Genomic DNA, 144,179 nt, shown 5'->3' with positions numbered 1-144,179 from the left:
GACGCTTTAACCTCTGAACCACCAGGGAAGCAAAGTAGTCTCTGCTTTTCAATATGCTTTCTAGGTTGGTCATAACTTTTCTTCCAAGGAGTAAGCGTCTTTTAATTTCATGGCTGCAGTCACCATCTGCAGTGATTTTGGAGCCCAGAAAAATAAAGTCTGATACTGTTTCCCTGTTTCCCCATCTATTTGCCATGAAGTGATGGGACCGGATGCCCTGATCTTCGTTTTCTGAATGTTGAGCTTTAAGCCAACTTTTTCACTCTCCACTTTCACTTTCATCAAGAGGCTTTTTAGTTCCTCTTCACTTTCTCCCATAAGGGTGGTGTCATCTGCATATATGAGGTTATTGATATTTCTCCCAGCAATCTTGATCCCAGCTTGTGCTTCTTCCAGCCCAGCGTTTCTCATGATGTATTTTGCATAGAATTTAAATAAGGAGGGTGACAATATACAGCCTTGACATACTCCTTTTCCTATTTGGAACCAGTCTGTTGTTCCACGTCCAGTTCTAACTGTTGCTTCCTGATCTGCATATAGGTTTCTCAAGAGGCAGGTCAGGTGGTCTGGTATCCCCATCTCTTTCAGAATTTTCCACAGTTTATTGTGATCCACACAGTCAAAGGCTTTGGCATAGCCAATAAAGCAGAAATAGATGTTTTTCTGGAACTCTCTTGCTTTTTCCATGATCCAGCGGATGTTGGCAATTTGATCTCTGGTTCCTCTGCCTTTTGTAAAACCAGCTTGAATATCTAGAAGTTCATGGTTCACGTATTGCTGAAGCCTGGCTTGGGGGATTTTGAGCATTACTTAATTAGAGTGTGAGATGAGTGCAATTGTTGACTTTGTTACCTCTGCTCTAAATTAATAGTGACTTCTTACATTATATCACATAAATATAAATAGAAAATTCTTAATTATATCCTTGACTTGTTTTTTGAGGACTTTTGCCCAATTGCTCTGTATTTGTCTATGAATATCTGGTTATGGAAGCAAAGCTTAATTTTAAGGTTGTTTGGTAATAAATTCTCATTCACTTACTGTAAAATCACTGTTTTCCCTCCAGGTCTTGGTAGTAACATCAGAATGTTTCTATTTGCCACTTCCAAGGAATTATTCTGAATGTTCGGGTAAGTGTGACAAATTTATGAGATAGAATATCTTTGGAAATCTGTGGTATGCCCTTCTGTGCTCATAGTGAACTTCCCCTTGGTTTGCTGATGAATAAACCATCACCACCACGAAATTCCTTGAAATGTGTCTTCTAGATAGATTTGAGCAGTCATTCTTTTATCTCTTCTCTTAAATTTGGGAACATTCATTTTGGAAATTACTTTTCCCCTTGGATTGTATGCCCTTCATTAATTAGTTGACACATTTTCCTTCATTCAAAATGGGATGAGCAAGGAGGGTGGGGAAGTGACACTCACTGAGTTTCTCTTGTGTACCAGTAATGGCCCTGAACCCTTTAAAAGCAGTCTTCCCAAATCCTTCCACTACTTCACACTGTTTCTGGGACCAAATACCCCTGGGTTTCCTTGCTTTTATTATTGTTCACAGAAAAGCTTTGTTTGTTTTTTAGGCCCTGCTTGTGGCCTGTGGGATCTTAGTTTCCTGACCAGGATTGTACCTGCACTTCTTGAAGTGGAAGCATGGATTCTTAACCATTGGACCACCAGGGAAGTCCCTTTGAAGACTCATGAGATTTTGTATTTTTTGAATTTTATGTGAGAGTTTATTTTTTAATATAATTTTATTTATTTTAATTGGAGGCTAATTACTTTATAATATTGTATTGGTTTTGCTATACATTGACATGAATCTGCCATGGGTGTACATGTGTTCCCCATCCTGAAGCCCCCTCCCACCTCCCTCCACATCCCATCCCTCTGGGTCATCCCAGTGCACCAGCCTCAAGCATCCTGTATCATGCATCGAACCTGGACTGGCGATTCATTTCACATATGATAATAAACATGTTTCAATGCCATTCTCCTAAACCATCTAACCCTCACCCTCTCCCACAGAGTCCAAAAAACTGTTCTATACATCTGTGTCTCTTTTGCTGTCTCGCATACAGGGTTATCATTACCATCTTTCTAAATTCCTTATATATGTGTTAGTATACTGTATTGGGGACACGACTGAGCGACTCCACTTTTACTCTTCACTTTTATGCATTGGAGAAGGAAATGGCAACCCACTCCAGTATTCTTGCCTTGAGAATCCCAGGGATGGGGGAGCCTGGTGGGCTGCTGTCTATGGGGACACGACTGAAGTGACTTAGCAGCAGCAGCAGCAGCATACTGTATTGGTGTTTTTCTTTTTGGCTTACTTCACTCTGTATAATAGGCTCCAGTTTCATCCACCTCATTAGAACTGATTCAAATGCATTCTTTTTAATGGGTGAGTAATATTCCATTGTGTATATGTACTACAGCTTTCTTATCCATTCGTCTGCTGATGGATATCTAGGTTGCTTCTATGTCCTGGATATTATGTGAGAGTTTAAATAAGCTTATATTTCTTTTCAATTCTTAAAGTTTTTAAGGCTTTCAGACTTCCATATATAATTATAAACTATGTTATGTTCCTTAGAATTCTTAAAAGTAACAGAATCCCAGTTTAAAGTAACTTAGGGGAAAAAGGGAAAATCTATTAGCTTAAAAACTGAAAAATCCAAGGATATTCTGGTTTCATGCTCAGCCCAAGGATGATAGGTTTCTGTCTACGTGATGCTGATTCAGCGGCCTTCAACAGCCCCAACTCACATTTTATCAGTTTAACAATCCTTGTAGAAAGAGAGAAAGCTTTTCCTCCTCACTCTGGCCAAAAACTCCTGGAAACTACTCCAATTGGCTCTGCTTATGTCACAGTTGGAACCAATCACCAAGACCAGTGAGTGTTTCACTGAGCATTCTACAAGGTACATAATACAGAACACAAAGAACATTTGCCCTCCATGCCTCTGGGCTCTGCCAAAGTCAGCATCGTCAGCGAGTCTCCAGAGAGAGGTTGAGATGCTCTGGGTGGGGCTAGGATACTATCCAGAGATGTGTCCTGGGTGATAACATAGTTTCAAGATGGAGAAAGCCATCCTATGCCCGATCGTTTCATTTCAAAGCTAAATGCACTCGACTGCTGAATGACCTTTTTAAAAACTGATGTATAGTTGAAGTCAAACATGTTAGTTTCAGGTGTACAATAGGGTTGATTTGATATTTTTGCAGATTATACTCCATTTTAAGTTATTATAAAATATTGGTTTTATCCCTATGCTGTACATTACATCCTTGTATCTTGTAGATTTTATACCTACAGAATATACCAAAAGAATATGTTAGCTTTCCCCTCTCTCTGCAGTAGCTTGTACCTCTTATCCCCTTCCTGTCTCTTGCTCCTTTCAGTTGGTAGCCACTAATTTGTTCTCTGTATGAGTCTGTTTCTGTTTTATAACATTCATTCATTTGTTATGTTTTTTTAGATTCCACGTACTAGAGAAAGCTTACTCCTTGGAAGAAAAGTTATGACCAACCTAGACAGCATATTCAAAAGCAGAGACATTACTTTGCCGACTAAGGTCCGTCTAGTTAAGGCTATGGTTTTCCCAGTGGTCATGTATGGATGTGAGAGCTGGACTGTGAAGAACGCAGAGCACCGAAGAATTGATGCTTTTGAACTGTGGTGTTGGAGAAGACTCTTGAGAGTCCCTTGGACTGCAAGGAGATCCAACCAGTCCATTCTGAAGGAGATCAGCCCTGGGTGTTCTTTGGAAAGAATGATGCTAAAGCTGAAAGTCCAGTACTTTGGCCACCTCATGTGAAGAGTTGACTCATTGGAAAAGACTTTGATGCTGGGCGGGATTGGGGGCAGGAGAAGAAGGGGATGACCGAGGATGAGATGGCTGGATGGCATCACTGACTCTATGGACGTGAGTCTGAGTGAAGTCCGGGAGTTGGTGATGGACAGGGAGGCCTGGCGTGCTGCGATTCATGGGGTTGCAAAGAGTTGGACACGACTGTGCAACTGAACTGAACTGAACTAGTGAAAGCATTTGTGAATGCCCATTGTATATTCAGAGAACATTTCCCTCTCTTTCTTCTGCAGATCATAATCTCAGGTCAGAAGAGGTTCATATAACTGAACAGTTATATGAAGGATGTAGAGGAGGAAAAGGATGATTCAAATGAAGAAGAAAACAAGGACAGCCTTGTAGATGATGAGGATGAGAAAGAAGCCCTTGGTTATGAGAAGGAAGCAGAGGAGGATGAAGAGGACAGCTCGGCTGCTGGTGTGGATGAAGAGAAGAGTGATACCTGTGACCAGGGTCCCTGAGGGAGGCCCAGGAGGATGAAGGACCTACTGAGATGGAAGATGATACCCCTCAGCAGCCCCATCCAGCTGGCACAGATGTGGTGGAAGACTCATTGAGGCAGCGCAGAAGTCAGCATACTGAGAGGGGGCCATCAGCCTGAGGACAGTGTTCCCAAGGATACAGACCAAAAGAATATGTTAGCTTTCCCCTCCATCTTCAGTTTAAACCAAATTCTTAGTTTCTTTTTGAATGAGGAAGCTTCTCTTAATAATAATGTAGTCTCATGGCATTAAGCCTCATGTATGTATGAGAATCTTTCAGGCATGGCAATGAGGATACAGACAAACAAACATGATGATAGGGTCTGTTTGGGACTGGGGATGAGCACACATTTGTTTACTCCAGGCCACAGAGTTTTAACCAGAGAAGGTGGTCCCCAGCATCATGAGCACTGTTCATGGGCACAGACAAGGCTGCAGGCCTCTAAAGTGAAAGCAGGGCGAACTGAGCACCCTCAGAATGTAGCAGACATCTTGCTTCCTCTTGTATTGAGTATTTATTTTTGTCAAACTGTAAGAAACATCAGGCACCATAGTACAGGGATACTTTTTAGAGATAGAAGGTCAGAGGGCCTTGGAGATTATTGTAGAAAAAAGCTTGGAAATGTTCCTAACTCTAAACCTCCTTTGTTGTGTTTTATTTCTTTCATATTTCCAGTTTTCCCACCGTGGCCCTGTGGGCTCCCCACACTCTTCACAATACTTCCTCAGTGAGAGGACTCAAACAGCAGTCAGCTTGACATCAGCTGCGTTTATTCTGCCTTAAGTGTTTAGATAATCAAGCAGCACAGCTTATGAAGCCGTGACTGCCAAACGTCTCAAACAAAATGTTGTATGTAACTTTGGAGATTCAAAAGGAAGTAGGGGTTTTACAGGAGAGATTTTGGTTGTTGTTTTTAGCCAAAAAGTAGTCTTCCCCCGCCCCCCCCCCCCCCAAAAAGCTCCTTTAGCAATACTCTTTTTGAAGCCAGAAGTCTCCTAAGTCTTGCTAGTACAAGGTAGTCTTATGAAGAAAACTTGAATACTGTGTTGCTTTGTTTCTGTCTCAAGGGATTCCCTGGCTCTTGAACCACTTTAATAATAACTGAAAAACCATTTCTGGTTTTCCTTCAGTGATGTGCTTTTGGTGAAAGAACTAATGAAAGTGTATATCTAGAAATGAAAGATTTGGTTTCATTTCCTTCTTCCTTAATCTTGTAAAGAATTTTATTCCAGTAAATCTCTCAATACTTAGTCTGCTAAAAGTACCCAGGAGGCCCAATGTCTTTCAAAAAAATCCATCCATCTATCTGATTTGTGTCTTAGAATAAATTCATAATATTAGATTCCAAGCTTATGAAAGATGTCTAAAGCTGATCCTACACCCCTTGAGTCCAGATGGAATAAGTAGTACAGGTTTATGGAATTCAAAAAGCTTCTGTATCTTTAAAAAGAAATGTGCAGTACACCTCTATCTGCTGTTTAGATAACCCTTGCCTTGTATTAACTTTGAACATGGACTCACTGGAGGAGGGGGAGGTTCTGAAACTCTACCCTGGTGTGGCTGAATGAGCCTGTTGCAAGCCTCACACGAAGGGAGTGTTTATTCTGACAGAATCCAGTTTTCAGAGTTGGTTATTTTTAATCTTTCCAACTTAGTGACCTGATAGTCTCATTCCCCAGTGTGGTGATATTAAGAGTTGCCAATAGTTTTCCTCTTTAGACAGCAACACGACCTCAAGTTTGAGGCCATCACAGAACTGACAGGCTGGGAAAACCTTGGCTTGTGCTTATTTCTAGCTCCTCCCGCCATCTGGGGCTCTGACACCTCCTCACCCAAAGCATCGGTTCCAGTGGTGCCTCCAGAGAGGCAGCTCCATCTCCCTGATATCAGGAAGCCTCTCTGGAGCAGACCCAAGCTGAGCCTGCCCTCCTGGCACTGGATTCTGTTTCTTTTCTAATCAGATGAAACAAAATTTTCAAAGATCATTGAATTCAAGTTCAACGGCATGGAATCAAAAAGGTTTTGTAGTTTGGCTTTTCTGTATAATACTTCCCCCAACCTCCCCATGTTGAAATAATTTTTTTTTAAGTGGAGTATTTTACTAAAGGGGATGGAATGAAAAAATAAAATCTACTTTGGCTTTTTATAAATGTAACGCCAATTCCCAGTTGGAGCCCAGATAATATTTTATTATATAATAAAAAAATATATATTTTCTTCTCAGCAATACTTAAAAAAAAATTAGAGGAAGAGGACAAAACAGTTTGGAGATGCGGATCCATTAAAAGTTCAAGTATCTGGCTTTGGGGACTGATTTTACTGTTTTTTTTTTTTTTTTTTAATATTCTGGTGAAAGATGTACACAGTCTAAGTTAATTTCTTTGTACTTGCAGCCTTTAGGTTTATTTTCAGTACTTACTGAATATAAAACTAAACGAAAAATATCAGCCCCAAATAACTTAAAATTAGATGAACATTTCAATAGGATTTGATAGATTTTTCCTATAGATAATATATTTAATCCAGAAGTCAAGTGCATAGAAATGATTTTGATTCAAAAAATAAAAAGAATTATCATGTCTCTCTATATTACAATATCAGTTATTTAGTTATAGAATATCAAAGTTAGGTAAATTAAATAAAACTATTCATTTGGGAAGGCGTGCAGTGCTTTCTATGTGAGAAGTGAGAGAGGAGTGCCTATTCACTAATTAGAGGGAAAGTTTGAAACCTTCAATTACTGTTTCCTTGATTTCTTCCTTTTATTATTCATCTCTTGGAAAATGACCCCAGCTTGCTTAGAGATCTCATCCTGAAACAACATATAGGCAGTCTATTTCTTTCTTGCCCTTTAAACTCTTAAGTATGAATGGGATGAGAGGCTGGTTCATTCAGCTCACAGAACCTGGCACTCATGTGTACACACCTGTAGCTTGACCTTGGCACAAGATCCCTGTTAGTCACAGTCCTCTCTGACTACAAGAAGAAATCCAAAATAACTACTGTGATAAAAAGCAAGCAAGCTTTGGCCAGGCTGACACTGGCATTGGAGAAAGCCAAATTTTGACTCTTTTATGGCCCAAATCCTTGTTGATAGCTGTGATGTTTCTCCATGATTTGGGTATGTATAATTTGGGTAGATGATAAAACTGTCTTTTAAGGAAAATACTTGGCACATGACATTTTATTACCAAGTCCTTTAAGAGTGGAGCATGTTTTACAGAATGGCAAACATTAGAGAGTCCAAAAGAGTAGAAATGATAAGACATACCTGAAATTTTAGCCTAAAACCTTAAATTGGCATGAAATAGGAAAAGGAAGGGGGTGACTTTTACTAATGTGCATCAGTAGTTTGATATGTCCTTCCTCTCAGTGCAAAAGTGTTATTTCTGCCAGTATTATAAATGTGTGGTCCACCCATCCTTTCAAATATAATATTTGGGGAAGTATTAATGTAAATCTCTGCCAATGGAAAAGCTCCTTCTTGTTTAGTATCTGTTTACGTCAGTCTATGTTATGATCCCTTTTAGAAGATTATAGCTTATTTTGTGGAGAAGGCAATGGCACCCCACTCCAGTACTCTTGCCTGGAAAATCCCATGGACAGAGGAGCTAAGTGGGCTGCAGTCCATGGGGTTGCTAAGAGTCGGACAGGACTGAGCGACTTCACTTTCACTTTTCACTTTCATGCATTGGAGAAGGAAATGGCAACCCACTTCAATGTTCTTGCCTGGAGAATCCCAGGGACAAGGGAGCCTGGTGGGCTGCCGTCTATGCTGTTACACAGAGTCGGACACGACTGAAGCGACTTAGCAGCAGCCGCAGCAGCTTATTTTGAAAACCAAAAGTGGAGTCAAGTCAGATGGACCTAGATGGGGCAACTTTTTGAGCATCTTTCCTGAACCAGGAAGTTTGTTTGAAAGGCCTTTGATAGTTTCAGATCGGGACACATGTCCTTCAGATGGTTTAGTCTCAGTGAACCTTCGTGTGAACTGTGACACTCTATATATGTGACTCATACAACTTTAACATGTGTCTGATGTATTTTAATCATATTTGTTACTACACAATGCAAATGCAGCTTTTATACTAAAAATGCTGTTTATTTGTATTGCAATACGTTATAAATTTATTTATAGTCTTATAATGATCTTAAATTTTTAGCCTAGTGATAGTTGTTTTTCTCTTCATCTGTGTATTTTCTGCTTACTTAAATACCATCACCAGCAACTGGAGTAGGAAATCAAGATGTGAGCCTCAAGCAATACATTGCTTGAATTACAAATCACTTTATCATAGAATTGTATGTGATCCTTGATGCTATTTGTTTTCATTTTATTGTAAATTTCCACTTGCATCAAAACCTAATGATGGTGATAACTAAGTAAAAACAAAACAGTGTACTGTTTTTCATATAAGAATTTCACAGAATTCATTTGCCTAGGCAGTGAAAAATATTACTTTATTAAAAAATAATTTTCGTGTGTCCATCCTCCATCCTGTCTGTTCATTGTCCTTCCTTCCTTCCTCTTCTTCCTCCTTCTCCTTGACTTGATGAATCCAAACCTTTGCTTTAGCTGCTCTGGGAAGTTCACAAAAACTCAAGAATGAGTGCAAAGATCCCAGGCTTTCTCCTCATCACAGTTGTGTTGTCTATGGAAACTCATTGCCCTCAGTTCCCCTCTGTCCTGAGCTCTGGAGGTGACCAGGGCTGGAGCAGATGGCAAGGGTTGCTTCTATCCCTCTAAGACACTGTGAGTTGACCTGGTCTCCTAGGGCACACAGAAGGCTCTGCTTGCACCTGACCCTTCCTGTCAGCATAGCAGTAGAAAAGCACAAAGGACAAACTCCCTCAGAGACCGAAATAATGGATATTATATTTTTCACTTTTGAAAGATGTTAGGGACATGTGTAGTAAGAACAAAATGATTAAACTTCCATACCACCAAGTCCTTAGAGAAACTGGCTCAGCATGTTAATGGAAGAACATCCATTATGTGGTATCTAGACAAACCTGAACTTGGTTAGGCATCCTTGATGGGAGCAAATAACACTGTGCCAATAACACCATGGTGCAAAGAGTAATCCCTTGCTTTGCTTCAATCTTGGAGGTTCTTTGGAACCTATTCCACAATAATAGGACATGTCTTCTTAGGACATGTGACCCTCTTGAGACTTAGAACAGGATTAGGCTAGTCTAGGCAGACTCCCAAATCTCAGGGGCTTTCAGAACAAGGAGAATTTTATTGTTTCACTGAGGTCAGGCATCCCAGACAGCAGAGAGCCTGCTTCATGCAGGTTTTCTTGTGCATGACCCAGGTTAAGGGAGGCTCTGGCTGTGTAATGTGTGGCTTCTGAGGCAACTGTGTTCACTCCATCCCAGTCACTGTGGAGGTGAGAGCACGAGGAGTGTTCCAGGAGTGTGTCAGAGCTGGGCTGAGTCCCTTCTGTTCACAAGTTCTGGGAGAGGTCACACCCAACCTATGAGGGCATTGGCTGTGTTGTCATGTGCTTAAGAAAAAGGAGGATTGACAGCCAGCATCTCTGCCACAGTGACTTCATCTTACACGTCTTTGTAACCCTTGTGCCTCATGAAAGGTAAACTCCTGGGAATGTTAGTGGTATGAGTGTCATGTCACATGAGAGGGAATAACACCTGCGGGCCCAGGGCTGTCTGTCTTCCTTCTGAACATTCCTATCATTGGTCTTCAAGATAGCAGAGTTTTCAGACTGTTAGTGGTGTGTGCTCATAGAGTTCATGTTTGGAGAGATGGACATTAGTGAGTGTGGTAAGAACAGAAGAGTTAATAGATGCTGTGTAGTTTATAAGGAACCTTGTCCAGGCAGAGGGTTTGGATGGTATGTGTGACAAAGAGGGAAAGATTAGGGGTTTCTAAGGCAGAAATGGACTCGGAACCCCTCTGATGAACACAAGCAATCTTTAAGCAGCAAATATTGAAAAACAGGATTAACATTTATCGCAATGGGAGGTTTTTTGATGAGCATTCAGAGTGGATTCTGGACTCCATTTTCCTTTTTTTAAGGGAATGAGAGAGGAACAGCTTCTTATTAATATTTGCATGAGTTTTCCCTCCAATTTCTATATTTTTTATATCTAATCAGTAATTTATATATCTCCCTAAATGGGTTTCTAGTTGATAGACATCCAATTTATCATGTTAACCTTAAACATTATACTTTGGAAAATTTTATACCATCAGAATTCTTTGTGTTCTATTGTCCCTGGTGGGGCATATAGTTCCTAAAATTCTAATTAATTACTTTGGTAGAGTTCATAGGATAAGGCCCAGACTCAGAGGGACAACCTGCCAAGTTTACAAAATTACAGAGCTGTCACTCTATGGAATTGTCCTTCAATCTCTAGTTCTTTCAATAAATTCTGAGTGTGTATCTTGATCTAATAAATAGCATTAGAAACCAGCAGATTATGGACTAACCATTGACTTTAAACTGTTTTGACTAATAAACATATTGTACAGAGTATTCTAAGACTTTTCACATCCTTGACTCCTGCATATGGGAAGCACCTGTGGATAAAGCCATAACTGTAGCATCAGGTCCTTTGACCCTCCTTCAGAACCTTTATTCCACTGACTCTGGAAAAGTGTTACCTCCTAACAGAGTCAAATTGTCCATTAAATGGCATAAAATAGGGTGTTTTTTTTTTTTCTTATATGCTTCTAAACTATTGACATTTCTTTTTAAAGTGCATATCTGTTTCATGCTATAAGAGAAAGCAACTTCCCTACCCACCTCCATCCTGAGAGTACAACACAATCTTATTGAACAGGTTAAAGCAGTGACTTGAAGAAACAGTTAAGCCCATGACTCTTCTTGAGTTTTCTCATAAAGGAAACTGCTTCATTCATAATATACAAACAACATAGTGATACAAGGGCAAACCCACAAGAGAAGTTTTAGCATATATTGTTCCAAAGGGTTAAATTTAAATTATTGTCTTTTAGCAGGCTAATGATGTAAATCTCCAAAGAAAAAGAAGAAAAAAATCTCCAAGGAAGAGGTGAGTTTAGCATTTCTAAAACGTATTTGATAAACAACATTGAGGGAGCAGAAAATTTGAAAAATCTCCCACCAAAAAACTAGAAATGTTGGCTAAACTGTAGCTGACATCTTTTTTAAAGGCAAGTTCAGTTCAGTTCAGTCACCCAGTTGTGTCTGACTCTTTGCGACCTCATGAATTGCAGCAAGCCAGGCCTCCCTGTCCATCACCAACTCCTGGAGTTCACTCAGACTCACGTCCATCAAGTCGGTGATGCTATCCATCCATCTCATCCTCTGTCGTCCCCTTCTTCTCCTGCCCCCAATCCCTCCAGACATCAGAGTCTTTTCCAATGAGTCAACTATTCGCATGAGGTGGCCAAAGTACTGGAGTTTCAGCTTTAGCATCATTCCTTCCAAAGAACATCCAGGGCTGATCTCCTTTAGAATGGACTGGTTGGATCTCCTTGCAGTCCAAGGGACTCTCAAGAGTCTTCTCCAACACCGCCATTCAAAAGCTTCAATTCTTCAGTGCTCAGCTTTCTTCACAGTCCAACTCACATCCATACATGACCACTGGAAAAACCATAGCCTTGACTAGACAGACCTTTGTTGGCAAAGTAATGCCTCTGCTTTTCAATATGCTATATAGCTTGGTCATAACTTTCCTTCCAAGGAGTAAGTGTCTTTTAATTTCATGGCTACAATCACCATCTGCTGTGATATTGGAGCCCCCAAAACTAAAGTCTGACACTGTTTTCCCATCTATTTGCCATGAAGTGATGGGACCAGATGCCATGATCTTCGTTTTCTGAATGTTGAGGTTTAAGCCAACTTTTTCACTCTGCTCTTTCACTTTCATCAAGAGGCTTTTTAGTTCCTCTTCACTTTCTGCCAAAAAGGTGGTGTCATCTGCATATCTGAGGTGATTGATATGTCTCTCAGCAATCTTGATCCCAGCTTGTGCTTCTTCCAGCCCAGCGTTTTTCATGATGTTCTCAGCATAGAATTTAAATAAGCAGGGTGACAATATACAGCCTTGATGTACTCTTTTTTCTATTTGGAACCAGACTGTTGTTCCATGCCCAGTTCTAACTGTTGCTTCCTGACCTGCATATAGGTTTCTCAAAAGGCATGTCAGGTGGTCTGATATTCCCAGCTCTTTCAGAATTTTCCACAGTTTATTGTGATCCACACAGTCAAAGGCTTTGGCATAGCCAATAAAGCAGAAATAGATGTTTTTCTGGAACTCTCTTGCTTTTTCCATGATCCAGCGGATGTTGGCAATTTGATCTCTGGTTCTTCTGCCTTTTCTAAAACCAGCTTGAACATCTGGAAGTTCATGGTTCATGTATTGCTGAAGCCTGGCAGGAAGAATTTTGAGCATTACTTTACTAGTGTGTGAGATGAATGCAATTGTGTAGTAGTTTGAGCATTCTTTGGCATTGCCTTTCTTTGGGATTGGAATGAAAACTGACCTTTCCCAGTCCTGTAGCCACTGCTGAGTTTTCCAAATTTGCTGGCATATTGAGTGCAGCACTTTCACAGCATCATCTTTCAGGATTTGAAACAGCTCAACTGGAATTCCATCATCTCCACTAGCTTTGTTCATAGTGATGCTTTCTAAGGCCCACTTGACTTCACATTCCAGGATGTCTGGCTCTAAGTGAGTGATCACACCATCATGATTATCTGGGTCATGAAGCTCTTTTTTTGTACAGTTCTGTGTATTCTTGGCACCACTTCTTAATATCTTCCACTTCTGTTAGGTGCATACCATTTCTGTCTTTTATTGAGCCCATCTTTGCATGAAATGTTCCCTAGATATCTCTAATTTTCTTGAAGAGATCTCTAGTCTTTCCCATTCTGTTGTTTTCCTCTATTTCTTTGCATTGATCACTGAGGAAGGCTTTCTTATCTCTTCTTGCTAATCTTTGGAACTCTGCATTCAGATGCTTATATCTTTCCTTTTCTCCTTTAGTTTTTGCTTCTCTTCTTTTCCAGCTATTTGTAAGGCCTCCCCGGACATCCATTTTAGAAGAAAAAATTCACGGGGCTCAAAAATCATGAAGGAAATAAACATGGCTTGGTACTGGGTCTGCCCTAGTAGGGGAGGTCGTTGAGGGGGTGATGTCAGTGTTGGAAGCTGTGGCCTGAGGTAACCAGAGGGTGTGTGGTTTTTTGACCACATAGCTGTAGGATACAAGGTCTTGACTATACCAAGATGGGAAGTTGGAACTAAAACTATAAAATTCCCAATTGTATACTCAGTGAAACAAAAAATCTACTCACTAGCACATGGGGAAAGTTTATCTGTCTTGGCCTGATCTCTGTGTTGAAAACAGTAGTCTTCCTTGGGAAATCATAACCACAGACCTGACTTTTACAAATCTAAGTTTGAACTCACATAAGCTTCATAGTCTCAAAAGGCCCAAAATCAAAAAATTCTCATAAAAATGTGAATGGGGCAGGAGGGTATACTAGTGAAAGGAAGCACAAAACTAAGTACTCTTGAAAACATTGTTGACTGACCTAAATTTCCATAAGGAAAGCCCACTTAAAGATTAATTCACAATTCAAAATTACAAAATATATAAGGAAACTGTTCATCAGACAGCAGGATTATATTTGCCCTAATCCTGAGATAATATTAGATAAAAACTGTAAACTTTTAAAACACAAAAGAAGAGGGCACTTTTCCTGCCTTAGAATAATGTATTTTAGGTTCATCCATGCTGCAATATCAGCAGTATTGCTGCAGTATTAGCAGTTCAATCCTTTTTATTGGTATGTAGCATTTCATTTTATGAATATACAACACATTATTTATTCTTCTGTTAACAGACATGTAGAGTATTTCCAGTTCTTGGCTGGCCCATGTTATATTCTGATTATGATATATTCCTGAATTACTCTACTACTATAGTAATCTTTGGTAGAAATATTGGAATGAATGCCAGAAATATATTCCCCAGGATTTTCCAAGATTTGTTCTTATGTCAGCAAAAAGTAATGTATAATGTATTTCACCCCTGCAGGAAGGAAGCAGATGCTTGAGAAAACAGATATTGGAGCAGGTATTCCTGGGGTGAATCCCAGGTCTACCATTTGCCATGATTTGAACTTGAGTAAGTTATCTAACTTCACTGTGCTTCATCTTTACAGTGGGTATATTAAGGGACATCCACATATATTAATGACATTATAGACAATTAATGAATTATAGACAATTAATGAATTATAGACAATTCTAACCCTCCTAATGAGGACAACTAGAAAAGCTGCTTTATATATATATATATATATATATAAATGTATATATACATATATACACATACACACATGCATGTATATATACATATGAAAGTGCTAATCACTTCACTGTATCCTACTTTTCGCGATCCTATGGACTGTAGCCTGTCAGGCTACTCTGTTCATGGAATTCTCCAGGTAAGAATAATGGAGTGGGTAGCCATTCTCTTCTTCAGTTCAGTTCAGTCGCTCAGTTGTATCCAACTCTTTGAGATCCTGTGGACTGCAGTACACCAGGCTTCCCTATCCATCACTGACTCCCAGAGCTTGCTCAAACTCATGTCCATCAAGTCGGTGATGCCATCCAACCATCTCATCCTCTGTCGTCCCCTTCTCCTCCTGCCTTCAATCTTTCCCAGCATCAGGGTCTTTTCCAATGAGTCAGTTCTTCACATCAGGTGGCCAAAGTATTGGAACTTCAGCTTCAGCATCAGTCCTTCCAATGAATATTCCCTTCTCATATGTATATAAATGTTAAGATAGTAAGATACATTTTTACATACATGCACACACATCTTACCTAAGAGGATCAGAGTTTATAAGATAATGAAGGATCTAGGGGAGACAGAAAAGTCAGGAATGTGATTTTGTGTTAGGGGCAGTTTTCTACTGAGGACATTTGCTCTTTCTAGAAGAGGAGATGGTGAGTGTGTTGAGAAGCTGAGTGATCTTTCTGAGAGCTTTGTCTCTCTGAGGAGTCAGAGACTAGCTAAGGACAGGATGGCCTGTGAAACCCCCTGGTTTGGGCTGGATCTCTGAAAAGACTCACAGTAGAAATGAAGATGAACTAGAAGTAGGCACAGCCTTGGTTTATCCAGTTCCTGAAAACAGAATGCTATGACCTAGAAGCAAATGCAAATTCTGGGAGGAAGAAATTGGTAATGACTGAGTTCTTAAGTTGAGTGGTGGACTCTCTTGCATTTTTCACTTTGCTGTGAGGTAGGATTCCATGATCTAAATAAATCCTGGGGCTCATAAAGCCCTGTCTCTGTGGATTATTGCATTCAAAGGATCAATATTCAGCAATCAAAAGTAAACTCTGATTTCCTTATATTCCTTTCCTTTTCTGCCTCTTTTAGTCCCAGAGTGATAAATTCCCTCCCCCAAGCCAGCACTATTCCCTCCTTTTAATCCCTAGTCTATCCCTGAATAATTCTCTCTAGTATCCCTAAAGAGTGAGCATTAATCAATCTCACTCCACCTCCATTTTCCTGTCACCTACCACCTCTTCATTCTTAACCTTTCTAGAGAAAGACCCTTTCTCTACAGATCCTAATAGAGTAACCCATCTCAGCTCCTAAGTTCCTTTCACTGTACAATTAGGCCAATTAGGCCAATTAGTCCAGGAAAGTTGTAAATGCCAAAATGACATTGCCAGAATTTTGCTTGATTGAGAGGGGACGTGGGAGAGAGGCTATGAAAGGACATGTGTCAAAAGAAACTGTGCTGATTACACTTTCCATCTGTTGCCCCCAACTTCCCTAGATAATTCCAGGAAGATCAAAATCCCTGTCAGGGATCTTTGTCAGGAGACACTATCAAACTCAGCAGCTTCTGCCAGCATTCATCATTGGAGGCAGTGAATGGAAAACCTTGCTAATGGAATTTCTAGAAACATATCAGGTTGAGTAACTAATCCCCTTGCCTTCCCAGAGAATCTCAAATCCTCTATTGCAGTCTCCATGCTTCAAATAAGGAAATATCATTCATCTGACAAACCTCCTTGAGGTAGAGGCCCCACTGCATGCCCCTCTTCTCCATGGCAGATGGGGACAGAGGCCACACCAGTCTTCCAGGTCCAACCACACAGGCGGAGGGTAAGCCCTGCATGGACTCACCCCTGCTGGCTTCTTTTCAGTCTCCGCCTGTCAAAAACTACTGCACTGGAAGCATATTAGTGCCCAACCTGTGAGAAGAGCTGTCTTTTGGGGTCCTGATTGGGATTTGAGCCGTATTTATGCTTCCTTTACAAGATTTCAGACAAAAACATCTATTTCTGCTTTATTGACAATGCCAAAGACTTTGACTGTGTGGATCACAATAAACTGTGGAAAATTCTGAAAGGGATGGGAATACCAGACCACCTGACCTGCCTCTTGAGAAACCTATATGCAGATCAGGAAGCAACAGTTAGAGCTGGACGTGAAAAAACAGACTGGTTCCAAATAGGAAAAGGAGAACATCAAGGCTGTATATTGTCACCCTGCTTACTTAACTTATATGCAGAGTACATTATGAGAAATGCTGGGCTGGAGGAAGCACAAGCTCGAATCAAGATTGCCAGGAGAAATATCAATCACCTCAGATATGCAGATGATACCACCCTTGTGGCAGAAAGTGAAGAAGAACTAAAAAGCCTCTTGATGAAAGTGAAAGAGGAGAGTGAAAAAGTTGGCTTAAATCTCAACATTCAGAAAACGAAGATCATGACATCTGGTTCCATCAGTTCAGTTCAGTTCAGTCGCTCAGTCGTGTCCGACTCTTTGCAACCCCATGAATCACAGCACGCCAGGCCTCCCCGTCACTCAGACTCACATCCATTGAGTCAGTGATGCCATCCAGCCATCTCATCCTCTGTCGTCCTCTTCTCCTCCTGCCCCCAATCCCTCCCAGCATCAGAGTCTTTTCCAATGAGTCAACTCTTTGCATGAGGTGGCCAAAGTACTGGAGTTTCAGCTTTAGCATCATTCCTTCCAAAGAAATCCCAGGGCTGATCTCCTTCAGAATGGACTGGTTGGATCTCCTTGCAGTCCAAGGAACTCTCAAGGGTCTTCCCCAACACCACAGTTCAAAAGCATCAATTCTTCGGTGCTCTGCCTTCTTCACAGTCCAACTCTCACATCCATACATGACCACAGGAAAAACCATAGCCTTGACTAGACGGACCTTAGTCGGCAAAGTGATGTCTCTGCTTTTGAATATACTATCTAGATTGGTCATAACTTTTCCTCCAAGGAGTAAGCGTCTTTTAATTTCATGGCTGCAATCACCATCTGCAGTGATTTTGGAGCCCAAAAAATAAAGTCTGACACTGTTTCCACTGTTTCCCCATCTATTTGCCATGAAGTGATGGGACCGGATGCCATGATCTTCGTTTTCTGAATGTTGAGCTTTAAGCCAACTTTTTCACTCTCCACTTTCACTTTCATCAAGAGGCTTTTTAGTTCCTCTTCACTTTCTGCCATAAGGGTGGTGTCATCTGCATATCTGAGGTGATTGATATTTCTCCCAGCAATCTTGATCCCAGCTTGTGCTTCTTCCAGCCCAGCGTTTCTCATGATGTACTCTGCATAGAAGTTAAATAAGCAGGGTGACAATATATAGCCTTGACGTACTCCTTTTCCTATTTGGAACCAGTCTGTTGTCCCATGTCCAGTTCTAACTGTTGCTTCCTGACCTGCATACAGATTTCTCAAGAGGCAGGTCAGGTGGTCTGGTATTCCCATCCCTTTCAGAATTTTCCACAGTTTATTGTGATCCACACAGTCAAAGGCTTTGGCATAGTCAATAAAGCAGAAATAGATGTTTTTCTGGAACTCTCTTGCTTCATGGCAAATAGATGGGGAAACAGTTGAAACAGTGGCTGACTTTATTTTGGGGGGTTCTAAAATCACTGGAGATGGTGATTGCAGCCATGAAATTAAAAGATGCTTACTCCTTCAGAGCAAAGTTATGACCAACCTAGACAGCATATTAAAAAGTAGAGACATTACTTTTTCAACAAAGGTTGACAACAAAATGGTTTTTCCAGTGGTCATGTATGGATATGAGAGTTGGACTATAAAGAAAGCTGAGCACCAAAGAACTGAAGCTTTTGGGCTGTGGTGTTGGAGACTCTTGAGAGACCCTTGGACTGCAAGGAGATCCAACCAGTCCATCCTAAATGAGATCAGTCTTGGGTGTTCATTGGAAGGATTGATGTTGAAGCTGAAACTCCAATACTTTGGCCACCTGATGTGGAGAGCTGACTCATTTGAAAAGACCCTGATGCTGGGAAAGACTGGGGCAGGAGCAGAAGGGGATGACAGAGGATGAGATGGCTGGATGGCATCACCGACTCAATGGATGTGAGTTTGGTGATGGACAGGGAGGCCTGGTGTGCTATGGTTCATGGAGTTGCAAAGAGTTGGACACGACTGAGCAGCTGAACTGAACTGAACTGAGAAGATTTCAATGAGAGGGAGTATCCCTTCTATAACTTTCAGTTCCCTAATTCTGCTCCAGGCCTATGGCATGAGCCCCACTAGGTGATCCTACAGGCTGTAAATATGCATTCTTTATCCTACTCAGCCTAAGTCTCCTTCACCAGTAGTGAGAATTCATGAGGTTCTTGCTTCAAGATTAAAATCAGCAGATTGTGGCTCCCTCACATAATTGCTCCAACCAGGAGGTTTGCCAAGTCTCATTCCATCACCCCTGGCAGATGGGCCACCTTCCTTGGGCATGCTTTCTGCCACTTGTGGGCACAGCCTCTCAAGACCATTCAAAACATTAATTGCAGCTTTTATAGCTTTGACTTCCTAAGTCAGCCCTGGTGTCAGATGTCACATGCTATAGCATCTCACTATTTCTGTGTCTGCATATTTGTATCATTTTAGTAGAATGATCAAATTACAACTCATTGTTTTTTATTTGACCCTTCCTTGGCATGGTATTTCCCACAGATTTCTCAAGTTTCTGGGAGCAATTATTTTGTTCTGGTTGTTCCAAAGTCTGAAGTTGAATTCTGCAGCAGCAGCCAGATCCCCCGGAATAAATCTGTTCACCACCAGTGAGTAGGGCAGCAGCTTTCATCTGCTTCAAGCGGGACTGACATAGGCCTTCTTCTCTATTGTGGAAGGAATATAATGTCCTAAAAAGTTAGATGATCTTTGATGCTGTCTTTAAACTAATGTTCACTTTGTAATTTCATAGAGAAGCTTTTCTTTTAAAGACAGTCTTGATTTAACTCATTATATTTGCTTCATAAATCTGATTTCTAAATTGGAACTGCTTTTCCTTCTTCCCCTTCCTTACAATTTCCATTTCAGCAAAGCCTCAACCACTTTGCTCTGGCTTTATAGAATTATTTCAAGAATCTACTCCTTAGCTCTCACTTTATTTCATTGTTCCAAGAGTCTGACCTCTGTATCAAAATGTACTGTTGATTCAGGTGATGTGTTGTTATTGTATTGTTACTCACTCAGTCATGTACAAGTTTTTGCCACCCCAAGGACTGTACCCTGGCAGACTCCTCTGTCCATGGGATTTCCAAGGCAAGAATATGGGGGTGAGTTACCTTTTCCTTCTCTAGGGGATCTTCCCGACCCAGGGATAGACTCCTGTGTCTCCTACATTGGCAGTTGGATTCTTTACCATCTGAGCCACCAGGGAAGCCGCAGCTCAACCTAGGAACCAGAAATATAAATGATTAACTTTATCTCTGGAAAAGTACTAGTTCAGTTTTGTCGCTTAGTTGTGTCAAACTTTTTGTGACCCTATAGAATGCAGCATGCCAGACTTCCTTGTCCATCACCAACTCCCATATTTTGCTCAAACTCGTGTCCATTGAGTCGGTGATGTCATCCAACAATCTCATCCTCTGTTATCCCCTTCTCCTTCTGTCTTCAATCTTTCCCAGCATCAGGGTCTTTTCCAACTAGTCAGTTCTTCACATTAGGTGGCCAACCTAGTGGAGCTTTAGCTTCAGCATCAGTCCTTCTAATGAATATTCAGGACTGATTTCCTTTAGGATGGATTGGTTGGATCTCCTTGCTGTCCAAAGGACTCTCAAGAGTTTTCTCCAGCACCACAGTTCAAAAGCATCAATTCCTCAGTGCTCAGCTTTCTTTATAGTCCAACTCCCACATTCACACATGACTACTGGAAAAACTATAGTTTTGACTAGATGGACCTTTGTGGGAAAAGTAATGTCTCCACTTTTTAATGTGCTGTCTAGGTTTGCCCATAGCTCTTCTTCCAAGGAGCAAGCATAATTTCATTTCATGGCTACAGTCACTATCTGCAGTGATTTTGGAGTCCAAGAAAATAAAGTCTGTCACTGTTTCCATTGTTTCCCCATCTATTTGCCATGAAGTGATGGGATGGGATGCCATGATCTTAGTTTTTTGAGTGTTGAGTTTCAAGCCAGCTTTTTACTCTCCTCTTTCACTTTCATCAAGAGGCTCTTTAGTTCCTCTTCACTTTCTGCCATAAGGGTGGTGTCATTTGCATATCTGAGGTTATTGATATTTCTTCTGGCAATCCTGATTTCAGCTTGTGCTTCATCCAGCCTGGTATTTCGCATGATGTTCTCTGCATATAAGTTAATAAGCAGGGTGACAATATACAACCTTGACGTACTCCTTTTGCAATTTGGGATCAGTCTTGTTCCATGTCCGGTTCTAACTCTTGCTTCTTGACCAGCATACAGATTTCTCAGGAGGGAGGTAAGGTGGTCTATTATTCCCATCTCGGTAAGAATTTTCCACAGTTTGTTGTGATCCACATAGTCAAAGGGTTTGGCATAGTCAATAAATCAGAAGTAAATATTTTTCTGGAGCTCTCTTGTTTTTTCAGTGATCCAGTGGATGTTGGCAATTTGATCTCTGGTTCCTCTGCCTCTTCTAAATCCAGCTTGAACATCTACAAGTTCACGGTTCACATACTGTTGGAGCCTGGCATGGAGAATTTTGAGCATTACTTTGCTAGCTTGTGAAATGAGTGCAATTGTGTAGTAGTTAGAACATTCTTTGGCATTGCCTTTCTTTGGGGTTGGAATGAAAACTGACCTTTTCCAGTCCTGTGGCCACTGCTGAGTTTTCCAAATTTGCTGGCATATTGAGTGCAGGACTTTAACAGCATCATCTTTTAGGATTGGAAATAGCTCAACTGGAATTCCATCACCTCCACTAGCTTTGTTCATAGTGATGCTTCCTAAGGTCCACTCGGCTTCACATTCCAGGACGTCTGGCTCTAGGTGAGTGATCACATGATTGTTATCTGGCGAACTGAGATCTTTTTTGTATAGGTATCTGGGTCATTGAGATCTATTCTGTATAGTTCTTCTGTGTATTCTTGCCATCTCTTTTTGATATCTTCTGCTTCTTTTAGGTCCATACCATTTCTGTCCTTATTGTGCCCATCTTTGCATGAAATATTCCCTTAGTATCTCTAATTTTCTTGAAGAGTTCTCTAGTCTTTCCCATTCTACTGTTTTTCTCTATTTCTTTCACTGATCACTTAGAAAGGCTTTCTTATGTCTCCTTTATATTCTTTGGAACTCTGAATTCAAATGGGTATATCTTTTCTTTTCTCCTTTGCTTTTAGCGTCTCTTCTTTTCTCAGCTATTTGTAAGGCCTCATTAGACAACCATTTTGCCTTCTTGGATTTCTTTTTCTTGGGCATGTTCTTAATCACCGCCTCCTGTACAATGTTCTGAATGTCCGTTTACAGTTCTTCAGGTACTCTGTCTATCAAATCTAATCCCTTGAATCTATTTGTCACTTCCACTATGTAATTGTAAGGAATTTGATTTAGGTCATAACTGAATGATCTAGTGGTTTTCCCTGCTTCTTTCAATTTAACTCTGAATTTGGCAATAAGGAGTTCATGATCTGAGCCCCAGTCAACTGCCAGTCTTGTTTTTGCTGACTGTATAAAGCTTCTCCATCTTTGGCTGCAAAGAATATAATCAGTCTGATTTTGGTACTGACCATCTGGTGATGTCCATGTGCTGAGAGAGTGTTTGCTATGACCAGTGCATTCTCTTGGCAAAACTCTGTTAGCCTTGGCCCTGATTCATTTTGTACTCCCAGGCCAATCTTGCCTATTATTCTGGGTATCTCTTGACTTCCTACTTTTGCTTTCTAGTCCCCTATGTTGAAAAAGACATCTTTTTTTTTTTGTTTTGTTTTTTTTTTGGTGTTTATTCTAGAAGGTCTAAAAGAAAATACTAAGTACTAAGGAGAGTTCAATTCATTCCACGGTAACATTTCTCCAAAGCTCCACCTCCTATCTTTTCTTCTTCTACCCTCTCATATGTAGGTGCATGGGCTACCCTTCAACCTCCACCTCATTTTCATGGTCTTTTCTTTTCCATACAAATATTACCCTAGACTCTTTCTGCATAAACTCTTGATTTACCCCTCTTTCTTTCTTGTCCCATTTCCCCCTGCTTTTGTAAACAAACCTCATCTTTTTCTTTTAAAAACTTTTTATCTTGAATTTTTTTTTGCCCCCTCTTTGACTGCTCTGAATATATGTAATAAAGTCTATGGGGTAGAAGAAGGACAAATGAAGAAATGAGAGACAGCTATGCTATTGCCTCCTCAGGGGAAACATCAAATACTCATAAATTAATATATCATCCCTGTCACATTACAAAGAAATAACAATAAATTCATCCAATAAAATTTGTTGCTTCTTTGGACCATATTTTTTGACTATCATCTCTCTCCCTATTTCTATTTTGTCTCTGTCAACACTTTGTGTCTTCAGCCTAAAATTAGAAACAAAACAATTATAGTTCTTTCACCAACATTACTTATAGGAAATTTCACAGCTGAGTGAAAGATGTTACAGTGAGTTCCCAAGTTAGTGACAGTAATTCCAGTCAGTGTTTCCTGTTTGCTTGGAAGTAAATGAGCCTTGTGGTTGTAGAAAAAGAAAATCTCACACCTGCTGCTCAGCTAGGAAGAATTTTCCTTTCCTTCCTTCCACAGCACCACTATAAGTTCCCAACAGAACATGTGCAATGGCTGATAATGCTTGTTTGCTTTTCCATATGGAATTTAATTTTATATGTAAAACTCTCTTCAGAGGGTTATATTTCTCTTAGCATTATACCTTTGGCAACTCAAGAACACAGTCTGTCCATTAAAAAAGCATTACTAATTAGCTCTTTTTGGAAAAATAGCTAATACCATCAGGAAATTAGAATTCATCATGAAAGTTTTCAAAAATATGGGCAGATTTTTCAGAAAAACCAGTCACCTAGTTTAGGTAAAACTCAGTAGACTCTTGATGTAACTCAATGAAACCAGAAAGATGGGAATTTCTGGTAAAAGTTTCTAAAACACACATTGTTGCATCATTGGAAAAAAGGAAAACGCTCAGACCGAAATACTGAGATATGTTTCAATTTACAGTAACAGTCATGAAATAACAATTTGTGAAGCCTTTTCAAATCTGATTCCTGAACCAACTCTTCTTGGAAACAAACTTAAGTAGAAGATTCACGGATATATTACATATGTGGGATAAGGATTTTAAAATCCTCAAAATTGTTCTCATAATTTACCTTTAGATTTGAAACCATTATCTTTTTAAGGATGAAAAATTAATACTTTGAGTTTTTCTGTTATAAAGTCCAATTATATTTTACTCTTACAATTTTCTGCAAGTTTAATACCTATCTTGAAAATATGTTTTGTGTAAATTCTGAGAGTACCTTGAGAGGTTTTAGTTAGGTGGCTATACATCCCATTGTTCTGTAGAACCAGCCTGTGAGGTGGTATAAGTATTATTTTCAGAATTAGAAACTTCAGTTTTTAGCTTGACACAGTTTCTAGCCTGACTCAGTTTCTAGCCTACTTGTATGATGCTGTGCCAATGATTTAACACTTCTAGGGGAGAATCCAGACTGTCTGCACAACTTATTGTCTATATTAACATTATAGTATTATTCTGTTGTTTCATCAATTTAACTTTACCTAGAAATACTTGCCCAGAACTTTTAAAACTTACATGTAACTTTATAATAGGTTATTTCCAGAAACATTCTAAAAGCTCCATCACACTTGTCACTGCTAAGTTGCTTCAGTTGTGTCCAACTCTGTGTGACCCCATAGACGGCAGCCCACCAGGCTCCGCCGTCCCTGGGATTCTCCAAGCAAGAACACTGGAGTGGGTTGCCATTTCCTTCTCCAATGCATGAAAGTGGAAAATGAAAGTGAAGTCACTGAGTCACGTCCAACTCTCAGCAACCCCATGGACTGCAGCCTACCAGGCTCCTTCATCCATGGGATTTTCCAGGCAAGAGTACTGGAGTGGGGTGCCATTGCCTTCTCCGACACTTGTCATTAGAGGGTATCAAATGTAGTTTATAAGTCTTTTTGGCTTACTGTGTTTACTGATCCTAAACTCTTGTTTCCTGATTCTTAGCTAGTCCTAACCAAGTCTTCCCTCTTTTGTGGGAAAAACAAAACAAACAAGCAAAAGAAAAAACTTTAAAGGAGATTTTCAAATTTCAACCAATACCACAATTTTGCGTCTCCCTTTCCAGATGTTTTTGTACTGGTGAGGCAGTCCTTGCCTCTCTGCCTGACCACAGTGGGTGATAACCTTGGCTTTGTCTTAACAATAGGCTGTTTTAGGGATGCTCTGGAGAGCCAGCATTGGACATGACATTGTTGTACTATATCATAGGTTCTCAACTATGGCTTTAAATATTATGGATAATATTATGAATAATAATCTAGAACACCACCCTAGATCAATTTTCAGAATCTTTGCATGAGGCAGGTTGCATGGGGATGCAACTTGTGCAGTGGTACAGGGACCCATACTTAGAAGGGACAAAAGCTTGGTTTAAATGCTACACTGTTGCTATTTAAAAATTCTTAATCATTTATCAGTAAGGGGCTCTGTACATCAGGTAGCTGACCCTGTCTTTGGGAGATATCCATGAGTATTTTAAACCTCTTTGAGTGATTTTAATATACAACCATGGGGAAGGAATACAAGTCTAGGACTTATCTTTGGACTAAAACTACAATGATAATTAAATAACTGGCATTTACTGAGTGATTATATCTAGTGCTTTGTATGTACTATCTTATTAATCTAACAGGTTAGATTCGAACTCAAGAAATCTTATTTTATAGCTTGTGTTCTCATTGATTATACTGCCTCTTTAAGTAATTTATTCATTAAGCAAATATCTGTTAAATCCATCTATGTTAGTTTCATATTACTGCTGTAACAAATTCCTAAAATTGTGTGAGCTTAAAACAATACAAACATATTCTCTTACAGTTTCGGAGATTACAAGCTCAAAATGGGTCCCATGGGGCTGACATCAAGATGCAGGACTGTTTCCATCTGGAGATTTAAGGAGAGAATCTCTTTGCTTGCTTCATCCAACTTCAAGAATTTGCCAGCATTAATTGGCTCCTGGCCAAAGATCATGGCATCTGGTCCCATCACTTCATGGCAAATAGATGGGGAAACAATGGAAACAATGACAGATTTTATTTTCTTGGGCTCCAAAATCACTGCAGATGGTGACTGGAACCATGAAATTAAAAGACGCTTGCTCCTTGGAAGAAAAGCTGTGACAAACTGAGACAGCGTATTAAAAAGCAGACATTGTTTTGCCCACAAAGGTCCGTCTCGTCAAAGCTATGGTCTTTCCAGTAGTCAGATATGGATGTGGGAGCTAGACCGTAAAGAAAGCTGAGCACTGAAGAACTGATGCTTTAGAACTGTTATATTGGAGAATACTCTTGTGAGTCCCTTGGATTGCAAGGAGATTCAACCAGTCAATCCCAACGGAAATCAGTCCTGAATATTCATTGGAATGACTGATACTGAAGTTGAAGCTCCACTACTTTGGCCACCTGATGAGAAGAATGGACTCGGAAAAGACCCTGTGCTGGGAAAGATTGAAGGCAGGAGGAGAAGGGGACAACAGAGGATGAGATAGCTGAATGGCATCACCAACTCAATGGACTCGAATTTGAGCAAGCTCTGGGAGTTGATGATGGAAAGGGCTTCCCTGACAGCTCAGTTGGTAAAGAATCCAGCTGCAATTCAGGGAACCCTGGTTTGATTCCTGGGTTGGGAAGATCTGCTGGAAAAGAGATAGGCTACCCACTTAAGTATCTTGGGGCTTCCCTTTTGGCTCAGCTGGTAAAGAATCTGCCTTCAATATGGGAGAACTAGGTTTGATCCCTAGGTTGGGAAGATCCCCTGGAGAAGAGAAAGGCTGCCCTTTCCAGTATTCTGGCCTGGAGAATTCCATGGACTGTATAGTCCAAGGGGTGGCAAAGAGTTGGACAAGACTGAGTGACTGAACTGAACATATAACTCTGATCTCTACTTTTGTCTTCACCACACCACCTTCTCCCCTCTTAACTTCTCAAAAAATCCTTTATGATTACATTTAGGACTTGCCCAGATAATCGAAAATTATCTCCTCTTTTTTAAGATCCTTAATTTAACCACATTTGTAAAGTCCTTTTGCTGTTTGAAGTAATATATTCACAGGTTCCAGAGAATAAAATGTGGACACCTTTATTCCACATTTTATTGGAGGAGAGAGGAAGTTATTGACCCTACTACAGCAACTCATAAGGAAAGGATCTCCAACCTCTGGGCTGTGGAGCAGTACCTCTTGTCAGATCAGCAGCAGCATTGGATTATAAGCAAAGTGCACAATAAATATAATATGCTTGAGTCATCCCCAAACCTTTGCCCTGTTTCTAGTCCATGGAAAAACTGTCTTCCATGAAACTGGTCCCTGGTGCCAAAAAGGTTGGGAACTGCTACTATTAGACACACTCAGCTCTGAACATTGGAGATTCAGCATGAAAAAGAGAGATGAACATGTTACTTCAAGGAGTTTACATTATACCAATACTTTTTTAAAAATGGTGAAAGATTTAATTTCAGATTTTCATGAGTGACACGAAGAAAATAAAGTAAGATAAGAGGCAGGGTTAGGGAAGGAGGATGCAGGAGGGCTGCCAAAGGAGCCCTCTCTGACAAAGTGCCATTTGAACTGTTTTTTGAATAAGGACCAAGCTATAGAAAAATCTAGAAGATAAGAGTTTCTTGGAGAATAAAGAACAATTATAAAGTCTCTGAAACCAGAATAAGTTCGATACCTTCAAGCAAAAATAAGGGGAGAATTGTTCTGGACAAAGCATAGAGTGTATGTGATGGGAAGGGCTTATTATGTAACATTTTGAAAGGCCACCTGGTAAGAAGTAAAGATGTTATTAAAAGTGTGATGACAAGTCATTGATTGGTTGAAAACAAAGGAGAGACATGATCTGACTTAAGTTTTAAAGTTCATCTTGTGATCACCAGTTCAAGTGAGTGAGGATTGTGACTTTGACCACAGAAATTGAAATACAGGTGTTGACTAGTGATGAGAATTGGGATATAACTTATAAGTCAACAGGAATTGCTACTGGGTTGGATGTGGAGGTCAAAGGAAAAGAGAATAATTAGTAATGTTTCCTAGATTTTGGTCTGAGCACCTGGGTGAATGATATATGAAACATGAAATTTCTAGATTAAGCTACTGGTAGGATGGACATGAGTTTGAGCAAGCTCTAGGGGTTGGTGATGAACAGGGAAGCCTGGTGTGCTGCAGACCATGGGGTCACAAAGAATAGGACATGGCTGAGTGACTGAATTGAACTGAGCTGTTAGAAGCAGAGGGTGGCAGAGGATGAAATGGTTAGATAGCATCACTGACTCAGTGGACATGAATTTGAACAAACTCTGGGAGATAGTGAAGGACAGGGAAGCCTGGCATGCTGCAGTCCATGGGGTCATAAAAAGTCAAATGCAGCAATTAAACAACAAAAATGGACTGATTAATTGTGTCCCCCTAAAACTCTTATGTTGAAGCCATAACCCTAAATGTATTTGGAGATAAAGCCTTTAAGGTAATAAGATTAGATGAAGTCATAAGGGTGGAGCACCAGTCTCATAGACGGTGCTGCAGATAGGTTGTCTGTATAAGATGAAGACATACCAGAATAAGTTCCATTTTCTCTTTCTTTCATGTGAGGACACAGTAAGGAGAGTGAAGGTTCAAATGGAAGTAATGGAAATAATACTGGTGTTTCTACAAGATGAAAAGGGAAGTTTATTGATTTTCTATGGACAGGACTGAATTTGCTTATCTGTAGTCAAGAATAATTTTACATTTCCTTCAGTTGTTTACAACTATATAGTTGAAAAATAGTTCAAGGACAGTGAGAGACTATGATCAGATAACCTGGAAGATTATCATCTAGGCATTGATAATTTTTCACTGAAGCACATATTTTTTCCACATATATTTCTATCAAGGTATATCTATTAGTGATCCATGGAACCCACTTTGGGAATTGACTTTAGAATCTGCTGCCTTTCTGTGAGTGTGCCCATCATGGGAAATGTAAAAAGGCAGATTACTAAATGGATTTTGTGTCTCTTTAGTTGAACTTGAGTTCCAGGTACTGCTCTTTTTGTATGTATCCAAACACTTTGAGAGCTTATATATACTTTGTCGGCAGGAATTATTTAATATTATCAGACACTGATTTTTGGAGTGGTAGGTAGTGACTCCAGACCTGAAAATTAAAAAACAAACAAACAAACAAAAACCATTCTATTTCTGCTAAGAAATACTGGCCACAATGCTCACATCACCATAATTTTAAGTGCATCATTTTATATTTCCTGTGCTTTTTGAATCCAGCTATCCTTTGAAAAATTGTTTCCTGAACATTGAAAAGGATGCCATCTCCTTTGGGGAAAATGTTGATGTCTATCAATATTGAAATCTCTTTAACAGACACTTTTCTGGTATTGAAAGTTGAGGGGGCAGACTAATTTGTATGACCCATATCCACATGATTTCTGAAAAACCCTATTAAGTTAAAAAACCTGAGGATTATCAAGCTGGCCAGGATCCCAATATTCTCTAACTGAAATAAAAAGATGAATGTGGGTACTAAGAGAAGACAAATGTAGAGAGGATGTGCTGAGGACTTGTGGAAAAACATCAGAGGGTAATTTATTATTATTTTCAGAAGTGACCTGAGAACTCAAAGGGGACAATTTTGAAGCCAATTGATGTGAAGGTTGAGATGGATTTCTTCAATTGTCATTCTGATGCAAATTCATCATGTTTATTTCAACAATTCCCTTTTTTTTTTTTTTTTGCTATTTTTATCTCTGTCAGATAAGCTGCTGCTGCTGCTGCCAAGTCACTTCAGTTGTGTCCGACTCTGTGTGACCCCATAGACGGTAGGGCACCAGGCTCCTCTGTCCCTGGGATTCTCCAGGCAAGAATACTGGAGTGGGTTGCCATTTCCTTCTCCAATGCATGAATGTGAAAAATGAAAATGAAGTCGCTCAGTCGTGTCCAACTCTTCGAGACCCCATGGACTGTAGCCTACCAGGCTCCTCTGTTCTTGGGATTTTCCAGGCAAGAGTACTAGAGTGGGTTGCCATTGCCTTCTCCACTGTCAGACGAGGCCTACAAACAATTAGCTTCTTAAACACACATGTATTCAACTTTTAGGAGTTAGTTCAAAGTGGGTAAAGCACGGCTTAGAAAAGAAAAGGACTACAAGGTTTCATTACAACATTATTTCATTCTAACTTAGTGAGAAGGCTGGCCATTAAAAATCTATTGTGATTTGTCTTCTCACTCAAGGGGCTGCCCATCACTGGGGCTTGACAGAGATGTAAACAACTGAACACCTGAAAAATCATCTGCTTTTATTTTCTGTAATGAGCTAACTGGTAGAATTCACTCAGGTGCTGCACAGTAACTGAAAACAGCCTTTGTTTTCCTGATTATAAAGAGGTTATTCGCAGGAGGTAACACAGGTGGTGCAGTGGTAAATAATCTTCCTGCCAATGCAGGAGACACAGGAGATGGTGGTTCAATCTCCGGGTCAGGAAAATCCCCTGGAGGAGGAAATGGCAACCCACTCCAGTATTCTTGCCTGGAGAATCCCATGGGCAGGAGCCTGGAAGGCTGTAGTCTATGTCGCAAAGAGTCAGACACAACTGAGTGACTGAGTACGTAGCACGCATAGAACCTGGAGGACATTCTGTTCTATTGGGGAGAGAGCTGGGATAGTAAAAGTCTCCTTCAATAGGCTGAAAGAGACTTTCTTTGGGTCTGACAATTGCCAGAAAAGTTCATTAAGAGACAAGAGCTCTCAGGTCAAAAATTGCATCAGTACTACTGTGCCTCAACAGTGAGGGGTAATGTCCACCTGGGTGCTGGGGTTCAGAATCAGAATGTGTTGTACAGAGAAGAAGGTTTCTTCTGTTGCGATTTCAGTAAGCAGAGTGACTGGTTCAGTGGTTTACATATTTTCTCTAGTCTAAGAAACTATGAAGTTCTCCGGTTTGGGGGCATCTAGGAGAAGGCAGTGGCACTCCACTCCAGTACTCTTGCCTGGAAACTCCCATGGACGGAGGAGCCTGGTAGGCTGCATTCAGTCCATGGGGTCGCTGAGAGTTGGACATGACTCAGCGACTTCACTTTCACTTTTCACTTTCATGCATTGGAGAAGGAAATGGCAACCCACGCCAGTGTTCTTGCCTGGAGAATCCCAGGGACGGCGGAGCCTGGTGGGCTGCCATCTATGGGGTCACACAGAGTCGGACACAACTGAAGCGACTTAGCAGCAGCAGCAGCAGCAGGTTTAAAATAGTAGTTTATAAGGAAACTGGAGAGGAATCAATCATTCTACTCCTGTGGCATCAGAAACTATAGTTAGGCACTATGAATATTCTCATATCAATAGTTTCTGTCCTGCCCTCATTGATAGTGTTTGAATAGATTGGAATATTTCAGTTGGTGAGACCCAAAACAGAATTTTCTTATGGGATTTTTTTCAATCAGCAGTATCAGAATTACAGAACATGCACAACATACACACCCCTATCTTCATCCCAAAAAATTTGTAGAGAAAAAAACAAAACGGCCAGAACAAATATTTTAGTGAATGCTTCTGGAATTGTACTCAGTGAGATGAATCTCAATGAATTCTAATAATCTCTATTCATTAGACTTTGTATTAAATTACATTTAATTATAAGTTAATTATAATTTCATATATCTGTATAAATACAAAATATTATATGTACATATGTAGCATATGTGTGAATATGTGTATATATAATATCTTATTACCTTATTAAATCCTTTCCTGGGCATTCCAATGAACTGAGTTCTGGGTCAATAAGGAGCTATGTTTGGATGTTAGTGAAACATATCCCAAATATTAAAAAAAACCTTAAATACTGATAGAATAAAGGGTTATGCTGAATTATATGAAAGCATTTGGGGGGGGGGGTAAGGTCATTTGGAGTTGGTAAGGTCGCTTTGCAAGCCTCAGAAGCCAGGCTCAGAATCCTGTCGCTTTCTGTCTTGCCATCTTTAGCCAGAATCATCAAGAAAAATAAGACAGATGAACCAATAGAATAAAATTAGAAACGAAAAAGGAAAAGTTGCAAACAACACAGAAATAAAAAATCATGAGATTGCTACAAAAAATTATACACTGATAAAATGGAAATCTGAAGAAATGGCTAAATTCCTAGAAATACAATTCTGAGGCCAATATCACCCTGATACCTAAGCCAAAGATATCACACAAAAAAGAAAATTACAGGTAAATATCATTAATAAATGTATATGTAAAAAACCTTAACAAAACATTAGCAAGCCAAATTCAACAATATATTAAAAGGATCATATACTGTGGATTTATCTTAGGGATGCGAGAATGATTCATTGTCTGAAAATCAAACCACATGATACACTACATTAACAAACTGAATAACAAAAATCATATGATCATCTCAATAGACGTGGAAAAACTTTGGACAAAATTTGACATCCAGTTATGACAAAGACTCTCAGCAAAATGGATATAGAGTGAACGTGTTGTTTAGTCATTGTGACTGACTCTTTTGAGATCCCGTGGATTGTAGCTTGCCAGGCTCCTCTGTCCATGGGATTTTCCAGGCAAGAATGCTGGAGTGGGTTGCCATTTCCTTCTCCAGGGGATCTTCCAGACCCAGGGATTAGATCCACATTTCCTGCAATAGCAGGTGGATTCTTTACCACTACACCACCAGGGAAGCCCATAGAAAGAACATATCTCAACATAATAAAACCCATATATGACAAGCCCACTGCTAACACCATGCTCAACTATGAGAGCTGGAAGTATTTCCTTTAAGATCAGGAACAAAACAAGGATGCCCACACTCACCACTTTTATTCAGCCTGATATTGGCAGTCCTAACCACAGCAATTAGACAAGAAAAAGAAATAAAAGAAATCCAAATTGGGAAGGAAGTAAAACTGTCACTGTTTGCAGATAACACAATACTATACATAGAAAATCCTAAAGATATCATCAAAAAGCTACTAAAACTCATCAGTGAATTTGGTAAAGTTGCACAACACAAAATTTTTATAGAGAAATCTGTTGCAATAAACTAGAAACAAACTATCAGTAAAAGAAATTAAGAAGACAATTTCATTTACAATCATAGCAAAATAAAGAATAAAATACCTAGGAATAAATGTAACTAAGATGGTAAAAGACCTGTACTCAGAAAACTATGACACTCTGATGAAAGAAAATGAAGATGACATGAACAGATGAAATTATATGCTGTTTTCATGGATTGGAAGAATTTATATTATTAAAAATGATTATACTAGCCAAAGTAATGTCCAGATTCAGTGCAATTCCTATCAAAATACCAATGGCATTTTTCTCAGAGCTAGAACAAATAATTCTAGCTTTGTGTATGGAAGTACAAAAGACTGCAAATAGCCAAAATGATTTTGAGAAATAAGAACATATCTGGGGGTATTATGCTTCCTGATTTCAAACCATACTTCAAAGTGAGAGACATTAAAACAGTATGATGGGCTTCCCTGGTAGCTCAGCTGGTAAAGAATCTGGCTTCAATCCAGGAGATCCTGGTTTGATTCCTGGGTTGGGAAGATCCCCTGGAGAAGGGATAGGCTACCCATTCCAGTATTCCTTGGCTTCCTTGGTGCCTCAGATGGTAAAGAATCCACCTGCAACATGGGAGACCTGGGTTCAATCCCTGGATTGGGAAGATCCCCTGGAGGAGGGCATGGCAATCCACTCTAGTATTCTTGCCTGGAGAATCCCCATGGACAGAGGCGCCTGCTGCAGTACAGTCCATGGGGTCTCAAAGAGTTAGACATGACTGAGAAACTAAGGACACACAAAGCTAGAGTCATCAAAACAGTATAGTACTGGCATCAGTTCAGTTCAGTTCAGTTCAGTCACTCAGTCGTGTCCGACTCTTTGCAATCCCATGAATCGCAGCATGCCAGGCCTCCCTGTTCATCACCATCTCCCAGAGTTCACTCAGACTCACGTCCATCGAGTCCGTGATGCCATCCAGCCATCTCATCCTTGGTTGTCCCCTTCTCCTCCTGCCCCCAATCCCTCCCAGCATCAGAGTTTTTTCCAATGAGTCAACTCTTCTCATGAGGTGGCCAACGTGCTGGAGTTTCAGCTTTAGCATCATTCCTTCCAAAGAAATCCCAGGGCTGATCTCCTTCAGAATGGACTGGTTGGATCTCCTTGCAGTCCAAGGGACTCTCAGGAGTCTTCTCCAACACCACAGTTCAAAAGCATCAATTATTTGGCGCTCAGCCTTCTTCACAGTCCAACTCTCACATCCATACATGACTACTGGAAAAACCATAGCCTTGACTAGATGAACCTTAGTTGGCAAAGTAATGTCTCTGCTTTTGAATATGCTGTCTAGGTTGGTCATAACTTTTCTTCCAAGGAGTAAGCGTCTTTTAATTTCATGGCTGCAGTCACCATCTGCAGTGATTCTGGAGCCCCAAAAAATAAAGTCTGACACTGTTTCCACTGTTTCCCCAGAGAAATAAATACAGAAAGAATGAAGGGATGGAGCCAAAGCAAAAACAATACCCAGTTGTGGATGTGACTGGTAATAGAAGCAAGATCTGATGCTGTAAAGAGCAATACTGCATAGGAACCTGGAATGTCAGGTCCATGAATCAAGGCAAATTGGAAGTGGTCAAACAGGAGATGGCAAGGGTGAATGTCGACATTCTAGGAATCAGCAAACTAAAATGGACTGGAATGGGTGAATTTAACTCAAATGACCATTATATCTACTACTGCGGGCAGGAGTTCCTCAGAAGAAATGTAGTAGCCATCATGGTCAACAAAAGAGTCTGAAATGCAGTACTTGGATGCAATCTCAAAATGATAGTACTGGCATAAATAGGACATATAGGTCGATGGAAGAGAACAGAGAGCTCAGAAATGAATCCACATTAATTTGGTCAACTAATCTACAACAGTGGCCACAGGAATGGAAAAGGTCAGTTTTCATTCCAATCCTAAAGAAAGGCAATGTCAAAGAATGCTCAAACTATCGGACAATAACACTCATCTCATACGCTAGTAAAGTAATGCTCAAAATTCTCCAAGACAGGCTTCAGCAATACATGAACCGTGAACTTCCAGATGTTCAAGCTGGTTTTAGAAAAGGCAGAGGAACCAGAGATCAAATTGCCAACATCTGCTGGATCATTGAAAAAGCAAGAGAGTTCCAGAAAAACATCTATTTCTGCTTTATTGACTATACCAAAGCCTTTGACTGTGTGGATCACAATAAACTGTGGAAAATTCTGAAAGGGATGGGAATACCAGACTATCTGACCTGCCTCTTGAGAAACCTATATGCAGGTCAGGAAGCAACAGTTAGAACTGGACGTGGAACAACAGACTGGTTCCAAATAGGAAAAGGAGTACGTCAAGGCTGTATATTGTCACCCTGCTTATTTAACTTATATGCACAGTACATCATGAGAAATGTTGGACTGGAAGAAGCATAAGCTAGAATCAAGATTGCTGAGAGAAATATCAATCACCTCAGATATGCAGATGACACCACCCTTATGGCAGAAAGTGAAGAGGAACTAAAAAGCCTCTTGATGAAAGTGAAAGTGGAGAGTGAAAAAGTTGGCTTAAAGCTCAACATTCAGAAAACTAAGATCATGGCATCTGGTCCCATCACTTCATGGCAAATAGATGGGGGAAACAGTGGCAACAGTGTCAGACTTTATTTTTTGGGGCTCCAAAATCACTGCAGATGGTGATTGCAGCCATGAAATTAAAAGACACTTATTCCTGGAAGAAAAGCTATGACCAACCTAGATAGCATATTCAAAAGCAGAGACATTACTTTGCCAACAAAGGTCCGTCTAGTCAAGGCGATGGTTTTCCAGTGGTCATGTATAGATGTGAGAGTTGGACTGTGAAGAAAGCTGAGCACCAAAGAATTGATGCTTTTGAATGGTGGTGTTGGAGAAGACTCTTGAGAGTCCCTTGGACTGCAAGGAGATCCAACCAGTCCATTCTGAAGGAGATCAGCCCTGGGATTTCTTTGGAAGGAATGATGCTAAAGCTGAAACTCCAATACTCTGGCCACCTCATGCGAAGAGTTGACTCATTGGAAAAGACTCTGATGCTGGGAGGGATTGGGGGCAGGAGGAGAAGAGGACGACAGAGGATGAGATGGCTGGATGGCATCACGGACTCGATGGATGTGAGTCTGAGTGAACTCTGGGAGTTGGTGATGGACAGGGAGGCCTGGCATGCTGCAATTCATGGGATCGCAAAAAGTCAGACACAAATGAGCGACTGAACTGAACTGAACTGAATCTACAACAGAAGAGGCAGGAATATACAAAGGAGAAAAGCAACTTCTTCAGTAACTGATGTGGGGAAATCCGAATATCTGTATGCAAAAGAATCAAACTGGACTCCTTTCTCATATTAAAAAAAATCCTCAAAATAGATTGAAGACTTCAATGTAAGGCTTGAAATCAAAATTTCTAGAAGAAAATATAGTCAGTATACTCCCTGACGTAAGTCTTAGCAATGTTTTCTTGGCTATGTCTCCTCAAGCAAGGAGAACAAAATAAAAATAAACAAATTCATGTTGATGTACGGCAAAACCGATACAATGTTGTAAAGTAATTAACCTCCTATTAAAATAAATAAATTTATATTAAAAAAAGAAAGTACATCAAACTAAAAAGCTTTTGTACAGCAAGGAAAAGTATCAAATAAATAAAAAGGTCACTCATTGAATGGGAGAAGGTATATGCAAATGATATATCTGATAAGGAGCTTGATTTTCAAAATACACAAGTAACTTTTACATTTAAACACACACACACAAATCTTCCCAAACAACTCTACTAAAAAAGGGGCAGAAGGTCTAAAAAACTTTTTTTCTCAAAGCTGATGTACAGATGGCTAACAGGCACATGGAAAGATACTCTACGTCACTAATCGTCAAGGAAATGCAAATCAAACCAAAGTAAGACATCTCTCCACGCGTCTCAGGATGGTTTTTGTCAAGAAGACAATAAATAACAATTGTTTGTGAGAATGCGGAGAAAAGGGAGCGCTCATGCCCTGCTGATGAGAATGTAAATTGGAAAACAGTGTGGAAGTTTCCTGTGCTTCCCAGGTGGCACTACTGGTAAAGGGCCTTCCTGCCAATGCAGGAGACTTCAGAGTTGCAGGTTTGATTCCTGGGTCAGGAAGATCCCCTGGAGGAGGCCACAGCAACCCACTCCTGTATTCTTGCCAGGAGAATCCCATGGACCGGGGAGCTTAGCGGGCTACAGTCCATAGGGTTGCAAAGAGTCGGACATGACTTAATCAACTTAGCCCAGTAAATGGAAGTTTCTCAAAAAATTAAAAATGAAACTACCATGACAGCCAGCAATGCCACTGCCGGGTACTTATCTGAAGAGAATGAAAATGCAAATTTGAAAAGATACATGCACATCTATGTTCACTGCAGTATTATTTACAACAGGCAAGATATGGGCTTAATCTACCAATGGATAGACTAATGGTAAAGAAGATGGAATATATGCACACAATTACTCAGCCATAAAAACAGTGAAATGTTGCCATTTGCAACAACATGGATGGATCTAAAAAGAACTATGCTTTAACTTGGGACATGTGAAAACTGAAATGCAAAACAAGGAACAAACATAAAACAAAGGGTCATAGATACCAGAACAAATATTGGTTACCAGAAGGGAGAGGGGTGAAACAGATGAGGGAAACAGGTGAAAGAAATCAAGAGGTACAAACTTCCATTTACAAAATAAATGAGCCATAGGGATGAAATGTAGAGTGGAGAATATAGTCAGTAATAATGTTTGGGTGATAAACAAAATAAGGGGCTTCATTTATTATTTCCATCTCTCCTCATTACACTTGGAACCAATATTTTAAGGAAGTGACCGCCACAAAAAAATCGTCTTTTATAAATAATTTTATTTTCCAATTTTGCCTTAGCCTAACATATTTATAATTTTTGATCAGCAGTCTTAAACATAATAATATATATAAAGATAATATATTATGCATAAGACTATATGATTACATTACATATCAATATGATATGTTAAGCAGATGTATTTACAGTGAAAATCAGAGACTATATTATTGTAGCTTACAAAGCCTGAAGTTGGATAAATGCATGATTTCCATTAAAACTTTTGAAAACCAAGAATCAATAAACTCACAATTAAAACAGGTGTTGGCCTGAAAACTCACATTGAATTATTCACTACAACTGTCCCTAAACAGATGAAAGAAATGCCATTCCTGCCAAACTATTCCATCATTTGTAATAAGATAGAAGTTAAACATTTTTTTTCCCTTCCTATGCTATCCTTTGTGAATGGCAACTACCTTTACTTGTCACAACGAATATTTCCAGCAATATTGAGTAGAGTTGAAGTAATAAAATATAAAAAAGCATTTTACAGTTCTTAAAAAAATGAGCCACTATTCTTTTTAAAAAATCTGACTATTACCACTATCCACAAAAATAGAGAGGAGAGATGGAGATTCATTCAATCTACTCCTTTCTCAAGTTCATTTCCTTTAAATAAATTTGCATGGTGTCCACACATATTTCTCACAAAACTGTTCTCTTATGTTATCAATTTCCAAAAGCCATCAGCACCAACAACTTTCTAGTTTTCAAATATGCTCACAGGAGGTTTTCATTTGACATGTACATAGATATGTGACTTTCAGCCTTTAGTTGTTGGGACTCATTTATAAGAAACGTGCTATTAATATTCATCTATAACATTTATAAGATAAATAGTCGAACACATGTAGGAAGACTATATGCATCTCTGTCTCACTTGCTAAGACAAGGATGTGCATCCAAGTGCAGCAATTTTCTTTTAGCATCATATTTTAGACTGAGCTATCATTCTTGTTTGGTGCAAATTATCTGCTTGAAGAAACTGTGTTGTTTTAAACATTCACAGATTTTCCTCCTAGTATAAGACTATAATTTAAATAAAAGTACATTGTTTAAGGGGTTTCCCTAGTGGCTCAGTTGGTAAAGAATCTGCCTGTTAAATTCAGGAGACCTGAGTTTGCTGCCTGGGTTGGGAAGATCCCCTGGAGAAGGAAATGGCAGTCCACTCCAGTACTCTTGCCTGGAGAAATCAGTGGGACAGGCTGCAGTTCATGGTATCGCAGAGTCAGACATGACTGCGCTACTAACTTTCACTTTCACACCGTTTAAGGGTATTTCAGTTCTGATTATTAATCTCTAAAATCAGAGAGCTGACATCTCATTATTAGCCACTGGCTCACTGTTTTCAAGTACAACTGTGTTTTAAGAATAGTGCATTCTGGAGCTTGCTGGCTTATCCTTCAGCACACTGCTTACAGAGAGCATAATTTCCAGCCTTTATTATCCATCTTCTTTCATCATTAGCCTTGGGATATCTTCATGTGTAGCAGTAGCAATATTGTGGAATAAAGCTAGTTTTTTGTTAATCAAAAGGACAGTTTTAGGTGGTAGTGTTTATATGCATAGTATGAATTCTGTCTTAAAGAATATTATTAAGTGAATGGAGAGATGGGCTAGTCAATAAATGATGGTGAGACAATTGGTTAGTTATTTTAAAATTAAATTAATTCCTACCTAAGGAATTATATATAAAAGGCAATGGCAACCCACTCCACTACTCTTGCCTGGCAAATCCCATGGATGGAGGAGCCTGGTAGGCTGCAGTCCATGGGGTCGCTAGGAGTCAGACATGACTGAGCGACTTCACTTTCATTTTTCACTTTCATGCATTGGAGAAGGAAATGGCAACCCACTCCAGTGTTCTTACCTGGAGAATCCCAGGGATGGGGGAGCCTGGTTGGCTGTGGTCTCTGGGGTCGCACAGAGTCAGACACGACTGAAGTGACTTAGCAGTAGCAGCATGTTAAAATAGTGCTCAAAATTCTCCAAGCCAGGCTTCAGTAATATGTGAACCGTGAACTTCCAGATGTTCAAGCTGGTTTTAGAAAAGGCAGAGGAACCAGAGATCAAATTGCCAACATCCGCTGGATCATGGAAAAAGCAAGAGAGTTCCAGAAAAACATCTATTTCTGCTTTGTTGACTATACCAAAGCCTTTGACTGTGTGGATCACAATAAACTGTGGAAAATTCTGAAAGGGATGGGAATACCAGACCACCTGACCTGCCTCTTGAGAAACCTGTATGCAGGTCAGGAAGCAACAGTTAGAATTGGATGTGGAACAACAGACTGGTTCCAAATAGGAAAAGGAGTACATCAAGGCTGTATATTGTCACCCTGCTTATTTAACTTATACATAGCGTAGATCATGAGAAACGCTGGGCTGGAGGAAGCACAAGCTAGAATCAAGACTGCCGGAAGAAATATCAATAACCTCAGATATGCAGATGACACCACCCTTATGGGAGAAAGTGAAGAGGAACTAAAAAGCCTCTTGATGAAAGTGAAAGAGGAGAGTGAAAAGTTGACTTGAAGCTCAACATTCAGAAAACTAAGATCATGGCATCTGGTCCCATCACTTCATGGCAAATAGATGGGGGAAACAGTGGAAACAGTGTCAGACTTTATTTTTGGGGGGCCTAAATCACTGCAGATGGTGATTGCAGCCATGAAATTAAAAGATGCTTACTCTTTGGAAGAAAAGTTATGACCAACCTAGACAGCATATTCAAAAGCAGAGACATTACTTTGCCAACAAAGGTCCATCTAGTCACGGCTATGGTTTTTCAGTGGTCATGTATGGATGTGAGAGTTGGACTGTGAAGAAAGCTGAGTGCTGAAGAATTGATGCTTTTGAACGGTGGTGCTGGAGAAGACTCTTGAGAGTCCCTTGGAATGCAAGGAGATCCAACCAGTCCATCCTAAAGGAGATCAGTCCTGGGTGTTCATTGGAAGGACTGATGCTGAAGCTGAAACTCCAATACTTTGACCACCTCATGCGAAGAGTTGACTCATTGGAAAAGGCCCTGATGCCTGGAGGGATTGAGGGCAGGAGGAGAAGGGGACAACAGAGGATGAGATGGTTGGATGGCATCACCGACTCGATGGACATGAGTTTGGTTAAACTCTGGGAGTCAGTGATGGACAGGGAGGCCTGGCATGCTGCGATTCATGGGGTCACAAAGAGTCGGACACAACTGAGCGACTGAACTGAACTGATAAGTTATGTAATATAATAAATACCGAACTAAAGCCATAGTAAGCATTTGTGAACTTCGGGATAAATCTATGTATAATTCAATGCTAATTCTAACAACATAAAGCTCTTTGATTAAATTAAAGGGTTGGGGAATTTAGAGGGGAAGGCATGTAACCCAGGGTGGGTTAGCAACCAACTAAGACCTGTGGGTAACTGAAGCATGCACCTCATAGAACTATGAGCATGCAACTCAGAGAACACACATCTACGAGTTAAATCCAGAGGACTGAGGGATTTGGTATTCATGTACCAACTCCTTTGCTACAGTCCATGGGTTCACAATTTAAGCCCTCCAGGGGGCATTGATTCCAAAGTGCTTTAGCATGACATGTGGATGGAGCAGCAGATTCCAAGTTCAATACCTCCTATACGTATTGGCAGTTGAAATTCAGCTGCTGGGCACAGGTGAGTAACTTTAAGTGGGGCCTCCCAAATTGAAAAATAGATCTGACTCATGTCAAAGCCATTGGTTTCTGAATCATGCCTTACTAATACAAATCTTACCAGGTGTTTTTTCCATGACTGAATGAAATTTTAGATTGAAATCGCAAGGTCTTTTGGACTGGCACTTCCCTGCATCTTCTCCAGAGGAAGATAAGACTCTAAGAATCCGCTGTAAATTTGGCCTTAATGTTTCTTGTTAAAGCCAAAAGTTTATAATCAGCCAGGTTTATTGTTGTGTAGACACCCTACATTTACTGGATGTGCTAGGAACTGTTGACCGCCTTGACCAAGCACAATAATGATTTGCATGAGCCGTCTCAGTCGGAGGTCCTGATAAGGAAAATGGTGCTGTTTCAGAAAACTAACCTGGAGAATCTACAAGGGGCCAGCAAGAAGGAGGAGATGCCCATCCATAATATGTCCTGCCAAACTCCCAGAAACCTTGCTGGAATTCAGATTTGCAAGTACAGAAGGAAGTACCCTTGTTGTTGGTCAGTTGTGTCTGATTCCTTGTGACTACAAAGAGTAGTCTGTAGCCTGTACAGCTGTAGCCTGCCAGCTTCTTCTGTCCAAAGAGTTTTCCAGGCAAGAATTTTGGAATGGGTTGCCATTTCCTTCTCCAAGGGATCTACCCAACTCAGGGATCAAACCCGTGTCTCCTTCAAGTCTCATGCATTGCAAGCAGATTCTTTACCACTGAGCCACCTGGGAAAGCCGTCCTTCCATCCTGGAAGGATCCTGAGTCAGACCAAATAAGGGTACAAGCAAAAGCCAGAGACTGTCTGGAAAGCTAACTCCATTACCATTAAACCTGAGACTGTAAACCACATAGCAGAGCAGTTCTCCTGTTCTCTTATGCTGCTGCTCTCTGCCCAGGCACCCCTTACCAATAAAGTCTTTTGCTTTGTCAGTACACGTGTCTCTTTAGACAATTCATTTCTGAGTGTTACACAACAGCCCATTCTCAGGCCCTGGAAGGAGTCCCCATTCTGGTAAAATATGCCGCATTCATTTCATAAGCTCTTTTTTGTGTATGTGCGTGATCCAAATATGGAATGAAATGAGTGTGCAGCAAATTCTGGGTACCAGTTAAACAGCAAAGACACATGCAGTGGGGAAGAAACAGCCTTTGGCAGAATTGAGCCAAGAGCGGCTTTAGGCAAGTACTGCTTTAGGTGTTTAATTTTTACTCATTCTCGTGCCTTTTTAATGTAACAGACACCTAATCCCCTCTTGCTGTCCCCTCACCCAATTTCTTGAGGCTTAGAGGTACTACCTGCTCTTTGGCAGACAGCTGCAAATAAAATTTCAAAGTCTAAGCATGTGTTTGCTCACTTAATTAATGTAAGCAACAGAGAACTAAATCTGAACTTTGGAAAAACTCTGTTAATAAATAACTAATAACAGAATTGTCAGAATGTAGAAAGCAACACGGGGGAAAAACATCCCAGGGTTTGCAATAGCCCAGGAAAATGTTCTCTCGGCTTGTTTGCATCAGTGATTATGAACAACATGCTAAATCTGTACTTCAGAAGTCTATATATGACTACTATAAATCTGGGGCAAATGATCAGGAAACCTTGGCTGATAATATTGCAGCATTTTCCAGGTAAGAATATTTTTAAAATCATGTTTTAAAATTATACAAAGATATTCTATCAAAGCACAATATTTCGGTTTTAATAATGATGGTATGGACTTACTTGTTTAGATATTATGTTTAGTAGAGAGGGGAAATTCATGGGGCTGTGAGAAATATTAGGCTTTAAACTTGCTTGGAAAATAGCTAACCCTAAATTTCCTCACTTCGAATTATGTGGATAATTCATTTAACTGTGTATAAAAATGGTGATAAATTCTGATGATTCCATTCTCTTTTTCTCCGACAGTCTAATTTATGGTGTAGGAAACTGTTAGTATTAAACAGGAGACAACTGTCTTATCTGGACAAACCAGATCAGATGGTTGCCTCAAATGTTCCCATCATGCTGGTTTTCCATTATCATTCATTTTGATTACTGTTTTCTGAATTTTTACTTTAGATTCAAGTTTGTCTATATGGCATTAATCTTTCACTTTGTGGTTTCTTTTCTCCTCCAAAGGGCTTCATCTCTCGTCCCAAATTAGTTTTCCACTGACTTTCATATTTCAAAGCCCAAGATGGTGGATGTCACAGCTTATGCAGTTAGGAAATGGTTTATTTGCTGGAGCAGGGGAGGGGAGTCCTCAGTACACTACAGTCTATGAGGCTCATGCACCTTTAGTGAAGCCAGTAAATGTGGGCACTCATGGATGGTGATAAACAAAAAAGGCAAAAAGTATCCAGGTGAAAGAATCTGCCTTTATTCCTGATTTCTGCTTTAGCCTAGAGCAAAATCACTCAAGCTCATTTTTCTATGTGTTTGTTAGGAGAAATGAAATCATTCTAACCACAGTGGTTCCCAGCAAACAGCACCAAATCACCTACAAATCAGTGTAGGAGCCTGAGAGTGGGGTGAAAGGCAGGGGAGGCTTCCCCAAACTCCTTCAAGCCTTGACTTTGTCTCAGATCTTTCCTGGGACACAAATGAGATTTAATAAATGCTAGGGAGCCATGGCAAGGGAAAAGTTGGCACAGAGTGGAGCTGCTTAAACTTCTGATGATTTTATCCAACTGCTATGGGGTATTTCAGGTCCTTCAACGTTTTCTGCTCTCAGAAGTTGCCCCTACTTGGGCTCATCTCAACTCTGTTCACAAGTGATGTGGTTTGCCTTTTAGTAGTTTCCTGAAAGCAACACTTAAACCCAAATAGGTAATTTTAACCAAGGGAATCTCAGGGCCTTGGGAGGATAATGGAGTTGGTGTCCATCAGCATTCCTCAAGGCACAATGCTCAAGGGACCACCTAGTCCATTTTTGCACAGCCTTCCTCACCCTTTAAGGAGTGCTGGTTGGTTAATTACCTCACACATTAAGTATCTCAGTGGGTTCGATTCGATACATATTGAGGATAGAGTGAGCCAGGTGAAGAAAGTTCTTGTTCAGTGGAGCTTACATTTCAAGGGATGCACATTGACCTTTGGCCTCCATAATGCTGGTGGTTGAACTGGTGAAAAATGGACCCAGAACAATTGGCCCAATGGACATTTTCAAGATGGAGCAAAGGGCTGTAGCAAACCAGACACCTCTTCAACCCTTGAAATTCTAGAAAACTTGTGAGACACAGAAGACTGTGGTGACTTCTGTGTGGCCTGGAAAAGCACCTCACAACTTCTGTGAATTACACAGGTATCCCCAGCAATGGGTATTCCCAGCCTACTCAGCCTAAGTATTGAGTGAGTAACTTAGGGACAGGACACAGACAATGAGAAGGGGTTTTAAATGCCACCTTTTCTATGAACCTTGATCATTCTCTTTTGTTCAGCTTTAAAGGAGGGTAAAATATACTAATAGACTCATTTTTTTATCTTCTGGAGGATAGGGGATTATTATCAACCACCTGAGGAGTTTTTATTACAACACACATTGCCTGTTTAGCATCTCCAATCCTTTTTTGTTGTGTAACTTGCTGGATGAACTTTCAGTTCTTACCCTGTATCATAAAGCTGATCACGTGGAGGTAAAATAGATGTTCTGCCAGGTGGTGGCTTTGGCTTGATGGGATGAAGGCAATCAATCTGAAAGCTCTCATTCTAATCCAAATGAAGATGACAAACCAAGCAAACCTCAGATAACCCGCTGTGACACACGACAGAGTATTTTAAAGACAGTTGTGAAATTGATAACCTCCCTATCCCAGGGGTATAGCAAAAGGTGTGAATGCACAATGACACCTTTTATCTCTGCACCCATCTCTGAAAACCACCTTTTGAGGTTCTGGGGGCACAGACCAGTTAGGTGACAAAGCAGTTGCTTGGAGATATTTTTGGGTAAGACCTGAGGCTGTAATAACATTGTGTCTGCTTCTCCCCACCCCCACCCCCCCAAAAGGACAAATAAAGTCAAATAGAACTACCCAAAGAACAGAGCTTCCTATTGCAATTATGACAGGAACAATGAAAAATGTCAGCTTGTTAGATTTCATGTGGCCTGAAAGTTTGGAGTTAATTTTCAGAAGAATAGTTCTTAGATTCTCTTACACATTAACCAGGGTTATAATGTGAGAAACACATCATCTTTCTCAACCATGGTCTGCACACATTTTGTGGCTTCTTGTGAAATTATCTGGTGGAATATGATTCTCCGATTTGGGTGTTTATAAGTCATGTGATATTAGTAAAGGAAGCTCATCGTCCCTAATGCACTTAGTGACACTGAAAATTGCATGGATTTTCTCAAATAAGAGGTGGCAAAAGTGACATCATTCCCTCTCTTAAGTATTTGAAAAGCAATATACATTCACCAGGGGCATTGTTAGTGTTCTCATAGGTGTAAATGTCACAGAATCATTCAGCTACTTGGCACCACAGGTAAGCAAGCTGATTTTTCTCTTGCATTATAAAAAGCAGTTAATTGTCTCATTTTTTGAAAAGTCACATGGCAAGAGATCTCATATCAGCTCCATCACCTTCTCATCCTTCTCCCTCTTCATCATTTCTTCTCCCTCCTCTTCTCTTCATCTCCCTCCCTCTCCCCTGGAAATCTCTCACTCACCCCACTTTGGACCTCAAAGCGGTGGTTTTTTATCCAGACATGTGTGACAAACTACACACACAAGCACACACACACACACACACACGCATATTGCAGGAGATTCACAGGCCTTCTGAAACTTATCTACACATGGAGGCACTCCGAAAAAGGCTTGAATGTTTGAATATAGTATTTACCCGGCTGTGTTTTCTTCCGACTTAAATTCCTTCTTCCTTTACCAAGTGTCTAAGAAGTATCAATATTCCAGTTAAATGTTTTAAAGATCTCTCAATATTGAGAAACAAATGGTAACAAATAAGATTTTAGAACGTGTAGTATATTTTATGTATACATATACACAATTTATGTATGTATATATATGTTATGCATTTTTAATGCTTAGAATAAGTAATTCATGTGGAGAAAGTAAGATGCAATATGATACTCATTTTTATTGCTTAGTTGCTAAGTTGTGTTGCACTCTTTTGTGACTCCATGGACTTTAGCCCACTAGGCGCCTCTGTCCATGGAATTTTCCAAGGAAGAATATTGGAGTGGGTTGCCATTTCCTCCTCCAGGGGATCTTTCTGACCCAAGGATTGAATCCGAGTCTCCTGCACTGGCAGGCAAATTCTTTTCCACTGAACCATTTGGGAAGACATGATCATCTTACAATACTTGTAAATCATTAATTCACTGTGTTGAGTTGGTGGGATTCAATAACAGCACAGAACTTCAAAGCTGGGTGATGAATGGGTTTCTTCCTTCATCAATGTACTTCCTCTTGGGGACCCGATTTATGATAACATAAAATTGAGGCCCTTGTTGGATGTTAAAATGATTTCCACTTTTGCACCACTTCATTTAAGAAACCTTTGAAAAATGCTTATTATTCAGCTGGTTCGATTGTTTTGTCAATCTTCATTTTTTTTTCCAAAGTGGAAGTCCCATAAAAGCAGAGTCTAAGGTTGTAGTAAGCTAGTTTTATGTAAGACTGTGAAAAAATAACTTAAATTGGGGATGAGATTGGGTGGGGCTTGCAGAACTATTGGAATTACCTGACAAGGTTACGTTGTAATCGCTCTTTGGAACATTTCAAAATGTGAAGGACTTTTTAGAAAGCATACATTTTCCACGCCATTGATCTTATCTAATTTGGTCTAGGAATTGCATTTTGTGCTGTTGGTTGATGCCTCTGTAATGTCATCCTCAGGGCCGGAAATTATATGTGTGGGAAGCAAGAACACAGTTATTAAAGTGACTTCGCCACCTTGTGGACAAGCATGAAATTGCTGCCTGTAGAGGAAAGGGTTGAGCCTTGCCTGATTCAAGGGGAACGGGATATCTGAAAATGTTCCTTCTGACACACAAACACACACACGGCTAATGCCCTGCAGCTCTGTGTGTGCTCTTCATAAAAGCTTCCATTGTTTTCTCAGCTCTAAGTAAATATTAATGCCTTCCAAGGCCAGCATGCCAACGACTGCTATTAAATCTTTTTCTCTCATTCTAATAATACACTTAGAGATGACTGGTAGTAAAAATTCTCTTCAAGGTTTCTGCATCTCCCCATTCTGAATGGAGATCAAAGAATCATGCTGTGAGGGTCAGTTGGGAAGAAAAGACTTCCAGCAGCAGAGCATGTGGTGTGACAGAAAATCAAGACAATTATGTTGTTCAAAGGAATTGCAGAGAAATCACCGTTAAACTTCTTTATTATGTTTTGCAGGGGTTGGATGTTTTTACTTTGTTATGTGAGGAAGGATTATATTACAGACCCTTAGCTATTCCTCAAAGCAACATTAAGGCAGAATTTCTTCTTCCGCTGGAGGAAGTAGGCTTCAATTAAGTCTTGGGAGGTTCCATTTATTTTGGTGACTCTGTTACTAAATCACACTTCACTGTATTAATGAAAAATCTTGATCTATCTGGAAGCAGAATTAAATCTAAGTCCTGAAAGGTGAGTGCTAGTTAGGTATATATGCATGTGTACTCACAGGTTTATTGCCTAAGTGCTCATGAGAAACTGGGGCTATATTTTCTTTAGTTTTAATCAATTACTAATGAGGAGAAAATAATCCTGAACAAATAGGAGGTATAAATTTTGCAGAAAGAAAAGAGAACTAGTTTTCCTGTAAATTTTACTAGTTTGTTTCTTGGTTTGTTAGTAACTTGTATTGCTACACAAAAGAACTGCAGAAAAAAATAATTTAAGATAATGGTCAGGGGTCAAAAATTCTTTAAGTCAAAAATTCCAGTCTCTGCCAAATACAATTTTTGGGGAAAATGCTGAATTAAACTAAAAAAAAAGCCCACCTTCCCTTATCATCATACTTCAATGGATACAGAATTCAGATCAAGGATTTTGAAGAAACCACATCATAATTTAAAAAGTTATTGCCTGAAGCTACTGTCTGTAAGAAAAAAGAACAGTTAACGTAGACAAAAGGTATCTTCTTAAATTCTAATCTAATCCCCATCCATTCTATACTGTCTTCAAAATGGCTCGGAAGAAGTGAAATGAAAGCTATGTTCACACAGAAACCTTTCAGTGAATGCTTGCTGCTGCTGCTGCTAAGTCGCTTCAGTTGTGTCCGACTCTGTGTGACCCCATAGACGGCAGCCCACCAGGTTCCCCCGTCCCTGGGATTCTCCAGGCAAGAACACTGGAGTGGGTTGCCATTTCCTTCTCCAATGCATGAAAGTGAAAAGGGAAAGTGAAGTCACTGAGTCGTGTCCAACTCTCAGCGACCCCATGGACTGCAGCCTACCAGGCTCCTCTGTCCATGGGATTTTCCAGGCAAGAGTACTGGAGTGCTTATGGTGGCATTATTTATTATCATCCCAAGTTGAAAGATTCCAAATATTCTTATCTTGAGAATGGATAAACTGTGCTACATTTTTACAATGGAATACTCACCATCAACTGAAAAGGACAATAATTGATGCTTGCAGCAATATGGATGAATCTCAAAAGTATTAGGCTAAGTTAAAGAAAAATGAAAGTGAAAGTCACTGTCTTGTCTGACTCTTTGCCACCCCATGGACTGTATAGTCCATGGAATTCTCCAGGCCAGAATACTGGAATGGGTAGCCATTCCCTTCTCCAGGGGATCTTCCTAACCTAGGAACTGAACCCAGGTCTCCCAGCTGAGCCACATCCCAAGCCTGACTCAAAATGCCATATACTAGAGTTGACTTTTGAATGTGGATTTGAACTTAGCAGGTTCGCATATACATGGATTTTTTTTTTTTTTTTAACACTGAAAATGTAGTACATGCTCTACAGTTGCTTGAATCTATGGATGTGAAATCAGAGATCTGGAGGATTCAACTGTAAAGTTATACACAGATTTTCCACTGTGCAAAGGACTGACCCACCCCACTATCCCTGCCTTGTTCAAGGATCAGTTATATATAGTTTCAGGACTAACTATATATGATTCCATTTTTATGATATTCTTGCAAAGTAAAACTATGGGAACAACAACAACAAAATGATCAGAGGATGTTAGGGGATTTGTTGAGGGAGAGTTTCACTGCAAAAGGAAATGGGGCAATTCTTCAGGATGGTGGAACTCTTCTAGATCTTGATTGTCTGGATATCCAAATGCGTTTCTCAAAGAGCAAAAAGCTGTAGACTCAAATGGATGACGTCTACGGTTTGTTAATTGTTCTTAACTAAGAACAATAACTTGAGAAGTTTATTATTAATCTTATTGATAACTTTCCATCTTAACAAGCATTAAAATTTCCTAATTTCCTTGAGCTTTGTGAAGTAATTTGCTTGCTGGGAAAAATACAAGACTATCTTCTTTTTCTGACTCAAACACTTGAAATTCTAAAACCTTTTTTCCACCCTCCTCCAAATTCTAGGTGGAAGCTATATCCAAGGATGCTCCGGAACGTTGCTGAAATAGACCTGTCGACTTCTGTTTTAGGGCAAAAAGTCAGTATGCCTATCTGCGTTGGGGCCACTGCCATGCAGTGCATGGCTCACGTGGATGGGGAGCTTGCAACAGTGCGAGGTAGGAAGAAGGTTCTCACTTAAAGGACAGAAACAAACTAACATTTAGTAACTGTCTTCTCTGTGTGCATCAAGCAAACACTTCCCTGGATGTTTTTATACTCACAATAGTTAAGCTGATTGACTGACATATAAATGCTTGTTCTTGCATGTCCTTCTCTTCTACCTTCTAGATGTGTTACTTTAGCAAGATACTCTTTGTGTTTCAGTTTTATTAGCTTTAAAATGGGGATAAAAATAATACCTACCTCCCTGGATTACTGTAAGGATTAACTGAGTTTTCACATACAAAGTACCAGTACCTGGCATGGAATAGTGGCTCACTGACTTTTATTCATATTATGAGTATTAATATCAACATCTCAAAAAATCGAGCTCTGAGAAAGGGACTCACCCATGGTGACACACAGGCAGTACAGAGATGGACTCAACTTCACATCTACCTGATTTTCAAAGCTCTTTTTGCTTCCCCTAAACCCACATGATTCTCACTGTAAAACAGCAAATACTGTGACTTGGTTGGTTGTGTTTTCTGCCATAGTTTGTTTATGGATGGGTTATATTCCCCCAAATAGAGTGTTTTCAACTGCTTTGGGAGGGAATAATGAGAAATTCAAATATGAAAGCAGAAATTCCTAATTATGGGTAATTTGTCAACTTCCCAGTCTGCTAGCAACTATGGATATTTGAAAAGGTATGTGCAGTGATAAATCTCCCCACATTCTGCTTCAGAACATGTATGAAAGTTGGTAACAAATTTTATCTGATTTTTTTTTTATGCTAAGGAAGGCACGTAGGAGAAGGAAATGGCAACCCACTCCAATATTCTTGCCTGGAGAATCCCATGGGCAGAGGAGCCTGGCAGGCTACAGTCCATGGGGTCGCAAGGGTCGGACACGACTTAGTGACTAAACCAAGGAAGGCAGGAAATTCAGGACCAAAGAGCAGAAACTAAATACTCTTTTAAAAGCATTTTAATTCTAAGAATTAAGGAGCTTGTGAATTCACTTTCCTCCTTGAAATGTCTTCCACAAACTACTGCTTTGAATATCAGCCTGACAGAATGATATTGTGCTGGAAAGATTTAGGTCTTTAATTTTGGGACTACAGAGACAAGTGACCCTTGGAGCCCCAACCATTTGTCTACAGTAATCCTGAAATATGGAGAGAGAGAAGGGAAAAAAAGGAGAAATGGTATTGGTCTACTTAAAATTTGGATAAGAGAGAACTTCTCAAACATGTTATAGATCACAAACAGTAAAACAAAAGCAAACAATTCAACATACACACAAAAATGGAAATTTCCAAACTCTCAAATTTCTATAAAAGATTAAAACAAATGGTTAACCAAAATGAATGAAAAAATATGAGACTGCAAAAGGTTAATGTCCTTCCTATGTGAAGAGCTTTATGTTTGAATAATAAAATAACATATAACCCCCAAATGGAGGAAAAGATGTAAATGAAAAAATTAAAATAGGACATTCACAAATGGAGACATAAAAATGGCCAATAAACATGTTAAATATATAAAAATTTTTATCATATCCATAATTATCAAATAAATATAAATTATAATATTTTGTTTTCTGAATATCATATTCTTTTAAGATTAGACAGTGGCATGAGGTTATGTTGAAACTGCATTTTTAAGAGAAACCTATATGCAGGTCAGGAAGCAACAGTTAGAACTGGACATGGAACAACAGACTGGTTCCAAATAGGAAAAGGAGTACGTCAAGGCTGTATATTGTCACCCTGCTTATTTAACTTATATGCAGAGTACATCACGAGAAACGCTGGGCTGGAAGAAGCACAAGCTGGAATCAAGATTGCTGGGAGACATATCAATAACCTCAGATATGCAGATGATACCACCCTTATGGCAGAAAATAAAGAGGAACTAAAAAGCCTCTTGATGAAAGTGAAAGTGGAGAGTGAAAAAGTTGGCTTAAAGCTCAACATTCAGAAAACGGAGATCATGGCATCTGGTCCCATCACTTCATGGGAAATAGATGGGGAAACAGTGGAAACAGTGTCAGACTTTATTTTTTTGGGCTCCCAAATCACTGCAGATGGTGACTGCAGCCATGAAATTAAAAGATGCTTACTCCTTGGAAGGAAAGTTATGACCAACCTAGACAGTATATTAAAGAGCAGAGACATTACTTTGTCAACAAAGGCCCATCTAGTCAAGGCTATGGTTTTTCCAGTGGTCATGTACGGATGTGAGAGTTGGACGGTGAAGAAGGCTGAGTGCCGAAGAATTGCTGCTTTTGAACGGTGGTGTTGGAGAAGACTCTTGAGAGTCCCTTGGACTGCAAGGAGATCCAACCAGTCCATCCTAAAGGAGATCAGTCCTGGGTGTTCATTGGAAGGACTGATGCTGAAGCTGAAACTCCAATACTTTGGCCACCTCATGCGAAGAGTTGACTCATTGGAAAAGGCTCTGATGCTGGGAGGGATTGGGGGCAGGAGGAAAAGGGGAAGACAGATGATGAGATAGTTGAATGGCATTGCCGACTCGATGGACATGAGTCTGAGTAAACTCCGGGAGTTGGTGTTGGAGAAGGATGCCTGGCATGCTGTGATCATGGAGTTGCAAAGAGTCAGACACGACTGAGTGACTGAACTGAACTTAGAAGGAGTATAAAGTGGAATAATCTTTCTAGAAAATAGTTTGGCACTGTTTATCAAAGCTTTAAAAATACCAATTCCATGTGGTGCTATAAATTTCCTCTAGGAATTCCAAGGAAATAATTATGATTTGAGGAATGACATTTTTTCAGGAATTTTTATGCCTGTTATTATTATTATTTAAGTATTTGCCTATTTGGCAGAGTCAGGTCTTAGTTAAGGCATGAGGGATCTTTTGATGCAATGCAGATTTGCAATGAAATTTCAATGTGGGGTCTAATTCCCTTACCAAGGATGAAAACCAGGCCCCCTGCATTGGAAGTGTGGAATCTTGGCCACTGGACCACAAAGGAAGTCCCATTTCTGTTATTTTTAATAAGAAAAAAGTTATGAAAATAACTCAAATGTCCCAGAATTAGAGATTGGTTGCAAAAAAAAAAAATAGGATGCATAAAAAATGGGGTAAACATTAAAAATTATATGAAAGGAAGAGTTGACCGGCATAGAAATATGTTACAATATAAGAATTTTTAAAAAAGCAGGTATAAACAATATTAAGGTCCTAGAATATATTTATTTTTGAGGACCAAGAATGTAGACCACATTTTACAAAATTTTATTTGTGGGTTATGGATATTCTGATTATAGTAATCAGATGTGACTCTATAACCTTATTTTTGGTCTACATGTATAGAATTTTCTTTGAACTAGAAAAGTGCAATAAAAGCTAAATTTAAAATAGAGAAAACTGGAGAAGGAACCATGGAGAGAATGGATGAGAATGGAAGGAAGTGAAGAAGGTAATAAGCAAAGCTTACTGAATTGATAAAACACCCTGAAGCTGCAAATTATTTTTACATAAGTCACTATATCTGCTATTTGACAGGTGTCACTGTCCTGGATAGGTGAAGAGTTGGTTCCATACAGAGCAAGTTTTCATAGTTAGTGATTAATATGACTTATTCTCCAACTCACTTCTGATGATTCCAAGGTCACTACTCCTTTTTACTGGGAGTAAGGTGGGAAGAAAAATGAGAAGAAAGCTTACTTAGAAACTACTTTGACAGCCTAGGCATGACTGTTTTATCTAACACTATTTTCTGCCAGCACTAACTCTGAGGCATTATTGAAGGCCTATCGGAGTCTTACCCCTTTAGATTTATTTATCAAGCACTTAATACCATGCTCCTGGCACTTTTCTAAACACATTACAAGTATTAAAGCATCACATCCTCCAAACAGCCCAAAGAGGGAGGTACTATTATTAGGCCCAATTTATTCATGAGAAACTGAAGCACACAGCAGATGGTGAGGGTCACAAAGCTGTGTGAATTTATAAATGATACAGATAGGATTCAGACCTAGGAAGTCTGGCTCCACAGTTTGGGCTGTTAGCCACTTTGTGTTGCTTTTAATTTCCAGAAAATCCCAGAAGTGTTATGAGAGGAGGCCCATTTATCTGTAAATCACAATTCCCTGAAAGTGAAAGTCGCCCAATCGTGTCCAGTTCTTTGTGACCCCATAGACTATATAGTCCATGGAGTTCTCCAGACTAGAATACTGGAGTGGGTAGCTGTTCCCTTCTCCAGGGCATTTTCTGAATCCAGGGATTGAAATCCAGGTCTCCTACATTGCAGGTGGGTTCTTTACCAGCTGAGCCACCAGGGAAGCCCTAAAGGTAAAAGGGAATTAATATGCCATTTAAGGTGCAGGCAAAGCAGCCTGTGCCTACCCCAGGAGAATGCAGGAGAGTGAAACACTTGATAGACATTAGGATAAGGCGGAACAGGCAGAGCAAATGATGTAGTGACACTGAGAACACAGAGGAATTCGCAATGAAAGGGTATACACACTGGCTTCAAGAAGCTAAGATCCTGAACAGGTTCTTGTCAGGCTACCGACACGACAGTTTGTATTCCATATTTGTAGTAGAATCATCCCTCAAGGATTTCAACATTCTTAAGGTTTTCTTCTATGTTCCTATCACTGTCTATGGATTGATGGTCTATGTAATATGGCTATTAATCCTCCAAACTGGTGGTGATCAGCTCTTAACAAAAAGGGCTCCTTGGTTTGTACGTGTTGGTTGTGGAATGGATAGATTATTCAGAAGGAAAGAATGTGTGTCTGGAACAGATGCTATTGATGCCCATCATATATTCCTTTGTTACTTCCCATTTCTATCAGAATATGCAACTTTTTGCCTAATATTTTCTCTGGCAACAAGAGCTGATGCGGGTGGTGTTTGGAAGTTGGTGAATGGAAGGGCATGCTTCAGGCTGGTGGAAAAATACTCTAGCTCTCTTTGATCAGGGTCACCGAAGCATTTTCCCATCCTACAACCCAGGGTTTCCCCAGTAAGACTGGGCCCCAGTTGCCTTCAGAAGTCACCTGCCCAATATCACATACATTTCCTCTTTCACTTTCCCATTCATTCAGCTCAGCTTGTGATCATTTCCAAATAAAAGTCTCAGGCTCATAGCACTGTCTCATTGTCAGCTTCTGGAAGAATGCAAACCAAGACAGTGGCTAACTGAATATTGATACAACCACAGGCATTTTAAAAGTGGAGGGATGCTTGTATTTGGTAGAGATTGTTTCTTTCTCTCAAAACTGAGAAAATCAATATGGAATTATGCAGCTAATATTTGATTTACTCTATTGTTTCCAAATATGGGAATACTCTCAAGCTAGCTTGATCTTTGGGGAGATTATGAAATCTATGGATGTTGTTGTGAAGGACTTTTTTTCTCACTCTCCTAATTATCTGGCCCTTAATGTAGCTTTCTTGTTTCCAGGGTCTTGGTCCCTAGCTAGCAGGAGAAATTGAAGCCAAGTTTGGAGAATAAGTGGAGAAGGAAATGGCAGCTCACTCCAGTATCCTTCCCTGGAAAATCTCATGGACAGAGGAGCTTGGTGGGCTGCATGCAGTCCATGGGTTCGCAAAGAGTCGGGCACAACTGAGCGACTAACAACACTTGGAGAATAGGTGCTAGTTAGCAGCCCTTTCTGAAGAAAGGACTCCCCCTAGCTTGGTCAGTAAGAGTAAGTGAAGGATATTCAAATCCCCAGGGAATGGTCTGGCCTGAATAATTAGAATGAGCGGCTAGAAAGTTCTGAAAGTTGTCATGGTGCCAGGGTCTCACTATGCTGCAGACTTCTTCATGGAGCCCTGCTTCAGGGGTCCTTTGGTCTTTCTCCTTACCACTGTGGGACATGTCCCCAGTACCAACGAAGCCCAAAACAGAGCTCTTTGTTTTTACATGACTCTGTTATTGTAGAGTGACCAATGGAGCTACACTTTCTTTCTTTCCAAAATGGCAATGAGCAGAGGGTTGCCAAATAAAATACAGAGAGCTAGTTGTAGTTGCATTTCAGATAAAAATTCATTTGTAACAGGGTATCCTATGTTTATTTGCTATAGCTGGCAACCCTACTTAAATAAGAGATCTTACCTCTAGATGTTCTTGTGAGAATCACATGAGATAAATGTTGGGAAAAGCTTCCTGAAGTGGGGCTCAACTTTCATTTGCCCCTGAGATTCCAAGTCCCTAAAATATTTCTCTTCCATACATTCCACACATCAGAAAAGTACACTTCATTTATATCTTAGTGGAAGTAAAGAATGCTCTTTTTACTTTGCTTAATCCTCAAAAAATGGCTTTTAGGGCCAGGTTGGTAATGTAAATGTGCAAGGAGAGATGAAGTTGAGAAAACAACAATGCAAGCTCAGTGGTAGAGAGGATACCATGCCTAGAGTGCATATTCCATGGAAGGAGGGTAGCCCCATCTTGCCTCCAGCTAACTGATGCGCTATGGGAATGAGAATGTGGGTTTGCCAAATCTTCAAAAAAAATTTTTTAAGGAGAAGCCAGAAACCTTGATTTTTATGTGCAATCTCCTGGTTTTTAAATGTTGGCAAATAAATCAAAATTCTTTAAAACACTGTTTGGGGCAACAATGTGTGGGCCAAAGTAAATACTTTTTTGGGCTACAACTGTCCCCTGGGCTGCCAGGCTGGGGCATCTGATTTATGTGGAAATTCACCACTAACTAGTTTCGCTCCTTGAGGCGGGTCATTTTCACTCTCTGTGATTACACTTCTGCACCGATAAAGTGAGCTGCTTATGCAAGAGCAGTGGTTTATTTCAGGTGTCCCAAGGAGCTGGAGTTGTTTCCAAGTATCTCAGGGAAGTTAAGTGTGTCACTGAGCACACAGCTACTTTTGTTACTTATTGGGATTCAAAAGAGTAGCCCTTCAAAGAAAGGGTTCTGTTGCTAAGACAGAAACAAAGAAAAAGTATTCAAAAGTAGAAAACTCCCAATGGTCTTTACAATTTTTTCAGAATATAAATAAATTATTTTGTTCCACTTTTAAAAATGTCATCAAATACAAAAAGAGAGACCAAAGTAGAGACCTGCCCTTCCTTACATTTCTGAAACCTCCTCCCAGCCTGCTTACTTTCAACTGTATGCCAGCTCTAGAGGATAGAGACTGTGGAGTGAGTATCTGCCTACACTGGATTTTTATTTCTTAAAGCTGCCTTCTTGGTTTGAAGGAGACTGATCAGATAAGTATTTATCTCTGGATCTTGCTGAAAACAAATAGGTGTTTTAAAAACATATAAATTTAAAAAGTGATACTTCAAAGTCTTGTGGAAAATTATGATAGCCAACATTTATTTAGCAATTAGTATGTGCCAGGCAATTTGAATTTTTAACCATCTATCCCCTAGTGCTGTCTTAAAATGTGTGAGCCCAAAGCACTTTATCCAACTCCTGTGGATGTGGAAACTGAGGCTTGGAGAGATTAAATGCCTGATTCAAGATTATTAATCACAATACACAATGTTGTCTATAATACTCTGGCCAGTTACTGATATTACTAAAAGTCATATCAGTCTAATTGCAGCAAGACCCCTACAGCAAGCTGTATGTTATATAGTCTTGGAATATTAACTGCAAATGTTCTATGTTTTTATAGCATTATCCCTTTAGTTTTGAGAGTATGGAATAAGCCACAGGATATGAAACTTATTAGGAAATAGGAAACTTGTGCAAAATTCAGGTGCTTAAACTTTAAACAAACAAAAATTAAAATTCTTTTAAGATGGAAGGGGGGCTTCCCAGGTGGTGCTAGTGGTAAAGAACCAGCCTGCCAAGGCAGGAGACATAAGAGACAAGGGGTCGATCCCTGGGTTGGGAAGATCCCCTGGAGGAGGGCTCCAGTATTCTTGCCTAGAGAATCCCATGGACAGAGGAGCCTGGCAGGCTATAGTCCCTGGCTGGTTAAAGCCCATAAGGTTGCAGAGTCAGACATGACTGAAGTGACTTAGCACACACACATGCAAGATGGAAGGAGTAACCAGGAAACATTCAGTGGAAAACAGTTTGCCATGCACAGTGTTATGAATAAGAGGTTATTGATTGCAACGGATGTCAATATTTTAATAATTGATAATTATTATAACATTTAAGAGCTTCCCCAGTGGCTCAGTGGGTAAAGAATCTGCCTGCAAAGCAGGAGAAACAGGAGATGCGGGTTTGATCCCTGGGTGGAGAAGATCCCCTGGAGGAGGAAATAGCAACCCATTCCAGTATTCTTGCCTGAAAAAGCCTGATGGCCTACAGCCCAAAGGGTTGCAAAAAGTCAGACATGAACTTTTCAGTTCATGTCAGACTGAACAATTAAGCAAGCAATAATATTTAAGTAGTCATATAAATGCCCCTACTTATAATGGCATATCTGTTTGAAACTCTATTAGACTGGGTTTTAATTTTTAAGTTTTATTCTTCATATAAACCTCAGGGATGAATACAAAATCATTTCTCCAAAATATTATTATATTGAAACAAATAGAAATAATAAATACAAATGCTAGTAACACATAAAGAAAGTGATCTCATTAGGTTAAATTTCCATCTTGCAGAATAAGTAGAGTATATCTGATTCCTCAGAGAACCAATTAATAAAATGTTTACTATAGCACTGTGAAAATCTCTCTGGTTTTATGCACAGTGGATGCAGTAAAATTTTATTTCATTTCCCATGGAGGTACATTAGCTCTTTTGCTCTGTTTAATCATGGGAAATAATAATGAAAGGAAAAAAAGAGATTAAATATTTACTTATGCTTTTGCATCTGACTTGCTATGTGAACAAATACCACATGAGGGAGTGCTGGGACCTCAAATAGAGAAAAATTAAAACCTACCTAATGCGTTCCAGGAATCCTCAGCATATTAGTAAATTCTTATTAAACTGTCAGAAAAAAAAAAGGGATTTAAAAAAGAAATTCTTACCCCTGGATGCAATTAGAGGCTACCACACAGGATTTGATGGGCCATAAAACCATTAAATCTAAACAGTTTCTTTTTGAGCCTAAAAGGGCAGAACATTCCAAAGTGAAGTTTTGGGACTCAGTTGTGACTTGACCACCTATTAAGGTGCAGGTGGAACAGATTGCAGAGTGGCACAAAGGCCCCAAAGAGCTGAATTAGGGTGTAGGTGAGAGATTTAGCTGTTGAATTTTCTGGATTTTCTGAGATTAAGTGATCAACCTTAACACTGAGTGAAAGACCATTCAGCAAGAAAAATTGTCATTTCCTTTGCTCAAGGCCCAAATGATGTATTTTTGAAAGCTTTATTGATTTATATATTTATGTGTTGTACTAGGTGACCAAGTATATATGAGGAAAATATCACCATAAGTTTTAATTTTAACCAAATCCAGGAAAAGCACCAGATTTACTTTAAATGAAACTTTCACTATTTCTGAAGTGAGTACCTTTTATATACCAGGTACTTGAACTTCACATCCCTATCATTAATCCTCACAATAGACCTGTGCGATCATTATCATTTATCATTCTCCTCTTTTGACAGAGTGAAGGACACCCTTGACCAGTATTGGCCAGTGATTAAGATGGGGATTGAACCTAGATCTGTTTCACTCTAGACTCTGACCCATTGATTTGTCTTCAGCCATTATTGTATCCACTTTTACTGAGAAGAAACAAAAGTAAGGAGGAATAACGGAGAACAGATAGTTCATTAAAACTTTGTCCAAATTACGTCAGTTAAAAATTTGGAAGGGATTTATCTCTGGGTTTTCTATTTTGTTCCATTGATCTATATTTCTGTCTTTGTGCCAGTACCAATACTGTCTTGATGACTGTGGGTTTGTAGTAGAGTCTGAAGTCAGGCAGGTTGATTCCTCCAGTTCCATTCTTCTTTCTCAAGATTGCTTTGGCTATTCGATGTTTTTTGTATTTCCATTCAAATTGTGAAATTATTTGTTCTAGCTCTGTGAAAAATACCATTGGCAGCTTGATAGGGATTGCATTGAGTCTATAGATTGCTTTGGGTAGTATACTCATTTTCACTATATTGATTCTTCTGATCCATGAACATGGTATATTTCTCCATCTAGTAGTGTCCTCTTTGATTTCTTTCACCAGTGTTTTATAGTTTTCTATATATAGGTCTTTAGTTTCTTTAGGTAGATATATTCCTAAGTATTTTATTCTTTTTGTTGCAATGGTGAATGGAATTTTTTCCTTAATTTCTCTTTCTATTTTCTCATTATTAGTGTATAGGAATGCAAGGGATTTCTGTGTGTTGATTTTATATCCTGAAACTTTACTATATTCATTGATTAACTCTAGTAATTTTCTGGTGGAGTCTTTAGGGTTTTCTATGTAGAGGATCATGTCATCTGCAAACACTAAGAGTTTTACTTCTTTTCCAATTTGGATTCCTTTTCTTTTTCTGCTCTGATTGCTATGGCCAAAACTTCCAAAACATGTATAATATCATATATGAAATGAATCACCAGTCCAGGTTTGATGCATGATACTGGATGCTTGGGGATGGTGCACTGAGGTGACCCAGAGGGATGGTACGGGGAGGGAGGAGGGAGGGGGGTTCAGGATGGGGAACACGTGTATACCTGTGGCAGATTCATGGTGATATATGACAAAACCAATACAATATTGTAAAGTAACTTCCAATTAAAATAAATAAATTTATATTAAAAATATTTGGAAGGGAATAACTCTTTGCATTGCTGTAGTATAAAACTTTCATAACTTTTCTTGCCCTTATTTTCAACCTATTTAATGACTACTGTATATTTTGGATATTCTGATCATTTAAAATGATCAGAAGTCAGTAAACGTGCTCTTTCTGTACATATACTCATACACATTACATATACATACACATATACATATTGTATTGCTAACTCATTTCTGTCATGTCCGATTCTGTATGACCTCATGGGCTGTAGCCTGCTAGTCTCTTTTGTCCATGGGATTCTCCAGGCAAAGATACCGGAGTGGGGTGCCATTTCCTACTCCAGGGGATCATCCCAACTCAGAGATCGAACATGTGCCTCTTATGTCTCTTTTAGTCTCCTGCATTGGCATGTGGGTTCTTTACCACTAGCGTCACCTGGGAAGCTTTATATACATATATAATAATGATTATGGGCATCTTATATATCTGCACATATATAAATATATAATTCATATATAAAATTATTCAAAAAGTGATAGGTTCAGTGTTGAAATTACTTTGCAGCAAGAGAAACATTATTCATCTAAAACAGCTATTAAAATATTAGACTTCAGCTGTCTTAAAGACTAACATCAAATGAAATAATTTTTAGTATTTTGCACCAGAATTGAGCAGCTTTCTTGAGAGCATGAGATAGCTTCTTCTCAAACTATTAGTGCTCTCAAAGATATCAAAGTGTGACAGCAAGAAGTCAAAGGCTCACCTATAGATTCCAACATTCAGGGTGTCAAATTGAGGGAGGTTGATTGAAGTCACCATGTGTAAATCTGATACTCCTTGAAAACATCATTAAAAGGCATCTCACTGTTGTGTGGTCTTCATGCCAGCTGCCAGCTATGACAAGGCCTGGAGACTCAATAAAAATGAAAGAATTATAACCTGGGAATCATTACAGTAAAGCTAATGTTCTTGTCTATTGCAGAGTGCTGCCCCAGAGATAAAGTAGGAACAAAGAAGGGTGGGCTAAGATGTCATTAGGAAGAATTGTTCCGAAAATATTTCCACACAATGAAAAAGAGTTCTTGGTGTATAGTGACATTACGACCACTCAGTGTTATATTGTTTCAAAATCAGACCATGGAACTTCATGAAAACACTGGCTTCTTGGCCCTTTGGGGCAGGCTTTAAATTGGTTAAATTTTCTAAATTGTAAATGAATATTTTTGACCACTTCTAAAAAGGCCTCTTGATGAAAGTGAAAGTGGAGAGTGAAAAAGTTGTCTTAAAGCTCAACATTCAGAAAACGAAGATCATGGCATCCAGTCCCCTCACTTCATGGCAAATAGATGGGGAAACAGTGGAAACAGTGTAAGACTTTATTTTTGGGGGCTCCAAAATCGCTGCAGATGGTGATTGCAGCCATGAAATTAAAAGACGCTTACTCCTTGGAAGAAAAGTTATGACCAACCTAGATAGCATATTCAAAAGCAGACATTACTTTGCTGACTAAGGTCCATCTAGTCAAGGCTATGGTTTTTCCAGTGGTCATGTATGGATGTGAGAGTTGGACTGTGAAGAAGGCTGAGTGCCGAAGAATTGATGCTTTTGAACTGTGGTGTTGGAGAAGACTCTTGAGAGTCCCTTGGACTGCATGGAGATCCAACCATTCCATTCTGAAGGAGATCAGCCCTGGGATTTCTTTGAAAGGAATGATGCTAAAGCTGAAACTCCAGTACTTTGGCCACCTCATCTGAAGACTTGACTCATTGGAAAAGATTCTGATGCTGGGAGGGATCGGGGGCAGGAGGAGAAGGGGATGACAGAGGATGAGATGGCTGGATGGCATCACTGACTCAATGGACGTGAGTCTGAGTGAACTCCAGGAGTTGGTGATGGACTGGGAGCCCTGGCATGCTGCGATTCATGGGGTCGCAAAGAGTCAGACACGACTGAGTGACTGAACTGAACTGAACTGAAGTATTTCATGCATAATTATAGTAGAAGTTTTTTTCTTCCCTTGGATAACTGACTTTAGAACATTCTTTTTCTGAATAATCTAAATGATAGCTTTCAATGTTGAGACAATAATTTTAATTGTGTCTTTAACAAATCTGTGTAATAATAGCTTCCTAGGCAAACAAACTCTGACCCCCCTCAATTGCTAGTATGGTGAATGTTTATGCAAACACTTCAGTGTGTCAGACCCTGAGTTTAGAACCACACAACTTCTTGGTACATGATCACTGCATATTTTCCCCATTGCATAATGACTTCCTGTGCAGAGGACAAAATGGGTTTTCTCAACGAAATTTTCAGCACAGCTGTTTTGGTGACTAAGTTTTGCAGAAGCGTTTTAATCAAATGCACCTAAAAAAGCCCCTTTTTGCCCTTTCATAATATTATCCCTTTTCCTTAAACATATAATTTTGGAAGCTTAACTCACTTTTCCCATAAAGGAGAGTTATTTTCAAAGAAATAATCTGTACCCAAAGTAGCACATTGCTTAATTGTTCTGCTCTGGTTTATTCCACATGAGTTAATTTCCCAAATAACAGACATCAATTCCCATTGATAACTAATAGTTTACATTGCTGTTTTTGTGGTAGTGAATAAACATCATTCTCAAATGTATTATAAATCTCTTCCTTGTCAAGCTTAGAATGATAAACTTTAGTTTCATTTGATGATTTGGCATCTTATCTATATGTGTAATTCACCAGCTCAGTGGATATGAGTTTGAGCAAACTCTGGAGATCGTGAAGGACAGGGAAGTTTACTGTGCTGCAGTCCATGGGCTCTCAGAGTTGGACAAAACTTAGTGACTGAACAATTGTTTGCCCTGACATTAAACACTGAGAACTATTTTATAATTGGTAAATTTTGCCTTCTTATCTTTGAGAAATCTCTCTTACTCCTCATCTTCTATCACTTTAATTTTATTTTGTTGCTTGGTTTTTCTTTGAATCTGAAATCTAGGAAGCTAGCAAATTCTGGATAAGCAAGGTTATAAAATACATCTGATAATGCATGTCCAACTTTTTTGTGACCCCATGGTCTGTAGTCTGCCAGGCTCCTCTGTCCATGGGATTTCCCAGGCAAGAATACAGGAGCAAGCTGCCATTTCTTCCTCCAGGGGATCTTCCTGATCCAGGGATCGAACCCATGTCTCCTGGATTGGTAGGTAGATTCTTTACTACTGAGCCACCAGGGAAGCCCAAGGGGCTGTTGCTATAGTGCACTTTAGTTCCCTGACTTTAAATCTTACTAAGAGATAAATTAATAAGAAAATGTTGCAAAGTTACCTGTGTCCCTCTGCAGAGGAATAACAATGGAGAAGAAAAACACATTCAGCAGGACATGGCTGGCAATTGACAAGACACAAGCCAGCCCCTACCCACCCTGCAACTCCTGGTCAGTTTCTCCCTCTTGTTTCCTATAAGGTCCTATCTGTATTCAGGCCATTCGATATATCCAATAAACTTGCATGAGTCCTAGTGAAACAAGATATCCATTTCATTATTCTTAAAGTATAGTCCACAAAACAAATGTCAGTATTACTAGGAAGCTTGTTGGAAACACAGTACCTGAGGCCATATCTCAGACCACTTGGGTCAAAATCTGAATTTTGTCAACATCTGCATGTAATTCTTGTGTATGTTGAAGCTTGAGAAGCACTGGACAGAGACTGGAATGAAAGTTCTTGGTGGTTTCCAGCCAAAGGCATAGCTTAAATCCCCAAAGATGAAGTAGTGTTGGGTGTAGCTCAAATATTGTTTCCATCTGAAGGCCCTCCAAGACCTTCTGAGAGCCTCTGATTCTGTGATGATTGCCTGCAATGAGCAGGAACTGAGAAGCAGAGTCTAGATGCATGGGAGATGTGTACAAAGTAGTCTTTCTTTAAAGAACTGAAACAGGCAGATTTAGCATCTCCTGAGATTTAAGGTCACAATAGCCCTCCTATCTGCTTGCCTCCACATTCAGATTACTTGGATTAGAAATAAATGTTTTCTTTAAGGCTTGATGTAAAGTGAAACCCTGGCCAAACCTAGAAATACAATTGCATTTCAGCCATAGGGAGGATTTTGCCAACTTATGCTGTTTTGCAAAGCTATTTACCTGTTCTAGCCCAGCCAACGGAGGGCCAGTACTCCTGCCTGGAAAATCCCATGGATGGAGGAGCCTGGAAGGCTGCAGTCCATGGGGTCGCTGAGGGTCGGACACGACTGAGCGACTTCACTTTCCCTTTTCACTTTCACGCATTGGAGAACGAAATGGCAACCCACTCCAGTGTTCTTGCCTGGAGAATCCCAGGGACTGGGGAGCCTGGTGGGCTGCCGTCTATGGGGTCACACAGAGTCAGACATGACTGAAGTGACTTAGCAGCAGCAGCAGCCCAGCCAAATCACTGAACATTGGGTTTAGCCTTTGTTTCAACCCCAGAGGTGGCTGCATTCATATATAATATGAACTGATATAAACCTCAGTAGTTTACAGATTTCATAGTGTAGGACACTGAGTTAATTATATTGAATTTGGGGAGGCAGAATTAACTTGGTCTTATGCCAGATTATTGTAACCCATGTAGCATTTCCCCACCCTAGGGCATATGATTTAAGTCTAATAAAGAACTATTTGGATAGATCTAAGGATAATTTTTGTTAAACACAATGCACCAACATTTTCCACTAGCCCATAGCCCACTTTGATGTTGGGGGAGGGGTTAGAGCTGATAGTATTGATCTCATGATTTCCATATTATCATGCTTACAGTTGTAAAAGAGGAGAGAAACTAAAGAGTGTAGGGAAAATCTGAAACCTTTGCTTTCAGAAATTACTGCTTGATGGCTGGGCTTAGTGAATGCTATAACCGTTAATATCTTCTCCACAGTTCTTTTCATGGAAATCTGTAGACAGATGAAGAGCAGCCATGGGGAGTGGACAATGGCATATTTTTGTTGTAACTCCTAGAGTATTTGCTTTTGTCTTTTCACTGACTTTACAAAAAGATCATACCCTGGGAATGTAGGAATTTCCTCCTTTGATATCCCTTTATCAGCCATAGTCTGGAGTTTCTTGGCCTGGAGACGGTTCCTCTCTTCCATAAGTGCTCTCTTGCTTCAGGAAGTGAGAATCTGACACTATATTTGTAAGGAAGAATGAATGTCTTGAGCATCAGTACCCTTGTACAGAGAGCCTTCTATGGTGGTCCAGTGGCTAAGACTTTGCACTCCCAGTGTAGAAGGCACTGGTTTGATCCCTTGTGGGGAACTAAGATCTTACATGCTGGAAGGTGCTGCCAAAAAACAAAATTTAAAAATTAAAAAAAAAACACAAAACATTGCAGAGGAAAGCTATATGTTGAGAGGATTATGAATAATAAGGACTCCAGGTGCTTGACAAAATTCTAAAAATTTAAAAAGTTATCTAGAACTTCTTTTCCCAAATAATGTTAGGCATTCTCTCACTTAACCCTTTACAATTGCTTAGCTTTAGAGTTTACCAGGAAACATTCATAAATATCTTCTCAATGGACCATCTGGCAATACTATGATGTGATGAAGTGGGTGGGGCAGCAGCTGTGGTTGAAGAATCTTTACCATTGAAATGTGCCTCATAGATGGCAAGTCTGAGAGTGCAGCCCAGACCTCTGACTCTTGTGTGTGTGTGTGTGTGCCCTCAGTTGCTCAGTTGTGTCTGAATCTTTGAGACATCTTCGACTGTAGCCTGCCAGACTCCTCTATCCATGGAATTTTCCAGGCAAGAATACTGAAATGGGTTGCCATTTCCTACTCTAGGGGATCTTCCTGAGCCAGGGATCAAACCCACATCACTTGCATCTCCTGCATTGGCAGGCGGACTCTTTACCACTGCTTGAGAGACAGGAGAGATTGACATTATTACTTAGGTCATTTATAGGGTTTTATCTTGGATGTTTCAATATTTAAAACCTTACTAGTGTCTCTTTAGTAGCGTGTGTGTTGGGGGGGGGGGGTATGTATTTTTTAATAGCAGTGACACTTGACAACTCTTTCCTCTAAATAAAGAAGAGAAAGATATATCAAATATAAACAAAGTTTGAATATACCTAGAACATTAAGAGTTTATATGTCTATCCTTGAAGATCTATCTCAGGGATGATGAAACAAGAGTGGGTGGAAATAGGAAATAGAGTCATATGGGATCAATGTTTACTTAATGTTGTAGTTTCCTGGGTATGCTTTCTCTAGGACATGTTTACTGTCATGAAAGCCAAGATGTTCAGACTAGGATCAATGCAGGAGACCTTCTCATGGGCAAGAGACAGGTCTTGCCTTTTAGTAACATCACCATTTTGCCAGGAATTGGGAAAAGGCAATATGCTTTGGAGTCTTCATTCTGCACTACATGTTAGGAATGGGAGCCCATGAAAGCTGACCCCTGTCCTGTGTAAAATGAAATTTGACACTTGCTCCTTGTGAGAGCAGGTGAGAGTTTCATTGTGGAAAATAAATAGGGAGGGAAAATGGACTTCAAAAAATTTTGAATTCTTGGCACTAGACTAGGATAACTTAAATTAGAATTTTTCAACAAAATCTATGTTCAGTCATTTATAAAATTAAAAACCTTGTACTTTTTGTTCCCCTCAGAACAAGGTAAGCTGGAAGGGTGCGTCTTTACTCTCAGACTAAGGTGATATTTGAAATAGTTAGCAACCAGTAGAACGAAGATTGTGACCAGTTACAAGAGGTGCACATGCAGTAAATGGCAGGCATTAACCACTGGTTTCCAAATTTCCAAACCTTCCCAAGTATATAGAAAACCTGTTCACTTGGTTGTCATGGCCCTAAGGATTGGGAGAGTACATTTGTTCATATTGGTAACAAGGGAGTCTTCTGGGCATCTGGGAATTCTAGAAAAATCATTGCCTTGGGGGAGTGGTCAGACATGCTGGGTTCTTTGTGTGACCTTACTTAGGCCACATCCTCTTCAGAACATATTTCTTTATGGGAAATTGATGGTTAGGGGATTCTTATCCGAGCAATCGTTCTCTTCTGTTGTTTGTTCCAAACAATAGTGGATGACCTGGATCTATTTTCCATATTTACAACTCTTAATGAAAATAAGATATTTATACCTATCATTACTTATAATTGCTTACTTAAAATGTGGTTTGTTGGGCAATATTTTTCTAATTATCAGTCCTTAAGAGAGAAATTCTCAAAGGAACACTTGGAGGAAACAGATTAATTATCCATAGATAATATAACCTTCAGTTTAAGTCTTCTTTATCTGACCTGTGCCCTGAAGAACAGGGATGAAAGCATCTTTGAAGGCACTGGAAAAGTAACAATAATCAAAAACAAAATCCGCTTTACTACTAGGTTACCTTGTAAAGAGGATGTGGCCTAGCTAAGGTCAAACAGAGAACCCAGCATGTCTCACTCCCCCAAGGCAATGATTTTTCTAGAATTCCTAGATGCCCAGAAGACTCCCTTATTACCAGTATGAACAAATGTACTCCCCCAATCCTTAGGGCCATGACAACCAAGTGAACAGGTTTTCTATATACTCGGGACGGCATGGAAATTTGGAAACCAGTGGTTAATGCCTGCCATTTACTGCATGTGCATCTCTTGTAATTGGTCACAATCTTCGTTCTACTGGTTGCTAACTATTTCAAATATCACCTTAGTCTGAGAGTAAAGATGCACCCTTCCAGCTTACATGATGATGCTGTTTGAATGTCAAAAAGTGGTCTAGGGACTGGCAGCGTTGGCACCACCTGGGAGCTGGTTAGAAAGGCAAGTTCTTGGGCTCCATCTCTGCCCGACTGAATCAGAAACTCTGGAGTGTTTTTCACAATTTGTGTTTTCACAAACACTCCAGGGGATTTATCTGCCTGCTAAAGTTTGAGAAGCATGAGGCATTTTAACCTCTCAGAGCAGCTTTGTAAACAGGGTATCACTTGATTCTTATCTCCCTGTGTCACTTGGATGACTTTCACTCATATTTGATGGATGGCAGCTCGAAGGTAAGTTAAATGAACCAGGGTCAAGTAGTCCATTTTATAAATTTATTATGTATCTCTTGGCATTTGGCATACAGACATTGCATCAGTTTGTCCTCCAATAAAGCTGACCCCAATTTGCTATCTATTTTGGAAAAAAGCCTGTCACTCATGTTCTTTCAAGTTCTCTAAGACAATAGGTTCAGTTCAGTTCATTCAGTCCAGTCGCTCAGTCATGTCAGACTCTTTGCGACCCCATGAACCGCAGCACGCCAGGCATCCCAGTCCATTTACTCAAACTCATGTCCATTGAGTCAGTGATGCCATTCAGCCATCTCATCCTCTGTTGTCCGCTTCTCCTCCTGCCCCCAATCTCTCCCAGCATCGTGAGGTGGTCAAAGTACTGGAGTTTCAGTTTCAACATCAGTCCTTCCAAAGAACACCCAGGACTGATCTCCTTTAGGATGGACTGGTTGGATCTCCTTGCAGTCCAAGGGACTTTCAAGAGTCTTCTCCAATACCACAGTTCAAAAGCATCAATTCTTTGGTGCTCAGCTTTCTTCACAGTCCAACTCTCACATCCATACATGACCACTGGAAAAACCATAGCCTTGACTAGACGGACCTTTGTTGGCAAAGTAATGTCTCTGCTTTTGAATACGCTATCTAGGTTGGTCATAACTTTCCTTCCAAGGAGTAAGCGTCTTTTAATTTCATGGTTGCAATCACCATCTGCAGTGATTTTGGAGCCCTCCAAAATAAACTCTGACACTGTTTCCACTGTTTCCCCATCTGTTTCCCATGAAGTGATGGGACCAGATGCCATGATCTTCATTTTCTGAATGTTGAGGTTTAAACCAAATTTTTCACTCTCCTCTTTCACTTTCATCAGGAGGCTTTTTAGTCCTATTCACTTGCTGCCATAAGGGTGGTGTCATCTGCATATCTGAGGTGATTGATATTTCTCCCAGCAATCTTAATTCCTGCTTGTGCTTCTTGCAGCTCAACGTTTCTCATGATGTACTCTGCATATAAGTTAAATAAGCAGGGTGACAGTATACAGCCGTGACGTACTCTTTTTTCTATTTGGAACCAGTCTGTTGTTCCATGTCCAGTTCTAACTGTTGCTTCCTGACCTGCACATAGGTTTCTCAAGAGGTAGGTCAGATGGTCTGGTATTCCCATCTCTCTCAGAATTTTCCACAGTTTATTGTGATCCACACAGTCAAAGGCTTTGGCATAATCAGTAAAGCAGAAATCGATGTTTTTCTGGAACTCTCTTGCTTTTTCCATGATCCAGTGGATGTTGGCAATTTGATCTCGGGTTCCTCTGCCTTTTCTAAAACCAGCTTGAACATCTGGAAGTTCACGGTTCATGTATTGCTAAAGCCTGGCTTGGAGAATTTTGAGCATTACTTTACTAGTGTGTAAGATGAGTGCAATTGTGTAGTAGTTTGAGCATTCTTTGGCATTGCCTTTCTTTAGGGTTGGAATGAAAACTGACATTTTCCAGTCCTGTGGCCACTACTGAGTTTTCCAAATTTGCTGGCATATTGAGTGCAGCACTTTCACAGCATCATCTTTCAGGATTTGAAATAGCTCAACTGGAATTCCATCACCTCCACTAGCTTTGTTCGTAGTGATGCTTTCTAAGGCCCATTTGACTTCACATTCCAGGATGTCTGGCTCTAGGTGAGTGATCACACCATCATGATTATCTGGGTCCTGAAACTCTTTTTTGTACAGTTCTTCTGTGTATTCTTGGCACTGCTTCTTAATATCTTCTGCTTCTGTTAGGTCCATGCCATTTCTGTCCTTTATTGAGCCCATCTTTGCATGAAATGTTCCCTTTGTATCTCTAATTTTCCTGAAGAGATCTCTAGTCTTTCCCATTCTGTTGTTTTCCTCTATTTCTTTGCATTGATTGCTGAAGAAGGCTTTCTTATCTCTCCTTGCTATTCTTTGGAACTCTGCATTCAAATGGGTATATCTTTCCTTTTCTCCTTTGCTTTTTGCTTCTCTTCTGTAAAATAGCCTTTTACAGCTATTTGTAAGGCCTCCCCAGACAGCCATTTTGCTTTTTTGCATTTCTTTTCCATGGAGATGGTCTTGATTCCTGTCTCCTGTACAATGGAGACAGGAACCTCCGTCCATAGTTCATCAGGCACTCTGTCTATCAGATCTAGTCCCTTGAATCTATTTCTCACTTCCACTGTATAATCATAAGGGGTTTGAGTTAGGTCATACCTGAATGGTCTAGTGGTTTTCTCCACTTTCTTCAATTTCAGTCTGAATTTGGCAATAAGGAGCTCATGATCTGAGCCACAGTCAGCTCCCAGTCTTATTTTTGCTGACTGTATAGAGCTTCTCCATTTTTGGCTGCAAATAATTTAATCAATCTGATTTCGGTGTTGACCATCTGGTGATGTCCATGTGTAGAGTCTTCTCTTGTGTTGTTGGAAAAGGGTGTTTGCTATGATCAGTGTGTTCTCTTGGCAGAACTCTATTAGCCTTTGCCCTGCTTTATTCTGTACTCCAAGGCCAAATTTGCCTGTTAGTCTAGGTGTTTCTTGACTTCCTACTTTTGCATTCCAGTCCCCTGTAATGGAAAGGACATCTTCTTTGGGTGTTACTTCTAAAAGGTCTTGTAGTTCTTCATAGAACTGTTCAACTTCAGCTTCTTCAGTGTTACTGGTCAGGGTATTATTTGATATCTAGTTTAAAAGATTGGGAGGTGACTGATGTCTGTTTGAGGTGTCTAACATATAATTGTATAAAATTTTAAATGACAAAGTAAATGGCAAATGCGTTTTTAACAGATTTTAAAAGACAAAGTTTAAAAAGTTTTAAAGGAAGAGAAAATAAACTCTCCCACCCTCACCTATCATTAACAATTTGTTTAGGTTCATACACTAGGAATCACATTCGTACAAATCATGGTATACATGTTATTTTGGAGACTTTTTTCTTTCTTCTCCTATTTTTTTTGGGTGGGGAAGAGGATGGTGGGGGGTCATGCTGCATGGAACTTAGGTCCCTGATCAGGAACTGAAACCAGGCTTCTGCAGTGAGAGGGTAGAGTCCTGAACCACCAGGGAATTCTCTGCTTTCTTAATATACCTTGATAAACTTTCTGAGTCTGCAAATGTCATTCCTTGTAACTTAAAGGGAAGGAAGTAGGAGCAAGAGAGGGACTGTGAGAGAGAGACAAGGGAGAAATAGAGAAATGGAGAGAGAGAGATTCAAGGAATCGGCTCATACAAATGTATAAATTGCTAAGTCCAAAATCTAGAGCTGGCACACTGGAGACCCCAGGAAAGCTGAGTTGGTATTTGAATGTAAAGGCAATCTGCTGACAGAATTCCCTCTTTCTCCAGAAAGGTCAGTCTTTTTCTCAAGGCCTTCAACTGAATGGATGAGGCCCATTCACATTATGGAGAGCAATCTGCTTTATGTAAAGTCTACTGATTTAAATGCTAATCTCTTAACAAAAAAAATCTTCACAGCAACATCTGGACACATTTGAGCAAATATCTGGGAACCATTGCCTAGCTAAGCTGACACATAAAATTAACTATTACAAAAATTAGTTTTCATGGGTGTTTATATTTCATTTTATTTATGAACTATCATTTATCTATTTCCTTAATGTTGGAGATTCAAGTTGCTTCTAATTTTTTCATCCTTATATATAGCACATCTTTGGCCATTTGGGTCAATTTTGTCTTAATATCTGTTCAGAGTGTGGAAAGGAAAGCATGTTTCTAACTTTTTAAAGATGCAACTTTTTATTTCTGAATTGCCATTGTAGCTGTCTTTATCCCATGAACCACAACTTGAAGACTGGAGTAGGGAAAATGCCAAACTTGTCTTGATCTTCTCTTTCCTTCCTCAGCCTGCAGGTCACTGGGGACTGGCATGATGCTGAGTTCCTGGGCCACCTCCTCAATTGAAGAAGTGGCAGAAGCTGGTCCCGAGGCGATTCGCTGGCTGCAGCTGTACATCTACAAGGACCGTGAGGTCACCAAGCAGCTTGTGCAGAGGGCTGAGCGAATGGGCTACAAGGCCATATTTGTGACGGTGGACACACCTTACCTGGGCAACCGCTTTGATGATGTGCGTAACAGGTTCAAGATGCCACCCCAACTCAGGTAACCATGGGTCTTTGATCACTGGGCCCCTTATTCTCTATTTCTGTTTGCTCATGTCTTGATCCAGTTCCAAAGACTTTCTCAAGTTTCCACTTGGGTGCTCCAGGGAATTAGATCTTCACAAAATGTTGGTCCCAAAGTATGGCTGTATGAGATCGTGTCTAGGAATGATAAGGTCTGGGTTCTAGAGATGTGTCATTGTCAAATATCCATATAATCCTCAGAAATCACACACCTTACGTGAGCGTCGCATACTTGAGCTATAACAACAGAGACAGGATTTGCCGTATACTTGTCAAAGTAAAAAAATCTATGTCTCAGAGTGTATTAAGGGCTTTGAGTAGGATAAATTGCCATATAGATAGAAGATACTTAATTTAGCTTAAGTAACATTGCTATTGTGATCCTAATACTGTATTTCTTTGTCTGTTGAAATAAAAAAACACCCTTTTAATTTTATTTTTAAGTGTATTTGGAACAACTCTGGCAGGGAAGATTGAAGAAAGCTAAAAGAATGGAGACAAAAGAAGTCACATATCTGCTGCCTCATCTCTTCCTTCTTTCAGTAACATATCTCTTTTGTTGTGGTTCACTCATGGTTCAGGATTCACTAGTTTATTGGTTCATTCATTCTTTCATCCATTCACTTACTCATTCATCTCAGCGAAAACAATGTACATATCTAGGAATCTAAGACTGAACTGTGATGGTTTTATCAGGCCATTCAGCTGATCCATCAACAAGGAATTATAGTCCTTTTTCCTGTAAAAGATTAGAATCATGTTGAGTCAAAACTAGAAACTCAGTGGGGTTTACTGAAAAAGACAGAGCTACAAATCTCTCCTTCCCTTTGTTTTTACTTTCCCTTGGTTCCTATCAAAATTTGCCCTTATGTTTTTCATACCAGTGTTTGGCCGATAGACTTTAGGGCTAAAACTATTTTGACCAGAACCAAAATCTTAGTTTTAATGGAGGACATTTTGATGATGGGATTTCAAATCGTCCACCAGAGTACAAGAAATGAGGGATGACTTCTTTGGAATCCTAGACCTCATTTCACTGGACTATTGCTTACTCTGTCTACATATAAAGTTAATCCTTCTAAAAGATCCAAAATCTAAAAGATTCAAAATCAAATCAGCATTCCACATAAGGACAAGAAGACTGTTGAGAGCCAGGATTCCAAGTATATTAGAGAATGGAATGTCTTCCAACCATCATGTAAGTTCATAGTCTTGTCTGTCATATAGCTCTTCTGTGTGTATACCTATTTAAGCATAGGCTACTGTGCATAAAATCTTGCTGTTAAACCATATATAAATGAGCTGTGTGATGTTATCTCTGTGATAATTCCAGGTAGGTTTAGGATTTATTTCTGTATATAATATCCTCAGTGGCCCAATGGCAGAATGAGGAAGTGTTCCCCCGACAGCCATCAATCACCCTGCTCCACACATCCCAGGCATGGAGTTACCCAAATACCCTGTCTTTCTAAGAGAACAAAAACAAAAATCCTTGACATATTTCTACTTCTTGCCAAATTCATCAGAAAGTAGATGGTTTCAAATGTCCTAAATATGAAATCTTACTAATCTATATTAATTCTTGATATGAATTCACATTATTTCTCTCTTTTGATTACCTTAGTTTTTAGACTTTCTAAAATGTTGTTTCCCAGTATTTAAGCTTCTGACAGGAAATGTTCCTCGTTGTTTCCCTTTGACCATTTGAATAGGAATTTGCTATTTCTTTTCCCTCTTCTGTTCTACTACTACTTCTGCTGCTAGCGACAACAACAATAAATAATATAGTGGGTTTGTTCCTTAAGTTTAGGAAGCAGTTTCTGGCTCTGGATAACAAAACAGGTTTCACGTGGTATCTACTTAGATGGCAGATGACACCCGTGTTAATTCTGGCCCATATCTCTTACTCCTCAGTTGCCAGGGCCACTCAGCCAGGAGCGGGAAGGCTGCTGTTCTTTCCCCCTCCGCTTTCCTCCCGGGCTCTTGCCCAGATGACGTGAGGGACCAGGAGACAAAGGCCCTTTTCAGCTGTCAATGTGCAGAGGAGTGGCCACGGCTCCCCAGCTTGTCACATCTTCCTTCTGAAGATGATCAAATAATGAGCCACACATCTAGGCTATGGGGAACACAGGAAACACCCTTTGCTGGTGCCCTGGCCGTCAGAGCGCACACTGACGCTGTTTGTCCCTGTGGGCTTCGGGGGAGGGGGTGGTGGCGTGCAGTGCCCTGGGGCCCACATGCAGCAGTGAAGGCAGGGCCCACGACGGGAGGTCCTGGCTTCCGCTGGAGGGCACGTGCTGCCCAAAAGCTCATCTGTTACAGCCTGATATGAAATCAGGTTTCTTTCCGCAATTGACCTGACTCATAGAAGGTGAAGCCGGGCTGTTCAGAATGAGGTTTGGCAGGCGAGAGAGGCAGGAAATCCAGAGGAGAATGAGTCTGTAAAGCAGCGGCTCCTTCCAGCCCTCGTGGCTTCCTCTGCCTGGAGAGAAGGGGGCGGGTCCTGACTTTTGGCTTCTGGGACCAGCCAGAGTTCAGGAGTTTGGTAATCTCTGCCTGGTCCATATTCAAAACACACGGATGTGAGCATGATGAGCAGCGCAGAGGTCCCCGAGACTGAAGGGGAGTAAGGCGAATTCGCATCCGCTTCCGGAAGAGGCGAGGATTGAAGCGAGTTCACCAGATTGGCTCCTGAGGCCCTGAGTCAGGGACCCGAGTCCATCTCCACACCACATGCGGGTGGCTTGTTTACCTCGGGTTAAAATTTGGCTCTTTGGGACAGCACTAAGGCAGTTAAAAGAAATTTCCAATCATTGACTAAGGTCAAGGTAAATCATGACACCTACCCTTTTGATGATTTGCCTGGGACGTGCTTCCTTAGGCCCTGAAATAAAGTATTCACCACAACAGCCAGAGAACAGCACACAAAAGAGATGAGACTGTGCTGTCTTCCCAGGTTTCTGGAGGTAAAAGTGGCGGGTGAGGCACCCCCTTCTCTGATCTCATTGCCAGCATTCTCATCTTCATTCATTCTTCCCAGAATCTCCTGTTTCCTCCTGTTTTTTCAGGGAGCCAGCCACACCTGCGCCTTAGAGCCTCAGAACTGACTCTTCCCTCTGCCTGTAACATTCTTTCCCCAAATCAATGCAAACTAACTTCACTTCCTTTACATTTTGACATCAGGGATGAAGCTACTTGTCTTTATATTGGGAAACCAAAATAAAGATGAACGGTAGAGAACAGAATAGAGATACAAATAAGTGTGGGGATCTTGGGTTGGGGGTCTAGAGTAGAGAAAACGATTTGTGAAGGAGGACTTTGTACATGGCAGATAGCCTCTAAATTATTTGGTTAGGAAAACAGTTACAATGTTAAGTCACGTAATATTAAGCAGGATAATAACCTTCCAAAGATGCCTATGTTCTGAACCTTGGAACCTGTGAATATGTTACTTTTTACATGGCAAAATGAACTTGGCAGGTGTGATTAAGTTAAGGACCTTGCGATGAGATGATTATCCTGGATTATCACAGAAGGCTTAATGTAATGAAAAGGCTCCTTATAAGAGGCATGCAGGACAGTCAGAGAAAGAGATGCGATGAGAGAAGCAGAAGTTGGAGTGATAGCATCTGGAAACAGGGAAATATAGACGGTCTCTAGAAGCTGGAAAAGTCAAGGAAAGAGATTCTCCCCTATAGCCTCTGGAAGGGAAATAGCCCTATTGACCCCTTGAGTTTAGTCCAATGAGACAGTTTGAATTTCTGACCTCTAGACTATAATAAATTTGTGTCACTTTGAGAGTTGGACTGTGAAGAAAGCTGAACACTGAAGAATTGATGCTTTTGAACTGTAGTGTTGGAGAAGACTCTTGAGAGTCCCTTGGACTGCAAGGAGATCCAACCAGTCCGTCCTAAAGGAGATCAGTCCTGGGTGTTCATTGGAAGGACTGATGCTGAAGCTGAAACTCCTATACTTTGGCCACCTCATGTGAAGAGTTGACTCACTGGAAAAGACCCTGATGCTGGGAGGGATTGGGGGCAGGAGGAGAAGGGGACGACAGAGGATGAGATGGCTGGATGGCATTACCGACTCGATGGACATGAGTTTGGGTAAACTCCGGGAGTTGGTGATGGACAGGGAGGCCTGGTGTGCTGCGATTCATGGGGTCGCAAAGAGTCGGACACAACTGAGCAACTGAACTGAACTGAAAGCCTCTAGGGTTGTGCTTGTTATAGTAGCAACAGGAAACAGATAAAATGACACAGCTCTGCCAATTTCCTCTACAGGATAGCTTCTCATTGGGGCCACATCCAATTATCATATTTAAACTTTCAAGTAAAGCCTCTACCAGCTCACATCCCTCTTATTCTGCTCTTCTTTTTCTTTATTTTGTATAGTACTTATGTTCTAACAGGCTCCATAAATTACCTGTTGATTATGTTTCTTGTTTATTTTCTGACTCCCCTAGCTAGAATGTCAACCTAGGTAGCCAGTATTTTTGATCGTTTTACTAAAACACTGGCACATAGTAGGTGCTAAGTAAGTAATGTTGAATAAAAATGTACTAGATCATAACAGATTTACCCAATAAAACAATACTAATAAGAATTTGAATAAGGGTTTGAGCTCATACTGAAAATCTTTGCCCTGAACCTTTCTTCCAAATACCCAGCCACATGGAAGAAAAAGTTAGCAGGGCTGTGCAATAAATAGCAATGTTTTCCTAATCACAGTATTAAAGGTTGCTGTTCCATGTACAAATATCTATTACGTATTTTGAATGTCTCTCATGTTATACTGATATTATGTGTTCTGCTGCTGCTGCTGCTGCTAAGTCGCTTCAGTCGTGTCTGACTCTGTGCGACCCCATAGACGGCAGCCCACCAGGCTCCCCCGTCCCTGGGATTCTCCAGGCAAGAGCACTGGAGTGGGTTGCCATTTCCCTCTCCAGTGCATGAAAGTGAAAAGTGATAGTGAAGTCGCTTAGTTGTGTCTGACTCTTAGCGACCCCATGGACTGCAGCCCACCAGGCTCTTCCGTCCTCGGGCTTTTCCAAGCAAGAGTATTGGAGTGGGGTGCCATTGCCTTCTCCGATTATGTGTCCTACTGGTTGTTATTTTGCAGTGTGTTTCCCACAGTGGAGACATATGACATTATTCTTTAATGTCGTATGATATCTCAATAATAGCCATCATTACTGACATTACTATTGGTTATTTAATAATGCTAACTTTCCTTAGTAGTTGTTACATTTTTATGATGCTAACTTACTAAAAAATAAAATCATTTTTATATTAGATTAAAAAGTATATTTAGGAGCCTTTCAAGGCACAATGAATCCTTTACAAAAAAGAAATCTTATCCCTTGCCTGTGGGTCATTAAACAGATTGGGATTCAGAGAATTAAGTCCCAAGTAATCTTGTTATTATTTTGATGTTGCCCTTTTCCTTCCATATGAAATGAAATACTTTGGTTATCAGAAGCTGTGTTAAGTGTTTTTTGTGTATATGTCATAATTCTAATAAAAATAGCATTCATGGAGGTTTCCTTTGGAGCCATGGTTAAAACACTCCATCGTGGGTCTCTGTCAAGATATCTGAAAACTTTTTCTTGGCTTCTGGCTTTGAACAACGTTTAAGAGTAACGACAAGGCTTCATTGTACCCTGAAATTTCTGTAAGGCAACATTCATTCAAGTGTTGATCTGCATTTAGCCATCCAAGAATAACAACAGTTATTTATATAATTTTATCCATGTTTCTGTTTTTTCCTATCCCTTTCACCCTTTCACCCCACCCCTGCTGAAACACTGTAGCTTGTTTGGGATGGGGGTGGGGTGCTATGCAGAGAATATACTCGTACAGATATTATTCTTTTTTCCCCTCTGGTTTTGCTATGGCATGGACAGACAGGACCTTTTTCTTATTAACAATATTATTTAAAGGTTTGAAATTTAATATCACTTAGTATCATTTCTAAGTAATGGAATAGGCCTCCAATAATAAGGGTATGTTTATTGACTAGGTTAGCTTAATTCAAATTAGGATGACCACAGAAGGCCAAAATCTGTGAGAAAATGTACAGCCTTAAGTGATTTGATTAAAAAAAGAAGCTCAGAGTATTTCAGCTATAATCTAAACCAAACCTCAACAAATAATGGATACAAATATGGCTTTCATGGATTTGTGATTTTCTGTGACCTTTAGTGGCCACCTGAGTCACAGTCAATCCTTAACCGAGAAAACTTAGCCAGTGGTTGAAGACAGTTACATGGGATGTGAATGTCCATGGCCTTATGATAATAGATACTGCCTAAGCTACATAACCAGCTATTTATAAGCACGTTAAAGGCATTAAACCTCAGCACTCAGTTGCTCAGTCATGTCTGACTCTTTGCGACCCCATGGACTATATATAGCCCACTAGGCTCCTCTGTCTATGGAATTTTCCAGGTTGCCATTTCCTTCTCCAGGGGATCTTCTTGACTCAGGGATTGAACCCAAGTCTCCTGTGTTTCCTACACTGGCAGGAAGATTCTTTACCACTGAGCTACCAGGGAAGCCCTAGTTTTGTAAAAATTGTGTACCTCTGTACTTCTAAGTTCATATAAAAATTGTTATAGCCTTAGCTCCAAGATACTTTCTATGTTCAATGTCAGAGCCAGTGGAAAGGAATAAAGACTGATGACTAAGCCAGAGATCCACATATAGCTTTCACTTTAACACAAAGAAGAGACTGGCTAGCAGAGTAATTCATAATGTGCAGAAGAGCAAGGTGAGTCTAGGTCACTGTCATCATTCAAAGTCAGCCTTTTAGAGAAATGAAGTTGGCAGTTGGATTTGGACCTGCTAAGCTGATTTCAGACAGCTAAGTCACATGGGTGGTGCCAGTGTGTATTCAGAAGGCCATCCATCCAATCAGTGGTCAGAGGTGTAGGCAGAAAAGACTTTGTCCCTAGCTTGGAGAACTTCCAAAATCTAGTCAAGATATTGGGATATTAGACTAAGAAAAAAGACTTCAGGTGTAGAGTAAGCCAGCTGCAGTGTCTTCTAGATTAGTTAGAGAAATACTGTTCTTAGATGAGTTAACAAAATTAGACATAGGAGAAGGGAGCAACTCAGTGGGGTTGTGTCTCAGTTTGTGTTTCTTTAGGAGAAGAATGTGAGCCATTGATTTAAGTAAAAGTAATACCTTTAGAAGATGGTAGGAATATTGGTAGAGGAGTGGGGAAGAGGTATCAGGGAGGGGAGGTGGTCCAACAATTGGCATGTTACAAAGACAGTCACAGCTATGGGCAACTGAAGCTTAATCTTGCTGGGAAACTCTGGGAGATCTTATAGAATCTATCTCAGAGTTAATCTGCCCAGGGGTGAAGAAGCTGGGGTATGTGTACACCAACATCCTTGACAAGTTGAGTCTGATGTGTTGAGGGTGACTCAGGCCCCAGGAGTAAGAAAAAGTCGTATGTATTAGTCAGGTTCTCCAGAGAAACAGAAGAAATAGGATGTCCATGTCTAAATATCTGTATCTGTATCTATAGAGATATTTACTATAAGGGATTTGCTCATACAATTAAGGAGTCTGAGAAATCCCACAATCTATTATTTACAAGCTGGAGGCCCAGGTTGTAGGAGTAGGTCCAGGAAAGCCAGAGTAGTTTCAACCTAAACCTGAGGCCTAAGAATGGGGGGAGCTAATAGTATAAGTCCCAGTCTGTGTCTGAAGGGTCTCCAAACTGGGAGCCCATAGTGTAAGTCCGGTCAAAACCTGAAGGTTTGACAACCAATAGCTCCAATGTGAAGGGTAGGAGACAATGGATGTCCCTACTCAAACAGAGACAATGAACTTATTCGTCTTCCACCTTTTCATCCTATTTGGGACCTCCACAGATTAGAAGATGCCTGCCCAATTTCTTCTTAATCTACTGATATAAATGCTAATCTCACTTAGAAACATCCTTATGGACATATCCAGAAGTAATCTTTTACCAGTTGCCTAAGCATCCCTTAGCCCAGTCAAGCTGACAAAACTAACCATCACACCTCAGGCAAAGTAAGGAAGTTCTTGATAACTGGAAAACTCATATCCTGGTCAGGAATGTCTAGAAGATTGGGGGTTCTGAGTCAGAAGACAGAAAAAGCAAGTAAACAGAGGAGGGAAAAAGCAAGAGCTGACAGCTCATCTGCTGGGAACCACTTTCCACTTCTCCCTATGACCAAGCACCAGCACCACCACCATCCATATGGTAGCAGGAAAAGACCTGAAAGAAGAAAGAAAAAGACAAGGAAAAGAGTTTACAGTGACCACAGACAGAAGGTGTTAATACTGCATTTCCAATCTCCTCTAGAATTTTCCACAAGGATTTTGAAAGATTTCTGAAGTCTAATGTAACTGAAGAGTGCAGTTGAGATCTGAGTGAAGAGAATGTAATTAAGAGTCAGAGACACTGAGACTTTCCTGGTGGTCCAGTGGTTAAGACCTCACTTCTAATGCAGGGGGTACAGGTTCGATCCTTAGTTGGGGAGCTAAGATCCCACATGCCTCACAGCCAAGAAACCAAACCATGAAATAGAAAGACTTTAAAATGATCCACACAGAAAAAAAATTCTTAAAAAAAAAGAAAGGGTCGAGACCAGTTTGAAACCCAAATGCTGCCTTAGTTAATACATGGGGGCCTCTTGTTCTACAATTCTGGTTTTATTTTCTGTATAAAATAGGAATCATAGAGTGTGAATTTTATTTTCCAAAAGTTTTTAAAATATTGTGGGTATATGAATGCCCATTGTAAATTGTGATGCACCATGCAAATGTTCATCTTATGATTTAGTATGCATTGCATTTGAAAATAGCATCAAACTGATTGTTTATATTCACAGACTGGCTTAAAAAAGTAGAGATATTTGAACTTGGCCAAAGTTTTATCCTTTAATCTGACTTATTTATATAAAAAGATATAAATTTATATAAAAATCTTACATTATAAGATGCAAAATAAACTTCAAGTGACCAATTAAGTCTACTAAGTTGTCACATTTAGCCTGGACTCCTTCATCAAAACACAAAAACATAAATGTGATCAACCTGGAGAGTGAACAGTCAATTGATTTGAAAAGTGTACCCTTCTTTTTTTTCTTTGAATGAGTCATTGTAAAGATACTTCTAATTTGGGAAGTTTCTCATTTTATGTATCTCTTTATTTCAGAATGAAAAATTTTGAAACCAGTGATTTAGCATTTTCTCCTAAGGAAAATTTTGGAGACAAAAGTGGACTTGCTGCATATGTGGCTAAAGCAATAGACCCATCCATCAGCTGGGAGGATATTAAATGGCTGAGAAGACTGACATCTCTGCCCATTGTTGCAAAAGGCATTTTGAGAGGTTTGTTTATTTCTCTACCTGAGTTCATTCTGATTTTATGATTCTTTGTGGATCTGACCATGATATTTTAAGGGAAAATAATCAATTATTTCCAAATAATTAATATGGAAATATAAATCCATCTCTCAGTTCTCCCATTTGACATTAATGACTAAATGTTTCTTCCTTCTGAAGGAGAAGAAGGCTCTTATGAAGTAAAAAGTTACTTTTTCTAAAGTAGTGGGATTGCCTTATTTTGGATGCCATTGAATCACAGAGCTTTGCAAAACCTAGGCAGAAGGTCTTGAGTTTGTTGCTTTGGCTGAAAGCTGCCAACAACTGCTCTCAGATCAATAAGAACTCCCAAGGAAGATATTATGACAGCCAGATATGTTTAAGAGCCCTTTGTATTTTTCTCCTGTTCCCTCCCAGTACCAATGACTAGAACTGATTTTTTGAGTGTGGAATCCCATATCACCTCTCTTTAGAGAATGGTGGACTAGAATGTTAAAATCTTCAAATATCAAGCTGTAGTTGTTAAGAAACTTGACAAATTCCCCAGTATCCACATGTATGCAAATCCCACAGGGAGGTACCAATGAATACAATAATTTGGAATGTAAATGTGTTCACCCACAAAAATATTTTCTTGCCTTTGAAAACATTTAATACTGTTATGTAGATAACTGCCCCAAACATATTATTTCAAATGGAAATACTTAAGTAAGTGACTCTGTGATGAGAGATTCTATTAAGTTATCTCAGGGTTAACTATGACTTAGAATCAAAACTTTTTCATTGGTTTTACTTGAATATGTATGAGTACCATGGCCCTTATTTATAAAGCTCTGGGACTGCCCCCGACTTTATTTAATAGTATGGACACAAAAATCAGCTAATATGAGTAAAAGAATGGGCCTAATGAAGCTTGGCTACCCACTCCAGTATTCTTGGGCTTTGCTGGTAGCTCACATGGTGAAAATCCACCTGCAATGTGGGAGTCCTAGGTTCGATTCCTGGGTTGAGATGATCCTCTGCAGAAGGGAATGGCTACCCACTCCAGTATTCTGTCCTGGAGAACTCCATGGACTGTATAGTCCATGGGGTCATGAAGAGTCGGATATGACTGAGCAACTTTCACTTTTCACAATGAAGCTTTTAAGTAGTGGAGCTATGTTTAAATCCTGATCTGTCTTAATCTGTGCTTTTAAAAGACATTGTTATGTTCTTTTCTATAGACTACTGTCAGTTCAAAATTTCTGTGGATTATACTTTTTTGAGTATATACTGATATTATAGACACCTTTAAACAACAGTTTTGCTGACCTTGCTTTCATTCATACTGTAGCCCGTGATTGTTAGTGCTACTTCCTGTAGCTATATTCCACTGTAGGTACTGAAATATTAACCTAAAGGATCTGTCCCATTTATTCGCTCATTCATTCACTTATTCAATCACTCATTTCATAAACATTTATTATATTTACTGTGTGCTAAAATAAAAGACAATAAATTGAGATCCTTGGCCAAAGGACATCTCATTCTTGGAGAGGACAGACATAAAAACAAGAATTTGGGTGAGATAAGATGTTGTAGGTACTGCAATTGAAATCTATGCACTATAGATTAAATAGTGTTTGGACAGTTATAAAAGTGATTTAGGGAAGGTTTCATTCCAGGATGGAAGATGATCCTTGACTTTTGTCATGACATCAGGTCAAAAGACTCTTTCAGACTTCGGTCATGTCGAAATACAGCAGTCACAAGTAAGAGTGTTAAACCATATAAACCATATGTAGACTTTAAGGTGTTTGAGAACCACTAAGAACCTTCATGAGGGAAACAACCTCATCAGATTAGCAATGTAGAAAAAGCAAGCTTTGTATAATGGGCCGACTCAATGGAGGTGGCCTAACTGTGGTCAGGGAAGCAATTTAGGAAACTGCTGTAATCTGGGCAAGAATTGTGGCTAATCCCTGGTAGCTCAGCTGGTAAAGAATCCACCTGCAATGCAGGAGACCCCAGTTTGATTCCTCGGTTGGGAAGATCCACTGGAAAAGGGATAGGCTACCCACTTCAAAGTATTTTTGGACTTCCCTTGTGGCTTAGCTGGTAAAGAATCCACCTGCAATGTGGGAGACCTCTGTTTGACCCCTGGGTTGGAAAGATCCCCTGGAGAAGGGAACAGCTTTCCACTCCAGTATTCTGGCCTGGAGAATTCCATGGGCTGTATTGTCCATGGGGACGCAAAGAGTTGGACATGGTTGAGCTACTTTCACTTTCACTTCACAGTAGTGTAAGTAAGAAAACTGAAAGGGTGTAATCCATTTAGAAAATTACTAAAAAATTATTTAAACTATTTAAAAATAATTAAAAATTATTCAAAAAATGCTGTTTCAAGTATTTAATCACTCTCATCACAGAAGGCTCACAGCAGTTGGGGTAAAATCACCAATTTAATTTTTAACCAACTTTTCAATTTTGGATTCCCAATATACTTAATTTTCTACAACTTTGTCCTCTAGGATATGGTGTGAATCTATTGAATGAGACTTTACTATTACATGTTATGTTGAAAAATGCTTTGACTTCAAGAAGATCATTCTGTGGTCGTTATACCAAGGACCACTCTTTTTTCTTTCTTATCCATGTGTTATGTGTTTTTCACTCAGTAGACAGCCTGAATGTTCACTGAGTAAAATACTTAGGGAAAACTGCATGAATATCTATAACTAGAGAGAGCTCAAAAGCAAGAGAAGGGAAGACTGGGCATTTGGCATTTGAAAGGAAATAACGTATTTGTACATGTGCAGTTTACATTGTCTAGCTTCTCTGTAACTATTTACTTCATCTATTTAACAAACAAGAATCATCACTATGACAACAACTACATTAAGTGGTGCATAGGTTCAGTCTGGTGGAGGGGAGGCGGGAGTGGTGAGGCCAATTCTGGGAATTCCAGGTCTCATTATTTCACAGATCTTCATCCAGAAGTTACATGGATTGACTAAGAGTCATCTATCTTTTTTCATTTTCCTTTTACCAGAAAGGTACAGATTATGTTTGTAGGAATAGGAAATCACAGCAACCTAGAAGATCTCAATGAAACATCCCCTCTTACTGCCGTTTTAAGGATTGGATTCTAATGAATGCAAGTAAAACAGCAAGATGCAATCTCTTGCTGTGGTTAAACTCTGTCTTTGGAAATCTCAACACAAACTCCAAATATATACTCAAGACGGGGTTAGATTTTCCTCAGAACTCACGCTAAGAAATGGCATTATAAACAAAGGCTTGTGCTTTTTAGATTTTTTTTCTAATTAAAAAATTTAAAGCTAGGCTATCTCACTTCTCTAGTGGTTTTTGCCTTCTCAGAAACTTCTTTAACTCATTATTATCCTATCTATAATTTTTAAAGACATTCTCAAAGAATATTCACTCAGTGTTCCTGAATTGTGTTCAAAACTGCTGCCATGAAGCTAGGATTTAGTTACTAAGCTCCTGCTGAAATAGCATAGAGTCTGCTATATGTCTATTGTTCAAGGCCTTGACAATAGACAGAAGATAATACTACTCTAAATCTTGAGTACTTACTTTGGTATTTAAGATTAAGTATGGAAATAATGTATTAATATGATAGCAAAGAGTGCTATTCACTATTGACTGTTGTGTTTGTGAATCAGTTAGTGTATTACCTGGCAAATCAACAAATTTGGAATGTCATACCAGTAAACTCTAAAGGTTAATGAAAATATCCAAGATTCATGAACATTTGCTATGATCACTTTGACTCTCGTTAAGAAAACATTGTTTTTCTCTCTGGGTTAAAATAAAATGTGAACAAGATTACATAAACAACTAAGGAAAGGGATATGTAAATGGTCATAAATGATTACTTTAATTTTTTCTCTATATACTCATGATCCCGTCTTCTGAGAAAACCTTTCAGTGATTTCTCCCTACATTCCCAGCACTGCCTGGTAGAACACAGGCAGTGCTGGGAATTTGAGATGATAGAAGACAACAAACTAAGACTTGAATAGCACTTCCTTCAAAATGGAAAGCTCATAATAATCATAATCCTCACTATGATGAAAATTTTTTGTTATAAACAAAACTTAAATAGACTTGCCAAAAGTATCCAGCAAATAAATCTTCCTCTACCTACTCATATTCTTAGTTAATATTCCCTGCACCATCAGCTGAAAATAATAATAATCATATTTATCTGAGTGCTCAACATGTGTCAGGTACTATCTAAGAGCTCATTCAACTCATTTAATCCACAAACCAATCATGTTTGAATCTTTATCCCCATTTTGTGGTTTAGTACACTGATGCACCAAACAAGTTAAGTAATTTGCCACTTATATGGGAAGCATGTAGCAGATGTGGGATTCAAATCTAGGTGTCCTTACTACCAAGACTAAGGGGTTAATCTCTTTTTCATACTGTGTAGGATCAGTTTATTGACAGTATTCAATATCTTAAAACACAGGTTATAGCTACCTGGTGGCAAATATTTGCATTATAAATCAAAGGATTTCATATATCTTCAATCATGAGGTTCATAAAAAATATTTCAAATATTTTAATTTTTTAACTTTTGATTTTTATGTTTGGTATCACACATACAATTAGATAACCAGAGCAATTCCAATTACATTTTACATTGTTTGTTAAGGTTACTTATAGATATATATATATAGACATAAAAAAATACCATGGTACCTCTCTTTATTAGAGTGGGTAAACCCATGCAAACATTAAAACTCAGTTAGCCAATATGGCAGTCACTAGCCAAGTGTAGCTATTCAAGTAAATTAAAATTAAACAAAAGTAAAATTCAGTTTCTCACTTACATTGCCACACTTCTATTACTCTATGGCTATTTGTGTTACTGTATGGAACCACACAGATGTAGAACATTTCCATCATCATAGAAAGTTCTCCTGAATAGCATACAAGTCTGTGTCTTTAGAGAACCATTTCCTAAACATGTTTTTAAATGATAGTGTGAGAGCATATTGGGTTTCTAGTTCAAAATGATAGATTGAGCACATACAAACCCTTTCATCAAATTTAAGACCTTACTGAAATTAAAATACAGAAATCCAAGAATGCATAACACTTATGACAGCAAAGGAAAGGAAGGCACAAACAGCAGAGAAACTTCAAGACATTTATGAAAGAAACAAAAGGTAAAGGGAGTATATTGACAGCAGGAAAATGAAAAGAAAACTGCTCTTGTAGAGAGTCTTTGTGAGAACCCTGAAGGCAGGAGCAAGTCATATCAAGGGTGCCTGAGGGGTTCTAGGGTCTAGAGTGCAAGTGTGACAGAGAGAAGGGATGAAAGGTGGAAGCTGAAAACCAGAGGAATCACTGGAGTTCTGTTTGTGACACTCACCCACTAGCCCAGGGGAGACTCTGCTGAAGATGGGTAAGGTTTGCTGGGGTCCCGGGGTGTCCAGGGGCCTTGTCTCTGCCTCTTGCTGGTGCCTTAGAGGGGTGCAGGGTGGTGAGAAGCTGGTAGCCAGAGGGTCTCCCAAGGGTCTGTGCTCTAGCCCAGGGGAGACTCCGCCTTTAGCATCACAAGGCATTTCAGAAATTCCAAAACATAAAAGACCATGGTACATCTACAGAAAAGCTGATGGCAGAGGAAAGAGATAAAGTAAGAAAAGAACTTTAAAGATTCCATAGGATAGATTCAGAGGGATTGAAAATATGTCTAAATAAGAAGAGTCTGCTGTGAAAAGAAAATTGGAACATTAAAAAGAGTTTCCAAATATTAAAAACATGATTTTTGGAATTAAAAATAAAATTACTGGTTAACTGAAGAAGAGGGTCAAAGATATTTCCCAAAATATAAAACAAAGTGACAAATAGAAATAATTAAATGATTTTAATCATTAAATATGATTAAATGAAGGAGAGGCTTGAAGACTGTTTAAAATGTCCAATATCCAAATGATAAGGGCTTCAGGAAAATTAGAGATACCAAGGGAACATTTCATGTGAAGATGGGGGCAATAAATGACAGAAATGGTATGGACCTAAGAGAAGCAGAAAATATTAAGAAGGGGTGGCAAGAATACACAGAAGAACTATACAAAAAAAGATCTCCATGACCCAGATAACCATGACGGTATGATCATTTACCTAGAGCCAGACATCCTGGAGTCTGAAGTCAAGTGGGCCTTGGGAAGAATCACTACAAACAAAGTTAGTGGAGGTGATGAAATTCCAATTGAGTTATTTCAAATCCTGGAAGATGATGCTGTGAAAGTGCTGAACTCAATATGCTAACAAATTTGGAAAACTCAGCAGTGGCCACAGGACTGGAAAAGGTCAGTTTTCATTCCAATCCCAAAGAAAGGCAATGCCAAAGAATGCCCAAACTACTGCACAATTGCACTCATCTCACACGCTAGCAAAGTGATGCTCAAAATTCTCCAAGCCAGTCTTCAACAGTATTTGAATTGAGAACTTCCAGATGTTTAAGCTGGATTTAGAAAAGACAGAGGGATCAGAGATCAAATTGCCAACATCCATTGGATCATGGAAAAAGCAAGAGGGTTCCAGAAAAACATATATTTCTGCTTTATTGACTACATCAAAGCCTTTGACTGTGTAGATCACAACAAACTGGAAAATTCTTAAAGAGATGGGAATACCAGACCACCTTACTTGCCTCCTGAGAAATCTGTATGCAGGTCAAGAAGCAACAGTTAGAATCAGACTTGGAACAACGGACTGGTTCCAAACTGGGAAAAGAGTACATCAAGGTTGTATATTGTCACCCTGCTTATTTAACTTCTTCTTTTTTTTTCTGTTGACAAAGTAATGTCTCTGCTTTTTATTTTATTTTTTTAATTTTCAAAAAAATTACTTCACAATACTATATTGGTTCTGCCATACATCAACATGAATCCGTCACAGGTATACACGTGTTCCCCATCCTGAACCCACCTCCCTCTCCCTCCCTGTTCTATGCACAGTACATCATGCAAAATGCCAGGATGGATGAAGCACAAGCTGGGAGAAATATCAATAACCTCAGATATGCAGATGACACCACCCTTATCACAGAAACTGAAGAGGAACTGAAGAGCCTTTTGATGAAATGAAAGAGGAAAGTGAAGAAGTGGGCTTAAAACTCAACATTCAAAACACTAAGACCATGGCTTCCAGTCCCATCACTTTATGACAAATAGATGGGGAAACAATGGAAACAGTGAGAGACTTTATTTTCTTGGACTCCAAAATCACTGCAGATGGTGACTGTGGCTATGAAATTAAGACATTTGCTCCTTGGAAGAAAAGCTATGACCAACCTAGACAGTGTATTAAAAAGAGACATTACTTAATAGGCAGAGACATTACTTTGCCGACAAAGTCCATCTAGTCAAAGCTATGGTTTTTCCAGTAGTCACATATGGAGGTGAGAGTCGGACTATAAAGAAAGCTGAGCACCAAAGAATTGATGCTTTAGTGCTGTGGTGTTCGAGAAGACTCTTGAGAGACCTTTGGACAGCAAGGAGATCAAACCAGTCAATCCTAAAGGAAATCAATCCTAAATATTCATTGGAGGAACGGATGCCAAAGCTGAAGCTCTAATACTTTGGCCACCTGATGTGAAGAACTGACTCATTGGAAACGACCCTGATACTGGAAAAGACAAAGGCAGGAAGAGAAAGGGGTAACAGTGGATGAGATGGCTGGATGGCATCACCTACTTGATGGACATGAGTTTGAGAAAGCTCTGGGAGTTGGTGATGAACAGGGAGGCCTGGCATGCTGCAGTCCATGGGGTCACAAAGAATTGGACACAACTGAACAACTCAACAGAACTGAACTGAAGGGCATTGCACACACACACACTATATATTTCCTATATAGCACCTGCGTCTCTTTACGTCTCCAGCATTGGTGGGAGGGTTCTTTATCACTAGCATCATCTGTGAAGCCTAACATATATATAATATAGTATACATAGTATACGGACTTCTCATGTGGTGCTAGTGGTAAATAACCAGCTTGCCATGCATGTTAGATGAAATAGATGTGGGTTCCATCCCTGGGCCAGAACCATCCCCTGAAGAAGGGCGTGGCAACCCACTCCAGTATCTTGCCTGGAGAATCCAATGGACAGAGGAACTTGACAGGCCACAGTTCATAAAGTCGCAAAGAGTCAGACACAACTGAAGCAACTTAGCTAGCACGCTATATAGTATATATTCCTTATATATACTATTCTCTGCTAGTAATAATAATATCATGATGACACAATGTCTTAGTCAGCTCAAGTTGCCATAACAAAATGTAATAGCCTGAGAAAGGGAGTGTTTGTTGATTGATTTATTTTATTTTTTTACTTTACAATACTGTATTGGTTTTGCCATACATTGACATGAATCCACCACAGGTGTATATGAGTTCCCAATCCTGAACCCCCCTTCCCCCTCCCTCCCCATATCATTAAACCAGAAATTTATTTTCTCATTCTTCTGGAAGCTGGAAGTCTGAGATAAGGTTGCCAGCATGGCTGGTTTTTGTGAAGGCTCTTCCCTGAGTTGCAGAGGTCACCTTGATGCTGCGTGCCCACATGACCTCTCCCTTGTGTGCGTGGAGAGGGAGAGGAACAAGCTCTCTAGTGTAATCTGGTAAGGCCACTAATACCATGATGAGGGCCTTACCCTCATGACCTTTATCACTAGCACTACCTGGGACATCATCTAACCCTTATTACTTCTCAAAGTATTCATCTGGAAATTTGATCACATTGAGGGTTGAAACTTCAACCTGTGAATTTTTAAGGATATAAACATTGTCTATTCCACATGGGTTTATCATTTTCATATGCCTATAATTTTAGAAGAAAAACACTTCTAGCTTTATTTTGAAAAGTGGAAATATTTAAGAATTCCATGAAACACAGTTTGGAAAATGGTGGTTTAAAGGATAAAATTTTCAAATAATTCAAATTACAAATTCTCCTATGAATCTTTTTTAAATTATCATTAGTCAGGTCGGCACTTGATCTCCATCACTGAATTTATAAATATATACAATGTTCTGTATCTATCTGCTTAAGTTTCTACAATCTGATTTCACTAAAACCTTAGGCTATTTTTGAATGTTAAACTTGAGAAGCAGCGTTCTTTTCATGATTCTGTTAGCAAATAGTTTTTATTGGGAGAATGCTGAAAATAATAGTTTAAAGATGTAAAATATTTTTAAAATATTTGAAATTGATTTCAGATTATGTTAGTCAAATTTAAAACCACATTTTCAAAAGTCAATATATATTGAAGAATGGTTAAAGATGTAGCATATCATTTAAATATTATATTTTTATATGCTTCAATGGACAAAATACATTTAATTATAAAACACTATTACTTAAAATAATTACTGAAGTTAAAGCTTTGTATTAAAGAATATTTTTGAAATAGACTTGTTCATCATCCGTTACACATAAACTGTTTGCTACTTATATGTTCTTTTATAGTATCCAAATTTTGAGGGAGTAATTATGTTGAATGCTAAATAATTTAATCTTGTTAATAATAAAAATAAACTGAGCAAGGGTATTTCCTTATGAGGATAAATACATTTTAACTGCATGTTAATTTACCATCTATTGATAGTTTTATTTCATCATTAAGCTGTTTCAAATGTTAACCTTTTTTGGCCAAAGAAATCATCAGTATAATTTTAGATTTAACCCTTGGGTGTATGTCTGTGCTTTAAAGTTTCTGAGCAAGATACATATGTATCAGGCCAGGCCCCCTTTGATGGGGATGCTTTGGCCTCAAAATTCAAGCCTTTTATTCAGTTGCCTTTTCCATACCGTGGTTGTATTACTCTTTCTAGGTGATGATGCCAAGACGGCAGTTAAACACGGTTTGGATGGGATCTTGGTGTCAAATCATGGGGCTCGACAGCTTGACGGGGTGCCAGCCACTGTGAGTTTTGGCAAATGCCTCCATTGGAATTCCCATTTCTATCTCAGTTTTGACCATCTCTGTGACTACCCCTCTTTGTATATATATTTTTGTATGAATACTCAAGATAGAATATGTAGGAATATATGTAAGATCTCAGATTTTAAGTTCAGTGATTCGATCCCCGAGTCTGGAAGATCCCATGAACTAGGAAATAGCAACCCACTCCAGTATTCTTGCCTGGAAAATCCTGTGGACAGAAAAGCCTGGCAGGCTAAAGTCCATGGGGTTGCAAAAAGTCAGACACAACTCAGCACACACACACACACACACAACTATCTAAATTGGGCTTCCCTGGTGGCTCAGTGGTAAAGGATCTGTCTGCCAATGCAGGAGATGTGGGTTCAATCCTTGGGTTGGGAAGATCTCCTGGAGAAGGAAACGACAACCCACTCCAGTATTCTTGCTGGAAAATCCCATGGACAGAGGAGGCTGATGGGCTTCAGTCCATGGGATCGCAAAGAGTCGAACATGACTTAGTGACTCTGCATGTGCACAAGCACATGGGCATCTACCTAAATTAGATTATTATTCTATTCATTTGTAAAATTATAAAAGTTGTCTGTGTTAAGTAAGTAGCCATTTGTAGGCAGGGATTAGTCCTATATTTATAGATATACTGAGAGGAATATTGTAAATTGGAGTAGGAAAGAAAAGATTATGCCATGAGTTTCTTGGAGGTGGGGGTTGAAGAGCTCAGAGTGAGGGCAGGTGAGGAAAGGAGGCAGAAATCCTGTGACCTGGGAGAGATTTCTTGCAATCAGGCCTCTCTATTGGAGCTTGAACTACCTTGGCTGCACACTGGAATCTCTTGGGAACTTTAAAGAATCCTAATTCCCAGTCTGCACCCTGAATCCACCTATCAAAATCTTGTGGGACCAGGAAAACTGAAGCACTAGTATTTTTGACAGCTACTGAGGAGATCCAGTGTGAATTTGTATGTACTATATACACTGTGCCAGACAAATCAGAGTCAGAATCCAGATATAAAAGTAAACTAACTGGCTGGAATGGTGTGGGATAGAGTTAAAATGGTTAAAGTGAGCAATTGGCTCCCAAGGCCAGGAGCGAAGATAAAGGATTTTTTTAAGATAAAGGATTGGGGAGCCCAGAAATGGATCAAAAGTCATGGAGACAGACATATATCCAGGGGTGTACTTCATGGATCCCTGATCTAGAACGAAAGCCAGAAGCTGTAGGTAGGGTGGCGTGAGGGTCCCTTATATGCTGTCCACTGTGAGAATGTGTCCAGGATTTCTTTAGATGAGGCAATGGGATTGCAGCTGCCTTTCACCTCTGCTTTGTTCCCATATGGACCCCTGCTTTCACTAGTGTGAGTGTAAAAGTGGAATGGGAAAGACTGAGATATTCTTGGGGAATACCAAGGGATCCATTTTATTTGCAGTATCTGGTGGGTGTTGGGAGTCTGAGAAATATGCCTGCTTGGACAGGTTAGGGAGGGGGTCTTTGAATATTAAATATTATGAGTCATTAGATATGCAATAGAAAAGCCTTGGTTTAGCAGCAACAAGTACCACAAATTGGACTGTGGCATGACAGGGAACAGGAAGACCAATGAGGTGGCCTGGATAATTATGAGAGCCAAGGAAAGAGAGAAGGGTCTGACCTGCTATGGGGCAGAGGGATAAGCCCTCCAAATCTCAGCTTTTTCATCTTTTAAAGTTAAAAAAATTAATTAGATTGTTTCTTTGGTGCCTTTAAGCTTTAGTATTCCATAACCTCATTTATCATAGGCAAAGTAAGCTAACATCATGTAACAAAACTTAACTAAATATGTATCTATGAAATAATGTGGATAGACTCTTTAGTTCATCATTTCTGAGCTGGATCATCATATCCATTTCCCCCTTTGGTCAGAACCATTTAGTCATAGTTATTATGGGACGGTTTTAGTTGGGGCAAGCATTTGAATTATTAAAATAATTTGGTCAAGTAGTGGATTACTGTTTCATTAAGATAGCAGGTTGATTTAGCTACATCCATGGATGTTGTGCAGGTCTTAGGGCAGATTGAATGAGGCCGGGGGCTCCTGGACACATGTATTTGCACTCAAGAGTTTTTCTTGAAGCACTAATGGGCTAATGGTAGGAACAAATCAAGTCTTTGCACAGAATCAGTAATTAAAATCATAAAACTGGAAGTTGTCAGCTCTTTCCAATTCAGCATTACTTATAAAAACCCATCTTTTTAGGTGATGGTAAACATTGCCTGTAGTGGAGAGTGAAGAGCTCCTCTGGGCAGGCAGGAGAAGTTGGTCTCAGTTCAAGGCTTTTCCGCAGATTTATGCCTCTCTTGTGTATGAAGACGTGGACTTAGTGGGTAGGCCAAATTAAGTTTGTTTTCTAAAAATAAAATCTAAATCTACTGAAATCAAATCTAACTAGATTTTTAAGGGAAAAAAATATCTGAATGGTGTGGTTTCTTTCCTTCTGGCTGAGGGGATATGGAAACTTATCTAAAAGGGCTTTTTGAGTTGTGGTCTCAGAGACTGTTTTAAGATAAACAATGACCCACCCCTTTGCATGATGTGTGCCTGAGAGGAGATACTTGCTTGAATTTGCCTCCTACTTTAGAGCAAATTTAAGGTGCACGATGATGAGAGAAATGTGAAGCAGGATTAAGTTTATAGTGAAGTTGTTTTTCTCTCAATGTGTTGGTTTTCAGGCATTTGACAAAAGACTTGGAGGAGGCTGTGATATGCTTCTCAGTAGATACACAGAAGGACTTACTCTCCTGCACATTCTGTGACATCATAACTCAGAGCCAAAGAGGCAGTGTGATTTTACTGCAAGAGCACTGAAATGTACCCAGAGTCTTGGGTTCAAGCCCTTTCTTGCCTCTAGAGGGGTGAGAGCTGGGTGAGCAAGTTGCTCAGACTTTTCAGCCTGAGTCTTTGCATAATGTTGTGTTGGTTGCAAAAATTAAATGTCTGGATTGTATGATTTCTGCATTTCTATAAATCGGAGTTTTCTTGTATGGAGAAATACTTATCATTAAGAGTCCCACATCAGGAGTTTGACTGCAGTCCATAGTAATACAGTGCTATTGATGGCCTGTTCCAGCAAAGAGTTTAAAAATAAGTTCACATTATTTGCGAAGCAGAAGTAGAGACACAGACATAGAGAACAAACATATTGACACCAAGGTGGGAGGGAGGGTGGGATATACTGGGCGTTTGGGATTGACACATATACACTGCTGTTGCTGCTGCTGCTGTCACTTCAGTCGTGTCCGACTCTGTGCAACCCCATAGTCAGCCTGCCAGCCTCCCCCGCCCCTGGGATTCTCTAGGCAAGAATACTGGAATGGGCTGCCATTTCCTTCTCCAATGCATGAAAGTGAAAAGTGAAAGTGAAGTTGCTCAGTTGTATCTGATTCTTAGCGACCCCATGAACTGCAGCCTACCAGGCTCCTCCATCCATGGGATTTTCCAGGCAAGAGTACTGGAGTGGGGTGCCATTGCCTTCTCCACATATATACACTACTATATATAAAATAGATAACTAATTAGAACTGACTGTATAGCACAGGGAACTCTACTCAATGCTCTGTGGTCACCTAAATGGGAAGGAAATCCAAAAAAGAGGGGGTTTATGTAAACACATAGCTGATTCACTTTGCTGTATAGCAGGAATGAACGCAACATTGTAAAACAACTATACTCCAATAAAAGAAAAGAATAACATATTTCCTTCTAAGAATTTTAATAATTCAGTAGTGTATGCTTTTATAAATAATTTAACATCTGCCTTAAAAAAATAAGTTCACATTAAGATCCTTACTCTGAAGGTAATAATGTGGCAAAGACTAGTCCTGAGGTAATCAGGGAATAATATGGCAGAATCAGTATATTTCCACAATCCACAATACTAGATCATCTTAAACTGGGGTCTAAAGACAGAGTATGAGGAGTCTTTGAACCCTAAGAACTTGTTTTTTTTGATTTTTATGAAAAAAATTTTTTTATGCTAACTGGATCCAAACTAGTGCTTGGTCAGTCATGTCTGACTCTTTGTGACCCCATGGACTGTAGCCCACAAAGCTCCTCTGTCCATGGGATTCTCCAGGCAAGAATACTGGAGTGGGTTGCCATGCCATCCTCCAGGGGATATTCCCAACCCAGGGATTGAACCCAAGTCTCCCACATGCAGGTGGATTCTTTACCAACTGAGCCACCAGGGAAGCCCTTAAACTTAAAAATATGACGTTCTTTTCTAGTGAAAATTTTCAACTGTAAAACATTTTCATAAAATAAACTTTGGGTTGTTAAATCAGTGTTTCTAAAATTGAGTCCTTGGGTATATTCTATGACATCAGAAATTTCATTTTTCCTTCTGAAAAGGATTCATTATATTCTTCATTTGAGGACCATTTGATCTATCAGTTAGCTTTTGCTGTGTAACAAACCATTCTGAAATCTACTGGCTAAAATTCAATAGCCATTGATTCATGTCATAACTTTGTGAATTGTCCATTTGACCTGAGATCCACAGAGAAGTTTTGTGTTCCGGGCTGTGCTCACTCATACATGTCTGTGGTCAGCTGCTGGGTCTACTAGGGCAGGCTGGTGTAGGATGACCTCAGCAGGGATGGCTCTGCATTGTCTCTCATATCTAGAACATTAGGTGGGCTGGGTCTCACAAGGCACTGGGTATTCCAGGGAGCAAGTGGAAATATCTAAGCCTCTTGAGCTCTATGCTTAGAACAGGAATATTGTCACTTATTTCTTTTTCTGTTGGTGGAAGCTAGTCACACGGCCACTTCAGATTCAAGGGGTGAGGAAATAGACTTTTCTGACTTCATTTCTTCCTCATGATGGGAGGAGAAGAAATGTTACACTGCAAGGAAATGAAGATAAGGTGGCAGATGGCTGCAGCCATTTCTGCAATCGCAAACCATCAGCAAGACCTATATGGATCAGGGGTTTTCTAGATGTGCTTAGTAGAACTCACATTACTTATTAGAACTCATAGCACCACCTCCAGCCAGGGCTGCCTGAAGCATGGTGGGTAGAGAGTCGGAGGAGGACTTGTGGGCAGTGGCCTGGAATCTGTCTTCTTCATTATTAACTAAAGCACCTCTGGCTTTATCTGTTTGTTTGCGCTCAACTACTCTAGTTTGGAACCTTTAAAGTGTTTTATGCCTAAAATGTCAGAAATCATGAGTCTAGGACTGGATGCTTTAAGAAGGTAGAAAGATGGAAGCACCTTGTGAGTGGAAGTTTTGTGGACAGGGAGGACCTTCAGCAGGAACAGGAAAGAGGGGGGCTCTTCCAGAATCAGGTCCCTGTGGGATTCTTTTTGAATTCCATAAACTGCCTGGCATGATGCCTGGAATCTGCCAAGTCATCAATAAAATATTTGATAAATCAGTGAATGGATGGATGAGTGAACAGTAGTACATTGGAATCTTACCATGTTTTCCTGTAGATTAACTCTGCTGGAGTTAAGCCTGCAATTAGTTGTCTAAGGAACCACTAAGAAAAGAAAAGCTGAAATGAATGGTCTTTTAGATGTGTAGCAAGCTGAAAAGAAACAGAAAAGTCATAAAATAGTGGACTTGTTCACTATATTTACTTATTTTATCTGCTCTTGTCAGAATTATTCTGCATAATATATACCCGGTAAAACTGCAGCTCCAGGAAGAAGAAAGGGAGGATAGAAATGTTCTGTGATGGATAGAAATTCCTTGTCCACGGACAGGAAAACAGCAATCTAGGCTTTATTTTACAACCTAGGATTCACACTTTAAGTATCCTTATTAGTTTATTTTTTAGGCCAGATTGGGCATTGGAAATATCCTAAAAGACTTGATTTGCGTGACTTTGGAAACATGTATTGAACTGAAACTAGCTAATATTTTTCTTTGGTTTTGGTTTCAAATGGGGAAATATACTTAATTATAGCTTGCATCATCACTTGGAAATTGTAGCATTTATATGTTGATGTAACTTGCCTGACTCTAAAAGGAGGACTATGTATAGTTAAAGGGACATATGTAAATGGATCCAAAGCATGTTTGGCCAGGCAGAAAAGCCGTGAGGAAAAGAGGAAAATCACATTACTTGCCAAACATTTAGGGGGCTGTGCTCCAACTGTTACCTTCACTTCCTCCAAATCTGTAGTTGGGTTTGGTCTTCAGTCTTTTACATAAAACTCTTTTTACATTGAGCCTCTCAAATTTTGGGGGAGAAGCAGGAAAGTTTTTGAGTGATTTCAGCACAATTATTTCTAGAAAAACTGCACTTGAATGTATGGATTTCATTTTATATTTAAGTACTTGGGGATAAGTGTGGATAATTTCTGCGGATTTTGACCTACTATGGTCACTATAGTAGGTCACTATGAGAATTGTTACCACCCTCAGATGCAAAGATTTGTACCAAAGTAGCCAACTGTGTCAGTTACTATCTATAACTAACTATATTGGCTATTAACCAACTTTATGAGCTATTACCACATGATGCTAAACAACAAAAGATTCCAAACTCAGTGATTTAAATCATTATTCCCATGAAACTTTTTGTCAACTGGAGGTCTGCTGACCTAGGTTTGGTACTGGCTGGGTGGCTGTTCTCCAAGTTTCAGGTCCAGCTGTGCTTGGATGGGACAACTCTCCTGCTTCTCCAGGGGTTCTCAGCTCTGCTGGGGGGAGGGGGAGTTTCCTCTCATGGCAAATGGCACAGCTGCAAGAGACAGTTGAAATGTATGAGGTCTTTCAAGGTCCCTGCCCAGAAATGGCACTCTTCCACCTCTGTTCACATGCCATTGGGCAAAGTAGGTTGCAAGGCCAAGGCCACTGTCAAGGAGTGATAGGTGTACTGTGCTGTTTTTTTTTTTTTTTTTTAAAACTAGGAAACACTGCCAAGTGACCTTGGAAAAAGAGTGGGTTCAGAGTGGTGTGAAGAATTACAAACAATAATACAGTCTAGCAGATAGACCTCAATGAAGCTCTTGTATTCTCTAGAGCTGATATACTAAGCCCATCATCAACTGCTAATCAAGATGAGGATCTTCAAAGTACATGTGGTCATTTTCCTTAAAAGCAAGAAAAAATATTTTCTGTGAGAATTCTCTAATGTATAACTGGATGTTTGCTATATTGTTATATATAATTGTATATTATATATATTCTCATATTTTGGGTGGGAAAATCAGAAACTAAGTTTTTTTGTGACTGATAGTGTTTGCATTTTTATATACCATTGCTTCTACCATAATCTGAGTATGAATTTTAACAATTGACTTTCAATGAGTAAATTAATGTTCAGAATAATTTATATGAGGAAGATACCTCATTTATATTTATGCATTTAATATAGAGTAGGTCTGTGTCTTTTAAGCTGATTATGTATTTTTAATTGTGTGTGTGTATATATAGATATATATTTGGATCATGATATTTGAATCCGAATATCAGGAATAAGGGCTTCCCAGGTGGTATTAGTGCCACCTACCTACCATTACATCTCCTTTCTACCACTGCAGGAGACTTAAGAGAAAAGGGTTTGATTCCTGAGTTGGGAAGATACCCAGGAGAAGGGCATGGCAACCCACTCCCATATTCTTGCCTGGAGAATCCTAGGGACAGAGGAGGCTGGCAGGCTACAGTCCATAGGATTGCAGAGTTGGACAGGACTGAAACAACTTAGCATGCATGTACACACATCAGGAATAAAAAAATAATCTTGGACTTCAACAGAAAAATAAGCTGCTCAGTTCCAAATTTAGCTGGTCTTTGGTTGCTAGCATTTGCACTTCTTTTATTTTAGGAGAGACTGATTTTACTGTTGATTCTAAGCCTAGCCTTTCCTACTCTCAGTGCTAATTGGATGGTTGGTGGCCTGTGGAAGTTGAGTTGGGGGACAATTCAACATGCACAGTATCATTTCACTGACCTCTTCTCTCCACAGATTGATGCTCTGCCAGAAATAGTGGAGGCTGTGGAAGGGAAGGTGGAGGTCTTCCTGGATGGCGGTGTGCGGAAGGGAACTGATGTTCTGAAAGCTCTGGCCCTGGGAGCCAAGGCTGTGTTTGTGGGGAGACCGATCATTTGGGGCTTGGCTTCCCAGGTAACTGGAGAACAAAGCAATAAATATATAAAACAGAGTGACTCAACTGTGAAATAAATTCATGAATCCAGTCATATGGACTTATTCAAAAGATCTGTGTCTTCTTGCTTAGGGAGAGAAAGGTGTTCAGGATGTTCTTGAGATACTGAAGGAGGAATTCTGGTTGGCCATGGCTCTGAGTGGTAAGACTTGGTATTATCATTTACCATTTCATTTCTTCTGGGTGTCTTTAGGCCAGGCTCCTTGGTGGAAATAAGTGAATTTGAGGGGGAAGAGGATGGAACCATTTGGAGTGTAATTAAATTTAAAGTTGGTTATAGTGTGCAGAGAGCTCTCGAAGGGAGGAACTCCACAGCATGTCTGCCTGTAGCAGTCACTTAGCCTTTGCTTGGACAGTTTTTTCAACGATGCTTTGACAAGTCTTATTAGTACCTTAAGGGTGATGCTATATCATATTCTTTCTCCTCTCTTAACACATGAACAATAAATCTAATGGGCTAGCCACCAGCTCCACCTAGATGTCTATGTGGCATCTCAAAATCTACCTGTCCAAAACTAAGCTGCTCAATTTCTACATTAACTCTGCTCTACCTGCAGATTTTTCAGTCTCAGTTCATGTTAATACCTTTGCCTCACTTGCTCAGATCTTAAGTCTTAAGTCACTCTTGACTCCTTTTCTCCCTCATAGCCTCACATCCACCCACAGAGGTGCTTCCTGTAAAAAAAGCCTGATTAGAACTTGCATCATCTCCCTTCTTCTTGGATATTGTAATGGTTTCCTGGTGTATCCTTCCTGTCGTTGTCTCTTTCCTTGGGTATTTTGAGGCAGCCTGTCTATCCTGTCTTCCTTCTCTGTTCCAGTCTATTCTGATCACAGCATCAGAACTATCCTTTTAGACACTAACTTAGATCATTTCACTCTTCTATCAGCACATTTCAATTGCTCCCAATTTATTCAGAATAAATACCAAAGTCCTCATGATGGTCTATGAGGTTCTATGTGGTTTGACCTCTGTCACCTCTCTGACTTCAGCTCCTCCCACTGTTACTCAGGCCATATTTGAGTGACAAATATGTCCACCCAGGCCTTATTTGCCTTCTTGCTGATCCCTGATGACAACAGACATGTTTCAGCCTAAACGCTTTAGCCTTGCTCTTCCTGCTGGCTGGATGCTCTTTCCCCAAAAATCTATGTGGCAAACTCCCCCGTGTCCTTCAAGTCACACTGTTACATCTTACTGTCTCATAGGATCCCATGTTGATCACCATATTTAAAATAACAATTTGTCTTCCGTTCACCCAACTTCTAGTTTTTTTTCTCTGTTACTGTTTCATTTTTTTTCCATAGCAGCTAACATCTTCTAATTTCATTATATTCCTTGGCGCCTAACACCTTCTGTAGATTATCTACCACATTATTTTTCTTAAATGACACACATTGTGCATTATCTGTTTCTCTTCTGGAATGTTAAGAACCACGAGGCAGGGATCTTTGTTGTCTTCACTGCAGTATCTCTAGGGTCTGGATTAGAGCATCGCATGTAAAGAATAAATACTTGCTGAATGAATGAACAAATAAATAATCATTATTCTTAGTGACTGTTTTGAATTTGACTCAGAATGGACCTCTAGATGCAACGAATAATCTTGAGTCAATCATCCCCTCCCCTACTTTTGAAGGTAGCAAGGGCTTCCTTTTCTGTGATCTGTATCACCCAGACCATCCCCACAGAGAGATTCCAGAGCTCAGTGGTCTATGCACTTCTGAGCTGAGGCTGGGTAGACACAGCATCCGTGAGAAGAATGCCATTCTTTGAATCCTCACTCTGCCTTTTAATTTGCTACAGACATATCCTAAAAGAGAACTTTTAGCCACTGACTCTGTATTAAATGTGGCAGAAAAGAATATACTCTTTGTGTTAATAAAAATATGTGCCAGTCATTTTGTGTTAAGGACTGTTTAGGTAATAAAAATGGTCTCATGCCACATAAGATTTGGCAAGCTTACCTTGAATCATAAACCTTACATTTGTCAAGTTTTACATTCCTTGGGAAAACGATTACCTGCCTGATTATTATTGCATTCATTTCATATTAAATGTATGCATTATTTTTTCAGGGTGCCAGAATGTGAAAGTCATCGACAAGACATTGGTGAGGAAAAATCCTTTGGCTGTTTCCAAGATCTGACAGTGCACAATATTTTCCCATCTGTATTTTTTTTTTTTTTTTTGGCATGTGTTACTTGACAAAGAGACACTGTGCAGAGAGTGACCACAGCCTGTAATTCCCCACTTCAATACAAAGGGTGTCATTCTTCTCCAGCAAAATAGCAATCCCTTGCTATTTTAAGTTCATTGCTTTTGACTTTTCAATGAGTGTCCTAGGAACCTTTTAGAAAGAAATGGACTTGCATCCTGGAAATATATTAACTGTTAAAAAGAAAACATTGAAAATGGTTTTAGAAAACGTCATCCCCTGGCAGCCTCACGTGCTACAAACAAAAGATATTCCTGGGTAAAATTGGGGGTAGCTAGTGCCGAGGTCAAAAGATAATGATCTCCCTGTTTATAAACCTTCACTATATTTGGATAACACTAAAACTGTGTTCTTGAAGTCTAAGGGCAACTTTAGAAGGCTGGATGTGCCTGGAGAAACAAGATGTTTGGATTCACAACACTAAGGAGATAGCACTTGATAGAATTGGGATAAAAGTGATTTTCTAGATTCTTTTTAACACTCTGGGCTATGTGACTTCTTTGAATGTAGATTTCCATTCACATCTTCAGTATCTGAATATATCTGAGTATTTTATGATATAGACTGCTTTTTTTTTTTTTCCAGTCTACTTCTTAATCAGAGAGAAATAAAGCATTTTCTGAAAAGTAGCCATCTGGCCCATATGTAACAGTATGGAATTCAACTGTTTTAATCTCAGAACCCAAATACCTCTCTGTTCCTCCTATGCATACTCGTTCATTCTTTTACACCTCATTCTCCTTCATTAGTTTGCTTCTTCCCCACTCACAGTCACATGTAAGGCCAGCTTCATGATTTATGAAGGCCATGCCAAGTGAAGATGTGGGCCCCCTGTTCAGAAAAGCAGGAAAAAGGCTTCCTTCCAAGATTTTTCTCTGAACCTGTCGTGAAATCTTTTCTTTCTATTTAATGCCATGTTTCCTTGGGCAGGGGAATCCTCATGGGTGCCTGAACACTGCCCTGTGATCTATCCTGACTCCTCTGTGCCCAGGGCCGTGAAGGGGGCTGATGGTGATGCTGTCATTGGGGCTGGATGAGCCGGCAGCCAAGGACTCACTCAAGGGACTTGGGGAGGTAGCAGTGGGTGGATGGGTTGGAGGAGGGACAGTGTATCATTCTAGGCTCCCAGGCTGCAGCACGTGTTCCATGATCCCCTGATCCTTTACACAAACTCAAAGATAAGATTATTAAGAATTTTAAGTCAGTAAGAACATTAAACTCAAACATGAGGCCCCCCTTTGGAGCCTGGAGTCCTGTGTGACTGCACTGGTTGCCTGTCCATGAAGCCCTGGTCATATGAGCTTCACATTTATTCCCTAGCCAGATTTTTGATGATTGTAGGTAAAGTTGGTAACCAAAGAGAGTTTGAAGTTTCTTTTCACAGTCTCCCTGGTTATTCATTTACTGTGAAGTATTGAATGGAACAATTGAGAGAGAATCACTACCTGGTAATATATGATGGTCATGCTATATTTTGTTGTTTTATTATAATGTTTTATTATTCTCAGATCTCTCTTTGTCTCTTTCTTTCTCCCTCTCTCTCCGTCATTCTGTCTTTCTCTCTTCTTCCTTCCTCCTCTCTTTCCCTTTAAGTGCTAGAGTATTCATAAATTCTCGGAGGGACACAAACATAGATCTTTCTTTTTGAAATTATATCTGAGTCTGATAAAAAAGAATCATTTGGGACTTGCTTGGTGGCCCAGTGGTTACAACTCTGCGCTTCCACTGCAGGAGGCCCAGGTTAAACTCCAGTCAGGGAACTAACATTTCCCCCATGCCACATGATACAGCCAAATAAATAAATAATATGAGGTAAAAAATGAGACATTTAATGTGATGAAAATTATGCCTTAAGTTATTCTCCAGATACCAATAAAAATTTTGACTGTCACATCACATAACTGTATTGTGTTTCCAGTTAGTGTTAATAAACTGATAGATCTATAATAAGTACCTCTTTGATCCCACCAACTGATTTGAAAGTGTCTTTGCTGTTGGCAAAGAATGTCCACTTTGGCTTCATCATGGTTTGTTGTTGTTGTTATTTAGTTGCCAAGTCGTGTCCGACTCTTTGCGACCATGCGGACTGTAGCCCACAAAATTCCTCTGTCCATGGGATTTCCAGACAAGAATACTGGAGTGGGTTGCCATCTTCCTGACCCAGGGATTGAACTTGCATCTCCTGCATTGCAGGTGGACTCTTTGCTATTGACCCACCTGGGAAACCTACATCATAGTAGGCTTGATACAGCAGGTTGCTAAAAACTTGATAACTATCTCAGCAAATGAAGATCCATACATGGTGCTTTAAGTAAGTCTTATGAGAATGGGGATGAATGGTCTTAATTTGTGAATTTCTAGATACTTTTATGACCCCTAGAGCCACGCTACCTCCTTGAACATAGATCCCCACTATTTTCTTCAGAGCTGTGATAGGACTGAATGTTTTATGATAGGTGTTGTTTCCATAATCAGAAAGATACGAAGTTGTTTTTACATTGTCTTGAGTGTCTCCAATCCTGTTTTAACAGTGCTAAAACCAAAGGTGTGTGATGTCTGACACAGGAAGAGGGGGTGTGTGTTGCATATCCACTTCTGGGGATTTTCTCACTTGAGCTTGAACGAAGTTCTTTAAGGAAGACAATTGATCTTTCTGTTCCTGAATTTCTTAAAATATGTTGAGAGAAGGGATAATAGGGAATGAATAACTTAATATAGGCCAATCTGCTTTTCTTGTGTGTTTAATGTATATGGTACCCTAGAGAAGTGCTTCTCAAGCTGGAGAGTGTATTATAATCACCTGGTTCGTGTGTGTGTGTGTGTGTGTGTGTGTGTATGGTGTGTGTGTGTGTGTGTGTGTTAGTCACTCAGTCATGTCTGATTCTTTGTGACCCCATGAACTGTAGCATGCCAGGTGGGCTTGTTAAAACAGATTGCTGGGATCATGTCTATAGATTCTGATTCAGGAGGTCTGGGATAGGTTCTGTATTTCTAACACGCTCTTAGGTGAGGCAGATACTGCTCTTCAAGGCATCACTGGTGTTGCCTAGAGCAAGAAGCATCAAGTCCAATTTGCCAAGCAGATCATGTAATGACCCAACTGTTGGGTATGGGTGGATGACAACCCATCTGAAAATGCCACCTTTTATTCAGCCAATTGATTCTTCTTGTTAAAATTTATTTCATATGGAGACACAAAGTACTTGTAGTGATGTGTGTTAAGTGTCCAAGTTTGTCATAGGTGGATACATGTTACACACATACCCATGTGACTACCACCACCCAGATCAAGATTTGGAAGTTTTCCATTGTCCCCAAACCACTCCGTCTACCAGAAGTAAACTTAACGCTACTTCCATCACCTTTGGCTAGCTGTTCTTGAACTTCATATAACTGGGATCAAATAATATGTACTACTGTTTTTGGTTTGGTACATGAATTCCATTCATGTTGTTGTGTATATCAGTAATCCTTTCTGTTTATTGCTCTATAGTAACCCAATGCATGAATGTACCAGTTTATTGATTCACTGTTTTTTTTTGTTGTTTTTTTCTGCTGGAAGCTGATTCCCACCAGTTTAAATGAAAATGCAAGTTCAATGTTATTTTCTTATTTTTCAAGGAAAGCTAGACATACACATTATTATGTGAAGATTTTTAAGAGTTGGCAAATATTTAACAGTTTAAACATGGAGCAGGTCATGTTAAACATGGTGTGGCCAGTCTGGTGCATGAGTCATGGGTTCTCAACACCTGTGACATCTTGGCCTCACAGATGTTCCCCTCACGGCTAAAATCACTCTCATGTCCTCACACAGAACAGGCTTGATACATGTAGCAGTGATGGGTGCCTGCTAACAGAACTCATCAGAATCTTTTTTCATCAAAGTCGCTTATATTCTGCTATTTGGAAGAACGTGGGTGTGAAATAAACTTCCTTCTCTCTACCACGCTTGGGGAGCCCAGGATCCCAGACCTGTAAGAATGAATCAAGTAGTATTAATGCTTCTTAGCGTGCTGTCTGCAAGCTGCATCTGTGTCATTGCTTTGCTATTCATTCATTTGTTTATCTTGCCAAAACATTAGCATTTGTGAAACAGCTTTAGAGAGCTGTGGTGGATTAGTATAGCATGAAAGGAAGTGGTGGCTTGTTCTCAAACAGGGAGAAAAGACCTTTCATTGTAAAATTCATAATTTATTTATTGTCCGAAGGACTGTATTGCACATCTGTTGCATAGCAACAAAATAAAGTTTGTCTGTTTAGGAAAATCTGAAGGCGTCTTATAACATAAAGATAAAGAATGCTTTCTGAACTCTTATTTGCTTCAATGTGTGCTTTGTCACATGCCAATTATAGAAGAACATCAGGATGAGAGTTTATTTTAGGTGATACAAATGTTAACACAAATGATACAGGGTATTATTTTATGTTTATGTGATGGGAAATCTTATCTATTTAAAAAGATGCAATTTCCTGTGCTTATCCAATGCTTACTTGAGTAGTCAGTATCTTGTTTCTTCCCTAAGAATTTTTTGGGGGAGTTTATTTTTAGCCAGTTATTTGTTTCTATTTCTATTGCTATTTTTTCTGAATATCATTTCAGATAATGCCCATAGGTTCAACTGAAAATTTTCCAGGATCTTCTGAAAACCAAGAACTGTGTTACCCTGAATGATGCCAATACAATGGGTGAAATTCAAGTGTGCACTATATTTATTTGTTCATTTGTTCAGCCTCATTGGGAAAAAGATCCTGGCTCAGTTTCCTACTTGTGTTCTCTGGTTAGATCATCTACCTTTCAAGTTGATTCATTTTTTATTATAGTCAAAATCCTAAGTCTAACAGTGTGGGGATCTTCTTATTGATGGAGTAGTTTATAGTAATATGCTTCACATTATGTATTAGAGTTTTATTACTAACCTCACTGGTTGAAAGTCAAAACCAACCCACCCCAAAGTTTTATTTAACATTAGGATGCTCAGAATCTCAGCTGTGAAATGAAGACACAGCATGGTGATATATGTGAGAATGTATTGTGAATTATAAATTGAACATCAAAGTCTTATTTGTAATAATTCTTTTTTATATTACTTACTTTAAAATTTGACTTTTTGTGAAAAATCGTTAAGGATTTCAAGCAATTCAACAAAGTAAAATAAAAACCACATATTTTATCACATAAATATAATTGTTATTTATATTAGGTGAATACTCTTTCAGACACTGCTATATACATATAATAAATAGCATCTGGATACATAGATAAAAATGGCTTTGCTAGAATAGAACTACACAGTAAATGTTACATTTAAGTAAAATATTCAATTTAGTTTTACTTGAATTTAGTGGGAGAGAAAGTGAAATTGCAGGAATTCTTAAAATTAAGGTAAATAGTTCTTCCAAAAAGAAATATAGCATGTAAGTACCTGCTTATGACATTTTGAAAATTATTTAAAACTTAAGAAGTTTGAGTGAACTGTTATTTCTGGCATATACATTTTATATGATATCAGTTAACTAATCACTATAAAAAATGAAGAAATTAGCCTCTTACATCTACTCTCTATTTTTCTCCCCTTCTCTCTAAATATTATTAATGTATTATAATTTTTTTCTACTATACCTCTTCTGAAATTGTTTAATTATACCTCTTCCAAAATTGTTTAATATTAGTTTTCATTGAAAAGGGTTTAGTACTTATATAATCTTCATAGCTTCTCTGTTCCCTGGTTCTTCATTTTGATTTACCTCATCTTCATTCCCTGGATTTCATTGGTCACTCATATTTTAAGAATCAAATCGCCAGTCTAGGTTTGATGCAGGGTGCAGGATGCTTGGGGCTGGTGCACTGGGATGACCCGGAGGGATGGTGTTGGGGGGGAGGTGGGAGCAGGGTTTGGGATTGGAAACATGTGTACACCCATGGCGGATTCATGTTGATGTGTGGCAAAACCAATACAATATTGTAAAGTAAAAAAAAAAAAGAGTATTCTTTCAGTTTGTGCATGTTTAACAATTGGCCTGATGCTTTTATATTTGAACAGTAGCTGAGATGGTTATAATATTTTGGAGTCACACTTGCCTCTGGTGGACTTTTTGCATTGCCTTCTGGCATCTGATGAAATCCAGACTGGTCTGCTTTCCTCGCTTTGCTGTTAACTTAGCACCGCCCACCAAAAAACCAAACCGAAAACCTGATGCCTGAAAAATCATATCTTTATCTTTGAATTTCAATATCTTCAGCTGAGGCAATGCTAAATATCACATGACACAGCTTAAAAATGGAACTATGCTTAGTACATTATTTTAATTTTAGTTTAAATATGAAAAAAGCCCAACATAACTAGCATATGTCTCAAATGAATTAATATATTATTAATATTGCCCTCTATTTTTCTACATTAGCCTTACTAACAATGTTATAGCAATAGTAAAATCATTGGTTATTATAAATTTGGGGACATTTATTTTGTTAAAACAAACACTTTTTGTTAGGTGTCAGCTCCCACACATCTCCCCTCCCTCCAGATCAGTTCTTTAAAGTTTTAACTAATGGATTTTTAACTAACGATGTTCTTTTTGTGTTTCCCAATGCATAAGCAGGGATAAAGGGCATGTTATTGATGTAAAACATAAGTGGGACTTTGGCAACGATTGGGTTTTATTTTCAGGACCTATTAGGATCATAAATCCATGGAAACGGAGCAGTTGCCAACACATTTTCCTTTTGTAAAAAAGAACTGCTTCTGAGTAGAGTGGATTATGTCTTTCAATACCACACATTTGCTAAAAAGTGCACAAATATAAACATTAATTGTGCATTCCAAATTTCCAGTTACTGTGTAGTAGACATAAAATTGACCTTGTCCTAGTTTTACTTTCTTTGATGACATTCTTAAGAGCCACAGAAAAATCAGATCAATAAGATGGTGGCTCAGTTGGTGGGGAATCTGCCTGCAGTGCAGGAGACCACCTGCAATTCAGGAGACCCAGATTCAACCCCTGGGTCAGGAAGATCCCCTGCAGAAGGGAATGGCAACCCACTCCAGTATTCTTGCCTGAGAAATCCCATGGACGGAGGAGCCTGGCGGGCTACATTCCATGGGGTCGCAAGAGTTGGACATGACTTGGTGACCAAACCACCAGTACCACCAAACATAAAATTGACCTTGTCCTAATTATACTTTGTTCGGTGACACTCTTAAGAGCCACAGAAAAATCAGATCAATAAGATAAAAGTATCTGATTGTAGTATAAAATACCACTTTTAATGAAAGATCGTATCAAAGATTAGTTAGTATCAATTAAAGCCTATGAATCATACTTAACACTGCACTATCGTAGAACAAAACCCCTCAAGCAACAGGTACCAGCACCAGGTTTTAGCAAGGATGGGAACAATGAACATGTTTTTGATTTAACTTTTTGCTGAACTTTTGTTTTCAGGCTTTATGAAAGGTATTTCCTTTGCAAACTAGTGACTGGTTTTGACTTGTGATTTCCTTGATTTCTGAGCAAGCTCATTAATAAATGAATCATTTTCTAAAAAAAAAAAAAACAAAAACAAAAACAAAAACAAAAACAAACACTTTAAGATTCTTATTATCCATGGACATCCCTGGCAGTCCAGTGGTTAAGACTCAAGCCTTCTACTTTGGGGAGCAAGAGTTCTATCTCTGGTCAGGGAACTAAGATCCCACACACTGTGTAGTGTGGCCATAAAAAAAAAAAAGAAAGAAAGAAAAGAAAGATTCTTATTATCTGGACTAGTATTGCCCCATAAATGTTTTGTGATGATGGAAGCATTGTATATATGTGCTGTCTGATATAGTAGCCGTTATCTACATATGGCTATTGGATACTTGAAATGTGCCTAGCATTGAATGCTTCACTTTAATTCTAATTATTCTAAATTTAAGTAGTAACATGTGGCCAGTTGGTATAATCCTGGGTAGTCCAGATGTAGATATGCAAAACAATCTTAGGCAGAGAAGAAACTTCATTTAATAGACTCAAGACAAGCTTTGCTACATGGTTACCCTGGGCAAATCACTTAAGGTCTTTTCAACATAGCTTTCTAATATAAAAAATTATATGTTATAGCAGCTCTTACAATAAATATAATAATGTTTACAATTATTTAGAAGAAAAATGCTATATTTGTCTGAAACAGTATTGTTTTTGTTTATTGTTCTTGTTAATCTTTTATTTATGGTTTACTAGGAAGATTCCAGAAATTTTATCTAAAGTCTTGATTTTGTGACTCAGACTAGCCACGGAATAAACACATCATCTTGAGAAAATAATCTTGAACATTAATTTTCAGTCTTTAGATGGAATAGTCATATTACTTATCAATACTATGTACTAAAGAATAGTGACCCCCTTTTAAACTAGGAAGTGATATGTGTAAGCTATTATATAAACAATTATAATAAAAATATAAGGCATGTACTGGATGTAGAGTAATGGCTGGCATCCTGGAACTCTGAGAAGAGTGAGCAAAGTATGTTAGAGTGAAATATATCCTTTTGAGTAGACAAAATCCTGTATTCTCAACCACCAACTGGCGCCAACAAAAAACTTTCTCTAAGGAACTTTGGTATCTCTTTGATCCAGGAGCAGATTTCTTTACTATATAACATGGAGCATTGCCCAAGTCAAGCACACACTTTTGGCTCAGATTTTCCTTTATTGTTGACACCATGTTATCTGGTTTTAATATTAATGAACAAATGTCTCAGATTTTTAAAGTTTCTAAATAATAGAAGACAATAGTTTTGCCTTAGTCAAGAATATACTTTTGGTTTGAATATATTAGTTGTTATAACCATCCTATCAAGTTGAAATATGAATGAGCGATACCACTGCAACTTTGGGGGAGAACTTATGAATAACAGTAATTTAATAAAATTTGTACTGTGACATGAACATTTCATCTTAAGTAGTGCTTTTAAAAAGTGCACTAAAAGAGTAGTTAGGAAGAAACTCTTTTAAACAATTCTTCAATAAACCTAACTAAATAAAGTTAAAATTCACTGTTTCCAGTACTACCAATCATATAGCTCCAAAAAAGATGCAACAATGCAACAAACCAACAAAAATACCTGAAGATTCAGAAATAAACTGTTAATTTACCAAAAATTAATTTATGCAACTATTAAATATTCATGATCATGGGTCGGGCAGTATGTACGAAAGCTAGAATCCATAAATTTGATAATGCAGTCATTGGATTGACTGGTGGTTTTGTCAACACAACTGCATAAACAATTTGCCCACTTTCTACTAAACTGACCGGATGCTTTGTTGTCACATAAACACAATCTAAATGAGATCTACAGATTTCCCCCCAAATCTTATTTTAGCTAAATGTTTCTTGGCTAATCTTATTCCAGGTCTGTTAACAATTTTTCCAGAATGATTTGATTGGCTTTCAACTGTTTTGCCATTTCTTGTCCATCCTTTATTGGGCAGGTAAATGATGGAGAAAATGATGCAAAGGCAAGCAAATAAATATAGAAAGAAAGGTCTTTGGAAAGCAAGACATTCCCCACAGTTGTTGGCCCTTTCTTAGGAAAGGAGTACTTAAGAGGGCATGGGAAGTTAATATCCAAACTGCCTCTGCATCTGAGATGCCTCCTTCCAGGAGTTCAAGAATGAGAACTTCTCCTGCTACTTAATATCATCTGTTAATATTTGTACTTCCAAAGTTCTTCAAAGGCTTCAGGAAAGTAAAAAGTAGCAACATATATTTTTTAAAAGTTAATTTGAAAACATACATGAATTAAAATTTTTCACTCTAATACTATTTAGCAATATTTCCATTTTTGTTGCTTATCCTAAACTTCCTAATGATGAAGGTTCACATGCACCTCTATTTTTTTTTTTAACTTTGCTAAATAGCAGGAAATAAGGATGATAGCACTAGAATAACAAAAACACATTGTGCAAGAATCTATCTTTTAGTATTCATTTCAGTTTATTTCAGGGTCTGCTGATCTTTTGGAGTTTTTGATACTCATTCAGAAATAAAACATAAATTCAGTTCAGTTCAGTTCAGTTCAGTCGCTCAGTCGAGTCCGACTCTTTGCGACCCCATGAATCGCAGCATGCCAGGCCTCCCTGTCCATCACTATCTCCTGGAGTTCACTCAAACTCACGTCCATCGAGTCTGTAATGCTATCCAGCCATATCATCCTCTGTTGTCCCCTTCTCCTCCTGCCCCCAATCCCTCCCAGCATCAGAGTCTTTTCCAATGAGTTAACTCTTTGCATGAGGTGGCCAAAGTACTGGAGTTTCAGCTTTAGCATCATTCCTTCCAAAGAACATCCAGGGCCGATCTCCTTTAGAATGGACTGGTTGGACTTCCTTGCAGTCCAAGGGACTCTCAAGAGTCTTCAACATCACAGTTCAAAAGCATCAATTCTTCGGTGCTCAGCTTTCTTCACAGTCCAACTTTCACATCCATATATGACCACTGGAAAAACCATAGCGTTAACTAGATGGACCTTTGTTGGCAAAGTAATGTCTCTGCTTTTCAATATGCTATCTAAGTTGGTCATAACTTTTCTTCCAAGGAGTAAGCGTCTTTTAATTTCATGGCTGCAGTCACCATCTGCAGTGATTTTGGAGCCCAAAAAAATAAACTCTGACACTGTTTCCACTGTTTCCCCATCTATTTCCCATGTAGTGATGGGACCAGATGCCATGATCTTCGTTTTCTGAATGTTGAGCTTTAAGCCAACATTTTCACTCTCCTCTTTCACTTTCATCAAGAGGCTTTTTAGTTCCTCTTCACTTTCTGCCATAAGGGTGATGTCATCTGGATATCTGAGGTTATTGATATTTCTCCTGGCAATCTTGATTCCAGCTTGTGCTTCTTCCAGCCCAGCATTTCTCATGATGTACTCTTTAAATATTCCAGTTCAGTTAAGAGCCAAGATGATTTCCTAGTCTGGATTCATTTATAGTTTTGCTTCCATCAAACTAAGGGATAAGAATGAAACTGAAAAGTATCATACCTTGTTAGAGCGTTGTTGGAAATATCCAAGAATTCTTGGAAAATGCTCATAATCAGATGATAATATCTACCTTGTTGAACCAGCTCAGTAATGAATAATTGTGTTTGTCACCAGCTGTCATTTAATAACATATCAGTTAAACCATTATACTTGTCCTTAAATTTTTTTTACCCATTTCACTGGAGAGTGTGAAGGAGTAAGGGAGTGGAATTTTTGTGGAGATAGCTTCTAATTTCACAAAGAATGCCTCAAGGCCATTAGATATTTCTCTGTATATAGAGGTCATGCCAAGATGAATATTAGAATACAATCTGCCATCCAGATCTTCAGGCTCTGGACTGAGACATCTTTCTGTTATGGCACACTGCTTCCTGCACTGCTTTTTGGTACTTTGAATATCTCAGAAAGTGCAGAGTTCTATTATCACCTATCTATCTATCACTGTAATAGCTACTAGTCCTTTAGTATGTTAACAGACATGTAGTGTCAAGAACAACAGAAAGTCATCCTCGACAGTGTTCTGTCTACTCATTGAGCATTGCTTCCAGCCCTGGCCAGACTGAGTATATTCACAGGAGAGTGCACAACATGGTGAAGTGAAGTAAAGTCACTCAGTCGTGTCCAACTCTTCGCGACCCCACCGACTGCAGCCTCCCAGGCTCCTCCGTCCATGGGATTTTCCAGGCAGGAATACTGGAGTGGGTTGCCATTTCCTTCTCCAGGGGATCTTCCCCACTCAGGGACTGAACCCGGGTCTCCCACATTGCAGGCAGACACTTTATCCTCTAAGCCAGTGGGGAAGATGCCTGGAAATCCAGTCATGCTTCTAGAATGTACCACCATCTTAAGGTTGACATGTAATGATTTTTGCTTTCGTACTTTTGCTGTTAAGTAAACATATGGATAAATTTACGCTGTGTTGTCCTAAGAGTGAAACAAATGTCACTAAGGAAAAATTATGAGGATAGAGAGCTAGAAGCTGGATTGTCATATCCATGAAGGCAGAGAATTTGTCTCGCTTGTTGCTATATTACTAGCACCTTCCATGAAAAATTGTAGTGGTTCAATAAATATTTGTTAAATTAATCAACAACAATTTGTAAGGGATATTATAGAAAATTTTAAAGAATCAACCCTAACATTCTATGTATGGCATCAAAATACAGTGAATACTTAAAGCATTCCATTAAGAAAATTTAAAATCACAGTATTTGATATAAAATTCTAAGAACATGAGCATTTTATGATCAAAAATTGTTGTTTTGAAACTGTGTTTGATTTGCAAAACAGAAATGAAAAGGGGGGTATTATTAAAATATCAAGAAGTATAATTTTCTTGAGGGTGGGTTTTGTCATTTAAAATTTATTTTTTGTGCGTTACAAAGTTTATTTTAATATGATCAATTAAGTGAAGTGAAGTTGCTCAGTCGTGTCCGACTCTTTGTGACCCCATGGACTGTAGCCTACCAGGCTCCTCTGTCCATGGGATTTTCCAGGCAATAGTCCTGGAGTGGATTGCCATTTCCTTCTCCAGGGGATCTTCCCGACCCAGGGATTGAACCCAGGTCTCCTGCATTGTAGACAGACGCTTAACCGTCTAAGCCACCAGGGAAGTAAGTTTATTTTAATATAATCAATTAAAGAAACTATAAATTAGGCCTTGATTATAGGCATTTAAAAATTTTTATTTTATACTGGAGTATAGTTGATTAGGTGCTTCCTGGTGGCTCAGTGGTAAAGAATCTGCCTGCCAACACAGGAGATGCAAGAGATGCAATTTCCATCCTTGGGTTGGGAAGATCCTCGGGAGCAGGAAATGAAAACCCACTCCAGTATTCTTGCCTGGAAAATTTCATGGACAAGGGAAACTGGCAAGCTGCAGTCCATGAGGTCACAAAGAGTTGGACGTTACTGAGCGTACCTGCGTGCATGCATGATAGTGGCTTACCAATGTTGTGCTAGTTTCAGGCGTACAGCAAAGTCATTCAGTTATACATAAACCTGTATCTTGTTTTTAAATTCTTTCCCCATTTAGGTTATTATAGAATATTGAGCAGAGTTCTCTATGCTTTACAATAGGCCTTTATTGATTATCTATTTTAAATATAGCAGCATTTACATGTCAGTCCCAAACTCCCAGTCCATCCTTTCCTTCCACCCGTCCTCCTTGTTACAGTAAGTTTTTCTTTAAGTCTGTGAATGTATTTCTGTTTTGTAAATAAGTTATTTTGTATCATTTTTTATAGTTCTGCATATTTTGATATTATATGACATTTGTCTTCATCTCACTTACTTTGGTTAGTATGATAATCTCCAGGTCCCTCCATATTGCTGGAAATGGTGTTATTTCATTCTTTTTAACAGCTGAGTAGCTATGGTTTTTCCAGTGGTCATGTATGGATGTGAAAGTTGGACTGTGAAGAAAGCTGAGCACCGAAGAATTGATGCTTTTGAACTGTGGTGTTGGAGAAGACTCTTGAGAGTCCCTTGGACTGCAAGGAGATCCAACCAGTCCATCCTAAAGGAGATCAGTCCTGGATGTTCTTTGGAAGGACTGATGCTAAAGCTGAAACTCCAATACTTTGGCCACCTCATGCAAAGAGTTGACTCACTGGAAAAGACTCTGATGATAGGAGGGATTGGCGACAGGAGGAGAAGGGGATGACAGAGGATGAGATGGCTGGATGGCATCACCGACTCGATGGACATGAGTTTGGGTGAACTCTGGGAGTTGGTGATGGACAGGGAGGCCTGGCATGCTGCGATTCATGGGGTCGCAAAGAGTCGGACATGACTGAGTGACTGAACTGAACTGACCTGAACTGAATGGCTGAGTAATATTCCTTGGTGTTATGTATTGCATCTTTTTTATCCATTCATCTGATGATGGACATTTAGGTTGCTCCCATGTCTTGGCTATTGTATACAGCATTGTTTCTTTGATTATATTTTTGTAGCAAATATAACCACCAAGTGAGACTGAGAAATTGTTGAAATGTTACCAAGTCATAGAATTTTAGAGTTGCTTGGAATATGTCAGATCATGTGGCCAAATGCTGCTCACATATATTCTATGGGTAAGCGCTATGGTCTACTCCCTGCATAATGGGTCTTGGTGACACAGTTGGGTAATGTGGGTATGGCACATCTCCATTATGCAAGTTTGTCCCTAAACATGGTGAGCAATTAATATTTCTTTCGTCTTTCTGAGATAATTTTTGCTTAAGCACCCTAAACAATGTTTCATTGAAATTTTATAACTCATGATGTTTTATTGGAAAAAACAAACACAAGTTGAATTAGCTCAAGCAGTTGGAGAGGTTTTTAGTGTTTCATTAAATCATAGGAAGTGTTGAACTGCCAAACCTCAGGAAGAACATAAATGCAGTTGGGGCTTATGAAACTTGGTTCCAGGGATTTAAAAGTACCAAGGATGTGTTTTGCTTTTTTCCCCCCTTTGGTTCTCCCAGAATGTTGGCTTTATTGCTTTCTCACTGCAGATGGGCAACTTCAACTTGGTAGGTCACTTGGCTACAAGCCTCCCTGGATTCCCATCACCTGGCTCTGCCACCAAGAATTATATTCCAGCTTCAGTCTGAGATTACTAGAGACTAGAATGCTAACTTATAAACCCCTTGATCCATTAAACATGGTAAGGGAGAAAAGGTATAATATGAATATGGGACTACTGTGAATCCTAAGGGCCAGGAAAGGCACTGCTATTTCCAGAGTAAGGAAATTTGGTTGTTTATCAAACATGAGGTGTCCTCTGTAGAAACAACAAAAAAATTTTTAGTATAAGTATATCCCATACAACATTTGAGATATACTTATGCTCAAACAATTTTGTTGTTTAGCTGATATTCAACTTTCATTTGGTACTCTATGTTTTTGGGTGTATTTGGATGTCTGCTAACTTTGTCAGTCTTCTTACAAATTAACTAAATTTTTTCTGGTGATATTTTCACTAAAAAAGAGACTTAGGAATGATATGAGTTCTTTGACCTTAATCCTGTAACACCTAAAGGGTATGGCATCACTTGGCAACTGGAAAATTTGAAACTGGTTAGGGAAATAAATGCCTTTAATCCCACTGTGAGTAGTCTTTCTTTGCTTGACCATGCACCAGTAATCCAGAAACATCCTGTCAGTTTCAGACCACAGGATGTTTGATGGAAGTTAAACATGTTATTCCAAGGCTAGTGTGTTCATTCTTGCAAATTTAACTTCTTGATTGCTTTATTTTTGAAGTGCATAAATTAATCATGGTAATTTAAAATTGTCTTGTGGCTTGATTAGACATATCTCAAGTCTTATATTAAAGAAATCTATTTACCTTTGTTAATCAGGTATTTTCCATAAATGCTTCATGTATGTACGCAATTAATATAGTGTTAGTTGCTCAGTCGTGTCCAACTCTTTGCAACCCCATGGATTGTAGCTGACCAGGTTCCTCTGTCTGTGGAATTCTCCAGGCAAGAATACTGGAGTGGGTAACCATTCCCTTCTCCAGGGGATCTTTCTGACCAAGGAATCAAACCTGGGTCTCTTGCATTGCAAAGTGGATTCTTACCGTCTGAGCCACCAGGAAAGCCTAATTAATATAATATGAATTATAATTAAAGTGATTAATATAATATGGATATAAAATTCTATGGACTGCAATGTGAGAAATACTGAAAATTCAACCCTTTGATCTCTAGTTTAGGAAACTGACCAGAGGATTATAACTATTAGTGGCAGAGATGGAGATAATTGACAAGGTTTGAATAACAAAATAAATCAAATTTTAATGGCAAGAAATTAAAAAAAAATTTTTGTTTAGTGAAAATCCTTCTCAGAATACTCCTCATCAGTTTAAACAGCATCCATAGACTTCAAGCATTTATTATGTCAAAAAATTATGAATGTTGAAGTGGTGCAATTTTTCACATTGCAGTTTTTTTTTTTACTTTTACAATCCTTTCATTTATTTTTAAAAATATAAATTTATTTATTTTAATTGAAGGTTAATTACTTTACAATATTGTATTGTTTTGCCCTATATCAACATGAATCCACCAGAGGTATACACGTGTTCCGCATCCTGAACACCCGTCCCTCCTCCCTCACCATACCATTGCAAAGCAAAAGAGCTAAGGTGGCTCATCAAGATCACCCAAAAGTAGAGAGTCCACGTACCACAACTACTGAGCCAGGGCTCCTGATCCCACGTGCCATAGCTACCGGGCCAGTGCTCTTGAGCCCATGTGCCACAACTAGAGAAAAGTCCATGCTCTGCAATGAAAGATCCCATGTGCTGCAAATAAGACCAACATAGCCAAGTGAAAGTGAAAGTGAAGTTGCTCAGTTGTGTCTGACTCTTTGCGACCCCATGGGCTGTAGCCCATCAGGCTCCTCTGTCCATGGGATTCTCCAGGCAAGAATACTGGAGTGGGTTGCCATTTCCTTCTCCAGGGGATCTTCCCAATCCAGAGATCAAACCCAGGTCTCCTGCATTGCAGGCAGATGCTTTAACCTCTGGGCCAACATAGCCAAAGAAAGAAATAAATATTTTTTAAAAAATGATCACCCAAAGGTAAGAAGAATTCACATAGAGGAGCTGGGAATCAGCAGGTATGGCAAAGTCATTAGGCCAAAACCAATGTGTTGAAGCTGCTGTTCCTCCAAGGTGCTGTTTAACCTCTGTGGACACTGAACCCATGGAAGTAGTCTGATGCCCCTTTGTGCATGAATTATATCTATTCTGTGATTAGGGAGCTGAGTGTACTTCAGTATATAGAGAGAAACAACAGCTGGTTATCTGGTATCCACCAAGTAATCTCTCAGAAGCAAGGGAAATAAGCAATCTAATCTTATTTTTCTTGAGATAGCACTGGCCTTGTATATAGGCAGAGTGCACAGTTTATGGGATATGCTTTAGAAAAGTTTAAAATCCTCAATGGAAAGGCAGAAGGGAGATGACATCACCCAAAGCAACTTTATGAGGATATAGCTTGAGTAATGTGTATTGATGATAATTTGGTATAACAGCCAAATAAAGTGGCATTAAATAACATTAAATAACCTAATGGGAAAGCAAATTATTATCCAGAGAACAAAAGTGGAAACTGAAGATAAAAGTAGAGAATCAACCAGAGGACTTCATGTGTAAGGTGATTATATGCTCCTATTTGTCCACAACAGTCCCAGTTTTATATTCATTCTCCCAGCATAATACTCATTCTTCCAGTGTTCATGCTCTGGTTACTCCCAAACTCTCCCAATTTGGATTATAAATTACATGGACCACTTTGATGAAACAGTATGACTTATACTTGTGGTCTGCCTTGACAGATCACAAATTGTCTGGTACTGTTCAAAATTCTGTGTACTTAAACAGATGAGGTATTGTTTGGGAAAATGCAGTGTTCCTGGAGAGGATAGAAAGATGAAAGAAAGAAAGAAAGAAAGAAAGAAAGAAAGAAAGAAAGGCTAGAACTCAGAAAGTGGTCTTTAATATGTAAATAGTCCTTTAAAAACAAAGAAAACTAATCAAGGAAGCAAATATCTTAGGTTGCTAGTGCCCAAGCTCAAAATATAGAGTCACTTGTACATGAAATTTTATAGGCTATTGTTGAATAAGAGTAAAAAGTTTCTAATTGAAATTATTTCTGACATTGCAATGTGCTTTGAAAAAGAGTTTCACAGAGAGGACATCAACATCTAATTCTTCCCTCTGCTACTTCCAGGTCAGAATTTACAGTACTGGGGAAGGATCAGAGGGAGAAGAAATCTTTCCTACATGCTCTAACTCATCTGGCCTCCCCAGTGTCTCTGTGCATGTATAACAATCCATCATTCCTGTCTACTGACTAGTTTTTCCTGCAGAAGGTCATTGCCTGTAACTCTCTCCAACAGTTCTTCATCAGATCTTATTCTGGTGAGAGCTGGAGCCAGAGAGAATACAGTTGAGCACTTGCCTCTGGCTCCCATTCTAGCCCTGGGAAGGCTAGACTCCAGGATGAAGAAGGAGACGGGAATCCAGCCATGAATATCTGTTCCAGTCAGATTTCTTGCCAGGCTGGGATTTGGTCCTTATTGGAACACCTGAGTTCTTGCTCTTCTATCTTTCATCTCTATGGTTTGGTGGTTTAGACAGTTATTTCCACTGGTAGGTATGTCATTTTATCCAAGATAGCTGGACCTGAAAACCTACAGAACAGTGATCACAGGAGATTTTAATGTGCAATTATTATATAAAATTCAGAAATATGGTATGTTTCCAAATAGATTCTTCCAAGTATGGCTCTTGGAGTAATACTTCTTAAAAATTATCCTCATGTCCTAGGATTATCCAGATAACTCATATACATAGGGAACACTTCTCAGAAACAAAGACCACATGTTGGGTTTTGAATAAAACACACTGATAAGCAAAGTTAAAAAGACAGTATTGTACATTGACATAATTTATACTGTATCTATTAAAAATGTGTTCTATTTATGTTTATTAGCTACTGGGAATTGATTCATCACTTGACTTTTTGCTACCATATAATCTCTTATTTCCATTTACGACATTCTTTCTACCTTTTTTTTTTTTTTTGAGTAAGAGGCTCTGGAAAATTTTTTAAAAATACAGATTCTAAAGTTCTGATTTGTGGAAAATCTGGATTACAAGGATACCAGCCCATTCTGGGCTGTATGACAGGCACAATTTTTATGTTTTTATGTCTCAACATCGAGGACTTATTTGAAGCTGTCTTATTCAAAATTGTTTTCCAGCATCTCTGTCCAACACCTGCCCAGGTGACTAATAAAGCAATAAAAACAGATCAAAGCTGTGATTCTTTTCCCTGTCCTTCACACAATACATGCCTCAGGTATCTGTCTGGTATTTAATATAAAAAGAAAACCTGCAAACATCATAACCAATGATATATGCCACCAATGTTGTGAGCTACTAACACATTTGCCTGTTATGTCAAGGCATCTGAAAGTTTAAAGCTTGGCAAAGTAATGTTTTTCTTTTTCTTCTTCTGTAATCCCAGGGTAAACATTAAGCAGACAGCATTTATGCTCTGAGCATTAAAGAAAAGAAAAGTCTGAATTTGAAAAGCCTGCTAGTACACTTTGGGGATTTTGGAAAGTGTCCTTTGGCTGGAAGCTGAGTGGAGAAGCTGCCGTTCCGTAGATGGGACAAGAGTCAAGCCGCATGGCCTCATTCATAACTTCACAGCTACTGCAAATATCAGCTGATGAATATTTATGTTATCCCTGGCTTAGACCCGAAAGACAAATAGGGAAAAAAAAAGAAAGTTAGGAAAAGGTCGTCTGAACTCTGTGGGATTTTTTACCAGCACTTTCCATGCACGAACAGTAGCCCTGAATGAAGTCATTCTGTTCAGGGCCCGGCACAGGAAAACAGAGGCTGTTCATTAGCGCCTCGCACTTTGTTTGAACCTTGTACATTCATGGGGTCCTGAAAGGGAAACTCTTTTCCTTAAATCAAACCTGTTATAGAGCTACTTTATTATTGTGTGTGTGTGTTTTTTTTTTTTTTTGGTAAATTATTGCAAATTGCTCCTCATTGTATAGTAACTTCAATGGTTCAAAGAGCAGGTCAGAGAAGTAGAATTTCGAGACACAAAAAAGTACAGTCCAGGCCAAATTAATATTTTATTCAGTTATGGTTTCAGAAAAATATCTGTAGGTATACATAAATGATAGAATTACATATCCTAGCAGAGAAAATTATTTTCTTAAAATGTACTAAAGATTTTAGTTTTATTTCAGAAAAAAATGCCCCTTGGGATGCACTAAATAATAGCTAATCAAATCTTAATCACTTGGGGTTGATTATTTAAATTCTATCTCTTTTAACTGTTTGTTTGCCACATACCTCCCCACCCCAAGAGCCACATTTATACTCTGCTGCTATTTCTGCCATCTTTACCATCTCCAAGTTGACCAAAGTTATGGAAACAAGAAAAGGAAATTCACCAAGATGAGAGAATTTTCCCACCTGCCTATAACTGGGCTTCCCTTATAGCTCAGTTGGTAAAGAATCTGTCTGCAATGCAGGAGACCTGGGTTCAATTCCTGGGTTGGGAAGATCCCCTGGAGAAGGAAATGGCAACCCACTCCAGTATTTTTGCCTGGAGAATCCCATGGAAGGTGGAGCCTGGTGGGCTATCGTCTGTGGGGTTACAAGAGTCAGATATGACTTAGTGACTAAACCACCACCACCATAACTCTGTTATCAATTTTAGTTCGGGATAAGCTTAAACATTTGGCTAAAATGAAATTTGTGACTGCCACATGAATTCAATGGCAGACACATCCTGTGATTTTCTCACACTCCTGGAAAGGGGCAGGGGTTCACAATATTTCACTGAGATGAGAATGGGGTGCAAATAATTTACTAAGGAAGTGCTTCCAGGAGACATGGGAAAGTGAGAGCAGAGACCAGATACAGAAGGGAAGATGTGAGGTACGGGAAACTCCAGCCTCAGTCGGTTCCTTCAAGGTGCTCTGGAACACAATTGTACCTGAATATTTGTCCCAACTTAAGACAAAGGAATTGGCTTTCATCAGTTCAGTTGCTCAGTCATGTCTGACTCTCTGCAACCTCATGGACTGCAGCATGCCAGGCTTCCCTGTCCTACATCATCTCCCGGAGTTTGCTCCAAGTCATGTCCATTGAGTTGGTGATGGCATCCAACAATCTCATCCCCTGTTGCCCCTTCTCCTCCTGCCTTCAATCTTTCCCAGCATCAGGGTCTTTTCCAAGGAGTCAGTTCTTCACATCAGGTGGCCAAAGTATTGGAGTTTCAGCTTCAGCATCATATTTTGAGGCTTGCATATTACTGCACTAATCAGGTATGACTAAGGACTGCCCACTTGTGGTGATGAGGGTACTTTGGGTAAGCAACTTTCTCAGTTTACCTGGCACTGACCTGCTTTTAGTGCTGAAAACCCCACATTTGGGGACACCATTCAGTCTTCAACAAACTGGGCTGGTTGGTCATCCTTGGAAGATGCAAATTCCCAGGTACTTCTGGCTATCTGGGCAGCACAGGTGGTTCCCATAGTCCAGGGTCAGCCTCCTAAAGGAAATCACTGGCTCAGACCACACCCAGCTTGTGGATGAACACAGAGACACGGTGTAGGGAACCCAAAGTCCTCTGGGTGGAGCTCAAATACACATCCTCACAGTAATCAGTTCCTACCATCAGCTCCCCAAGGGACAACTTGGTATTGGCAGAGATAATTTTAGATGTGAGATTGAGGCCTGGAGTAAGATATTTATTTCATCCCTCCACATATAGCTCTTAGTTGCAGTCAGAATTCCAGGCTGTGGCATGTAGATTCAGCATTAGTCAAGAGTTACAAGCAGATTTTATTAAGAAAGTACTAACACTTGAATGAAATCAGGTGCCAGCCCACGAGCTAGACATTAACAGAGAGAATTTGAACAAAATCTCTATAGATACTAGTATACTCCGTCAGGTTGACTCTTTCAACATGCTGTTTCTCATGATGTGACATCTAATTCTGAAAGTACGTTGTATGTACAAGGTGAAGACAGAGTGCATATTCTCCAACACTGCCCAAGACTGATGGAATCTTGTATTTCTTTTGATTTAATCTCTAAGAGTTAATAGTAACTGCCTAAAGGTAATGGTGAATAATATGCAAAATTTACCTTTTCCCCCTTTCTTGAGTTAAAAAAAAAAGTGAGACTTTTTTCTTGTGCTCCTCCCTTGGTTTATAAAAACAAAAATGGTGGGTGAGAAATTGGTCAATTTACTAGCTTGGGCAGGTATGCTTGGTAAATGGTGTGTGCTTTTTAATTCAGTGTGTTGGTGACAAGGGCCTCAAGTTTCACACTTGGTTCTTTGCTTGTCTTTCTCAGCTTTTCAAGACCCTTATAAAGCAAGCCCACCCAGAGGATTTATTATAAGAGTGCTTCCTTTTGCCTGCAGCAATACCATATCCACATGAAAGAATGTCTTAGCCAGCCCACCTTGTGTCACTGCTTAGGAGAAACATGGATTCAAATAGTTTCCAGAGAAATAGCTGGAAAGTATAAGGCAGAATATTATAAAAATATGTGAAGAAGAGAAATCTTTCTACCATTGCTTAGTTCATTGAGAAAATCATCAAGGTGCTGGCTTCTTGGTAATTATTAACACTTCCTAAATTGATATGTACACACTACCATATTTAAAATAAATAACCAACAAGGACCTACTGTATAGCACAGGGAACTCTGCTCAGTATTCTGTAGTAACCTAAATGGAAAATAATTTGAAAAAGAATATATATATATGTATATTGTCGCTCAGTCGCTCAGTTGTGTCTGACTCTTTGTGACCCCATGGACTGTAGTCTACCAGGCTCCTCCCTCCATGGGATTCTCCAGGCAAGAGTACTGGAGTGGGTTGCCATTTCCTTCTCCAGGGGGTCTTCCCGACCCAGGGATCGAACCCGGGTCTCCCGCATTGCAGGCAGACACTTTAACCTCTGAGCCACCAGGGAAGCCCTACATATATATATATATATATATATATATATATAAAATAGTAACTGCCTAAAGGTAAAGTTTTACATATATATATATATGTAAAACTGAATCACTTTGTTACATACTGGAAACAAACACAACATTGTTAATCAAGTGTGCTCCAATATAAAATTTAAAAAATGTCAGTCAGGTTGCTATTTGGGCTTAAATTTCAATGGTCACAGACCTTTCAAAATCATTACCTTTGCTAAATTACCAACACAATTAAACATCAGAATGGACAGAATGAGACCTAAAATAAAAAGGAGATAAAGAATAAAAAAAAATGTTATCCAGGCAAAAACTAAGGGCATATTCCTTGTGAATTATTTATTATGAATATTTTGGAAGGGCAAAGACTGATGATTGAGTATGGACAAATTCACTAAAATTAAGAACCATAAAACTATGATCAAGCTTTTGAAGCTATAGAGAAGTGAATTTATGGCATTGCTAAAAGAATAATATTTATTGAAACTCTATACCAAAAAAATAGTACAGATCAAAAATATGGCTAAGTTTGTGACATGTTAGCCCTCATTTTTCTATTGGTTTTGAGGTTTAGGGGAGAGCTTACCTAAGCATTTAAGCTATTGGTTAAGTAATTTTATGTGTACCTGCAGACTTTTATGCTACTGATGTGACCAATTACTCAAGTGCATAACACAAATGAAGATTCTTGGACATGACATATAGTGGAGCCTAGATAAAGATTTGTTGGATGAGTGGATATTTTTTTCTATGAATGATAAGCTTCTATACAAAGAAATACCAAGATTAAACATGCAAGACATTTATGTTGAAGGAAATGCGTAAAAATTAAGAGATTACTGTCTATTTCTAAAATTAAATCTATTAGAAATCAGTCTAGTCAGACTCTAACTCCAAGTGCACAGAGTTTCAAAACTAGAAGAGGTAAGGCTGACTAACGCATTTTGCTTTTTTACACAATTTGACAATAGTCTGTGAAAATTTGGATAAGCTACCCTTAATGACCCTAAAGAGCCAACTCATCAGAAAATACTCTGATGCTGGGAAAGATTGAAGGTGGGAGGAGAGAGGGATGACACAGGACAAGATTGGTTGGATGGCATCACTAAATCTTAAGTTTGAGCAAGCTCCAGGAGATGGTGAAGGATAAGGAAGCCTGATGTGCTGTTGTCCAGGTGGTCACAAAGAACTGGACACGACTGAGCGACTGAAAAACCATCTTAATGACAAAATGTTTTCCCCCAATAAAGGCAAATTAATAATAGTATTTTGGGATAGCATCTTCTCTAGATTAGTTTTGTTCTGTTTCCACTTAGCATTAACTGGGTTACTTCCATTGTTGTTGCTATTGTTCAGTCACTAAATCATGTCCAACTCTTTGTGATCCCGTGAACTGCAGCACACCAGGCATCTCCGTCCTTCACTATCTCCCAGAGTTTGCTCAAGCTCATGTCCACTGAGACGGTGATGCCATTCAACCATCTCATCCTCTGTTGCCCCCTTCTCCCCTTGCCCTCGATTTTCCCCAGCATCAGGATCTTTTCCAGTGACTTGGCTCTATACATCAGGTGGCCAAAGGATTGCAGCTTCAGCTTCAGCATCAATCCTACCAATGGATATTCAAGGTTGATTTCTTTTAGGAAGGACTGGTTTGATCTCCTTGCTGTCCAAGGAACTCTCAGGTGTCTTCTCCAGCCCCACAGTTTGAAAGTGTCAGTTCTTCAGTGCCCAGCCTTATGTGTCCTTATGGTCCAACTCTCACATCCATATATAACTACTGGAAAAACCATAGCTTTGATTATATGAATCTTTGTAGGCAAAGTGATGTCTTCCCTTCTTAAAACACTGTCTAGGTTTGACATAGCTATTCTTCCAAGGAGCAAGTGTCTTTTAATTTTGTGGCTGCAGTCACAGTCTGCAATGATTTGGGAGCCCAAGAAAATGAAATCTGACACTGTTTCCACATTTCCCCCATCCATTTGCCATGAAGTGATAGGACCCAAAGCCATGATCTTAGTTTTTTGAATGTTGAGTTGTAGGCCAGCTTTTCAGTCTACTCTTCCACCTTCATCAAGAGGCTCTTTAGTTCCTGTTCATTTTCTGCCATTAAAGTGGTGTCATCTGCATATCTGAGTTTGTTGCTATTTCTCCCTGCAATCTTGATTCCAGCTTGTGATTCATCGAGTCTGACATTTTACATGATGTGATCTGCATATAAGTTAAATAAGTAGGGTACAATATACAGCCTTGAAGTACTTCTTTCCAAATTTCGAACCAGTCCGTTGTTCCATGTATGGTTCTAAGTGTTGCTTCTTGACATGCATATAAGTTTCTCAGGAGGCAGGTAAGGTGGTCTGGTATTCCCATCTCTTTAAGAATATTCCACAGTTTGTTGTGATCCACATAGTAAAAGGCCTTAGCACAGTCAATGAAGTGGATTTATTTTGGAATTCTCTTGCTTTTAACATGATCCAGCATACGTTGGCAATTTGACCTCTGGTTCCTCTGCCTTTTGTAAATCCAGATTATACATCTGGAATTTCTCAGTTCACATACTGTTGAAGCCTAGCATGAGGGATTTTGAGCATAATCTTGTGAAATGAATGTAATTGTGTGGTAATTTGAACATTCTTGGCATTGCTTTTCTTTGAGATTAGAATTAAAAACTGACCTTTTCCATTCTTGTGGCCACTACTGAGTTTTCCAACTTTGCTGGCATAATGAGTGCAGCACTTTAATGGCATGATCTTTTAAGATTTTAAATAGCTCAGCTGGAACTCCATCACCCCTACTAGCTTTGCTTGTAGTAATGCTTCCTAAGGCCCACTTGACTTCACACTCCAGGATGTCTGTCTGCGTATTCTTGCCACCTCTCCTTAAACTCTTCTGCTTCTGTTATCTCCTTGCTATTTTTGTCCTTTATTGTGTCTATCTTTGTATGAAATGTTCCCTTGGTAACTCTAATTTTCTTAAAGAGATCTCTAGTATTTCCCATTTTATTATTTTCCTCTGTTTCTTTACATTGGTCACCTAAGAAGGCTTTCCTATCTCTCCTTGCTAGCCTCTGGAACTCTTCATTCAGTTAGGTGTATCTTTCCCTTTCTTCTTTGCCTTTCATTTTCCTTCTTTTCTCAGCTATTTTAAGGCCTGCTCAGACAACCAGTTTATCTTTTTGCATTTCTTTTTCTTGGGGATGGTTTTGGTCATCGCCTCCTGCACAATGTTACAAACCTCTGTCCATAGTTCCTCAGGCACTCTGTCTACCAGATCGAATCCCTTGAATCCATTCATTTCCACATTGTAATCATAAGGGATTTGATTTAGGTCATAATTGAATGGCCTAGTGTTTTTCCCCACCTACTTTCTTCAATTTGAGCCTGGATTTTGCAATAAGGATCTGACGATCTGAGCCACGGTCAGCTCCAGGTCTTGTTTTTGCTGACTGTATAGAGCTTCTCCGTCTTCAGCTGCAAATAATATAAATCTGATTTCAAGACTGACCATCTGGTGATGTTCATGTGGAGAGTCATCTCTTGTGTTGTTGGAAGAGGGTGTTTGCTATGATTACTGCATTCTCCTGGCAAAATTCTGTTAGCCTTTGCCTGCTTCATTTTGAACCCCAAGGCCAAACTTCAATTAGATAGCTACAGATCAATTAAGGAGAGGTTTGATTATTTTTTACAATTTTATTGAGTCTTTATATTTTCCAGGCATATTTTTTTTTCATGTGGTAAAGCTTTAATTACATTATTATATCATTATAGACTTGTAAGGCTTTAGATCTTTGCTGCTGTTATCTTTTCTTACTGCCTATATTTCCCAATCCATATGGTTAATAGTCATTGAATAGTTAATGTCCCCGCCCTCATACATTTTTTTGTTACTAAATACACCACCTGGGTTCAGATACTTTGATGCATCTGCCTTCCTCCCCTGTACTCCTCAGATACCATGACAGGTGTGATCCTATTCTGCCATCATTTCTGACTTAATGCATCAACTGCCTCCCAAAGATAATGAGCTGTCTTAGGACAGGTCCATTGTCTTTTTGTGGGTCACTATATGCCAAGTTTGTTTTTGGCACCATAGCTTACATAGCAGACCCACAAGAAATAATTGTTAAATAAATGAATTTTATATAGCCCCCAAATCATGTTAGTGGATGAAGGATCCAAAGAGCAGTGATCAAACCACTGATGCAGTAAATGCTAGTTTGGCAAAATGGCCTTTGATGTGAGAATTTTAACATTTTTTCTCCATCTTCTTCTTCCTTTTTCGGTTAACCTTTACTCTTGGCATCATACATCCAATACAATAAATGCTCTGCCTATATAGGTTGCTACCTTTGAACTCTTTTCTTCTCTTTGGGACTGAGAAGTAACCTTGGTTGAAAGAACAAAAGTATAACTCTGGGAAGGCTGATACGATATAATCTGGAGCTTGAAAAGAAAGGGACAGCATTCAGAACCATGTAGTCATTTCTTAGTATAATGTAAGCTACCAGAAAGAATTTCTGAAGATGTTTCACATGGATAAACATTTAGGTTAATAATTAGTCAAAGATTGAATTAAATACCAGTATAATCCTCTCTCCGTAATACATTTTGATCATTACGATGTAGATTATATAACTGTTCATGTTACTCTAAAAACTTACCAATTCAGATTCTTCTATTAAATGCAGGATTTTAAACAGGAGCCAAGATTAGGTTTAGCAAGGGCTTTCTTTTAAGAATAAATTGATGCCATACATCGACACGAATCCACCACGGGTGTACATGAGTTCCCAAACATGAACCCCCCTCCCACCTCCCACCCCACACCATCCCTCTGGATCATCCCCGTGCACCAGCCCCAAGCATCCTGTATCCTACATCAAACATAGACTGGCAAAACCAATACAGTATTGTAAAGTAAAATAAAGTAAAAATAAAAATTATAAAAAGAATAAAAATTAAAAAATTTTATATAAAAAAAGAATAAATTGATGAATTTAAACAAATAGTGTGTGAAAGTAGAAAATACTTATAATTCCATCTTTTTCTGCAATGAGTCACATATTAGAGTAAGGTCATTTACTTTTTACATTTTTGTTATGGTATCATTTACATATAGTAAAATCCATATTTCTGTTTTAGAGTTGAGAGTTCCGACAAATATGTGCAGTAGTATAATAATCAGCTCAGTCAAGATATAAAATGGTTTCTTCACCCCTCCCAAATTCCTCTATACCCCTTCATGTTACCCTCTCTTCCTACTATAGCAACCACTGATATATTTTCTGTCCCTAGAGTTTTCACTATTTCACAATATCATTAAATGAAATAATGCAATATGTAATTCTTTGAGACTGGCTTACTTCACTTAACATAATGAATTTGAGAGTCATACATGATATTAAATATATCAGTAGTTCCATCATGGTTTCCCCTACCCCATTCCTTGTCATGAATAATTGTGTAAGATTTTTCTTTTAATATTTTAAAAAATGTTTGTGCATTTTTTGGGGGGCGGTACTGGGTCTTCGTTGATACATGCAGACTTTTGCTAATTGCAGTGGTTGGAGGTTACTCTGTAGTGTGCAGTCTTCTCACGGTGGCTTCTCTTGTTGCAAAGCATGGATTCTAAAACATGGGCTAAATGATTGGCACATGAGTTTAGTGCCTCCATGGCATGTGGAATCTTCTTGGACCAGGAATCAAATCTGTGTCCCCTCCATTGGCAGGTGGATTGTTAACCACTGGACCATCAGGAAAGGCCTTTCTTCTAGTATTTTTAAAAGCCTATTTTTTTTAGAGGAGTTTTAAGGTTCGTTGCAAAATTAATAGGAAGGCACATTGATATCCCATATACTCCTTCCCCAACACATGCACAGCCTCCCCAACTATCGACATCCCCACCGGATGGTACATTTGTTATAACTGATGAACCTACATTGACACACCATAATCATTCAAAGTTCATAGTTTATATTATGGTTCATCATTGGTGTTGACAGTCTGTGGGCTTCGATAAATGTATAATGACATGTATCCATGTATAATGACATGTATTATGGTATGGTATCATACAGAGTATTTTTACTGCCCTAAAAATCCTTTCAGCCTACCTATTAATCTTTCCTGCCTAATCCCTTGGCAACCACTGATCTTTTACTGTCTCCATAGTTTTTTTTTCCTTTTCCATAATGCCATATAGTTGAAATCGTACAGTATGTAGCCTTTTCAGATTGGATTCTTTCACTTAGGGGGGTATATTAAAAGTTCTTGCTTATCTTTTGATGGCTTCCTAGCTCATTTCTTTTCAGGGCTGAGTAGTATCTAGTTGCCTGGATGTACCCCAGTTTATGTATTCATCACCTACTGAACAACATTTTGGTTGCTTTCAAGTTTTGGAACTTAAGAATAAAGCTGCTATAAATTGCCATATACGTTTTTGAGTGGACATGTTTTCTCAGCTCATTTGAGTAAATACCAAGGAAATGATGACTGTATCATGTGGTGAAAATGGTTATTTTCTTTTGTAAAAATCTGCCAGATATCTTCCAAAGTAGCTGTACCATTTTCCTTCCCCACCATCAATGAATGATAGTTTTCGCTGTTTTACATCCTTGTCATTATATGGTGTCATCAAGGTTCAGATTTTGGCGTTCTAGTAGGTATGCAGTGGTAGTCTGTTGTTTTAATTTGCTTTTCTGGGGTGACATATAGGGTGGGCTCTCTTTTCATATACCTTTGAGAAGGGGACAACAGAGGATGACCTGGTTGGATGGCATCATCGACTTGATAGATATGAGTCTGAGTAAGCTCTGGGAGTTGGTGATGGACTTCTTTGGCGATGTATTCTTCTTTGGTAGTGTCTGTTAAGACACACTGTTTGTTAAGTTAATTTTTTATTGAAAGATAATTGCTTTACAGAATTTTGCTGTTTTCTGTCAAACCTCAACGTGAATCAGTCAAAGGTGTACATATATCCCCTCCCTTTTGAAACTCCCTCCCATCTCCCTCCCCACCCTACCCCTCTAGGTTGATACAGAGCCCCTGTTTGAGTTTCCTGAGACATACAGCAAATTCCCTTTGGTTATCTATTTTACATATGGTAATGTAAGTTTCCATGTTACTCTTTGCATACATCTTGCTCTCTCCTCCCCTCTCCCCATGTCTATAAGTCTATTCTCTATGTCTGTTTCTCCACTGTTGCTCTGTAAAAAAATTCTTCAGTACCATTTTTCTAGATTCCATATATATGTGTTAGAATACGATATTTATCTTTCTCTTTCTGACTCACTTCTCTCTGTATAATAGGTTCTAGGTTCATCCACCTCATTAGAACTGACTCAAATGCGTTCCTTTTTATGGCTGAGTAATATTGTGTATATATACCACAACTTATCTGTTCATCTGTTGATGGACTTCTAGGTGGCTTCCATGTTCTAGCTATTGTAAATAGTGCTGCAATGAACAATGGGTGTCTCTTTCAGTTTTGGTTTCCTCAGGGTATACGCCTAGGAGTGGGATTGCTGGGTCATGTGGTGGTTTTATTCTTAGTTTTTTAAGGCCCGCTTTTTAATATGGTTGTTCATAATCTTACTTATTTGGTTTTCTTTTTCTTTGGTTGAATTCTAAGACTGTGCAGATTTTGGGTAAGAATCCTTTATCAGATATGGCTTTTGCAAATACATTTTACCAATCCATATATTGTCTTATTTTCTGAACACTGTCGGAAAGCAGACTGTTTTTAATTTTAATGATGCCTAACTTATAGTAATTACTTCTTTCATGGATTATGCCTTTGATATTTTATCTAAAAAGTCATCACCATTCTCAAAGTCATTTAGACCTTCTGTATTGCCTTTTCAGAATTTCATAGTTCTGCTTTTTATATTTATGTCTGCGGTTCACTGTGAGTAAAGTTTTGTGCAGGGTGTAAGTTTCATGTCTTTATATTTTTAAAAATTTTAATGCAGAAGTTCAATTGCTCTAGCATCATTTGTTGAAGGGACTATATTTGCTCTATTGTATTACCTTTGCTTCTTTGTCAAAGATCAGTCGACTGTATCGTGAGTTTATTTCTGTGCTGTCTATTTTGTTCCATTGGTCTATTTCTCTGTTCTCTCTCCAGCACAACCTTGTCTTGATTATTGCAGCTTTATAGTAGTTTTGAAGTCTGGTCTTATCAGTCCTCGAAATTTGTTCTCCTTCAATATTGTATTGGCTATTCTGGGTCTTTTGCCCCTCCATATCGACTTTAAAATCAGTTTGTCAGTACCTACAAAATTATCTTGCTGGGATTTTGATTGGAATTGAATTAAATCTGTAGATCAAGTTTGGAAGATCTGACATCATGACAGTACTGAGTCTTTCTATTTGTGAACATGGAGTGTCTCCCGATTTATTCAGTTCTTTAATTTTGCTCATCAGAGTTTTATAATTTTCTTCATGTTGACTCATACATACATTGTAAGATTTATACCTAAATATTTAATTTTTGGATGCTAATATAAATGACATTATGTTTTTAATTTCAAATTCTACTCTTTCATTGCTGGCATGTAGAAAAGCAGTTGACTTTTGTATGTTAACCTTATACCCGTCTGTCTTGCCGTATTTGTTTATTAGCTACAGAAGTTTCTTGTTAATCCTGTAAGATTTTCTATATAGATGATTGTGTCATCAGCAAACAATGTTCTGTTTCTTTTTTCTCCAAACAGTTTCTTTGTTTTCTCATGTGTGTGTTTAGTCGCTCAGTCGTGTCTGACTCTTTTGTGACCCCATGGACTACAGCCCACCATGCTCCTCTGTCCATTGGGATTCTCCAGGCAAGAATACTGGAGTGGGTTGCCATGCCCTCTTCCAGGGGGTCTTCCCAATTTAGGGATTGAACCCAGGTCTCCTGCATTGCAGGTAGATTCTTTACCGAGTAAGCCACCAGGGAAACTGGTATTATTATGCCATTTAAAATTTCCAAGATGATATAAAAAAGGGTTGGTGAGAGAGAACATCCTTTACTTGTTCCTAGCCATAGCAGAAACTTCTACTTTATCATCATCAAGTATGGTGTTAGATGTAGGCTTTTGTAGATACTCTTTATTAAGTTGAGGAAGTTCTCCTCTATTCCTAGTTTACTGAGAGTTCTTTTTCTTTTCATCATGAAAGAGTGTTGGGTTTTTGTAAATGTTTTTTCTGCCTTTTTGATACGACGGTGTAGCTTATCTTCTGTTGATATATTAACATTAATTGATTTTCAAATGTTTGACTAACCTTTCATACCTGGGATGAATTCTGGGTATTGAAAGCCAGTTTAACATTTGAAAATGTTTTATTTATATTTGTAGTCCATATTTAGTTAAATTTTATATAAGATATGGGTTGAGGTTGCACATATTTTGTATTATCATTTCAACACAATTTGATGAACAGACTATCATTTCTCCGTTGAATTGTCTTTGCATCTTTGTAGAAAAATAAGACTCAATATAGCAGTTTACTTCTGGATTCTTTATTCTATTCCTTTGACTTATATATGAATTCATTTGACAATACCACGCCAGGATAACTATTTAAAAAAATTTGAAAATGTTAAAGTGATTTTTCTTATAAATAGACAACCTGAAATTCTGCATCCCTGATGAACAGAAACAAAACCTTCTGAGGTCAGTTTCTGTATGTATGGCATGAAGATTTGCATAAGTGAAAACCCAAAGTCCTTTTCTTAAATTTAACTTCCCTTCTCTCCCCTTCCTTTTCCTCCTCCATCCTTTCTTTCTCTTTTCCTCTTCCTCTCTAGCCTTCTTTTCTTTCTCACCTCCTTTCTGTGGCCTGTCTTATCCTGTCTTCTTTTTCTCACTCCCATGTTCTTTCCCTTTATGGTCAGTAGATGGTGGTGTGCTGCAACACATATAATTGCTGATTTCCTAAACCTTGTAAATATCATATTATGTCATCTGTTAACTCTGTGCCTTCACTTTGAGAAATGATTTGCTAAATTGTTAATGGAACAACGATGTTCACACTCCTCCCCTTTGAGAAATGAAGCCCCAGGTATGGATCAGATCATTTGAAGTGGTCACTGGAAAAGTTAGGAGATATAAACTTTTGATTAAGAATATTTTTTAAAAAAGCAGTAGTGAATAGTGGCCCTGAAAACCCACAATATGGCTCAGTCTGTGTGACATTTGAGTTGGTGTTTGTTTATCCATGAGCAAAAATATGGATGGCCACTAAGAACATAGGATAGGAAGCCCCTTTGCTCAAAATAAAATCCCAAGGTTAATTTGTTTGTGAATCACAGAGCCAGCTGGCTGCCTTGGCCCAGTTATGACTTTTGTGGTGACAGCTGTTTCTACCAAGATTTGAAGGGTGGGAGCAGGGGCAGAGCTGGTGGTTGCAAGATGGAATGCAAGTGGGAGATGGATTGAAAGAATGGACTATGGTTTCTTTAGAAAGGAAATCCATGGGTTTCAGATATTCTCAATTGAAATCATATTTCCTTTAGCTGGACATACTGCTTTTACTTCTCAGGCCACAGTAGGTGGGAGTGCATGGTTAGTCGCTACTTCATGTCTCCTTTGGTTATGATTTAATGGTGGGTGTTTAATTTTCCAAAAGTTTAGCAAACTGTGAAGGTTTCCAGAAAAGGCACTATATTTGCTTGCAAATAACCCAACTTGTGCTTCTCTGGCCCCAAAACCCTGAGGGGCTATGGGCTCTTGCATGTTTCCTAAAGTCTACTTTTCCAAAGGTCAAATAAAAGGCCCCTTTTGGAGTTGAAGGCATCTTCCTAGGGCTTCCATGTATAAAATTTACAGTTTATAGTACTTGTAGTTTATAACTTACACTTTATAGTGCTTTATGGTTTCACAGAGCAATTTTACCAACATCTGAAATTATCCCTTTTCTAAGAAAATAGAGATTTGGATTAGGGCATTGGAAATCCAAACCAGAGAGATAGGTGAGGAAGAAATGCATTGGTTAATGATGACCTTTAACCTCATGTAAATCTCCACTTGGGTGTTTCATCTTAACAGATCCAAAACTGAGCATCTGATATCCATCCCCCTTCTGCTTAATTTTCTACCTTCTCTCTCTTAGTGAACCGCTTATCATCTTTTCAGTTCTCAGCTCTCAAACATTGGGGTTTCTCTTGATTCTCTCTTTGTTACTCTACACCTGATCTGCAAATAAAACCTGTTGATTCTACCTTTAAAGTATGTTCAGCATCTGATTTCATCTCATGACCTTCCTTGCTACATAAACCCTGGTCTGACTCACCATCATCTCTTGTGTGAATTAGGCCATCAGTTTTCTAACAGGTTTCCCAGTTTCAACCCTTGTGCCCACTTCAGTGTAATCTCAGCATAGCAGCCATAGTCGGGCTGTTAAAAAGCAAATTCGACCTTTGCCCAGAACCCCCCAATGGCTCCCATCACCCACAGAGGAGGGGCAAACACCTTACAATGACCTGCAGAGTGACGTGACTCTAACCTCTAACCCCTGGGACCCTGTTTTGTTTTACTTACTCTTTCACTCATTACCTCCTCCCTGTTTCTCACACTTGCCAGGAATGTTCATGCCTTGGTATCTGTTCACTTTCTCTTGTCCTTGAAACCCCCTCTCCAAGAAATCATTCTTGATCCCTTATCCTTCAGATCTTTACTTTGTGTAACCTTTTCACTGTGGGCTTCCCTGGTAATGCTCTTTAAAACAGCACTCTCTAATTGTTACCAACCAGGGTTCCTGGCCTCCTTAATAAATAGAATTTGATCAGAGGCCAGACAAGAAATCCAGACAAGGCTTTATTGGGGCACTTGCTGCATGAAGGATGAGTGAAAATGAACGATCGTTTCTCTTGCTTGCTCCCTCCATGAGTGGGGGGCAAGCTTACATGGGGTCAGGGTAAAAGTGTGTTCAGGTGTCAGGTCAGAGGGGTGGCTTAGGTGGTTTGCCCACCCTTTAGGTGGTACCATGTGCAGAGGGCATGTGCAGTACTCTGCTTTTCCTTCAGATTCTTCAGAAATGACAACTGAGGTTTTTTTTTTTTATTAATTTTTTATAGATGGATAATTGTTTTACAGAGTTTTGCTGTTTTCTGGGAAACCTCAACATTAATTAGTCATACGTGTACATATATCCCCTCCCTTTTGAAACTCCCACCCATCTCCCTCTCCATCCCACCCCTTTAGGTTGATACAGAGCCCCTGTTTGAGTTTCCTGAGACATACAGCAAATTCCCGTTCGCTATCTATTTTACATATGCTAATGTAAGTTTCCATGTTACTCTTTCCATACATCTCACCCTCTCCTCCCCTCTTGCCATGTCCATAAGTCTGTTCTCTATGTCTATTTCTCCATTATTGCCCTGTAAATAAATTCTTCAGTACCATTTTTCTAGATTTCATATATATGTGTTAGAATATGGTATTTCTCTTTCTGACTCACTTTACTCTGTATAATAGGTTCTAGGCTCATCCACCTCATTAGAACTGACTCAAATGTGTTCCTTTTTATGGCTGAGTAATATTCCATTGTGTATTTTGATCTTTTGTACCTTTTGTCCTTTTGCCCCAACTGGGCATGCACAAAGTTATTTTTAATCCCATATAGTTTCTTTGTATTTTGTTGCTCAAGGAGAGGTGTGTCCAGATACAAGCAATGCAGCACTTAAGCAAAGAGTCCCAGGTTCCAGACCTGTTTCATAACCACTTCCTATTCTTTCCCTGGTTTATTTTTTCCAACATATTACAAATATATTATAATCTGTATGTATTCATCCTGCTTTCCCTCTGTTTTCCTAGCTATAAACACCATGAGGGCAGAATTCTTATCCATTCTATTCCTTTTGTCTTCCTCAAACCCTAGAGACATAGGGGGCCCTCAATAACTGACTAAAGAAATGAATGCTGTTCCCCAACCCACTTCCACGGTCTGAGGACCTGGCAGAACCACCAAAGGAAAGTGCTATAACTCAACTGGATTCTTAGGATTGGAAGATTTCCTGGATAGAAGGACTGGAGCATGGAAATCAGTGCCCTACAATCACCTTGTGAAAAATACTGTCTCATAGTCTTACTCCTGGATACTCTGATTCAAAGGTCTCAGAATCCATATTTTTATGTATTCCTCAAGTGATTTTTAGTTCTTTAATAGATTTGGAAACCCACAATTCTAGAGAATGAAATATAAATTAAGCACATTCTATGTTCCAGAAATTATGCTAGGGGGTGGCCCCAGTTCAACATCTTGTAAGAGAAATGGGTGTGTAAAATGATACTTGATACATGATAAATGATACATGATAATTAATGCTTTCCTGAGGCACCTATTAATTGCAGGGATTGAAGAAGACAAAAAAGGACATGTGTGGGGTGTACAGGGAAGAATTACCAGAGGAAGTGACTTCTGGTGAAAAAGAAGTGCAAGGCAGATGAAGGACAAGGATGCTGTGGACAGAATACAGCTTGGCCTCTGAATTCAAGGTAATTTATAAGGAAAAGGAGTATGTCAAGGCTGTATATTGTCACCATGCTTATTTAAATTAAATACAGAGTACATCATGAGAAACGCTGGGCTGGAGGAAGCACAAGCTGGAATCAAGATTGCTGGGAGAAATATCAGTAACCTCAGATATGCAGATGACACCACCCTTATGGCAGAAAGTGAAGAAGAACTAAAGAGCCTCTTGATGAAACTGAAAGAGGAGAGTGAAAAAGTTGGTTTAAAGCTCAACATTCAGAAAACGGAGATCATGGCATCTGGTCCCATCACTTCATGGCAAATAGATGGGGAAACAGTGGAAATAGTGGCTGACTTTATTTTTCTGGGCTCCAAAATCACTGCAGATGGTGGTTGCAGTCATGAAATTAAAAGATGCTTACTCCTTGGTAGGAAAGTTATGACCAACCTAGGCAGCATATTCAACAGCAGAGACATTACTTTGTCAGCAAAGGTCCGTCTAGTCAAGGCTATGGTTTTTCCAGTGGTCATGTATGGATGTGAGAGTTCGACTATAAAGAAAGCTGAGTGTCAAAGAATTGATGGTTTTGAACTGTGATGTTGGAGAAGACTCTTGAGAGTTCCTTGGACAGCAAAGAGATCCAATCAGTCCATCCTAAAGGAGATCAGTCCTGGGTGTTCATTGGAAGGACTGATGTTGAAGCTGAAACTCCAATACTTTGGCCACCTCATGCAAACACCTGACTCATTTGAAAAGATTCTGATGCTGGGAAAGATTGAGGGCAGGAGGAGAAGGGGATGATGGAGGATGAGATGGTTGGATGGCATCACCGACACAACGGACATGGGTTTGGGTGGACTCCAGGAGTTGGTGATGGTCAGGGAGGCCTGGTATGCTGCGTTTCATGGGGTCACAAAGAGTCGCACATGACTGAGTGACTGAACTGAACTGAACTGAACTGAATACCTGTTTAGATTATATCAGAGTCCAGAACTGCGTCTTACTCAGCAAAGGGGGCACAGTTATGCAGTTTACATTTTCCATGGAGCACCTATGTTTCTTTTTATAGCTCTCTTTTCTAGGTGTCCAGGATTCTAATTGTCTCTGAGATCATAAAAATATACTTCTGACTTGTTTACCTAGTTTCTTTTTAAAAGGGTATAATAATGTCCTTCATATTATGGAGTAAGTTATATTGTTGGACATACTCTTGTCTGGAATGTTTGCATTGCAAAATAAGTCACCCTTTAATAATAATTAAAAAAAAACAGGCAGGCATTAGCTACAAGCCAACAGAGAGCTATTCTTAGGCGCTTGAACCTCTGATTTTCCTCAAGTCACGTACATGAGGAAGATCTTAAGATTGGTGCTAGAATTGGTCTCCAAAGGTTTTCTGCCAATTCGTCTCATCTCAGTCTCAGGGGAAATAGTAACAGTAAATAATAACTGTGCTGCAGTTATTCACATTTGTAATATCTTGATTGTACTGCTTTTCCCTTTTTTATTATCTAAGGTAAGTTGTGTTTACTTCTGTGACAAATAAGTCCCAGGTTACAGTGCCTTCACATACCAACATTTTATTTTTTATCCATCTCAAAGTCCAATGTGGGTCTTAAAGGAATATAGGTGGGCTGGTTGTCTGGATACAGGCCTCAGTTCCATGCAGTCATTCAAGGACTCACATTTTTTCATGGTTTTTGGAAAGCACAGTCATGACTTCAAACTGTACAGACATCTTCTAGATTGCTGACAAACAGAAGAGAGAATGGAACAGGTACTCAACTTTAAGATGCTTTAAACCAAGGTTGGCATCTTTTTTCTGTAAAGGGACAGATAGTACATATTTTAAGTTCTGGGAAATACATATTCCCTGTTACACTACTCAGCTTTGCTGTTACAATATGAAAGCCGCTATAGACAATGTGTAAATGAATGGAGGTGGCCGAGTTCCAAAGACAGGTGGCCAGCCAAATTTGGCCAGTAAGCTACAATTTGTTGATCCCCACATTCAACCAAAAGGGATGTCTTCCCTTCACATACCATTGGCAAGAGCCAGTCCCACATCCCCACCTAGATACAGGGTGTCAGGGGATGTAGTTTGGCTGTGTGCCCAGAAAGAGGAAACTCTTTGATGAGCAACTAGCCAGTCTCTGACAGATCACATATCAGGGCTAGAGTGTTCAGTTTTGTTTTTTTTTTGAGACTGCAGACACAGTGCTATCTAGTTCTGACTTGATCAAGGTCAAGAATATTTCTTTATAAAACATCACCTCACAAGTTCTAGGTGGGGATACTTTGCTTAAGAAAGTTTTAGCAGGTCCTATATTGATCAGGTGGGAGGCTTTCCTTCCAGGTAAAGAGAAGTACTCTCCCAACCAGATTCCTGAAGTGGCACAAGCTCACAAGACACATGTGGACTTTATTGGGTGGCCAGGATAAGGACTGCTCTGTGTTAACTTTCAAACAAACACCAATTGGGATATGAAGCCCTCTGTCAATTGATTTCCTTCCTTCTCTCCTTCCAAAGTCCCCAGAGATGGATATAAATCTTGCCCTGTAAGGGTACACCCAAAGATCTAATTATACAAGTAGCACTTCAGTTTGTGGTACAGTATTTGTTTCTTTGAGCCCCCCCAGCCCCCGTCCCCCGCCGAAGCCTCCCTTTAATTTACTGTTGAATTGGAAACAACAGGTTCTTTCAACAGCTCTGTGAATTAAACAGAGCAAATGTTTAGTTAAAAATAAATTCAGGGGTGGCTTCTTATATAGGAGTTATAAACAATCTCACAATCCCAGCCCTTAAACCTCATACTCTATGTTTGGTTGGTTGATAGATTTGGTGCAGTAATGGCTCCAGTTCTCCTCCTTATATTCGGTTTGACCTGGTGACTCATTTTGGTCAACAGAATGTGGTAGAGACCTGGGTTTCCACTGTCTCTCAAAACTTTGCTGTTCTCATCTGCAACAGTCTGGACTAGCCAGGTAGAGGGTGGAAGATAAAATGAAGCAGAGGACAGCTGTCCTAGCTGAGGCCTTCTCAGAACAGCTGACCTACCAGTGCCTCCAGATGCTTCCATGAGTCCAGTCCAGAAAAAAGGAATTTGCTGAGGAAATAAACTAAAGATTGATTGAGCAGGACTCAATGGCACATCTTGGATTTGTAGTCCAGCATCTTACCACAGCTTGCAAAAACAGACAATTTCTTTGATCTCATGGTTTTCACTGCAACCTCCTTTTGGTTCTTATCATTTTACAGTTATCTCTTTACTGGAGGGTGAACCTGAGGCCATATTGTTATTAGCTGATGAACTTGAGTGTGTTGCTTAACCTTTTGGCCTTAGTGTTTTTCCCAAATACTGTTAATGGCATCACTCTGTTATTCAGAAAAATCACCTCTGATCTACCCTATGTGAGATTTCTCACATCAAATAAGTTGCAGAACTCTCTTCATTTTGTATCAATCATATTTCACATTTACCTCATTGATATCAGCCAATTTAAGCTTCCGTTACCTCTCAGAGTTTAGACCAATAACATAAATGTCTATCTGTTTCTTTGGGACTCCTTGAATCCATCCTACCTAAGTACTCTGCAGGTGTTTATAAAGCTCAGCTCAGCCAGGTATTGTCCAGCATAAGCCCCTCTGATTCCTCACTGCTTCTTTGAGTGTGAAGGTCTGAAAATAATTACAGACACCTTTATCACTTTTCTTTTAAGGATACCTCCATCCACCTCTGCCAGGGATTGTCCCACTTTCTGCCTCATGTCTCACTGCTCAGTTCAGTTTAGCATTTGTCCTGCCCCCTTTCACTCTCAAAACTGAACCAGCTTGGATGGTAAACTACATGATAATACTTGATACCTTTAACTATTTTCTTTTTGTGGCCTTTATCCTGATCTGAAATTCCCAATCTATTTATTTGAGGGACTAAATGCATGACATCTGCTTCAATGCTTGTGCTTCCTATTTGTAAGATTTTAGTAAAAATGAAAGGTGTGGAGAGGTGGGGGGTGTTAACCAGCAAGCAGGGACAATTTTAAACTCTGACCCCACAGAGGGAGGCAGGGCTCCAGTATATTTCTTATGTAAATTTTGATTGCTCTGATGTGAGCCATTTTACACCTACATTACATCATTCCTAGTCTAAGATGTAAAGAAAGGCTTTGGGATCCTTGGGTCAAGGAAGATAGGCAATTTGCTCACTACTTCTGGGGACTGAAAAAAGACCAACTGATGGAAGTGGTAGGAGAGGAAAATTGGTCCTGGGCCTTCTTGGGTGGCAGGTGCAGCCTTGCTCTGCAAATTCTCCTGAGAAATTTGCACCAACATGAACCCTGTTTCTCATCCCTGGGGAGACAGATCTGCTGGAATATCTGTTTTAAGAAGCATGATGAGCACTCAAGGAGAAGAGTCTCAGGACCCTCAGATGTTGTTACATGTGTGCTTATGCATGTATGAATATCTCCCCAATCTCTTCAGCAGTATTAGGAAGCATAGAAGGCTAATTATTCTTTATCACTGTACAAAACATAAAATGCATTTCCAGTTCTAAATAAATGAGTAATGTCTATTCCAGCACTGAGTGAAAAAACTTCAGGCAAAGATGTGACAGTTCCCAAGAGCAGTCTATTTTTGTGGAGGAGATGATACAACCCTATTGCCCATAGTTAGACTGAAGACATGTAAAAATCACTACTATAGGTTGTATTACCAGGAAAAATCAGAATCATACTTGGCATTGGAGATCATTCTAGATTAGAAAATTGATTTCTAATGTAAGAAAACAAAAAATAAGTTGTGGTAATTATCTGGTAAGAAATCTTGTTTATCCCTACTCCTGGCATCTTTTCTTTTTCTTATTTATTTATTTAGTGAAAGGGAAAGGACTTGGGAAATTCAGAAAACAGATATGCAGGAAAGGGGATTTACCAATGGGGACAGATGTTTTTCTAATTTTGAAAAGGTATAAGGTTGAAACAGGCCTTTCAATGCTAGAGATAGACACAGGGGGTTATGGGCACTTGGAGATTTCTTGTCCACTTAATATTTTTTGAAGTTTAATATCTCAGCAGTGAAAGGAAACAGAAGCAGCTAATTCTGAACCTCCTTGCTCTTTCCTGACCCCTGGGACCTAGGCACAATAGGGTGAGTTCAGAACTGAGTAAGGTCTTCACTCCCTATTTCCTGTCTTTTGTTAGTTTTAATCTGACACTTAAACATACTTCAGTGTGGACTTCTGTGTGGAAAATGCCTTTTTTTTTTTTTTTTTTTTTTTCTGCTCCTGAGGAATGCCAGGTAAGAGATGGGAAAAATAGAATAAAGTTCTAATCATATGTGATATGTATCTTAAGAAGCGATGTGATGCTTTATTTTTAGACATGAGAAGTAGACTGGCGACATTGTAATAACGTTTTCTTAGAAGGAATCTGAGCTTCAGTCCTAGGAAGAGGGTGT

General features: G+C 39.3%; 1 protein-coding gene across 1 annotated transcript; it reads left to right on the top strand.

Moving 5' to 3' along the window:
- Positions 1 to 43,008: 43,008 nt before the first annotated feature.
- On the top strand, positions 43,009 to 102,637 carry HAO1 (hydroxyacid oxidase 1). The gene is made up of 8 exons (XM_052651237.1): positions 43,009 to 43,145; positions 50,024 to 50,175; positions 72,713 to 72,968; positions 82,194 to 82,369; positions 92,225 to 92,316; positions 100,289 to 100,447; positions 100,560 to 100,629; positions 102,567 to 102,637. Exons 1-8 carry the CDS (start codon positions 43,009 to 43,011, stop codon positions 102,635 to 102,637), a joined length of 1,113 nt encoding a protein of 370 aa, XP_052507197.1.
- Positions 102,638 to 144,179: the final 41,542 nt, after the last annotated feature.

This window comes from Budorcas taxicolor, chromosome 13, assembly GCF_023091745.1.
Source record: "Budorcas taxicolor isolate Tak-1 chromosome 13, Takin1.1, whole genome shotgun sequence".
NCBI classification, from domain to species: domain Eukaryota; kingdom Metazoa; phylum Chordata; class Mammalia; order Artiodactyla; family Bovidae; genus Budorcas; species Budorcas taxicolor.
Note: the sequence above shows the minus strand (reverse complement) of the source record. Positions and strands in the feature narration are given on the sequence as shown.

Bases quoted from the DNA above. Each gene is read 5' to 3' on its own strand.
- HAO1 (XM_052651237.1), top strand. From the start codon at position 43,009: ATGTTCTCTCGGCTTGTTTGCATCAGTGATTATGAACAACATGCTAAA. The intron at 43,146-50,023 runs GTAAGAATATTT...TCCAAATTCTAG, and splicing joins AATATTGCAGCATTTTCCAG to GTGGAAGCTATATCCAAGGA. The intron at 82,370-92,224 runs GTTTGTTTATTT...TACTCTTTCTAG, and splicing joins TGCAAAAGGCATTTTGAGAG to GTGATGATGCCAAGACGGCA.